Raw genomic sequence first — 144,179 nt, 5'->3', positions numbered from 1 at the left:
TGGTATGCTTTTTGGTGGATTTGTGCATTTGGGAATTTGTATTTGGACCATTCTATGCTATTTAAACTATTATATTGGTCTGATGGTCGATATTTTTATCGTGTGATGTAATTTTGTAATTATGAGTTGAGGGTTAGGGTTTGGCTGACCTTGTTATCAAGGTTGATGAATTGTATACATAAGTGATATTCATGTAGTTTGGGTGCCGATGTTATGTCTGAATTATTAGAGAGAGGTTTATGTGCAAACAAGTGATTTATCCTTGGGTTTTGAGTTTGAGGAGAGATTGGTGTTGCAGAGTAGACATTTGTGCTTAACCAAAACTGTAATCAGGCATTTTGAGATACTATTCTTTCAATTCATTTCTTTCGGGTTGTAGTTTGAATCTTGTTGTAAGTGAGTGGGACTTCCATGAGGTTTTTAGCCTTTCAAGCCATTATATTTGAGCAGTGAGCTCTAGGCAGTGTGCCTGAATGCATGTGCATTCTCCATTGTAATATTTTCACATACTACTGTAGAGTATCATCTTACTGTGGGTAGATTCCCACCTTGGTCTTTCCCTTAACCAAGTTTTCCATGTCAAAATCTTGGTGTTGTGTGTTGTGCTTTCAATTTTCCTATCTGTCTTATTGTTATAGTTTATTAGATATCTTTTTGGTGGTTAAGTTTGTTATTCTGGTGAAGACTGATTCACCCCTCCCTCTTAGTCTTCCTTCTTGATTGTTGCTAACACAAGAAATACCTAAGGCAAAACACTCTACGAGCTAGTCTCTAAACTGTGACGGAGAAGTCAATAACACAAAAGGTTATTATAGCATCATAAAATTGCAACCTTGTAATTTTCAACCACATTTAGGTCTTCACATTGGCCAAATTAATCCCTAAGTCTAATTGGAGACTAGAGACATGCTCACACTACCCGAAGCTTGCATTTCCTTGCACCCCGCACTCCCTATTACTGCTTCAGGACAGGGACGCGACGCCCCTGTCCCCCCTAGGATAGGGGTGTGGCCCTTGCCCTGTTTTGGGCCCTCTCCATTCAAACTTTGCATTGGGCTTTGCATTTTGGAAGAGGTAAAAGTTTCCCTATGTCAGCCTATAATGAAAAATCAGTCAATTAACCCTAATTAGCGAATATATAAGACACATTCTCTCTCCCATTTGCATAAGTCAAGAATTTCAAGAAGATACATACATGAAGAGGAAATTATGATCCTAAGTGAAATCAAGCATTCAAGTGTCCATTCAAGCATCCATTGCGAATCTCAAGTCTCCTTTCAAGGCTAGGTGTTGCATTCAAGTCAAGGATTCAACCATTGAAGTGGATATCTCTCCTGACATTCAATTATACATATCCTTCAAACAACTCTATCAACATTTCAATTACATCCTCCCTTGAGGTGAATTCCATTTTAGTCATTTACTTGCATTACTTGCAAGTACTTTTCATCATTTGGTTAATTCCAAAACCGGGGTTTGACCTGAAGGCAAACCCCCAATCCCAACAACATTTCCTCTCTTTTTTGTGTGTAGGTTGCAAGTGTGCAGCTGTATTTGCAGATTTGGACTCCATTCTCAAAGGTGAAAAAACCCTTTTCGGTGCCCGGATTTTTCAGAGGACCGTGGGCACTTTCAACATGGTCCCGACAACTTTTTCCCAAATTTTTAGGAAAGCTTCGCCTCGGCCTTTTACTACTAATTCCAAGTGTGCAGCTTCATCTTGCATTCCTATCTCAACTTATAATCATTTTTTTTGTCGCTTTTACACTTAATCTTAAATTGCATAATTCAACATATTGCATTACAAAAGAGGGGTTACTTTCACTTTCTAAATTCATTGTCAATTCATTTAGCATTCAATCTCTTGAGATTGGATCTACTGAATTCTCCTCCCTCTTTTAAAGGTAATGTGTGTGAGAGGTTGAAGAGAATCTTTTACAAAACTTTCACTCCTTTCCTTGAGGAGAGAAAAGCTTTCCTCTTGACTTATCCATCACCCTTTTTGACAAGATTACATTTTGGTGAACCCGACATCTTACACGCTTGACATTTAAAATCATTGCATATTTTTCATTTACGAGTTTAATTTAATAGAAAATTTACAAAAACTTAGTGGTTAATTCAATCAAAACCCTAGTTTTCAAAAAAATAGAATTGAACTTGTCTCTTGTAAAAATTGCTATCTATTGTTTTAGATTTTAAAAATTGCATTGATTGTCAAATTCAATTTCATCATTGTCTTGTTTAAATTCCAAATCAAATTTACAAAATTAAGAGGTTAATTGTCGAAACCCTAATTTTTAAAAATGAATTTGAACTTGTGCAAAAATTCAATTTACATTTAATTTTCAGATTTAGGAATATTTTCAGATTTGTCTTCTTGCCTAAAATTCAAATTTTCAATTTACCTCCCTTTTTCAAAATTCAAAATTTTAAAATTCAGTGGTTAGGTCCTAAAACCCTAATTTTCAAAATTAATTGGATTTTGTGCAAATTTCATTCAATTTCTAGTTTTTTAAACATTCTTCAAGGTGGCCCTATCTATTAGGTTTGACCTTTTTCAAATTTGCAATTCAACTTGTCTTTTTCAAAACCCTATTAGGGTCCTATTTTTACATTCAAACCTCAATTTCACTTATCTAAACTTTTTAAAATCAACCAATTTTGGGGGGTTAGCTCTAAAATCATCGTAACTCTCATCCCTAAAAATTTCCAAAAAAGTTGGGAGGACCGTGTGCACTTTCAACACGGTCCCTGACTTTTATCCCAAAATTTTGAGAGACTGTTATGATTGTATTTAGTTGCTTAAATCGAGAAAATTGGCCGATTTTCTTGAATTTTGCTCTCTCTAAAATAAAAAATACTTGATAATTTCAATATCACAACATTCAAGGAAAAAAGTGAAATTAAGTGGTTAATTCTAATATGCCCCAAGTTTAAAAATTCAAATTTTAACAAAATTAATCTTTAAATTAAGTGGTATTCAATTGGCCTTAATTTTAAATCTCAATTTCTTAAATTATTTTGGAAATTGTGTCATTTCTCCTTTCAACAAAGTTCAAATTATGTAATCATAGTTTCCTTGAATTTTGCATTATTCAATTTTGCAAACATTGTTCCTAAAATTTAAAATTCAGATTTTCCCTCTAGTGTATGAGTTTTATCACTATTAGTCCTACCTCTACTATCCTAATTTGGGTCACTTCTTTAATGAAGATAATTCTAATTATTCTCATCCTAATAACATCCCTATCTACCCAATTGATGATTCTAATCATGAAGAAGAAGCTTTGACTAGAGTTTCCATAGATCAACTTTCAAAATTGGATAATCAATTTGACAACTTTCAACAATGGATGTCCCAAGATTACCCTAATAGTGAAGCTCATCCATTAATTGAAGACCTAAAGTGCATGATTCAAAGTGATAAGAATGGAATTGATATATTGTGTGGCATCACTCATATTGTTGATTCTAATGTCATGCCTATAAAGAGTTGTGCTGAGAACTTAGGTTATTCACAACCTTCTACATTAAATCAATCATTCTATTCCTTTGACCACTCTGATGGCTAGTATTCCTACTTTCACTTCAAACATCATGGTTACATCAACTCAACATGTCATACCTACAACCATTAGTCATGGGGGGAATCCCTCTTCTTCAATAAGCCCTTCATCCTTAGCCATGCCTTCAATAAGTATTCCCCTTGTCTCTCACCAACTCAATGTGATGCAAGGGGGCAATTCATCCAATCATTCTATTCCTCCTTTTAGTGTCCCATTTCCTACTCAATCATCTCCTATGCCTACTTTCCATAGTGTTCCTCCACCTTATTCTCAAGCAATGCCTTCTTTCAACAACATCACACCACCTTCTCAATCAAACATGTCTAACATTGCTTATGATCAAAAATTGCTTGCTAAATTGTTTACTAGAACGTTGAGAGATAAGTCTTTACAATGGTATTTCTCTTTGCCTTCCTATTCTATTACTTCTTTTCAACAATTAGAAAATGCTTTTATTCAACAATTTCAAAACAACATAGGTCCTAAGATCACTTTGACTGATTTACTGCATTCTAAACAAGGTGTTAAAGTAAAAGTGATCGATTTCATTGGTAGATACAAGCATTTGTGTTCTCAAATTTCTTTTCAAGTGCCTAATAATGATATTCAAAGAATTTTCATTTCTAATTTGCAAAAAGATTTTAGAGAAAAACTTATCCTTTCTGAGTTTACTTCCTTTCCGCAGTTGTGTGCAACACTTCACAATTATCAACTGACTCTAAGTCAACAGGAGCAATCCACTCCTATGGCTCCGAGTGATAAGGGTGACAGTGCTCAACAACCGTTTTCAAAGTTCAAAACAAGCAAAGGATTAATAAAATTTAATGACAATAACAATGTGAATGCTACAACAGGTGTGCCTCCTATTTCTAAATTAGACAATTTACTCCTTTGAATGAATCTTTACATAGCATTATGTCTCAGTTGTTACAAAGAAATCTTATCAAACTTCAATAAAACCAGTTGACCCTTCTAAGTCATCCTCACCTTACTTTGATAATAATTATTTTTGTCAATTTCATCGTCAACTTGGTCATGACACTAAGAAGTGTTTTGCATTAAAAAGTAAGATTCAAGATTTGATTGATAATAATACTATATCTCTGGCAGGTGTGAATGATAAGGGAAACAAATCAGTAGCCCTTCCTAATCAAAATCTTAAGATTTTTACTGATCTTTTACCTTCTCATACCTCTAACGTGATTGAGGTTGAACATACCTCTTTCTCTCCTTCTAATATGACTACCATGGTTCAAAATTTGGTGAATATGGTAGAGAAATAAAGAAAACCTAAGGCTCTATGTATCACATTTGACCCTAGTGAGACCATTAGAGCACTTGATGGACCTCTATACATAGTTGCAAAGATTCAAGAAATGCCTTGTCGTGGTGTGCTTATCAATCCCTCTTGAATGGTTAATGTCATCACTAAGGATTATCTTTTCACTTTACATTTGCATAAACCAATCTATGATGACACTAATGTGGTTGTTAAGTTATTTGATGGATTCTCTTGTCCTACCATTGGTTCTATCACAATTCCTATTGAGGTTCACACTAAATCTATGGATGTCAACTTTGTTTTCATTCCTTCCTCTGAGTAATTCTGTGTGAAGTTGGGTTGTCCTTGGCTATCTTCCATTAAGGCTATTGCTTCTCCAATCCATAAATGTTTGAAATTTACCCATAATGGAGAAATCATAACTATTGACCATAGCTTATTTTGACTAGATGAAAGAAGCCCATGTGTTCCTATTGATTTCTTTTGGCCTAAACAGTTTCAATCTGTTCTACCAAGAAGTGATGCTCTCTTTCAATCTTATCAAAAGTGGAAGAAATATATGATCCTATCCTTAAGCCAACCTAGAACTCCAAAGCTTCATATTCCCATCCTTCTTGAAGATGAGGTTCTTCCCTTGACGGATAAAACTAACCTTCCTCCAAAGTAAGATTCCAAACATATTCCAATGGATGAAACTATGCCTTCTCCTAAGAAAGATAACAATATTCCTCCTAAGGTTATATGTGTACCTCCTCCTCATGATGGACCTAGTCTCCTTCCTATACCAAACATTCCTCCTTTATATGGTATAGTTCCACCTCCTTTTTCTTATAGAGAGAAGAGACCTGCCTCTCCTCTTGTTAAACCTAAACCTTCAACTATCAAAGATGAGAATATTCTTCCTTCAACAAATATTCCTCCTCCTTCTCAATCTTCTGCTAAGACTCAACAAAATCATTGTGCGAGAGACCATCGATAAAAGCGTCGTGCTCAAGCTTGTGAAGGTGTTCCTCAAAATATTCAATCTCCCAAAAATCCAATAGTTGACATGATTCCCTTTTCTTCTAAACAAGATGTTGAACCTACATCTCCAAATCATGTCACAAAAAACATGTGATGGTTTTACTCTCATTCGTGTTCGCACTCCTCTTTCTATAAATCTTGATAAACAAATAGGTGAAAATATTAAATTCATGATGACAATACAACTCCTAATGCTTCTGATAGTGACTATGAATATATTGATGTGGACAAACATTTATTTATAGAGTTTTCAAAATCCTTAATCCTAGCTCCTAGAAACGAAGAAAGTGACTAAGCACATGAGCATAGTCCTTGTTTGGATCTTGTGATAGCTCCATCTATTGTGCTCGATGTCGCTGCTATGTCATTTTTCCCGCCTTCCCAAAATAGTGATCAACAAGATCGGGAGGTGGATGGTGTGCTAGATTAGCTTCATTAGTATCATAGATCCTCTACCTCTCTCTCTTTTCTTGATCTTTTATGACCATTCCTCTATGTGTATCCCTATTCTTCTATGTTCCCTAGTAATGTCTACTTGAGGATGATACAAAGCATTGAGATCTCTTTTGGTCTCTTTCATGTTGACTCAGAAGAAACCTTCTATTCCCTTTCTTCCAAGGTAGTTTCCTTTCTTTGGAGAATGACAACTATTCTATGCATATATATATGATATACATGAGTTATCATACAACATACTGACCCTGAGGAAAGTGAAACTACCTTGTGATTTATGTTTGTGTTTATTATCCTTGGTTTATTCCTCAATTGGGGGTTAAATCTTTGCAATAATGTACTCTCTCTCTCTCTTTCTCTATCTTGGGTGTATCCTACCTTAAAGAAATTTCTCTTGATAAGGTGTGCATGGTCTCTTTAACATGGGGACATACACTCCACTCATTTTTCCTTCTTAATACTCAAAGTTACTTAGAAAACTTGGCTTTACTTTATAATTTTTGGTATCCTTGCTTTTCATAACTCATAGTGAGGGAAATCTTTCTACATGCTTTTGTGGTCCTTCCCTCTTGATCTTTTATTTTACTTTCTCAATCGATGTCCTAAGATCCTTAGTCCACTGGGGGCTTGGTGTATCTTTCCTCCTTGATGTGGTGAAAGTCTTTCAATCTTGTATCCTTGTACTTTACCGATAGTATTGGTGTATGTTTATACTCCTGCTAAAGTGGAGGCTAAATGTAGTATCATAAAATTGTGACCTTGCGATTTTCAACCACATTTGGGTCTTCACATTGGCAAAATGAATCCCTAATCTTGATTGGAGACCCAAGACATGCTCACACTACCCAAAGCTTGCATTTCCTCACACCCCGCACTCCTTTTTGTTGCTTCCTATCCTAAATTAGGGAAAGATAGGGGTGTGGCACCCCTGTCCTTTCCCTATTTTGGCCCCCTTCATTCAAACTATGTATTAGGCTTTGCATTTTGGAAGCGAGAAAAGTTTTCCTATGTCAGCCTATAACAAAAAATTAGTCAATTAACCCTAATTGGTGAATATATAAGACATATTCTCTTTCCCATTTTCATAAGTCAAGAAGTTCAAGAAGATACATACATGAAGAGGAAATTGTGATCCTAAGTGAAATCAAGCATTCAAGCATTCAAGTTTACATTCAAGCATCAATTGAGCATCTCAAGTCTCCTTTCAAGGATACGTATTGCATTCAAGTCAAGGATTCAACCATTAAAGTGAAGATCTCTCTTGACATTCAATTCTACATATCCTTCAAACAACTCTTTCAACGTTTCAATTACATCTCCCTTGAGGTGAATTCCATTTCAGTCATTTACTTTCATTACTTGCAAGTACTTTTCATCATTTGGTTAATTCCAAAATTGGGGTTTGACCTGAAGAAAAACCCCCAATCCCAACAACATTTCTTCTCTTTTATGTGTGTAGGATGTAGGTGCACAATTGTATTTGCAGATTTGGACTCCATTCTGAGAGGTGGAAAAACTCTTTTCGGCACACGGATTTTTTGGAGGACCATGTGCACTTTCAATAGGGTCCTGACAAGTTTTGCCCAAATTTGCAGTAATGTTTTGTCTTGGCCTTTTACTGCTAATTCTAGGTGTACAAATTCATCCCACATTTCTATCTCAACTTATAATCATTTTTTTTGTTGCTTTTACACTTAGTCTTAAATTGCCTAGTTCAACCTATTGCATTCTAAAAGAGGGGTTACTTTCACTTTCTAATTTCATTGTCAATTACCCTAACATTCAATATCTTGAGATTGGATCTAGTGAATTCTCCCCCCTCTTTTAAATGTAATGTGTGTGAGAGGTTGAAGAGAATATTTTGTGAAACTTTCACTCCTTTCCTTGAGGAGAGAAAAGCTTTCCTCTTAACTTCTCCATCACCCTTTTTCACCACATTACAATTATGTGCCCCTGCTATCCCGTGACCAAGGAGCATAGTAGAAGAGTTCCTTGAGGGATAACAAGAAGGAAAAAGTGTGAGGTTATCCCGCCATCCCGCAGCATGTTATACATGTGTAAGATAACCCTATGAGATAATATTTATGCAAGGAAAATGATGTTCCCCACCATCCTATGGCATGGAAAAGAGAAAGGTGATGATCACATGGGATAAGAATGTTAAGAAGGATAGAGGCACTACGCCATACTACATGGGTAAGAAGGCCTTCAACAAAGTGATGCATGATAATAAAATTGGTAGAAAGCGCGTTATCCCGCCAGCCCGCAGGAAGGAAGGTTTGGTTGTTTCGCGACGCGTATAACATGTGTGTTATGTGATCTACGAAACACATCGATGTAACCCGCAAATCTAACATGTTTTTTTCTTCCACACATGGATCATTTGTGAGCAGATGGGTATGCTAATGGGTCCCACCATCCACCATGAGCTTGAGGGATATGTAAGTGCCACGTGGACAACATATTTAACCAAAGGATACATATGTATCAAAGGAAATGATTCAACAAACAAAGAAAGAAATAAATGTTGAAACAAGGTGCAGTTGGACATATATTTTTAAATGAGGGTTACATGCATAGAAAAACAAACTCTAGTTATTGATATTGTGTGTAGAAGAGACACTGGCATGTAATGCAGATAGGGGTGCGACTAAAGAGGATTTTCAGAAAGATCTTCTAGAAGGATATCAAATCTGATACACAAATATATTGATAAAAATAGGAATTCAAATATAGAGAATTATTGGAAGACAATGAGACACATTAAGTGCTGACAGCTATGATCTAATCAATATGCAGCTATGATCGGCTAGAATGATTTTTGGAGAAAAAATATTTGTGGGAATGCAGGTTCTAGAAGGAAAGTCTACTTGGAACAACCTATTATGTTTTGGAGGGAAATTTTTTGAAGAATGAGATGACTACCAAGGAAACATATTAAGGTGCACTAGTTGTAGTCATAGATTGATGAGGTGTGGAGATGCAAAATGTGTAAGTGTAGAAGCTCTACAAAAACAAAGGCTCCAGAAAAATATTTTCCATAGGTGTCAATAACATGAAGTCGGGGTGGTTAATAACATTGTAGAAAATTTGTGTACAAAAAAATCTGAAAGTTAAGAGGAGATCAGAGGCAATGGGAAGAAAAAGGAGATAGCAGGAAAAATAGAGAAAAAAAAAAGAGAGGTGTGAAGTAGAGAATGTGTGATTGGCATGCATAAGTTAAGAAGCTCTGAAAAATAGAGGTAATAGATAGGATGAAAGTGTAGAGGGAAACAGGTGCACATATACGAAGCCGGTGTGGGTATAACACTACAAAGGAGTCTACACACAGTATAATTAGAATATGAAGAGGAGTTAAGTGGCAGAAGAGATAGTAGAATGTAGCTGTGAAGAGAAGAGAACAACAACTAGAGAGTGCAGAGCCGAGAAAGATAACACATTGGTTATTTACAATGTGAGAGGCAAAGAAAAGGAAGTGATTAGAGAAAAAAGTAGAGAGTTGATTGCAGAGATAAGAAGAAAGCAGAGAGCAGAGATTTACTACAGAAGAGTCAAGTCAATCTCAAGTGTTGAAAGTATTGTGAGTTACAAAACTTCATTTGTAACAAGGTGCCTATATGTTATTTGGTATTCCTTTACTTGTAAATCTCTGAGTGGGTGCTCAAAGCTGGGAGTTGGTGCCTATAAAATTTAGGTGTTGGTTCTCCTTGGGTTGGTTCACTAAAAATTGTAATCATTTAATTTGTGAGGATGGATTGGAGCTGTAGACTCCAGTAGAATTTCTCATCGAGGTTTTTCCACACCGTGGGTTTTCCTTGTATATCTCTTGTTATGGGTTTTCCTCTTGTGTGTGTGTGTTTATTAGTTTAATATCTCTGCTCATCGCTTATTGATTTATTTTATTAGAGTTTAAATCATTTTGATGAGTTAAATTTTTTGATTACCACTGATTCACCCCCCCTCTTAGTGGTCCATTGTATTCCTTCAACAAAGGGAAGGGAATAGCCTCTCCTATTGTTCAACCTAAAAGTTACCTTCCCCCATGCATCCATCCTTCAAAGAAGAAAGTAAATCTATACCTAATGAACCTAAACCTTCACAACCTTCAGTTAAAAATAAATGAAATCATTCTATGAGAAAACTTTGATGGAGACATTGTCCTAGAGCTCGTGAACTTGCTTCCCAAACCATTTCTTCTCCCAAGACACCAACTGTTGATATAATTCCATTTGTTCAACCTAAATCTCCAAGATGAAAAATGCTTAAGACAAATGATGGTTCAAGTTGTATTCCTATTAGAGCTCCTATTTTTGTTAATCTTGATGAAGAAATAGGTAAGAATGTTGTTAATGATGAAAATGTGATCCTAATATTTCTGATGATGAATATGAATATGTTGATGTTGAAAATGATTTATCTAAACAATTTTCAAAAGCATTAATCCTAGATCCAAGTAACAAACAAAGTGACTCATCATTAGAGCATGGTCCTTGTTTGGAACTTATGATAGCTCCATCTACTGTGCTCGATTTCGCTCCTCTTGCTTGTTGTCCTCCTTCCCGAAACAATGGAGAAAGATCAAGGGGTAGATGACATGCTCAATTAGCTTCAATAGCATCATATATTCTCTCTCTCTTCTCTTTCTTGTTTGTGACCTTCTTCTATTTGTCTCTCAATTATTCTATTTTTTTTCCCTAGTGTTGTCTACTTGACAATGATGCAAAGCATTGAGATCTCTTTTGGTCTCTCCCATGCTAACTCAAAAGACACACGTTCCCTTCTTCCATGGTGGTCTCCTTTCTTTGGGGGATGAGGAGAGTTCTATTCATGTATATACACATGATATACATTGGTTATCATAAAATGCAAACTGACTCCAAAGTTAAGCGAAAGCACCCCGTGTTTTGTGTTTTATGATCATTATCCTTTGATTTATCCTCTCTTGGGGGATTATTATTGTGATAATGTGCTTGTCCTTTTGGGTGTATCCTACAGATAAGGTAGGAAATCACTTTAATGTGGGAGCATACATTCCACTCAATAATTCTCTCTCTTGCATATCGTGATACTTAGTAAGAGAACCTTACTCGTTTGTAGTCATGGTTCTCTCTTTCTCTTTCTCATGATGTCCCTTTTATCTTGTTATCGAAGTTGTGAGATCCTAAAGTTCACTGGGGGCTTGGTGTATCTTACCTCCTTGATGAATTGGTGAAAGTTTTTCAATGTGAAGCCTTTGTACTTTACCAAGAGTATGATTGACTTCATACTCCCACTGAAATGGGGGCTAAATGTAGCATCCTAAAATTGCAACCCTTTACAATTTTGACCGTATTTGGGTCTTCACCTTAGTGTTTGAACCCCTTGGCCTATTTGAAGACCTAATTATGTTCACTCCCCTCATAAATGCCACAAACCTTGATTTTCCACTCATTATGAACCCTGGTCCTAACCCGAAATAGGGTAGGACTAGGAGGTTGTGCCCTAGTCCTCACTGGTACCATGGCACCACGTCATGGTCCTCCCTAAATTGGGCCCTCTTTAAACCCATTTTTGCTATTAAAAAATGAGCGGGATCCCCCTCTCCATGTTGGCTCCTGTCAAAAAATTAATCACATTTCTTGATGGGAAAGTATATAAAAAGGTCTTCCCCTCTAATTTTAACAAACACAAGTATCCATCAATTAGAAAGAGCGTACATGAGATCGAGCATTCAAGCATTCAAGAAATTGAGCATAAATTTTTCTTCAAGCCTTGGAGAAATAGTAAAATCAATATTCAAGTATTAAAGATGAAATTATTCATCCTACTTTGTTGAAGACTTCATAAACTCTATTTCCATGTGGAGGCAAGCAAAACTTCACAAGGAGGTATCATCATTCAATTTTTAGTCATAATTTGGCATCTCCCTCAAAAGGAGAATCTTTCATTACACACATTTCAATTACATTTATATCAATTTCATGGTTAATTCCAATATAGGGGTTTGACCTAAGGCAAGCCCCCATTCCCAACCTTTTTCCCCTACTTTTTGTGTGCAGGAAACAAGTACAGAGTTGTGATATTTAGAATAAACATTATTTGTAGAGACGAATCAACCCTTTTTGACGTGCGAAAAAGTAGGAGGACTAGGATGCCCACCACCATGGTCCCAATATTTTTGGATCTTTTTCAAGGATCAGATTTGAATCTTCTTTTATTGCTTACTTCCAGGTTCATGCAAAAATCCGGTGTCTATAGCTCATTATTTTCTCAGTTTTACTGTCATTTTCAGCACTTTACCTTCTTTCAACATTTCAACTCACAAAAGAGGACATCAATAATTAATTCAATCCATTTAGTATTTAGTCCTTATCTGATTTGTGATTGAATCTAGTGGATTCCCTTCCTATTTTGAATTTAATGGTGCCTAAGTGAAGAATTTAGTGGTTTTCTCCCTCTATGGTGGAAACCCTAAATTTTTCCACCTTACATATACATATACCATTCAAACTAATCTGGACAACTTGTTTGACATTAATGAAAACAATGATAATATTCACATGTCTAACACCCACTGCTAGCACCGTGGCTCTATGACTGAGACCTGCTCTGTGATCTTGAAGCCCGCTAGCTAGATACTCTCTAACCCTTGGGAAACACAACCTCATAATGATGACGCAATTAGGTTGTCTCATATCCATCATGAAATAATCTATCTACCATCTGATGTACATTTGTGCTAGCTACAAAAATATTTGATATGAATCATTACACAAATGATCTCTCCTAACGGCCTCATCCCTCTCAGTCCGCAACCTATCTCTCTTAGATATCAATCCATCCCACTCCTAAATCCAGACCTCCTATTCCTACATGAATTTGGCCCTATCCTCCATCTTGTTCCCCCACTCAATAGTCAAGGGATCTTGTAGACCTTGAATCTAGCCCCTAATGGCTCGAGGATTGAGAATCTAAGAAACATCATCATCGCTGGGAACATCCTCTAACTCAGGCATGCCCTCATCTCCACCTTGACCACTGGCCACATCACCCATATCCAACCCTCCACCTAATTATCCCTCTCCCCTTATCACCACCCAATCTCCTCCCTCGCTATGATCATCATCATCATCATCATCATCATCTCCACTCTTTGAACTAGATGAATTCAAAGAGGAATCATTCTCATCTCCCCCAACATCCACCTTCGTCTCTCCCTCATGCTCCTCCTCCACTACTACCGTGACAATGGAACGGACTCTACCGGATATCCTACCTCTATTTCCTCCTCTCTTAGCACCCCTCCCTCTCACCTCAGCCCTACCTCCATGATCATCTCCCCCTCCATTCTTACCCTACCGCTCTCTCCATCATTTTCTCATCTAACCAACAATCAACACCATCAAATAAGTCAAAGGAATGGGATGATGCACTTCCCACTATATATCATACTATGGAGTGGTACTTGTATTTTCAAACCCTGTACTCCACTCCCATTAGACTGGTCTCAAACTATCAAACTCGACATAAGCAACATGAGGACTAATGCATACTCCCCAATCTAAGGCCTCTCAAGTTGACCTTGCAAATTATGCAGTCACTTGTGGAACAACCTGTATCACCCCAAATTGCCTCAATACATGCTCTGGAAGGTGCACATCTATAATACACTGAGAACTAACTATCCTTTTGATCAAATATTATTGTTGTCAATAGTAGGGAAGATGTTGTGAATCATCCGCCCATCTAGGGAAATCTAAATACGATCTCTATATGAAATACTACAAGACATCAATAGAATGATGCCAATATAAGATATTACCCATCATACCTCTATTTCAAATAATACCTATGTACTTATAAGAATAAGGCTCCTCATCCTATAAATCAACGTGAACAACTGGCCAAAATATAGCAATATGCTCCCATGCCCAAACCTAAAGGAGCTTGATGCTACAACCGATGGAGTGATAACCCAAGTAAACTAATGAATGCATCTAATAATAAAACATCACTAAAACACATGGGCCCTAAGAATACACTCATCCCTCTCTGATCATACCAGTTAGTACCCTATCCCATCCCATTGGGAATCCATGACTCCATTGATCTACAACCAATAGCCCTACTATCAGACTACACATCACAATGGTCAGATTGTCATACTCTCAACTCAAATGATCCCAACTGATCTGACAGAGTGCTTCAATCCCAAGATCATGCTGCTCAAACTTATAAAACTCACAAAGAGATGCAATCCCTAACCTATGGTCATAAGTGACCCACTCCCCATGAATCCAAATGTGCAAAATATTCTATACACCCTCTAGAGTCATCAAAGCCTCACCTATCAGCAAGTGGAAGGAACATGTCTCTATGTGCCACCTCTCAACAAAGGTGGTGATCAAACCCTTGTTGTTCATAACCTTAGGGAGATACAAGATATGGTACAAGCCAACTTGGTGAAACAAAGCTCGGTCCTCATCAGTCAACTCATCACGCAAGGTAAGGCCCTTAGGCCTAGTATGATGAGCACCAAGAATTGGAAACATATCCTATAGTTACAAGTCAAATAGAGCATGAGTCAATACAAAATTATCATATGCCTTCTTATTAGATCAAATTTGAGACAAACATTACAAAATTTTGCCAAATTAGCAAATGCAAAATTATTATATATTATTCCAGTCAATTGTGAAATAGTTACCAATTTTGTAAAATACTATTCACTTTTGTGAAACATGTATATCAATTGTGAAATACTTAATGCAATTGTGGAATACTTGACATCACATGTGAGACAAATAGTGAATGCAAAAACCTAAAACCTAATGTGAAAAAATAAACACGCATGTGAAACATTTTATAGGCGAATGCAAAATTGTTAAATATTCCATGTTGAACAAAAATTCAAAATCAACAAAAATTAGGCAATATTCAAAAACTTGGTCAAGTATAATCACCATGTTGTGTGTGCCCTCTGGATGCTGGTACAACCTCACTTACTCAGATAGGTGTCGATGTGCTAAAATTCTGCCATCGTGCTCAAAATGCTCACAATATGCTCAAAATTCGCTCTAAAGGCTCTAAAATCCTATAATGCAAATGAGGCAAATGAACCCTACAATTTTCTACTTATAGCCAAACTTAGAGTTTTCCCACCAAAATGGTCATGGTCACATTCCACCTCACACAAGTTGTAGGTCATTCAAATGAGCTTGAAACTTCACAAAACTTCAAACTAGCACTCTTGGTCACATTATCATTAAATTGGTCTCAATTTCATAATCTTTTGACCAATTTCTTGAGGGGTTACAATTATACCCTACTATTGCCAGGGCACACTAGGGCAATAATTTTTCACCTTTTCTTTGAAACAACATTGTCTCAAAGAGGAGAAAAATGTAGACACTTAAAAATGTCCCATTACTAACAACACTAATTATTCATCTTAATTAATTAAATAATTCTTTAATTAGTTAATTAATCTAATTTTGTTCTTCTAAACTAATATTTCATCATTTCTAATTACTCAATTTCCCTCCAATCATTTAATCATTTAATGTTCCTTTCCTAAAATGAATTAAATAATTTTATTATTATGATTTTATAACATTAATTGAGTAATCTTTATTATTTAATTAAGTTGAATTTCTAGTCTCCCATAGTTAAATTTTTTTAAAATATTTAATTATCTAATTTATTCTTTTCTAACTAATTCAAATTTCAAAATTCAAATCTTCCAAATTCTAATTTCAATTAATTTCATTGAATGTTCATGTCATATCATATTTTTGAAAATCAGATGCAAATTCATGCCAAATTCCTACAACACATGTCAAAATCCTAACTGGCACTAATTCTGAGTTCAACTGTTAATCACCTTTTTTTGACTAGGAAATCAAATCAGACAACTAATCAATTAACTCACTTAACTTTCAAATCACCTTTTATAACTCCAATTCAATTTTTTCAAATAGATCAATTAAGCCAGTCAACTCCGAATCAGTTTAGTCATGCAGCTAGTTCTCATTGTTATCATCTTTAATTAGCTTTGTCTCATGAAATGGGAGTCATTGATCAAATCAGTCTTTGAATCAATCTCATTCGTTTGAATCCCCTCTTTGAAATCTATAAATTCAGCATCATTCTCCCTTTTCATCGATCACGATCTTTGAATTCTTGTTGTCTTAATGCAAGTTAGCAGCGCAACCTTGAGAGACAACATTCCATAGGAAAGAGAAGAGCAATGGAAGTGACACATTCAAAAAAAATAAGGAGTTTCATAATGCTTTGATTATTATTTTACTTGTTTCTTGAATGTACTTTTATTGATGCATGTTTGAATTTGTTAATTAGAATAGGCTTTCATGATTCCCCTGTTTATCTATTTGACTCAATTTTTTATGATTTCAGGCATACAACCCCAGTGTCTAGAGCGCATAGGTGGAATGGTGAGTACCCTTGACCAACTTGTCAATTTTTGCCTGATTGTAGTCAATTTCGATTTTTTGTCAAAAATGCCAAACATATTTTTTTCCCAATCGCCTATCATGTTTTTCGCATGCACATTTAAATTTTTATAATCATTGTTATGATTTCACATCTGCTAATGGTTTCACATTCAATGATAAGTATTTCACATTATCTATTACTTTTGTATGTGTGATATGGTTTTCGCAAATGCTCTTACTATTTCACAATTGCTATTATTATTTCACAAAATATGTAAGTATTTCGCAAAATAGCTATTAATTTTCCATTTAAATGGAATGAAATTTATCAGTTTCACATTTGTTCAATTGGAAATAATTTTAACATTTCACTCAAATTTGATCTAATAATTAGGCATGTGGTGTTTTTGTATTGATTCCTTCTCATTCTGGCTTATAATTACAGGAGATGTTTCCTATTCTTGGTGTGTGCTAGAATAGGCCTAAGGCCTTGCATTGTGTGACGATCTAAGCGATGCTGATAAAGATTTGTTTTGACAAGTTGGCATGTACCACATCTTATATCTACCTGAAGTTATGACCAATAGAAGCCTAATTACTGGCCTTGTAGAGAGATGGCACACAGAGACTTCTTCATTTCATCTACTGATAGGTGAGGCTTTGGTGACTCTAGAGGATGTGAGAAGGATTCTACATATTTTGTTCCTTTGAGAGTGAGTCACTTATTATCATAGGTCAAGTATTGCATCCCTTTGTGAGTTTTATGAGTGTGGGAGACGTGATCTTGGGATCAAGGCACTCTATCATATTAGATGGGACCATTTGATGAGAGAGTATGACAATCTTACCATCATGATTTGTAGTCTGATAGTTATCCTATTTTTTCTAGATTGATGGAATCATGGATTCCCAGTGGGTTGGGGTAGGTTTTTGGTCGGTATGATTAGGGAGGGTTGAGTGTATGCATGGGTCCCTTGTGTGCTAGTGATGTTGTATTATCATATGCACTCGGTTGTTTACTTGGGTTATCGCTCCATCAACTGTGGGATCATGCTCCTCCAGGTCTAGGCATGGGAGAAATTTTTTATTCTTTTTGACCAATGGTTCATGTTCAGTTGTAGGGTGAGGAGCCATATACATATAGATATACATGTGTCATTCATCATAGGGGGTGTTGGAGCTCAAAATTGTAGGTTTTGTTAAACTCTAAGAATAGGCTGAATTATATGATCAAGTTCAACAATCATTCTTGGCCAACTAACAGAATGAACCAAATATGGTTACTAATCCCTACACTTCAGGTTTTGCTAATACCTAGGTGGGTTTACCTTAAGTGAATTGTAGCAGATTTATCAGATTATATTGTATAGTTTTAGCATTTTAACTAAAATGAGAATGCACATATATGTAAAATGTTGAGTAAGATTGGTGCCTTCCTATTATTGGGTACAGAGTCAATTAATACATCAGATAATCATATACATCACCACACTAGATGATTTTTAAATCCACACTTTGCATGAATTTATCAATGATCTCTTTCTTGATATTCAAACACCACTATTTCTATGATTTACTCAGATATATCTTTCTTTGAAAGAATTATCCACAAAAACACACAAAGGAATTTTAATCCTCTGATTAACTTAATTCACCCTTGATGAACAAATTAACATAAATATCAGTAGAGAATTGAATATATGAAACTTGGGACAATTACGGTTGCTTTAACCATACATCAAGTGAATATGAACTTAAAGCATGAAATGATATAGCACACAACAACAAAAGGATTTAATATTACTGAAATAAAATCTGGTAAAGATTAACAAAAAATGTCTTGATTGCTACTCGAATACAATAGATATCTTATCTTTTTAAAAATAAAACACTTCCTTTTATAAGTAAGAGCCACCTAATTTGAAACTGTATGTCTCATGATGAAACAAAACATATTAATCAAATTGTTTGTTTAACAATAACATGTCTTTATCCTTCTAATAAAAACAAATTAACAACCCCCAAGTGCTCAATGTAATCCTATTCTTTGTAATTGTTGATATTGGTGATGAAATGCCTCATGATGTATTCCTTCTTATACCATTCATCCATGATGACATTCATATTGTTCAATACATGTACCTCGTCATTAATATCTTCAAAATCTTGAGGGAGCCATTTTGCCAACATATCTTTCCACTGGAGAAACGAAACTACTAAGTCATCATCACCATGTAGAATGGCCAGAAGTCTCTATGTGTCCTCTTTGTCAAGGCTCTCCATATCTTCCACAATATTCTCTTGAAATTCTTGATGTTTCACAAGCAACTTTATAATCCTTTTAGAATCATCCAAGGACAAAGGATCTTGAAGTTTTAATTCATCCATCATTTCTCTCATCCTATCTCCAAGCCTGATATGCTCCTTGAGAGATTTAAAAGTACCCGCATATGTTCTCTAGTAATTTTTAGAATTAAACATCATTTCTTTGAACTGGTGTGTGACAAGCTCAGCCATCATGTCATATACAACTTTATTAGTTTATTGCCCTCTAACCTTTAAGATCTTTTCAATTTTTTGTGCTCTCAACCTCCAATAGGTTGTATCCTATAGTGCTAGAACAACTTGTTGGTCATTTTCAAGTGAAGGCTCTCCTCCTTCGGTGATTGATTTTATATTTTCCTCCATCTGCAACCTTTCATATTATGATTTCTCATATCTAGATTTGTAAGAATCTCTTTCCCTAATTAATTTCTCTATTTGTGCCTTATTAAATTTTGCAACATTGATATTTAAGTTTGTAGTGATCAAGGGATATGTTTCTCCAACCCTCTGCATCATGATGTGGCCAAAAACCTTATATATACCTATGAGAGTATGCATCTTATCCTTTGGATATAGTGCCCATTGTAACAAGGTTTTCTTGTTAGGATCAAATCCTGAGCCAGAGTATATTCTATCTACATCCTTGGGTAACATTTTCTTTTTTTGTGTTTGGATTTTTCCCAAAGCTATCAAATACAATAAAAGATCTCATATACCATCTCGGGATGATATCAATACCACCATTTTGTAGAAATTATATTCCCCTTGCAGGGGTCATAATGTCCATCTAAATGCATCCACATCGTCCTAAAGTTTTTTCAACAAATCATTTTTATTTTATGAGGTGATTTCATCCACCCCTTGTCTCAACAACTTTCCTCTATACTTATACAAAAATGATCTAAATTCAAGAGTACGAATAAATTCATTGTTTGAAACAAACTCTTTACAAGCTAACTACCTTATATCATCCCTTTAATAAATTGAGGGTGGCTCTACTACAATTATTTTGACCTCATCAAGATTAGCTTCTATAATATAACCTCCATCTCCTTCAGACACTTCCTCAATAAAAATTTATAACATGGGTGTAAATTGTGGTGATAAGTGCATAAGAGGAGTTACAACTTGAATAATTTTTCCCATTAGTCTCTAGGACCCTCTTCTGAAGACATGCGATGGAAGTCCTTCAATTACTTCATCCACATGAGCAATCATTTCATTTATTCCTCGAACAAGGTCCTCAATATTAGAGAAAGCATCAAAAATTGCCAAATTATGATTCTATTAGATAGTTCAAATAACTAGAGGACAACTGAGAGGGGGGGAGTGAATCAGTTGTCACCAGATTACCAGAACTTTAAGCATTTAAAACTTTATTACGGAACACATAAGATCAATACCAGAATACATAAACCAATTATCGAAATAACAAATATACCAATTAAGCACAACCAACAATTAGAGAATAGATACCATCCACATAACACCAAGATTTGTACGTGGAAAACTCGGTAAAGGGAAAAACCATGGTGGGAAGCCTACCCATAGTCAAATAATACTTCTACGGTAAGTATGTGATTACAAATTGAGGGGCCTACACTTGCAGGAAGGCCAACAACCTAGAGCACACTGCTCATTACAAAAGGAGTCTCACTAACTACATAAAAAATTCATACTACAATCCGGAAGGAAGAATGAACTACGATAAGAGCATCTCCTATGCCTGAGTAAAGTTTTGATTAAGCTCAATATCAGAGGTCTTAAATCTCTTGCATAAACCCAACTTCATTACCTATGATCGACCAAATCCTCTGCATGAATGATTATTACATGATTCGCTTGCATACCATGATCTACAATGAGATCATATACATATATATACAAACCCTAGATTTTAAACAATTAGGTCAGCCACCCAGATAATAAAACTTATTGCATAATTATAAAACATATTGTCCTGAGGCCAAACAAATATCATCCAACCCATAAGTCATCCCGGAAACACATCAAGAAGTCCCAACAACATGTTACATTAATCCTATCCATAACCTAGATATCACTAGACCCAATTTAGGTCCACACATGCTAAAGAAATGATCCCAATCTATCAAGGTTCAAACATGATCACCATCAACATCCTGAATCCCTTCTAGAAGAAGCACCAACACCACTTATGCATAATATTAAAAAATCTTCAACAAAGCTCTATCGGTGAAACCCTCACCAAATCAATAAACCAGGCTTACCAGCATATAAGATAGCATCCGATCACCAAATCAATACCAACTGACTAAACATATATCTAAGTAGCATGAATAGAAGATCTAAGCCAAAACATACCAGAGTATATTGGATCAACATAATCTTACCAACTAGAAACCAGTCATCCTATCGGGACCAACTAGATACCGGTAAACAACCAAAGCATATAGTTTTGAAATCAATGACAAAACATCAATGCAACACATAATCAATTCCTCTAAATTTCCAACAATATCCCCCTTTGGCATTGATGGCAATGCTAGATGTGAAAAACATCCAAGTGCCAAGAAATGCCAAACAAATCTCCCACACAATAATATAGCACTGAAGTTCTGATCCATACTCTCCCTGTAGATGATATCACAGTTAAGTTCTACAAATTTCTCCCCCTAATGTCTATAAATCCTTAAGTTTTTCACATGAATATCTCTTCCCCTTTGACATCAATGCCAAAGATCTGACATAAATATCAAAGAAAAATCATAAACCACAAAATCACAAGACTAATTAATCCCCCTGAGTAGTAGCATCACCACATCAATCTGGAATGAATAATAGCTCTAATAATGCATACCAGACTGGTGCCAAATAGAATCAATCAGTTTTCTACCAGAGCGATAGAAACCTCTAATTTGTCTCTGAGGTACTCAATTGATTCTTTAGGCAAAGGTTTAGTGAAGATGTCTGCAATCTACTCTTTAGTGTTAACATAAACCTGTCTAACTTCATTTTCTTCCGCCTTTTCCTTAAAAAAGTTATACTTGATAGATATGTGCTTTATCTTAGAGTGGAATACTGGATTCTTTGATATGTCTATAGTAGCAAAGTTATCACAGTGAATAACTAACAGTTCATTGCAATGCACTTTTATGTCCTTTAACATTGCTTCATCCATAGAACTTGTGCATAGTTAGTAGCAACAACAACATACTCAGCTTTAGCAGTAGATAAGGAAGTACATGATTGTTTCTTGCTGATCAATGAAATAAGTTTCTTTCCAAAAAAGAAAGCTCCACCAGAAGTACTCTTCCAGTCATCAACATCACCTGCCCAATCTGCATCTATATATGCACATAAAGTAAAGTCATCATCTTTAGGATATCAATAATTGTATTCAGATATTCCTTGTAAGTATCTAAAAATCGTTTCACCACACTCTCATGATTTTCTCTAGGATCACTTTGATATCTTGATGCAATGCAAACTGCATTCATTATATTCGGTCTAGTCTGAGTCAAATGTAGTAGACCTCCAATCATAGACTTGTATGTTGTAGGATTTGCCGATGTTGATTCATATTTTTTTGTCAATTTCTCACTTGTAACCATAGGAGTACTAACTGGTTTAGAATTTTCCATACCAAATTTGTTCAACAACTCTCTAGCATACTTAGTTTGACAGATGAAAGCACCTTTATCAGTCTGAGTAGTCTGCAAACCTAAGAAAAAATTCATTTCCCCAATCATGGACATCTCAAATTCATTCTCCATATTGTTAAAAATTCCATGCACAACTTATCCTCACCTCCAAAAATGATGTCATCAACAAAAACCTCAATAATCAGTATATCATCATTAATGACTTTATAATATGGATTATTGTCAGCATTACCTTTAGTGAAACCGAGTTTTAAAAGATATTTGGCCAACCTTTCATGCCAAGCTCTAGGTGCTTGTTTCAATCCATATAAGAATTTCTTTAACCTACAAACCATGTTTTTATCATCTGAAAGTGAAAAGCCATCAGGTTGCTCAATATAAACTTCCTCATCAAGATCCCCATTCAGAAAAGCACACTTAACATCCATCTGATAAACCTTGTCATTTTTATGTGAAACATAGGCAAGAAATAATCTTACAGCTTCAATCCTAGCTACTGGTGCAAAGGTTTCACCATAATCAATTCCTTCCTTCTGAGAATATCCTTTACAAACCAATCTAGCTTTATTTCTCACATCTTGTCCAACTTCATTTAGTTTATTCCTGAAAACCCATTTAGGTCCAATAAAATTCTTATTCTTTAGGTCAGGGAACTAAAATCCATGTGTTATTCTTTTCTATATGATCTAATTCTTCTTCCATAGCTTTCATCCAACATTCATCTTTACATGCTTCACTTACTGATACCGGTTCAACTTGATAAATTAAACATACCTCATCAGTTGCCAATCTTCTTCTTGTCATCACTCCTTTGTTCTTATCCCTAATGATCTGATCTTCTAAATTATTCAGTCTTACATACCTAGGAGTCTTCTGATTCTATGTTCCTCTTCCTTGATCTTTAGTTATTGTAGAATTTTTTGATACAATTGGAGCAACTAGTTCAACATTATGTTCCAGTAAAGGTGTTACCAGTTCAGTTATGATCATTTCCATTGCCGGTTTTGCTCATAAATTCTTATTTGACTTCTATTATGCTAATCCACCTTGACATTAGTGCTCTCCATAATTCTCTACAATCTTTTGTGATAACATCTATATGCTTTTCTTTCATTAGAATAACCAAGAAATATTCCTTCATCACATCTAGGATCAAACTTGGACATAAAATCATCTCTCTTAATATATCATTTACTACCAAATATTCTGAAGTACTTAACTGTAGGTTTATTGCGAAAGCATAACTCATAATGTGTCTTATCGGTTTCTCCTTTGATATGAACTCTATTGAATGTATAAACTATTGTGCTCAATGCTTCTCTCTAGTAGATATGAGGTAGATTAGCTTCCATTATCATGGTTCTAGCAACATCTAAGATAGTTTTGATCTTTCTTTCCACAACTGCATTCTGCTGAGGTGTCAAGGGAGTAGAAAATTATCTCCTTATGCCATGCTTTTCACAAAAGTTATTAAACTCACCAGATGTGAATTCTCCACCATGATCTAACCTTAATCACTTAATCTTCAATCCTATCTCAATTTCAACCTTAGCTTTAAATATTTTAAACTTTTCAAAAGACTCAGATTTCTCCCTTAGAAAAGTAACCCACATAATTCTAGAATAATCATCAATGATTAGCATAAAATATCTATCACCTTGAAAACTTTTGATTCTAGCAAGACCACACAAACCAGTATGAATAAGATCAAGAACATCATTATATTTTTCTTGTATACTCTTAAAAGAGGTTCTAACCTATTTTCCCATTTGACATTTCTTACATACCGAATTATAGGGCTTCACAATCTTAGGTATATCTCTAACTACGTTACTTTAACTGATCTTTACCATGTAATCAAAATTCACATGACATGTCCTTTTTATGCCAAAGTCAACTCTTATCAATTTGTGCAATCAAACATGTCTTCTCACTAGAATTCAAATGAAATATATTACCTTTTGTCTGATTACCGATAGCAATCTCCAATCCAGATCTATTAATGATCTTGTAATTTCCATCCTTGAATTGTAATTGAAATCCCTTATCCACCAACTCTCCTACACTCAAAAGATTATGCCTTAAACCTTCAACATGATAAACATTATCAATATTGTGCTTACCATCTAATGATATTTTTCCTCTTCCTTTGATCATGCATGCTTTGTCATCTCCAAATCTAACCAGACTGCCATCAAATTATTGCAAAGATAGAAACTTCCTTTTATCTCCAATAATATGATGTGAACATCCATTTTCTACTACCCATTCATCCTTATCTTCAATTTTAGCAGCAAGGGCCTTTTCTTCAAGTACATTCTCTTCTAGTACCAAATCATCTTCCTTCATAGCCAGGAACACCCATTCCTTTCCAATGTCAAAACCACTAGCAGAGTCTTGTGTCAGTTCATCATCAGAATCAGTCACACCTTCCTCATCAACAAAGTAACATGATTTGTCATTGTTTCTCCTATACTTATGCTTGTTTTGATATTCAACGTGAGGCTTAAAAGATCTTCTAGCTCTTTCTTCAAATCTTGAATTCCTTTCAAGACATCTAGATACAAAATGACCTATCTTATTACATGCAAAACATTTAAAGATGATTTTCCTTCATACTTACTTCCCACCAGTCTTTTAGGTACTCTTCCAGTAAATAGGGCTTCAAGTTGCTCAAATTCTTCATCTTCCATCTTCATATCTTCCAATTCCTTTACATACAAAGTTTTCCAATCTTTCTTGTTGGTTGATGATGTAAATGCATGAAAAGCAGGTTCAGACTTCACAACTCCAGAAGGTCTAAATTCTTCAAACTCAAAAGTAGATAATTTACCAACCAAGGTATCCCTATTAACAAAAGTATTTGCCATTATTCTCAATTCATTAATTGTAGTAGCCTTCATCTTATAAGTCAGTGGTAAAGCTCTCAGAACTTTAGAAACTATTTCATCTTCACTCAGAGATCCACAACAACATTGAATTCTTGTGACAATTTTATTTACCCTTTCCATAAATGTAGCAATCATTCCATCTTCTTCCATCTTCAAATTTTCATATCTCGCCCGGTAACCATCAAGTTTAGCAATATTAACAATAGGGTCACCATCATTTAAAGTCTCCAACTTGTCACATATAGATTTTGATGTTGATTTGTCAGTCATCCCATTATTTGTTGATCAGAAAGTACACACAAGAGGGCTTCTCTAGCTCTACAATCATTCTCAATATCCTTATCCAAGTTTGTCAGAGGAGGATTGCAAGATGATGGATTAAAAGGGGTTAAACCATTCTTATTGATCTCCTATATTTCCTTACGAAGATATACCAGATGAGTCTCCATCTGAATCTTCCATACTCTATAATTTTTTCCATCAAGCCTAGGGATTTCTCTCTGGAAGATAGCTAGAGATGAACTAGATGAACTTGAACTATTAGACACCATAGGATCTTCCTCAAGCAGTTAAGCTTCTACAGAGAGGACCAAAGCTCTAATACCAATTGTTAGACAATTCAATTAATTGGAGGACAACTAAGAGGGGGGGTGAATCAGTTGTCACCAGAACACCAGAACTTTAAGCATTTAAAACTTTATTACCGGAACACATAAGATCAATACCAAAATACATAAACCAATTAACAAAATAATAGATATACCAATTAAGAACAACCAACAATTAGAGAATAGATACCATCCACATGACACTAATATTTGTACGTGGAAAACCCATTAAAGGGAAAAACACGGTGGGAATCCTACCCACAGTCAGATAATACTTCTATAGTAAGTATGTGATTACAAATTGAGGGGCATGCACTTATAGGAAGGACAAAAACCTAGAGCACACTGCTCATTACAAAAGGAGTCTCACTGACTACATAAAAATCCAAACTACAATCCAGAAGGAAGAATGAATTGCAATAATAGCATCTCCTATGCCTGAGTACAGTTCTGGTTAAGCTCAATACCTGAGGTCTTAAACCTCTTGCATAAACCCAACTCGATCACCTCTGATCGACCAAATCCTCTGCATGAATGATTATTACATTATTCACTTGCATACCATGATCTACAATGAGATCATACACATATATATACAAACCCTAGACTTTAAACAATTAGGTCAGCCACCCAGACAATAAAACTTATTACATAATTATAAAACATGTCGACCTGAGGCCAAACAAATATCATCCAACCCATAAGTCATCCTAGAAACACATCGATAAGTCCCAACAATACGTTACATTAAGCCGATCCATAACCTAGATAGCACTAGACCCAATTTAGGTCCACACACACTAAAGAAAGGATCCCAATCAGTCAAGACTCAAACACAATCACCATCAGTATCCTGAATCCCTTCTAGAAGCTGCACCAATACCACTTATGCATAATATCAAAAGATCTTCAACAAAGCTCTACTGGTGAAACCCTAACCGGATCAATAAACCAGGCTTACCAGCATATAAGATAGCATTTGATCACCAAATCAATACCAACTGACTGAACATATATCTGAGTAGCATGAATAGAAGATCTAAGACAATTCCATAAGCCAAAACATATCATAGCATAAAGGATCAACATGATCTTACCAACCAAAAACCAATCATCCTACCAAGACCAACCAGATATCAGTAAACAACCAAAATAGCTAATGTTGACATCAATGACAAAACATCAATGCAACACATAATCAATTCATCCAAATTTCCAACAGATTCTTCCTCCACTCTTCAACCCTTGTGAACTTGTCATATGCTTCTAACTTCTCCATGGCTTGTGTCTCATCCAAGTTTTTTATAATATCATCTTGTTCAAATGGAACATGCTCATATGAGCGCAATCTTTGTGATCTCTTTGCCTAACTAATGAATCCTTCAGGATCAAATTTCTTCGTAGGCTCACTGTGTGATAGACCATAATAAGCCAATTTAGATTCAATAAGGTCATAACTCTTTGTAGTAACCACTAAAAATTCTCTAAAACATAATGCTCCTAGCATAAGAGTGTTTTCTATGTGATTCAATATGTATAGAGCTAGAAGCAGCTAATTGCCTTACAATTTCTAAATAAGCAATTCTATTGGGAACTGTCCTAGGAAGGAGGAAAGGGACACCTTCAAATCCATAAACCTTTATCTTTGTATAATCTTTAAAACAATAGTAGTCTCCCCATTTATGGTTGACTATTTTCCTTTCATCATAATCCTTTGGTTTGAGGAATCTCTTAATCTCTAGGGTGAGTGTGTCCATATTTGCAAGGGTTTTCTCAAACCTTGTTTGTCATACTCTATGACCATAAGATTATTTGTCCATTTCCTGAGTGACATACAAAAACATATGTAAAAGTAAAGAATAGTGTTTGAAGTAAATCTCATTAGGATTGTTCTTTATCACTTCTAAACCATGATTGATTTGGTCCACTACATATGAAACATAATCAAAAGGGTGAGCGTCCTATGTCTATAATTCTCCAACCAATACTATAGGTGCAATATCCATAAGTGGGTTGGCCTCTATGCCCAAGACTTGGCAAATTGAGTAGTAGGTGTATTTAAAATACTCCTCAAATAAGTCTACATCAAATGGTGTATTTTCATCAGTAACAAATATTTTGTGTTTTTTTATCATCCTTGGGTCTGTGAACTAGTAGCCTCCACCTCTTATACACCTCTTCCAATCTACAGTACTCATTGGCCAAAGTAACCAGATCAATTGGCTTGTCATAAGAAAGATCTAGGTCAAAAACCATAGAAATATAATATTTAGTGATTGGTAATAATGGTTCCCCTACAACATCATCTATTTTTTTTTTTTGTGGATTATAATTTTTGGAAACTATCACTATTAAGTCCACATCTATGAAAATATTGAGGATTGCCAATTTTCCTAAATTGTAAACCCATGGGTTACATATTGGCTTTTCTCTATTCCTTCTCTTATAATGGTACAAGAACAATTCATACCCTCTCTGTGGAGTCCACACATCTCCTAAATTTTCAAAATTGTCTCCCAATCGCTCCATGTCAGGGTTTAATTGAACTATCATTTTAGATTTAGGGCTAGAGTCAGGGAATTGGTCCATTAAGTCCTGGTTTAAATGTCTCCCTTATTTCTTGTGTCTTTTATCTTTTATTTCTTATTGGGTCTCCTATTGTGTTACCTTTTCTTTTTGTTTCCTACCCCTAGGCTTTTTTGATGTTGCCTCCATTGTGTTGTTCATAAAAAAGGATAAAACCAAATATGCACAATTTTTTATTGATTTGGGTACTTACTTATATCTCTATTAATAACTCTGAATCTTTGGTAGTGTTTGATCTCCAATTCTTCTTGCTTTTTCTTTTAGTGGCCTTTGAATTTATTCACAGACATCAATTACACATAGAGATAGTTTTGAATATGTATTGGAAGATTTTACTCGTGCCATTTTAAAATTATCTCAGAACAATCATTAATTGGCTTAGTTTAAAAACTCGTGTTGACAAGACATTCACTTGGTGCGACATTACTTTGTTTATCATCCGGTATGTCAGAGAAACTTAATAACTTTCTTTACCGACTGTTCAGAGTCCATTATAGTTTCGATGAGACACCCTTTTCTTTTTTAGGTATCCATTATTACATCAAATACCAATATTTTGAAGAGATCCTCACATGTCTCCTTGATACTTGTTATTTCAATGTGACATTTCTCTTCAATGAAACCCCTCTTAGTCTTAGTAGATCCTTAGTGTCATATCAATATTCATATTTTAGAGAGAGATTATAAATGTCTCTTAGATAAATGGGTTTTTGACATGACTTTGCCTTTTGATAAAGCATCCTTTGTTGTTTTATCAACCTTTGGTGTTTGATCGATGTAGTTTCTTTTGATGTAGTAGTTGTGGAGCCTTGACAAAATACCATCAATGTCTTAAATAGCACACAAATTACTTCACTTTTCTTGGAGATGAAGGAGTGTATGTTTGACATAATGAGATGGGTGATTCGAATATGGTTTGACCATGATTTTTATTGCCATATTCTTCTTTGTGACCTTTAAGGTATTTCCATGGCTTTTACTTGCTTGATTCCAAGACGAGGATTAGGAGGTAGTGAACAGTAGTCAAAAAATTATGAAACCATATGGAAAATAGTGGGAAAATTATCAAACTTTGAGAATGAATGCAAAAATATTATCTCATTTTGTGAGGTGTTAACAGTGGCTCCATCTTGGGATGTATGCCCCTTATGGGCATAGAAAGAATCTAGTTTTCTCTGGGGTGTAGACCAAAGGTATTGCAGAATTTTAAAAATGGTATAGTACATGAGACTGAAACCTAAACTACTACAAATGGAAAATGATCAAGAGAAGAATCTGTTTAGGAATCGTCCATGTGCTGGCAACTCTATGTTTTCCCCATCCATTTTTTGTAAAAATTATGAATCCACTCCATTTTTTCCAATGATAACAAAAGGACCAATCCACAAAGACTCAAGCTTTCCATTCTTTCCTTGTCCTAATCTCTATCATTCCACATGAGAAATAACTTACCTTCCTGGAATTTCCTATTCTTGTCTCTTTTATGATACAGATATTTCACCTTTTGTTGTATCTTGGTATTCAGTTTTTGTGCTTCATTCCCCATCTCATATAAGTCTATAAGTTGTTCCAACCTTGCCTCCATTAGTTCAAGGATATCCAGAACTTCTTTAACTATAAAATCATGTATGGGAAAGAGGTTATTTATAGGCATCTTATTTTGGGTGTCATAAACCAGCATGAATGGGTATTTGCCAATAGATTTCTTAATTGTGATCCTATCTACCCAAAGTGCCAGCTTCAACTTTGAGTCCCAAACTCTTTTGTTCTGATCCAATATTTTCTTTATTATCTTCAAAATGTTTTTTTTACTGGATTCTTCCCACCCATTTGCTTGAGGATGATAGGGTGATGCATATGAAATTATTATACCATAATTGTCACAGAATGAAGTGAACTCATTAGAGAAAAAATATATCCCATTATCAATGATAATTTTGGTAGGCACTCCAAACCTGGTTATAATGTGATCCATCACAAAATTAATTTCTACTTTCCTAGTATCCTACTTGGTTGGGATTGCTTCAACCCATTTGGTAAAATAATTTGTGGCTACAAGGATCCACCTATGTCCTCCACTTGACTTTTCTGATATCTCCCCTATGAAATTTATACCCCACTAATTTAGTGGTGCCTCTGTTTGCACAAGCCTTAAAGGTAATGCTCCTTGATATTTAATTTTCTGTGAGAATTTTTTAGAAGCTTCACACTTCCTGACATAGCTATGAGTGTCAAATTAAAAATAGAAGGACAATATATCCCAATCTTAGTATCTTGTGAGCAGTAATATTAGCTAAAAAATGTCCACCATAAATGCCCAAATGCATTTCTTCCAAGACCTTTTTGGATTGCCATTCATCTAAACATAATAACAACACTCTATCTCTATTTTTCCAATATAGGTCTCCTTCAAGTATTACATACTTGGATGGCTGTAGTTTCAAAGTTCTTTTCTGATTTGCATTCAACCCTTCTGGATACTTCATGTGTTTTAAGTAATATATTATATCAGTATGCCAAGAAGTTTATTCAAAACTAAAAACAACAATATCCCACTCTACATTTTTTACTTGAGCTTCTTCCAAGTTTGATTCTACCATTAGTTTAGCCAAACCTTGTCACCTAACCAACTTGGTAATTTGAATTTCTATATTGAACTCCCAAATTTGGTTAATCCATTTGCACCTTCTCCCTATTACTTCTATTTGTCTAAAAAATGTCTTTCATTGTTGCATTAGGGGCATAAGCCACCACCTCTGCACTAACTAGGTATGGTCTAAATTTTTTAATGGAGTTAATGAAAGCATAAGCTTTCTTCTCATTAATAACATACTTCAACTCAACAACTTGGAGAGATTTACTAAAGAATGCTATTGGTTGTTCATGTCCTTCATCATTCTTTTGCAACATGACAATAGTAATAGTATGGAAGGAGACAAAAGATAAAATTTGAAATGCCTTACTAAAATATGGCAACTTTAAAAAAATGGCCTCTTTGATAGCTACAAATGCATCTAGGGCTTCTGCTTACTAGTCCAAGACTGCACCTTTCTTCAACATCTTTGATATAGTTTTTACAATCTCAACAAAATTGGAGATGAATCTTTTGACGAAGTTAATTTGCCCAAAAAATGATTGAATGGCCTTCACTGTCTTAGGGATGGGAATCTTATCGATGGTTGCCACTCTATTAGGATCTATTCTTACTCCCTCTTTCGATACTATATGTCCCAAAAGTTTCCCTTCCACAATTGCAAATTGATATTTTTTAGGATTAAGAGATATCCCATATTCTAGTGCTCATAGAAATATTTTTTCAAGGTGCATACAATGATCTTCTTCTTCTTTGAGTAAGTAGTGAGATCATCCTAATATATCAACATAATTGTATTATCAAATTTGAAAATTCTACATTCATAACTCTTTGGAATGTTACTCCTGTATTTGTCAATCCAAATGGATGCTAACATAAACATTAGTACCCCATGGGGTAGTGAAGGTGGTCTTATATTATTCTGATTCCTTGGCTTTGACTTGGTTGTAACCTGAAAAGCCATCCATAATAGATAGTAATTCACATCCTATGACCCTTTGTAACAAAGCATCCATGTTTGGAAATGGATAGTTATCCTTGAGTGATGAATGTTTAAATTTTGGAAGTCTACACATCTTATATCTCAATTCTTCTTTCTTATTGGTACCAAATTAATAGCCCAATTAGAGTGTCTGATTGGTCTAATTATTCCACCATCTCTTAGCTTCATAAGTTTCTCTTTCATTTTAGGTGTCAAGGTGGGATTTATGGATCTTTCCTTTTATCTAAAAGGTTTAGCATCAGGCTTCAATGGAATTTCATGATGGAACCAGACCCCTCTCTATAAGATTTTAAATATTCAAAGGACCATGCAAACACATGTATATACTTTCTCAATAGAGTTATTAACATCTCTATTACTTTAGGCTTCATCTTTTTTCCAATGTACACTTTCTTTAGAGAATGCTTTGTTCCTAGATTTATCTCTTCTAAATTTTCATTTTATGTTGATGTGGGTTTTATTGCTACATCATTTCCGTCAAAAACCCTCTCTAGGGCTACAAATCACTTTAAGACCTTTTTTTTTTAATTGCACCACTTCCTTTCCAAAAACCATATCTTTTCCATCAATGTTTTATGTTGGCATTTTTTATGATTATGTTGTGATTGTCATTGATAGACACATACTTGCATTGAGATCACTTTTATATGTATGAGTTATGCTCAATCGGCAATTGTCCCCAACTGGTATGATGCATTATAGTCCTTAGACTATTAGTGTTTTGCAGAAAGTGTTTACCGATCTGAAGCGGTATGTTGACCCCAAGCGGTTCAAGGATCTCAAGCGGTACGAAGGATCAAAGCAGCAGAACACATATTTCCCAGTCTTCATTTTTGTCAAACCGGCAACCAGTATTTTGTATGAACCGGTAATACTCTGTGATCAGTTACCAACCGGCATTTTGTGATGAGTTACCATCCACCGATTGTTTGACAGTGCCAACACTTCAATGGTGCTTTTTGTGTCGTGTTACAGAATATGTCTAGATGCATTGAACCTAGGAAATTGTAATGTAATCCTATTGGACCAACATGAAATCAGATTCCTTTATAAGGACATCATATCTAGGGTTTTAGGTAGTTGCTAGGGTTTAAGGTGGTTGATGAGTTAGAGAGAGTGTGAATGTGTTGAAGACTGAAGTAATGATGTAATGCATTAGGAACGAGCTATCAAGGATCTGACCAAGCAATCTGTGCTATTTGCTAGATCACTCACTTGTTGATTACTCACATCTTCGACAAGTTTGAAGCCCTTAACCGGGTAGGCCCAAAAGCCTTTTGTAAATCCTCTAACAAGGTGGTTCACATCTATGGATCTAAAATCCTCTAGCAAGGTAGTCTTTAATCGGACTTATCTCCTAACAGAGATTGAGATTCCTAACAGGATCTATTCTGGTAAAGAACATAGTATGACCTTAACCGGTCTGGTTCATATTCTGCAGATAGTTACTTGTGAGTTCCATCTCACCGTGGTTTTTCCCATTTGGGTTTCCATGTCAAAATATCTTGTGTTATGGTGTTTGTGCTTCTGTGGGTGAATGCATTATTTTCTATTTGGTTTGCATGTGTGCTAACTGGCTTATCTGCTAAACTATTTTACCGATTTACTGTTAGTCTAGTAAAGTGTTTAAGTACACAGATTTTTGGCATACTAATTCACCGCCCCTCTTAGTATTCATCAATTGGTATCAGAGCCAACCTTTCTATAATTCTAACAACTTGGAAAGAGATATGGGGAATACACTATGAGGGAACTTACTCATCAGCTCACTCAGTCTGAGTAAGCCTATGATGATCTTATGGTCAAATATAAGGCCTCTCAAGCAAAAAGGAGAGAACATGCTAAAAAACTAATGGAGCTATCTGAAAATAGTTCCTCTGATGAAGCGGACATGGAAGCCCTAATTCAAGAAGTAGAAAAGTTGAATGAATCTAATTCCAACCTGAGAAAAGAATTGGAAGGACTGACTATTCGAATGTGCCAAGAGCTTGAGAACTGGAGGAAAGATGAAGATCTGGTAAAAGACAAAGACCATGAAATCTCCAAGCTGAAGCACGAGATCAATGCCCTAACTGCTCAACTCCATGCGAGCAAAGTGGAAAATGAAGACATGCAAGGAGAACTGAACATGACCATCTCTGATAATGCAAACCTGATGGAAACAAATGCTGCTATTTCCAAAGAACTCTCTGAGTCAAAGGAAATACTTGCTAAGTTCAACAAGAGTACTATTAAGCTAGAGAAAAAGCTTGAATTTGCCAAAGCTGTCAAGAATACTGATGGACTTGGTTACTCCAGTCATGAGCAAGGTGAGACCTCTGGTGCAAATGCTGAAGCATCAAAGAGGCAACCGACATTCAAAGGTAAAGGTAAGAAAAATATCAAACCTGTTTGCTTTAACTATCTTAAAGAAGGACATACTGCTAATGTATGTAGAAGGCTTATAATAATTTTCCTTATTTTCTAAATGATAAGCCTAGATCCTATAGATTCAATGGTAATTGTTATGCATGCAACAAGTTTGGGCATAGAGCATCTGAATGTAGGTTTGTTATGAACAACACTGGAAGATATCCTCAGAGGACCCAAGGAGTTGGTCCGGAACCTTTTGTGAACCAGAATCACAAGTGGTTTAATGCCTTTAATCATCAGTCAGGAAGCGGTGGCTATCAAGAAGCAACTGGATGGAGAGAAAATTGTTTGATCTATCATGGTCATGGTCACACTTCTACAACATGTAGGAGGAAGAATGGTAACATGAATAATGGACCTTGGAGAGCACCTGGAATGGTCTGCTATCATTGCAACAAACCGGGTCACATTGCCAGATTCTGCAGAACAAGAAAGAACATATCAGATGACATACTGGTCACTCCAGAAGGAAATATTGATATTGACACTATTCAAGTGGATATGAATAAAACCTGGAAAAGGAAACCAGCGGTGTTGCAAGAAGAACCGGTTTCTGCACCTAGTGTGGAACACACGAAACTAGCAAACTAAGCATCAAAAAAGTTTAGGGGGAGCAAATGGTGAAATGTTTAGAACCCTCAGTTTATACCGATAAAAGACTTAACCGGTATGTGATACCTGTCATTTGGCAGAAGACCGGAAACGGTAACAGGCAAATTAGGGTTTTACACCCTAATGGTGGAGCATTTATTATGGTTGGTGAGGAGTATGTTTAAAAGGAATTTTCAAATCATTTCTCACTATTATTTTTTGAGCGAAGAAGTTTCTCAAGTGCAGAGCAAAAAAAAAGTGATTTGTGTTGCGATTCAAAGAAATTCTAAAACCCTGAAGAAGATTTAGAAGCAAATATCAAATGGTCAAGAGAAGAACTCAAAGTGGTGATTCAGCAACCGACGAAGTGTGAGGTGAAGTGGAATTAGCAAGCCCTAAATTCTTGATTTCCGAAAGGTATTTCTCGAGTTTTCTATTTTATCATGGCTTCCGCATCTCATGATAGTTTGAGTGCAACTGTTGATTCTATGGACTTCATACAACAAAAGATGAAATATAATGCCTTGTCTCAAGTATCGGTTGGTGTGATAGTGGAAGAAGGCATTTCTGATTATATAGATTATAGAATTGAAGACCTAGGGTCTCTCGCAATCCATTCTTAGCTAGGTCTATTCTGTGGGAAGGATAAAAAGATCAAACCTGAGTATAGCATCTTAGAGAAGAAGAAGCTTCACGATGTGGTTTACTTCCTAGAGGATTTCACAGATGACCACATTCAAATCATTCTAAGTAGAGTTCATGGTGACAAGATGTATCTTGAGAGAACAGGTGATATCACACCGCAAGCTATTCAAGTCATCATCGGTTTCTGCAATACAAGGGAAGTGCCAACCCTAAGGAAGGTCAGCAATACTGAAATGTCCAAGCTCACCGGTTCAGTGAGTGACTCACATGGCATGACCGTCAACTCAATCAAGGATGATCTAGTCAAGTATGCCTACATGGTGATAGGCTACTGGACATTCTCTGCCAACGGAATTAATTATGTCTCTGCTGCAGCAGTAAATGCCACTTACCGGATGATCAAAGAAGATGCATCATTTGATCTGTGCACCTATATGCAAAGACAACTTAAGTTGAGTCTTAAGTCAATCAAACAGGACAATGCACTGAGATTCAAGTTTGGACAACTACTGGTAGGGTTATTCTTCTACTTCCAAGGTTATTTCCCAGGAGTTGGAGATATTCAGTGGTCTACCGACCAATCGGTTACCAAGCAGACCAAAGAGAGCCTGCAAGCAGTTGGAACCGGTTACCCTGATGTTCTGAACAAGTACTTTGATGAGTTCAAAAGCAAGATGAGCCTAAGGATGAGGATATCCAGTGACATTGTCAAGAAATATGAAGAGGACATCTGCTTTATCATCAAAGTGGATGAATGCATAATGGAGGTTGTTGAGCCTAGATAGGAAGAAGTAGAGCCTATGGTCTATGAGGTGATGTATGATATGTTGGACGGGTATGCTTCTACCCTAATCGCCTCACCCCTTGATCCTAAGGCAAAGAGAACTGTCACCTATTTGGAAAGGGTTGCACCGGTTGTAGAACCCCTTGAAAAGAAAGGAAAGGTAGTACCTTCGGCATCGGCACCGGTTACTGTAGCCAGTCCCAAAGTGACCAAGTGGTCACTTGCAAAGAAGAAACTGGAAGCGGCACCTGCCAAAGTCTTTGAGAGGAAGAGGAAGACAAGGAATAATTCACCGGACTCAGAAGAAACTGTGTCTGAAGAAAAACCCAAGAAGACAAGACAAACAAAGAAAAAGACAAAGAATGAACCGGCATCATCTGCACCGATAAATATTGACATTTCTTCCTACAAACCTTTGACACATTGTCAAAGAACTATCAAAAACATTAGGAGAAATTTATTGAATGATTTATTAGATCATTTTGATGATTTCAATAATGAAGAAAAGGAAGAAGTTGAGCAAGAAACTATTAAGTATTTGTGTGCTAATGACCGGTCGCCTTCAAAAATTAGATTTGAGACACTGGATTGTTTGTTTGTCTTTAAACAATAAATGGTGCATTGCCATAGAGAAGGAACAGGAAATAAGGGAGAAATTTTTTGCCCAACACTTTCCTGACCTGTCCAATTCTGATCTTTTTGAAGTCATCAATCAAAATAAAGGACTCTTCTTCACTAGAAGGAGAAGACTCTGGTTATTAGAAGGGAGAATTGATGATGTCAAAAAGGACACTCATCTACATATGACAACTATTGTACATACGCACAAACTACTTCAAGCCAACAAGAAGGCTGAGCAAGAATTGGCAATAACAAAACCGGATGAAGTGTTTAATAATGAAGGAAACCCGGTTACTGAACCTAGAGACACTATTGATGTTGGTGCTCTGGATGTAGAGGATGTTGCTCAGGGTACAGAAGCAACAGAATGGGAGAAGCAGGCAGAATAGGTAGAAAAGCAAAAGGAAGCAGAGGAAAAAAAGGAGGAAGCAAAGAAGTAAGCGGAGAAGAAGAAAGCAGATGAGGATAAAGAAGAGGAGAAGAGAAAGGAAGCGGAGAAGGAGAAAAAGAAGGATGAAGAGGAGAAGAGGAAAAAGGAAGAGGTAAAGAAGAAGAAGGATGAAGAGGACAAGAGGAAAAAAGAAGAGGAGAAGAAGAAGAGGGATGAAGAGGAGAAGAGGAAAAAGGAAGAGGAGAAAAAGAAGAAGGATGAAGAGGAGAAGAGGAAAAAGGAAGAGGAGAAGAAGAAGAAGGATGAAGAGGAGAAGAGAAAGAATGAAGAGGAGAAGAAGAAGAATGAAGAAGAAAAGAAGCAAAAAGATGAAGAAAAGAAAAAAGAAGAAGAGAAGCAAAGGAAAGAAGAGAAAAGGAAAACAGAAGAAGAGGAAAAGAAAAACACAAAAGAGGAAAAGTTAAGAGCTACAGAGAAAGAAGAAGCGGCAAAAAGCACTTAGATGGAGACTCCAAAGCCAACCGATAGTCAAGACAAATCGGCTGACCTCACCGGTCCTATTGACGTCCAATCTGCAAATGAAATGGAGTTGCTACAGAGCATTAAGGTTTCTCAAAAACACCTTGAAGTGATCAGGAGGAAGAAGGAGCAAGATGTGATCCAAGCTGTGGTGGACACTCTTACTGGTTTGTTACCCGGCACAAACCTCCCCAATACTGATTCATCACTGGCACAATTAAAGCTCCTGTGCACCATAGTGGATGATCAAGTGCAAAGCCTAGAAGAGGTAGCAAAGGAAAATTCCAAGAAAGAGCATCAAAAATATCTCAACATTCCCCTGGTGAAGAAGCTAAATGAGCTCTGGTCCGATCTGCAAAAAGCTCAAAAAGACATAAGGAATGCTCTGGATGAGGGGAATCTACTACTGAGTAAGATTTGCCAACCCCATCTCTTCTATGATGATGTGCTTGTGCAGAAGCAAAAGCAAAAGCTACAAACTGACTTGCAGTTATACATGAGCACCTTCAAGCCACCATATGAATTTTTACAACTTATGGGAAAACCATTCACCGGTTTCATATCCAATCTACCAAAATAGAGTTGGAAATCAGCAACCAAACTCGAGATTTGCAGGAACTACAACTGGTTCTGCTCCCACACCTGCAAATACTTCAGAAATGTTATCTCAATCTAGATGCCTTAACAGTGTCTCAAGAGATGAGCACAATAGATGCCATGGAAGAACAGGTCTCCCAGATGCAGACAAAGAAAGAAGTGGCTTCCTCCCTACTTGAGTCTTGGTCCTTGTCTATGAAAAAAAAATTGCAGGACTTTAAATCAGTTTTTGATAAGTTTTATTCTTTATTGTCATAAACTCTTATTCTTTTAAAACTAATGAAATAGGGGTTGGTCTGCAATATTATATTTTTTTGTCATTGTTGGCAAAGGGGGAGAAGTATATATTTTGAATGTTCTGATGTATACTTTCATGTTAAGAAGTAGTATACATTATATTTTCTGCAAAAGGGATAGTGTATATGCTTAGGGAGAGTAATTTTGATTATGGCATATTTTTGTTGTAAAACACTTAGATTTCAAAATTTTCCTAAGTGTTTCCATCAATGCCAAAGGGGGAGATTGTTGGCATTTTTTATGATTATGTTGTGATTGTCATTAATGGACACACACTTGCATTGAGATCACTTTTATATGTATGAGTTATGCTCAACCAACAATTGTTCCCAACTGGTATGATGCATTATAGTCCTTAGACTATTGGTGTTTTGCAGAAAGTGTTTACCGATCTGAAGTGGTATGTTGACCCCAAGCGGTTCGAGGATCTCAAGCGGTACGAAGGATCAAAGCGGCAAAACACATATTTCCTAGTCTTCATTTTTGTCAAACAGGCAACCGGTATTTTGTATGAACCGGTAATACTCTGTGATCAGTTACCAACCATCATTTTGTGATGAGTTACCATCCACTGATTGTTTGACGGCTGACACTTCAATGGTGCTTTTTGTGTCATGTTACAGAATATGTCTAGATGCATTGAACCTAGGAAATTGTAATGTAATCCTATTGGACCGACATGAAATCAGATTCCTTTATAAGGACATCATGTCTAGGGTTTTAGGTAGTTGCTAGGGTTTAAGGTGGTTGATGAGTTAGAGAGATTGTAAATGTGTTGAAGACTAAAGTAATGCTAGAATGCATTAGGAATGATCTATCAAGGATCTAACCAAGCAATCTGTGCTATTTGCTAGATCACTCACTTATTGATTACTCACATCTTTGACAAGTTTGAAGCCCTTAACCGGGTAGGCCCAAAAGCCTTTTGTAAATCCTCTAACAAGGTGGTTCACATCTGTGGATCTAAAATCCTCTAGCAAGGTAGTCTTTAATTGGACTTATCTCCTAACAGAGATTGAGATTCCTAATAGGATCTGTTATGGTAAAGAACATTGTATGACCTTAACCGGTTTGGTTCCTATTCTGTAGATAGTTACTTGTGAGTTCCATCTCACCATGGTTTTTCCCATTTGGGTTTCCACATCAAAATCTCTTGTGTTATGGTGTTTGTGCTTCTGTGGGTGAATGCATTATTTGCTATTTGGTTTGCATGTGTGCTAATCGGCTTGTCTGGTAAACTGTTTTACCGGTTTACTGTTAGTCTAGTAAAGTGTTTAAGTACATAGATTTTTGGCATACTAATTCACCCCCCCCCCCTCTTAGTATTCATCATTTTCAATGAAGGTATTAAAACATTTCTTGACCTTCATATTTGTCAATGCATTGCAAGAATTTTAATAAGGCATCATCATCTTCGAACACCTGAAAGATATAGATATTATCCAGAACAAATGGCCTAACTTTAATTTCAATTTCTAAGATGTTAGCCATGGTGATATCATTTTGTATCAATGCTACATTAGTAAGAAAGTTCATGTTCATTGTTTTTGGATCTATCGACCCAACAAATAGAGAAGGCATCAAACATCTCAATAGAGTCCTAAATTAAATTCTTGTATTGCTTGAGCCTTTTGTTTTTTGACAATCATATGGATCTTACTTGTGAAATAACTAACTTTGAATCTCCAAAGACACTAAGAAGCTTGATTCTATGTTTTATGACTAGGTTTAAACCAATCAGAAGAGCTTCATATTCAACAAGATTATTAGTGTACTCAAAGGATAATAAAAAGGAATACCTAAATGTTTTACCTTCATGAGAAATAAATATCATCCCTTCCCCATTTCCTTCCCTACTACATGCTCCATCAAAAAACATCTACCAAACACTATCTGGGTATTTCTAGGTGTGAACTATAATTGAATCATTATTTTGTAATTTTGGTTGTGCAATTTGTATAGTGAAATCCCCCACCTATGCGTCACAGAATTTTAACATCAACTCTAGATTGACATGTTCAATGATGTAAGGAAATCTAGGTTCTCTCTCAATTCTTACTTCCTTTCCATTCACTAGCACCATAGTATATGATAGGTCTAACTGAATACTTCCTCCTAATAGTTATGTCCATTGCCTTGATAGTAGCATCTCATAATTTGGGGGTACATCTATGACAGTAATATCTATTTTATAAGTGGCTTTAGGGAATGATGCTATTTTTATTTCCACATCTTTCATAACTCCTACAATAGGAACTGACTTGTTATCCATAACATAACACCTGACATAGTGATTATCAACCTCTAGTTTGAGCTCCTTCATGAATCCTAAAGGCATCACATTAATAGCTACTCCAGAATCAACCATACAATTTTTTTATCATTTTATTGTTTATTAAATATGTCAAGTAGAACAAATCAATTTGAGATGGGTCATTAGGTATGGTAGTTCCTAAATATATCTCAGGAGCCTGCTTATATTTTTCTTATGATTCTATTACTTTGTACCCTTTTGCTTGCTTGAATCTGTTCAAGTTGCAAGGAACTCCTAAAATTAATGTTATAGTACTATTTTTATATTCTAGGATCCTCATCATCTCAAGAAAGGGCATTGACACCTTCATTTTTTACAAGGAATTTGCAATATCAAATGAGGTTGTAAGTGGTGTTGATGATTTGGGAACCTCCATTTGTGAAATGTCTTTCTTTTGGGGCTCTTGGTTCTTAAGTATGTTATGATTTGGCTTGACCACTACTATCTTTTATGGCCCTTTATTTTTTAATTCCTTCTTATCGAGGTTTGTTGGACTTCTTTTCTTTATGAAAACACTAGCTGGGTAAAAGCACAAAACTGTGTCATGTTTGAGGCCAACTTATCAGCACAAGTGAATTTAAGTAATTCTAACTAAAAATTATTTTTTGTCAAACATATGGTATATAGAGATTCATTGTAGTTATCTTATATATGAGCCACAACTTTTCCAATTGGAATTGTCTACTAAATTTATATTTTATACAACTTTGGGTTTAATTACCAATTTTGTATTTTATTTTGAAAAATTCGATATTTCAACAACTCCTACTCTTATAAATAATATTTTTTTGAAATGTAAAAATGCCTTTTTATAGATCTATAAGTGAATTTTTCAAAATATATATCTTTGAATATTCTAATTATTTTTTTTTCTTTATATTTTTTTTTTATCGAAATTAGGTCATCAATACTAAAATTTAAGGTTGATTATCTTGTAAAGGAAAAATACTAAAATTTATTGAAATTAAAAAAAAAAAAAAAAGCACTACAGAAAAGAGTCTATGTCAAGATGATATAATTCTTTTCTAATTTGGATAAATAATTAGGAAAAAAAGTGACGTCAAATGAAAAGAGTTATACTTCAATAAACACAGCTTTTAAAATTTATTGAAAAATATATATACATAAAAAATAGTTAAAAATATATTTTTGCACTAAATTTTCAAGTTATCAATGTACATAAAAAAATTGAAGAAAAAAAGGTAAAATTTACTATATAAAGTGTGACGCTCGTGTAACTTCAATTTTAACATTTTATCAACAACTAAATTATAGTGTTTACTTTATAAGAAAGTATATTCAAATAATTTTTTAATTTTTTTTTAAAATTACAAACATAAAATACACAAAAAAAAATACATTTTATTAGTTTACATCATTTCAAAATTCAAAACATATATTTCACTTTCTATTGATTCAATTTAAAATTTTGAATCAGCATTGGCCATTTCCTTTATAAAAGTGTGACACAACTTTGTGATTTTACCCAGCTGGTTTTCCTTGGTCTTGATTGACTGTTCTATTCCTTAGAGTGTAATTGCTTTTGGCTTGTTCCACAATGGAAATAGTGAGAGCCTTAATTTATTCTTCAGATGGTCTTCTTAATGCTACAACATCATTTCTTCTCCAAGCTCCCTTGTTGAAATCATTCTCATAATCTGAAAATATCTCTTGTTGATGAACTTGTTTGTTCTATTTTTGGTAACATCATACTCTTCCACAACAGATAGCATATTAACTATTTGGTTGTCATCATATTCCTCTTGTTCATCATATCATGTTTTGTCATCTTGTAAGTTGTGTACCACAATACATTGCAATGGAGAATGCGGCAAATTGCAAGCCACACACCAAGGGGTACCTTCTACTAGATGGTTGTTTTGTTTCTTTATAGGATCAGGGGTTTCTTTGCTATTATTATTTTCATCAATAGGCCTACTATCTTTCCAAATAGTTTTGTATGGCATGTCATGCAGTCTTTGTCTATCATTCCTTTGAAGCTAAAGTCTATCATTTTTTGTTACTTTATGTGTGAGATCTTTCAAAGCACTAATGAATTAGTCCATTTTGTCTTCCTCTTTGGGCTATTTATTTTGTACTCTGGGATTGTAGAGTTTTGCATCATCTCTCCTAATTATTTTGTTAGAGTCTTAACTATTGTTTTCAATAATAATTGTGGCTTTGTAAGCTTCTGTTAGATTAGGGGATTCCTTTTACTTAGCTCATATCATGTTTTGGAATCAAATGCATTAATATAAAATATTAGGCTCATTGAATCATTAGGCTTCAAATTAGGGGGTAACCCATTGAGTAGTTTTGCAAACTTCATGTTAAAACTAGATACTATTTCATTATATCCCTTTTGGATATTTTTAATTTCATGTAGGGTGAATTTAGGGTCTATGTGATTCCTATATTGTTCAATAAGAATTCTTTTGAACTCCTCCCAGTTGTGAATCGATGAATCTGGTAAACCCTTATACCAGTCCCTAGCATCCTCAATGAGGAATTGCATGAATAATTTCATAAAGACATCTTATTCTTGCACATCAAAACCATCCAAAGTATTTTTAAAGCCTCTTATATGATCTTCCCCTGATATAGCACCATTTCCTAAGAACTTAGGTATTGTCTTTCTAAGTTTATCACTGATAGAATTTGGGTATCCCAAAATCCCTATGAAGTCCATTTTCCTATATTTGTCTATATTCATAGGACCTATTGGGAACATATTCTATCTTTGATTGGGTTGATATTGATATTGATTCCCATGTTGGTACAGGTGTTGTGATCCGGCTTGGTAGTTTTGATATTGATTTCTATTATATTGATGATTATGGTAACTTCCACCATAGTTATATTGTTGTATGTATTGTCTAGTCCCAAAAGAGTTATCTCCACTATTATGGTAGCCTGTTCCACCTTGACTCATGGCTATGCTAGCCCCAAATGGTATGGAAGTTGCATTTGAATGGATAGGATTACTAACATGAGTAGATGGCAGTGGCATGGTGTGTTGAGTGTGTTGTGAGGTATTTCCAGCTAAAGTAGTCATTAAGGAATGTGATTGGTTACTAACCATCAGCATGATTTGTTGTAATTGGGTAGATACATGGGGAACATATTGTGTAAATTGTGTAGCTAAGTTGGCTACTTCTTGGGCTATCATATCTCTCCTTTGTATTAGAATCATTTTTCTCTTATCTTTCTCCAACATAATAATTTTAGTTTGCAAGTCTTGTTCCAAGGATCCTTTTGTCTAACTACCTGATGAAGATGACCTATAGTTATCACCTCCAGGTGATGAGAATCCTAGAGGCGTTCCTAATAACCTTTGTAAATTATTATCACCTCCTTGATGTTGGTGTACCAAAGCTCTCTATGCATGGTCTAGTACCATTGCATCATATTGATTTTGAATATTTCTTTTAGCTTCTATAGGGAAGTTTATATTTCCAAGTGGATTTACATATTGACTGTAATATCTTCCATTTTTATCTTTTTGGGGTTCCATTTCAACTCAATTTATTTCCTTGTCAGTTTGATCTTGGTCTTTTCTTTTGTTATTTTTTCTCAATCCCAACTCTATGTGATCAATTAGATGACCTTTATACAATGAACTTCTCCTGAACATACAAGGCTTGATTGAACCCCTAAATCTTGGCTTGCTATTGATATTCCTTTTGGTGTATATCAGCTCCTAAATATATTTAAAGTTGTAACAAACAAAGTTAGATTCGCCATCCTTTTAGGGAATTAATTTAGGGGAAATAATGATATTCTTCCCAGCAAAGTCGCCAATTTATTGGAGCTCAAACTTGCAGGTTTTGTTAAACTCTAAGAATAGGTTGAATTTTATGATCAAGTTCAATAATCAGTCTTGTCCAACTAACATAATGAACCAAATATGTTTAATAATCCCTACACTTCAAGATCCTATAGAAGTTTGTCCTTCCCTTGCAGGGGTGATAATATCCATCTCTACATCCACATCCTCCTGAAGTTTCTTCAACAAATCATTTTCATTTTCTAAGATGATTTCATCCACCCCTTGTCTCAACAACTTTCCTCTATAATTATACAAAAATGATCTAAATTTAGGAGTACGAATAAATTCATTGTGTACAACACTCTTTACAAGCTAACTACCTTATATCATCCCTTTCATCAATTGGGGGTGGCTCCACTACAATTATTTTATCCTAATCAAGGTTAGCTTCTGGAATATAACCTCCATCTCATTCAGACACTTCCTTAGTATCAGTTTTTAACATGGGGGTAAGTTGTGGTGACAAATACATAAGAGGAGTTACAACTTGAATTATTTTTCCCATTGGCTTATGGGACTCTCTTCTGAAGACATATGATGAAACGCCTTCAATTACTTCATCCACATGAGCAATCATTTCATTCATTCTTGCAATAGGGTCCTCAATATTCAAGAAAGCATCAAAACTTACCAAATTATTATTCTTTCTCCACTCTTCAGCCCTTGTGATCTTGTCATGTGCTTCTAACTTCTCCATGGCTTACGTCTCATCCAAGTTTCTTATAACATCATCTTGTTCAAATAGCACATTCTCATATGAGCACAATCTTTGTGATCTCCTTGCCTGGCTAATGAATCCTTCAAGATCAAAGTGTCATTACCCTCTTTTTGGACCTTGATATGACTTGCTATTATTATTATTATTATTATTATTATCATCCTTACTACTACTATTATTGATATTATTATTAATTTTATGAGCAATGTTAGTTTTTGATGAAAATTGAATAAGAATGGAATTAGTTTAAAAAGAAGAATTAAATAGTGGTGACACACTCGTGAGGTCACAATTTACTTGGAAATTATTTATTTCCTCAGTATTCTAATTGAGCACATGGTGTAGGATAAATAAGAAGATTCTAGAAAAGAAATTTTCAAATTCAAAATATTAAGGAATAAATATTATATTTACAAAATATATGACATGGGAGTTACAAAATTATTCTATGACAATGATGCAAGACATGGAGGGATAATTGGTCGAATTTCTATTAAAACCCTAGTTACCCTAGCTAACTAGGTAACCCTGAGAAAATTTGCAGTATCTTTCTCCTCTAACAATTCAGAACTTCAAATCATCGGAAAACAGAAGATATTAGACTACTCTATACTCGCATGTGCTCACCCAAATAGCTTGAATCCATATAACAAATATAAGCACAAAAAACATAGTAATTTACATAAACTGGACTTCCAAAACGATGCCAATGCTTTCAAAATTTTGAAAATATGTTGCAAAATCAGATTTCAGAAATCTTATTTTTTTAGAATTCAGATAGAAGAATCTATTTCCAACCGTTGGCTTATACAATTTAAACCAAAATTTGTACTTTTCCGCAGTCACAACAGACCTTTGGGCTGCATGACTTTTTAACTCCCAAATCTTGAAAAATCATATTTAGACACTAACATTGGAATAACAATCCTGAACTGATAAATCAATGCTAGACACCAACGTTGGAATGACAATACTGAACCAAGGTCTTGATCACCCATTGAAATAACTAATAAAGGCGGATAAACCATTCTATGCAATTCTGATAGAGTAAAGTTACCCTGATGTCCCTATTTTGGTATAGCTATATCGAACAAGGAATTTGGATGTCTATCAGCATAGCCATCAAAAGTTGGCTAAATAGTATTTTTTGATCCCAATAGAGTAAACTATGTCGATGACAACATTGACAACTTTTTACAACAATGACACTTTTATCGGGTTAACTATCCTAGTGACGATAATGACAACCTTAGAACAACTTTACAAACTCGCATATTATGACTCCAAATTTTACATACCCACTAAAAAAATGAAATAACATTACAAATGGTCTCAATAGACCTTACTGAATCAAAATGATATGATCTAATGCCCCTAGCACATTCATGAGACTCGTGAATGAGGTCCTAAGAGAATTCATAAACAAGTTTGTAGTGGTATATTTAGATGATATATTGGTGTTGAGTAGGACAAAGGAAGACCATTTGAGACACTTGGACATGGTGTTAGGGAGGTTGGATGAAGATAAATTGATGATCGATCTCAAGAAGTGTGAATGGATAAAGGAAGAGTTGGTATATTTGGGGTTTGTGATTGCACAAGGGGCCTTGAAAATGGATCCACAAGAGGTAGAGGCCATACTCAGCTAGCCAATACCTAGATCAATTGGGGAAGTCAGAAGTTTACATGGGTTAGCAAGCTTCTACCACAAGTTCATCAATAATTTCAATCATATTATGGCACCCATGATAGACACCATCAAGGGAGAGAAGAGGAGAATATTACAATGGACGAAAGAGGTTGATCGGAGTTTTGAGTACCTCAAGACAAGGGTAGCACATCAACATATCCTTACTTTACCTGATTTTGATAAAGTATTTATAATAAAGTGTGATGCTAGTGGCTATGCCATAGGGGCAGTGTTGTGTCAAGAAGGAGCCAAAAAGAAGTATTCATCCTATGATTTAGAGCTATATGCTATGGTGCAAGTACTTAAAAAATGGAGACAATACCTACTGCCCAAGGAGTTTGTGGCATATATAGATAACAGTGAATATGCAAATTATGTATTACAAGGTGGTCTTTTGTTTAAGGGGTCTTAGTTGTGTGTCCCAAAGTATTCTATCAGGGAAACTCTGATAAGAGAGAAGCATAGTGACAATCTAGGATGACATTTTGGATGTGATAAGACATTAGATCGGGTCAAAAGGTTTTACTACTAGCCTAAGATGTGCCTAGATGTGAAGCAGTTTGTGGAAGGCTATGGTATATGTCAGAGAGAAAAGGGCTCTAGTTTTAATGCAAGGTTGTACCAACCTCTGCCCATACCTAATAGAACATGGGAAGCCATCAATATGGATTTTGTTTTGGGTCTACCAAGGACCACAAGGGGATATGATGAATAATGATGAATAGTAACTACTCAACAGATACTGAGAGGGGGGGGCTGAATTAGTATAGACAAAAACTTCCTTAAACCACTTTGACTACAAAGACTGCACTAACTAGTAAATAGGATCACTGATCTAAATCAGGGCACTACCGGTAAAACACAATGAGATTTTGAAACACATAAACCGATAACACTTAGATCTTCACAAAACTTAATAACTCATTTCCACTTCACCCATATGCATAGACAAGTAATACATCATCAAAAATTTAATGACCACTGGATCAGCATGCATTACCACTTAACAGAAAACACTAAGACATCACATGAAAAAGCATCACACATAACACACTGATTTTTCACTTGGAAACCATTGTATGACTACCAGTTGGTAGTCTCAACTTCACGGTTTCCGGTTGAAGTGCTTCAAGCCTATATGGCTCAACTGATGATCTTTGTGTGATGAGTAAGCAGTATAAGAAAGAACAGATCGTGTTGCCATGTCAACCTTGTGCACGTGAAGGATCTTGCATGAAGAAGACTATCCCTATCTACCTCAGGAATGTGCGAAGTTTGTAAATGGTGAAAATGCGTGATGGATTATCAGCTGCCATGAAATCGGTGGATAATGAACGATGGAGAATGTCTTGAGATTTATTCAAGATCTGCTGCATTTAATACAGTATGATCAACAATCAGGATTGAGTTGTTTGAATTCCTTAACCTAACAGGTCTAGGGTTTAGGGTTTATGCTACCGACCTGTCTATTTTCCTATAAGGTCGATGTTGTGATTCTTTCAGAGGTTGTTGGAAAAAGCTGTGTGTGAGTATCCAAGAGAAGGAATACAAGATCCTTGCCAGACCAGAGGAGAGAAGTGATACCAGTAGAGTGTAAGTGCAGAAGGTGAAGAGGAGCTTAAGCGGATCTGCATTGGCATTGAGTGTTGTTACCAGATCATTGTAATACCTATTGATCTTTAGCCACCTCAACAGTTAGAAAATCCCCTAATAGGGTAGCCTTAACTAGCTTGCTGTAAATCCCTTAACAGGGTAACTCAAAGTTATTGAGATCTGGAAAGCTAGTGAGCTCTGGAAATCCTTTAGCTGTTGAGTTCTTGAAACCCTCTAACAAGGTACCCTTAACAGGGTTTAACCCTTAACCGGGTATTGTAGCCATCCCTTAACCGGGTGATCTCTAATAGGATTGGTTCCTAGCAAAACCTTTTGTAATGTCTTTAAGCGGACAAGGCTTCTAATAGAGCGGACTTCCAAAGAGTTCAACAACAAGCTTGTGGGTATTCATCCCCACCATGGTTTTTCCCAGTTGGGTTTCCACATGAAAAATATGTGTGTCATGTGTGATGCTTTTATCTTGTGATGCTTTGTTATTGCCTGTTAAGTATATGATGGTCCTATGTTTTATGACTGTCAATAAAACATGTTGAACTAGCTATTGTGAAGATATGATGATAGATTACCTGTTCATACATAAGGGTGAAATGGTAGTGTAGTTCTGAGTTGAGTGGAAATCTCAGTGAGTAACCAGTTTATGATTGTTTTAGTTTTTATGAGTCTTACCGGTTGCACTCTATTTCAAACCAGTGTCACTGTTTACCAGTCATTTGGAGTGATTGTTGTTGAACCGGTTTAGGTCAGGATTTTGTCTGTACTGATTCACCCCCCCTCTAAGTACTGGTTTGGTACTATTAGTTCATCATTGAGTTATCAATTGGTATCAGAGCGTCCTCTAGGTCCTCTGTGTTGTAAGCTTAACCGCTTGAGGTAAAGATCCCAGTCAAATGATGAAGAGGGAAGGTCCAAAGTTTAACAGGGAAAATTTTGGTATATGGAAAGATAGGATGAAGATATTCATCAAAAGCATGGGTGCTCAACAATGGAGTTATGTCGAGATGTCTATGTTGTCCCTACTGGTACTCTCACCGATGACCAAAAGAGAGAGATACAAGAAAATGGGCAAGTCATGGAAGCCCTTATTAGTAGTCTATCTGACATTGAGTTTATTGATGTTTATTACAAGGTAAATCCCAAAGAGGTATGGGATGCTCTTGAAAATATCTATGGTGGTGATAAACATGTTAAACAGGCCAAGGAAGAAAGCCTGAGAGGGAGGTTTGAAGATATGTGGATGGTTGAAGGTGAGACCATTTAGCAGTATGGAATAAGAATCAAAACAGTTGTTGGAGAAATCAAGAGTGCAGGTGGTAAAATAAAAGATTCCACTATGGTAAGTAAAGTCCTGAGATCCCTATTGTCCGTCTATGCAATAAGGGTTGCTGTTATTCAGGAGTTGAGATCAATAGACAAGACTCAGGTATCCTTGGACTCCATCATAGCCAAGTTGATAGCCTATGAGCCAAATAGTTTTGATGGTAGTGTTCAAAAGACTGAATCAGCTTTTAAAGGCTCTGTTATACCATCCAGAAAAGGAAAAGAAGCTAGCACAACTGGTGAACCTAGACAGAGCAGAGAAATGGATGATGAGGAGATTTTGATGGCATTTGAAGCTCTCCTTACCAGGAAGCTTCCTAAACGAACCGGTAAATACAAAGGTAAGCTACCTTTGAAATGCTTTTCTTGTAACCGAATAGGACATATTATAAACTATCCTATTGGTGATAACAAGGACAAACCAGAAAGGTTCAGGAAATTCAAAGGAGGAAACCAGAGAAATTGTTTTGTGGTAGTTGATGAAGGTGTCACAGATGAAGAATCAGAGGATGAAGAAAATGAAGATATTGTGTTTGTTTCTTTCAAAGAAGATGTGTTAGATAAGAAGGCTCTTGTCTCCCGGTTTGATAATTCCAATGAGTGGATCATTGATAGTGGTTGTTCTCACCATATGATTGGTGACCGGAGCAAGTTTATATCCTTGGAGGAGTATGATGGTGGTGTGGTTCGCTTTGGCAATGATGCACCATGCATGGTCAAAGGTAGAGGGTCCATCTCTTTGAATGGAAAGAGCACTGCTGACAATGTGTACTGGGTTGATGGTCTCAGACACAACCTTTAAAGTGTTGCCCAGTTGAATGACAGTGGCCTCACTCTGGAATTCAAGAATGGAGTTTGTAGAATCAAAGGAAAAGATGGTGAATTGGTGGCCACCAACATGCAGACCAAAGGTAACCTATTTCATCTGAATGAAAAGATAAGTACATATCTTATGGCTAAGTTTGATGATAGCTGGATATGGCATAGGAGACTCTACCATGTAAACTTTGATAACATTGTGAAGGCTAGTAAGATCAAGGCAGTTAGAGGGTTGCCGGTGCTAAGAAAACTGGATAATACCTTGTGCAGAGAGTGTCAATTGGGGAAAATGTCTTCCTCAACCTTTAAAGGTAAATCTTTCACTGCTGACAACTTGCTTGATCTTGTGCATACTGATTTGTGTGGTCCTATGAAAACTAGAAGTGTGCAGGGTGATAGGTACTTTATGGTTCCCACTGATGACTGCTCAAGAATGATGTGGGTCACATTCTTGAAGGACAAGTCTGAAGCCTTTGTAAAGTTCCAAATCTTTCAGAGCATTAGTGGAGAAGGAAAGCGGTAAAAGGATCAAGTGCCTGAGAAACGATCAAGGAGGGGAATTCACTTCCGGTGAATTCAACAAGTACTGTGAAGAACATGGCATCAAGAGGCAATTGCCTGCCCCCCGAACTCCACAACAGAATGGCCTAGTAGAGAGGAATAACCAGATTGTGGTTGAAGCAGCTAGAACCATGTTGATTCAAGGAAAGGTAGCTCACACCTTTTGGAGAGAAGCGGTGAGCACTGCAGTCTACATAATGAACTGGGTACTCATCAAGAAAGGTAAGGATAAAACTCCTTATGAGTATTGGACCAGTAAGACACCTGTGGTTAGCTACTTTAGAGTGTTTGGTAGCAAATGTTACATCAAGAGGAGTGAACACCAGAGCAAATTTGATGCGAAATGTGATGAGGGAATATTCCTAGGATATTCCACCAAGAGAAAAGCTCTTAAGTATTTTAACAATAGGATTCAGAGAATTATGGAAAGCATCAATGTAAGAGTTGATGAAACCTCTGAGAAAACTGAGGAAATTGGTAGTGAGCAAGTGGTAAGTGAACTAGTTGAAACCTTCTGGGAACCAATTGTCAGTCAACCGAGTACCAGTAACAGTGTTCCTACACCGGCAGATGTAGATGCTGATACTAATGGAGATGAGGATGAAGAAGAAAAGCAAGAGGAATCTATCAAGACCATTCCTTGGTATGTCAAGCTTAATCATGATCCTAAGCAGATCATAGGAGATAAGGATGCAGGAATCCTTACAAGAAGAAAAGTCAGAGAAAACTCATGTATGATCTTTGAGTTCAAGCCTAAAACATTCAAAGAGGCACATAAGGATGAATACTGGATCAAGCCAATGGAAGAGGAACTTGATTAGATAGAGAAAAATGGTACATGGTCCTTGGTACCCAGACCGGAGCACAAAAATGTTATTGGTACCAAATGGGTCTTCAGAAATAAGCTGAATGAGGATGGCACGGTGATTAGAAACAAATCCAGATTGGTGTGCAAAGGATATGCCCAAAAAGAAGGAGAAGACTATGGAGAAACCTTTGCTCCTATAGCCAGATTGGAAGGAGTTTGTATGCTTCTTGCATATGCAGCTTTTAAAGGCTTCAAATTATATCAAATGGATGTAAAATCTACATTCCTAAATGGTGTACTTGAAGAAGAGGTGTATATTGAGCAACCAGATGGGTTTTCCCTATCTGAAGACAGTGACATGGTATGTAGGCTACATAAAGCCTTATATGGGCCAAAGCAGGCACCTAGAGCATGGTATGAGCGCCTCCATTCCCATCTTGTGAAGATTGGATTTGAGAGAAAAAGTGAAGATAGCAATATCTACTTGAAGTCTGAAGGAGATCAGATCCTCATCTGTGAGGTATTTGTTGATGACACTATTTTTGGTGGTGATGACAAGATGAGTCATGAGTTTGCTGATGAGATGAAGGAAGAGTTTGAGATGTCACTCATAGGGGAGATTAAGTTCTTCATTGGACTGCAGATTCAGCAGATGAAAGATGGAATCTTTATCACTCAATCCAAATATGTCAAAGAGGTTTTGAAGACCTTTGGCATGGAAGATAGAAAACCGGTTGGTACACCGATGGTGACTGGTTGCAAATTGTCAAAAGAGGATGACTCTGCATTGGTTGATGAGAATGAATACTGATCAATGATTGGTAAGTTGCATTATGTAGTGCATAGAAGACCGGATATTGCACATGCAATTGGCATTACTGCAAGGTTCTAGAAAAGTCCAAGAGAATCCCACTTGGTTGCAGTCAAGCGGATTGTTAGGTATCTAAAGGGAACTGTTGATTATGGATTGTGGTATCCATATAGCAAGGACTTCAGCTTGAAAGTGTTCATAGATGTTGATTGGGCTGGTAATGTAGATGACTGGAAGAGCACAACCGGTGTTGCATTCTTCCTTGGTGAAGTAGAGTATGTTGCAGCTTTCATGAACTGCACTCAGACAATCTGGATGAAGCATGTATTAGATGGCTTCAAAATCCCTATATCTAAACCGGTAAGTATATTATGTGATAACACAAGTGCTATCAATATTTCAAAGAATCCGATTTTACATTCTAGAACCAGGCACTTTGAGCTTAAGTATCATTTCTTGAGAGAAAAGGTTTAGAACAAAGAGATTGCACTGGAGCATGTGTCCAGTAAGGAGCAGTTAGCAGACATATTCACCAAGCCTCTCCCAAAGACTACATTTACACACTTAAGAGGTGAATTAGGGGTACTGCCCCTTCAGGAGTTGAACTAAAGGTATATGCTCCACATCAGTCATGTATTGCATAGTCAAATCTTTCTTCAGAATAAATGTGTTGAAGGATGCTACTCCTTAGGGGGGGCAGCATAATGGAATAGGGAAGCTTGTGCCTCCACTTTGGCATTTTTGTCAAAGGGGGAGAAGATGTAAAGCGGAGAAGATATCTATAGAAATTGGGGGAGAAGATGTGAAGCGAAGAGATATCTTTGTATATTGCCATCAATGCCAAAGGGGGATATTATTGGCATTATGTGAACCGGTATGTGGACATAATGATATTTTATGTTGTCATTGATGTCAATATGTTGAAGAGGTATTAACCAAAATATGTGAGAACCGATATAACACTGGGAACTGGCATTTGTGCCAAAGTGAAGTGGTGTGCTTGTTCAAGGTAAACCAGCATATGGTTATGGGAACCAGCACATGGAAGCGTTGTATGACTACAGGTTGGTAGTATCAACTTCAGGGTTTCTGGTTGAAGTGCTTCAAGCCTGTATGGATCAACCGATGATCTTTGTGTGATGAGTAAGAAGTATAACAAAGAACAGATCATGTTGCCACGTCAGCCTTGTGTGCATGAAGGATCTTGCATGAAGAAGACTATCCCTATCTACCTCAGGAATGTGCAAAGTTTGTAAACGGTGAAAATGCATGATGGATTATCAGCCGCCATGAAATTGGTGGATAATGAACGATGGAGAATGTCTTGAGATTTATTCAAGATATGTTGCATTTAATACAGTATGATCAACGATCAGGATTGAGTTGTTTGAATTCCTTAACCTAACAGGTCTAGGGTTTAGGGTTTATGCTATTGACCTATCTGTTGTCCTATAAGGTTGATGTTGTGATTCTTTCAGAGGTTGTTGGCAAAAGCTGTGTGTGAATATCCAAGAGAAGGGATACGAGATCCTTGCCAGACCAGAGGAGAGAAGTGATACTAGCAGAGTGTAAGTGCAGAAGGTGAAGAGGAGCTTAAGTGGATCTGCATTGGCATTGAGTGTTGTTACCATATCATTGTAATACCTGTTGATCTTTAACCACCTCAATAGTTGGAAAATCCCCTAACAGGGTAGCCTTAACTGGCTTGTTGTAAATCCCTTAACAGGGTAACTCAAAGTTATTGAGATCTAGAAAGCTAGTGAGCTCTGTAAATCCTTTAGCTATTGAGTTCTTGAAATCCTTTAACAAGGTACCCTTAACAGGGTTTAACCCTTAATCGAGTATTGTAGCCATCCCTTAACCGGGTGATCTCTAACAGGATTGGTTCCTAGCAGAACCTTTTGTAATGTCTTTAATCGGACAAGGCATCTAACAGAGCAAACTTCCAAAGAGTTCAACAACAAGCTTGTGGGTATTCATCCCCACCGTGGTTTTTCCCAGTTGGGTTTCCACGTGAAAAATATGTGTGTCATGTGTGATGCTTTTTATCTTGTGATGCTTTTTTATTGCCTGTTAAGTATATGATGGTCCTGTGTTTTATGACTGTCAATAAAACATGTTGAACTAGCTATTGTGAAGATATGATGATAGATTACCTATTCATACATAAGGGTGAAATGGTAGTGTAGTTCTGAGTTGAGTGGAAAGCTCAGTGAGTAACCGGTTTATGATTGTTTTAGTTGTTCTGAGTCTTACCAGTTGCACTCTGTTTCAAACCGGTGTCACTGTTTGCCAGTCATTTGGAGTGATTGTTGTTGAACCGGTTTAGGTCAGGATTTTGTCTGTACTAATTCACCCCCCCTCTCAGTACTGGTTTGGTACTATTAGTTCATCATTGAGTTATCATGACTCATCTTGTCATCTCCACCAAAAATTATGTCATCAACAAATACTTCACAGATCAGAATTTGATCTCCTTTTGACTTCAGATAGATATTTCTATCTTCACTTGTTCTTTCAAAACTAATATTCACAAGATGGGAGTGTAAACATTCATACCATGCTCTAGGTTCTTGCTTCAGTCCATACAAGGCTTTATGTAGCCTACATACCTTATCACTGTCTTCTAATAGGGCAAACCCATTTGGTTGCTCTATATACACTTCCTCTTCAAGTATTCCATTCAGGAATGTAGATTTCACATCCATCTGATAAACTTTAAATCCCTTGAAGGCTGCATATGCAAGAAGCATTCAAACTCCTTCCAATCTAGCTACTAGAGAAAAAGTTTCTCCATAGTCTTCTCCTTCTTCTTGAGCATATCCCTTACATACTAGTCTGGCTTTGTTTCTTACCACTATGCCATCTTCATTCAGCATGTTTCTAAAAACCTATTTGGTGCCAATAACATTTTTGTGCTCTATTCTGGGTACCAAAGACCATGTACCATTATTTTCAATCTGGTTAAGTTCCTCTTCCTTAGCCTTAATCCAATCTTCATCTTTATGTGCCTCTTTAAATGTTTTAGGCTCAAATTTAGAAATCATGGAAGAATTTTCTCTGACCTTTCTTCTTGTAATAATTCTTGCATCCTTATCTCCTATGATTTTCTTTGGATCATGATGTAGCTTTACATACCTAGGAATGATCTTAACAAATTCCTCTTTCTTTTCCTCTTCATCCTCATCTTCATCAGCAACTACTAGTGTAGGAGCACTGTCACTGGTACTTGGTTGTTTTGCAACCGGTTCCCAAAAGATTACAACCAGTTCATCTACCACTTGCTCACTGTCAGTTTCCTTAGGTTTCTCAGAGGTTTCATCAACTCTAACATTGATACTTTCAAGAATTCTCTGAGTCCTATTATTAAAACACTTAAGAGCTTTGCTCTTGGTGGAATACCCTAGGAATATTCCCTCATCACATTTTGCATCAAACTTGCTATGGTGTTCACTCCTCTTGATATAACATTTGCTACCAAACACTCAAAAGTAGCTTACTACAAGAGTTTTATCCTTACCTTTCCTGATGAGTACCCGGTTCATAGTGTAGACTGCAGTGCTCACCGCTTCTCTCCAAAAAGTGTGAGCAACCTTCCCTTGAATCAGCATTGTTCTAGCTGCTTCAACTACAGTCTGGTTGTTCCTTTCTGCTAGGCCATTCTACTATGGAGTCTGGGGGGAAGACAGTTGCCTCTTGATGCCATTCTCTTCATAGTACTTATTGAATTCTCCAGAGGTGAACTCACCTCCTTGATCGGTTCTAAGGCATTTGATCCTTTTACCGCTTTCCTTTTTAGCTAGTGCTCTGAAGGCTTTGAACTTTCCAAAATCTTCAGACTTGTCTTTCAAGAATGTGACCCACATCATTGTTAAGTAATCATCAGTAACAATCATAAGGTGCCTATCTCCCTGAACACTCCTAGTTTTCATAGGACCACACAAATCAGTATACGCAAGATCAAGTAAATTATCTGCTGTGAAAGATTTACCTTTGAAGCTTGAGGAAGACATTTTCCCCAGTTGACATTCTCTGCACAAAGGATTCTTCGGTTTGTTTAGCATAGGCAATCCTCTAACTACCTTGATCTTACTGGCCTTCACAATGTTATCAAAATTAACATGGCAGAGTCTCTTATGCCATATCCAACTGTCATCAAACCTAGCCATTAGACATTGACTGATATTTGTATTTAACTGAAATAGTTTACCTTTGGTCTGCATACCAGTGGCCATCAGTTCACCATTCTTTCCTTTGATTTTGCATACTCCATCTTTGTATTCCAAAGTGAGCCCTTTATCATTCAGCTGAGCAACACTCAAAAGGTTATGCCTGAGACCTTCTACCCAATACACATTGTCAGCACTGCTTTTTCCATTTAGAGTAATGGACCCTTTGCCTTTTACCATACAAGGTGCATCATTACCAAATCATACTACACCTCCATCATACTCTTCCAAAGATAGAAACTTTCTTTGGTCACCAATCATGTGGTGAGAACAACCATTGTCAATAATCCACTCATTGGAACTATCAAAGCGGGAGACAAGAGCCTTCTTGCCTAACACATCTTCCTTAATAGCTACAAATACTATGTCTTTGCTTTCTTCATCTTCTGATTCATCCTCAGTGACACCTTCATCAACTACAACAAGACTGTTTCTCCTATTTCCTCCTTTAAAATTTTTGAACCTCTCTGGTTTGTCCTTATTATCACTATTAGGATAGTTGACAACAATGTGTCCTATCCTATTACAAGAAAAGCATTTCAAAGGTAGCTTACCTCTTTATTTTCCAACTCCCTTAGGTAGTCTCTTGGCCAAAAGAGCTTCAAATTCCATCAGGATCTCCTCATCATCCATATCTCTGCTTTGTCTTGGTTCACAACTAGTACTGGCTTCTTTACCCTTTCTAGATAGGGCAGCAGATACTTTAAAGGATGAATCAGTCTTCTGAACGCTGCCAACATAATTGTTTATCTCATATGCGGTCAACTTAGCAATGATAGAATCAAGGGACACCTTTGTCTTGTCAATAGATCTCAACTCCTAAATAGCAGCAATTCTTATTGCATAGACCAGTAATAAGGTTCTCAAAACTTTGCTAACAATGGTGGAATCATCCATTTTACCTCCTGCACTCTTGATGTCTCCAACAATAGTTTTAATCTTTATCCCATATTGTTGAATGGTCTCTCCTTCAACCATGCGCATGTCTTCAAACTTTCCTCTAAGGATTTCTTCCTTAGCTTGCTTCACATTCTCATCACCCCCATAGATAGACTCCAGAGCATTCCATACATCTTTGGGATTGTCTTTTTCTTGAACATCTATAAACTCAACATCAGATAGACTACTGATAAGAGCTTCCATGACTTGCCCATTCTCCTAAATTTCTCTTCTTTGATCATCGATGAGAGTACCAGTAGGGACAACATAAGTATTCTCCACATAGCTCCAGTGTTGAGCACCCATGCTTTTAATGTATATCTTCATTTTGTCCTTCCATATCTTAAATTTATCTCTATTGAACTTAGGACCTTCCCTTTTCATCATTAGATTAGGATCTTTTCCTCGAGAGCTTAAGCTTTTAGCACAGAGGACCTGGAAGATGGTCTGATACCAATTGATGAATAATGATGAATAGTAACTACTAAATAGATATTGAGAGTGGGGGTAAATCAGTATAGACAAAAACTTCCTTAAATCACTTTGACTACAAAGACTGCACTAACTGGTAAACAGGATCACTGATCTAAATTAGGGCACTACCAGTAAAACACAGTGAGACTGTGAAACACATAAACTGGTAACACTTAGATCTTCACAAAACCTAATAACTCATTTCCACTTCACCCATATGCATAGACAAGTAATACATCATCATAAATATAATGACCACTGGATCAGCATGCTTTACCACTTAACAGTAAACACTAAGACATCACATGAAAAAACATCACACATAACACACTAATTTTTCACATGGAAACCCAACTCGGAAAAACCATGGTGGGGATGAATACCCACAAGTTGTTCTTTGAACTCTTCTAAAGTCCACTCTGTTAGGAGCCTAGTCCGGTTAAGGACTTTACAATAGGTTCTTCTAGGAATCGATCCTGCTAGGGATCACTCGATTAAGGGATGGCTAAATACCCAATTAAAGGTTAGAACCTAGTTAAAGGTTACCTCGCAAGAGGATTCGAAGAACTCAATTATTTTGAGTCACCCTATTAAAGGATTTAGAGAAAACCTGTTAAAGTTACCCGATTAAGGGATTTTCCAACTGTTGAAATGATTAGAAATCAACAGGTAAAACACTGATCTGTTAACAGCACTACATGCCAGGGCAGATCCACTTTAGTTCCTTCACATCTACAATCACACTCTGCAGATCATAACTCACTACACCGGTCTGGCAAGAGTCAAGTATCTCTTCACTTGGATACACACACAACCATTTGCCAACAACTTCACAATGCAAATCATCATCGACCTTATAGACAACAATTAGGTTGGTAGCCAAAACCTAAAACCCTAAGTATCTAGGTTATCAATACAATCGATCCAATCCTAATTGCTTAATCACATTGCATAGAGTAAAACAATCTTGAACAAATCTCAAGACATTCTCCATCGTTCGTTCTTTGCCGCTTCTGGGAGTTGATAACTCATCATGCACTCTCCACCATTTACTAAGACTTTGCACATTCTTGAGGTAGATAGGATCAATCTTCTTTATGCAATATCCTCAAGGAAATCCTTCACGTGCACAAGGCTAGCATGGCAACATGATTCAATCTTCATTTCAATGCTAACCCATCATAGGATGTTGTCGGTCGAATCACACAGACTTGAAATGCATCAGTCGGAAACCCTAAAGCTGAGACTACCAACTGGTAGTCATATCAAATGAAACCCCAATACCGGTTCATATTCCAACATACCGGTTCACCCTTTTGCATATACCGATTCACATCATCATACTGGTTCTCTTGCCAGTTTGCTTTCTTCAATATACTGCTTCATACTTCAGCATATTGACATCAATGACAACATACAATATCATCATGTCAACCAACTCTACACATATGCCAATAGTGTATGTAGTTGTAGATAGGTTTAGCAAGATGGCTCACTTGATTTCATGCAAAACAACCAATGATGCCTCCCACATTGCAAGATTATTATTTAAGGAGATTGTAAGGATCCATGGATTTCCATTATCCATTGTGTTTGACAGAGATTCAAAGTTTATTGGACATTTTTGGAGGACATTGTGGAGAAAACTAGGAACCAATCTAATTTTTAGTTCTGCCTATCATCCCCAAACAGATGGGCAGACTAAGGTTGTCAATAGGTTATTAGGAAACCTACTGAGATGTCTAAATAAGGAGCACAATCATTCATGGGATCTAATCCTACCACAGGTAGAGTACGCATACAATGATTCAATCAATTCGAGCATAAGGAAGAGTCCATTTGAAGTTGTCTATGGAGTGCATCCTAGAGGTATCTATGAATTAAGAGATTTGAGTGGAATAGATAGGAAGAGTGCCCAAGGTGAAGACTTTGTAGTATCCATGCATGAAATCCATAAGCAAGCCGGGGATACACTTGAGAAGAATGTGGACAAGTATAAGTGGAAGGCAAACTTGAAGAGGAAAGATGTACAATTCAAGGTGGGTGATCTAGTATTGGCACATTTGAGGAAGTAGAGATTTCCAAAGGGAAAGTACACAAATCTAATGATGAAGAAGATAGGTCCATGTAAAGTGGTTCACAATTATAGTAACAATTCTTATGAGATTGAACTCCCACCGGGGGTTGCTATCTCACCTATATTCAATGTAGCAGATTTGTATCCCTATAAGGAATTTGATTTTGCAGGTCAAGGAGAAGAAGGAGCAGAAGATGCTAATATGGAATGGGTCAAGGACCTTCCACCTACTCGTCCTATGCAACTTGAAGCCATTTTGGACTCAAGATAAGTGAAGAGGACAAGGAGGAAAGTTTATAAGGAGCACCTAGTCAAGTTGCTAGGACTACCAAATGAAGATGTCACCTGGATGTTAGAGGAGGATATAGAACAACATGGGGTCTCAGTTGCAAATCTCATTTCATTAGGAGCATGAAATATTTCATCTCTGGGTGTATGGTGTAGGAACACCTAAAGTCTAGTTACCATGTCAATTAGGTGTTTGTGTCTTAGGAGTTAGGGGTCATGTTATTGTGATTCAATAAGGTCTATTGAGACCATTTGTAATGTTATTTCATGTTTTTAGGAGGGTATGTCAAATTTGGATTCATTTGAAAGTTTGTAAAGTTGTTTTAAGGTTGTCATTGTTGAGATTTTAAACAAGGAAAAGTGAGGACCAAAGGTGAAGAGATCATATCTACACCAAAAAGGAGAAAGAGTAAGGAAGGAATACACATAGTTCTTGTGGAGATTGTAAACAAGGGCAAACCAAAGTTTGGGATGAAATCCAAGGTAAAAGGGAAGACCATAGAAGGAATCAAGGAGGACAATTTTAATATGGAGACCTCTTACTTTATTCACTTCAAGAGGACTTGGAGATTTCATTTGGCCGAGAGCATGGTGTGGGAGCACCTGATGGACTTTATGCCTCCATGAGGTAATTTTGTAAATTTGGCTTTAGCATTGTGTTTTGATAATGAACAAGGTATTTTAGACCATTTTATACTTATTTTTATTGAATTTGAGTCTTAGGAGGTCATTTGTGGGTTATATGGAAAATATTGTAAAAAGTTGTCATGTTGTCAAATATTGTCATGCAATTTTAAATTTTTGGTTGTACGTGGAAGGTGAAGGGTCAAGTCATTTAAAAGTCAATTGTAATTGATAATTATTGGTTCGTAAAGGCATAAATATTTCCTCCAAAAATAATTCCATGATTTTTTGAATGTTTTTTAAGGTTGGAGAAGGATAGAATAAAGAAGGAATTTATTTTTGTAGCATCCTTACATTATTTTTTTTAAGTTTTCAGAATTTGTAGTCTGAAACGTTCTATTTTATGGCCTTTTAATGGTCTCATATTGAGTATTATAATATATGGATGGAAATATATTTGTTTCTAGTTTCCAAAAAAAATTGTCTCATTAAACTTTATTGAGTTTTGTGTAAGGTACGGTAATTTTGGTGAAGGCTGTCTAGTTTGACAGTTTTTGGTGAAGATAACAGTCTACAAAATTTGTGGTATGGAAATTGTTGGTACAATTAAATCCCTCAAACCAATTTGAAAAGTTTAAAATATGATTTGATTTTATTATAAAGGTTTTTTGGTTCAATTTCATTAAGTCTTTCAAAAGTTAAAAGCATTTTGGTGCAAGTTGATTCGAACCCTACCTAGGTGATAGGGAGGATCTCACAAAAGAGTTGCACCTTGATTAGTAGGTTGGTAAAAGATGTTATAGTGGTCTTCCATACTTTTTAACACCCTTCTCTTGTCTAGAATCAAGTTATATAACTAAACTCCTTTGGAATGCTCCCTAACAACTTGTTTGCTCCTATTACTCAAAAATCATGGTTGGGATTCACTAGAGTAAATCCAACCATCAAGTTGTCAAAATATCCCACATTCACTTGCAAGGGTCTAAGATGATGTTTAGAAGGTGTTTCAATTCCCTTCATGTGGTTCTATGAATGGTTTCTCTCCATTTCCCCATTGCTTTCTCTTGTTCCTATTTTCTAGGCCTAGTAGCCCTAAGAGCCCCTTTTAGCCCTACCTTCCTGGTTTTTGCCCAATTACTCAAAAATATTCCAAAGGACCCCCTAAGATATTTTTTTATTCGAACACCCTTTTGGACACTCTTTGAGAATCAGGATGTAAGGTTGTCTGGTACGACCGTACCGGCATGGACCATAAAATGGCTCCTTTTTTAGGGTTTAAGGGTTAATAGTCTTCTCCAATAAGGTTTGTTTATTCCCCGACTCTGTCACACCTCCATACTTATATTGAGGCTCTTTTAGGCTTCCTTCTTTCATTAAAAATACTTGGTACACCAATATCTGATCATCCCTGGAAGAAATAATGTAAATAACAGTCATAATCCCTAGCCGGGCTATGACAGAGCTCGCCTAAGATATGACAACAAATGGCTTCAAAGAAACTTCTGGGATATTAAAAAGAATATGTACACTATACATAGGCTCCATGAATTTAATCCCAAGGTCCATTGAGCAAGCACAATGGTATTTCAAGTTGGAGCCATAGCTAGGGTCTTAATCCCTTGCTCAGACCGAGACCAGTGCAATTGAAGAAAATTTGTAAACAAGCACTAAACCGGCACTAATAAAAAGAGTAAAATAACTTCCTAATCTCCACAAAAAATATGTAATAAACCACCATGAAAGAACAATACCAATATCAATCCATTTGGTATGGACTGCTATAAGCAAATTACAAGTTTTGTGCAAAAATCTAGAAATTGCTTTCAAATATCATTCACAATTTGTTCTTTTTTTATCTTCCAACCTGTTTACAATGATTTCAAAATAATTATATATTCCTCCTTGGTAATTTCCAACAACCCATCGGTTCCTCAACTACTGATTTGATCATTTTTGAAAAGTTGCTCCAAAAGTTGCAAAACATTGTTAAGCAACAATGACAACTTTTGCTCCATTTTGCATTTTTGCAACTTATACATTTTTACTCACTCTAAACCCCCTAATATGGTTCCCTAACATCCAACTAACATGTCCAAAATCCTTATGAGGCCGTACAAATATTTTTACACTATTTTGCAAAATGATGCCATTTTTGGCTTATAAGGGCACATTGGCCAAAAATGAGAAAACAAGAAAACCTTGGTGACAAACACACTTCAAATAATTGTAAAACACACTTATGGACCTATCAATAGTCCATTATTCATTCATTTATCCCAAACATGATCAATCACTCCAAAATTTTGAAAATGCATCAATAAAACTAGGTGCTCCTGCACCATAATCCCCCAATGAGAAAAAAGTCAAGTGACTCCTTTAGGAAACAAAGAGAGGGAAATTATAAGATTAGGAAAGTCTACTTTAGGTACCCAAGTGACCTCATATTCTGGAAGATGTTTCCACTTAAACAAGTGCTCCATATAGGCGGCATACCTAGTCTTCTTGAGGAGTCTAGAATCTAAAAACTTTCTCGGCTTGAAACCTAGGTGTAGGTGGTAAAGGCAGGTCTGAAAGTGATTGAGAGACCTCTGAGACTCAAATGCATTCTGCTGGAAGTGTGCCTTTTTACTGCACCAAGTTTGCAACATTAAAAATATGAGATAAAGCCATGTCCCCGGGTAGATCAAGCTTGTAGGCATTTTGCCCATACTTAGCCAAGACCTTACAAGGTCCAATCCTCCTCATTTGAATCTTGATAAGGATTTCTTTTTGAAGCCTTTCTTTTCTCAAATGCACCATTACTAAGTCACCAACAACAAATTGAACATCCCTCCTCTTTTCATCCACTTTGTCCTTGATTCTTTGAGAGTTTTCTAGGAAAGCCTGCCTAACCTGCTCATGAATCTCTTTCATGGACTGAGCCATTTCAAAAAAATGTCCACTCTTTTGTTCCATATTCCCAATATCTCTAAGCTCCAACACACTTCTTGGATGAATCCCATACACTACTTCAAAAGGACTCTTACCGATGGATCTATTCATACTATCATTGTAAGCAAATTCAGCTTGATGGATGATCTGATCCCAAACTTGTCCATACTCATTTGTCAAACATCTGAGAAGGTTTCCAAGTGTCCTATTGACCACCTCTGTTTGGCCATCTATTTGGGGATAGTAGGCTGAGCTAAAGGAGAAGTTAGTACCCAATCTTTGCCATAAAGTTTTCCAAAAATGACCAGTGAATTTTGTATCTCTATCTGACACTATATTGATTGGTAAACCATGAATCCTAATGACCTCCTTGAAAAAAAAATGAGCAATATGACTAGCATCATGAGTCACCTTACATGGAATGAAATGGGCCATCTTACTAAATCTATCTACCACAACATAGATGCTATCAAATTCAGATTTGGTCTTGGATAAACCAATAATAAAATCCATACTTACAGAATCCCATGGCCGGTTTGGAATAGGTAATCGCTGATAGAGTCCAGTATTAGAAAAGGTTCCCTTTGCCCTCTGACAAACCACACATTGCTCCACATATTTTCTGATATCCCTTTGTATCTTTGGCCAATAGTAGAATCTTTGAACAAGTTCCAAAGTCTTATTCAACCCAAAATGACCACTTAAGCAACCATTGTTCTTCTCTTGGATCAAGTTTTCTCTCATGGACCCTCTTGGCACACAAATTTATCCTCCTTTAAACAAAAGACCATCTTGTAAGGTAAAATCTGCATATTCACCATGAAAATGATTCCTCAACTCTTGACAAACCTTGTAGATGGCAGAAAAATCCTCATCATCTTGATATAGCCCTTTGAAACTAGCAACTCCAATGCTCTTGAGCTGCACTTCTTCAACCGTTAGCAATATTCTACTTAATGCATCAGCAACCTTATTACATTGACCTTTCTTATGTTTAATGGTAAAAGTATAGGACTTCAAATATTCTACCCATTTGATATGCCTATGATTCAAATTTTCTTGGGAGTTGAGAAAACTAAGAGCTTGGTTATCAGTATAAACCACAAATTCTTTAGCTAATAAGTAATTCCTCCACTTCCTAAGTGATTAAACAAGTGCATATAACTCCAAATCATAGGAAGAATTCCTTTTCTTTTCTTCATTGAGATTTTCATTGAAAAATGCAATAGGTCTATTGTCTTGACTTAGAACTGCTCCAACTGCTATGTTGCTTGCATCACATTCTATGGTGAAGAGCTTGTCAAAGCTTGGAAGAACAAGGACAGGTTGAGTATCCACCTTTTTCTTCAAGAGATCAAATCCTTTTTGTGCCTCTTTTGTCCATCTAAATTTATTCTTTACACCTCCTTTGATTGTATCAAGCATAGGTGCACATATCTCACTGAACCCTCTGATGAACTCCCTGTAAAATTGTGCCAACCCATGAAAACTCCTCACTTCACTTGTTGTTTTAGGTATAGTCCAACTGATTATGGCTTCCAACTTTGAGGTATCCATCTTCAAATCACCACTTGAGATTACAAACCCAAGATATACCAACTCCTCTTTCATGAGCTCACATTTCTCCAAATTGATAGTTAGTTGCTCATTGCATAATTTCTTCAATACAATCTCAATATGTTTAAGATGATATGCTTTGAACTTACTAAAAATAAAGATGTCAGCTAAATAAACAACAACAAATTTACCAATTTAATCTTTGATTACTTCATTCATGAGTCTCATGAATGTACTAGGGGCATTTGTGAGTCCAAATGGCATAACAAGCCATTCATAAAGTCTTTTTGTGGTTTTGAATGTTGTATTACATTCATCTCCCTCCTTGATTCTGATTTGGTGGTAGCCACTCTTGAGGTCTATTTTGGTAAAATACTTATCACCCCCTAAACAATCCATCAAATATTCAATTCTTGGAATAGGAAACCTATACCTGATTGTAATCTGGTTGATAGCTCTTGAATCAGTGCAAAGTCTCCAAGTACCTCCCTTCTTTGGTGCCAAAATGGTAGGAACTACACATGGGTTGATTCTTTTTCTTATCAGACCATTGTCCAAGAGTTCTTGGATTTGTTTAGCTACTTCTTTATTGTGCTCTAGTGTCATTTTGTAGGCTGCTTTATTAGGAAATGAGGTTCCGAGTATGAAGTCAATTTGATGACTTATGGCACGTTGAGGACGCAAAGTGGTAGGTGTTCCATCACTTATGATCTCCTTGAACTGATTGAGTATCTATTGCACTTCAACTGGGATACAAACCTTCGTGTCCTTCTTTTCCTCTTTTGGTTTCACAACAAGTGCAAACCCCACTCCTTCTCCTTCTTTGAGAGTGTTTATGAACTCCTTCTCACCAACTAGTAGCACATTGGAACCTTTAGATCTGCTCTCTTCTTCATCTCCTAAGGACTGAATTTTATAGGTAACTCCATCTTTTTGAAAGGTATACGAATTCTTTTCTCCATGGTGTATTGCTTTTCTATCAAATTTCCAAGGCCTACCTAGGAGTAGGTGGCATGCATCCATTGGCAAGATGTCACATAAAATCTTTTCTTTGTAGCCTCCTATAGTGAACTCCACCCAATTTTTCTCATTCACCAAAACATGCTGCCCTAAGGATCACTATGTGGAATTCTTTGCAATTTGAGTTTGCTTACTGCTTCTTCTGACACTATGTTGTCAGTGGAACCTGAATCCACCACCACTCTACACACTTTACCCATGATCTTGCACTTTATCCTAAACAAGGATCTTCTTTGACTAGGTTCCTCCTTAACCAGTTGTTTGATCAAAAAACTCTTCTTATCATGAGATTCTCTCCAACCTCAAAATCTAAACTTACTTCTGATTTCTTCATATTTGCTACATCTTCTTGAATATAACTTACTCTCCTTTCACCTCCTTGGGATGAAGAATACTTCTCAGGATATCTATAGGCTAGGTATCCAAGTTGATGGCAATTGTAGTACTTCATTGTGGTGAAATAGGACCCTCTTCCTGATCCACTAGACCTTCCTCTACTACAGTTGCTAGATCCCCTTCTTCTATAGCTGGTCTTGCTATTGGAATCCCTACTTTGCTCTACCAACTTGGATTCCCCTTGGGATCTCTAGTTTACACTTCTTCCACCATAGCTACCTCTATGACATCTACCATCTCTTCCCCTACCTCTGCCTCTATTGCTTTGCTCTTGTTTCTTTTTACTCTTCTCTTTCACCTTGAGTTCCAATTGATAGCACTTGGACAGTATTAGGACACAACAAACTTAGCTCTTCTTGGATATTCCACCGCAAACCATTCAAGTACCTAGCAACCTTGATGCTTTCATCTTCCACCACCTTGGATCTCAAACACAACTTCTGAAATTCTTCAGTGTAGCTGCTTACATCTAGTTCTCTTTGTCTCAAATTTTGTCTCCTCTTGTGTAATTGAATTTCATAGTCTTCAGGGATATAGGCTTCTCTCACCTTGGGTAGCATTCCTTTCCAAGTGGCAATTGGGTTCTTACCCTCCTTTTTCCTCTCCTCTTGGATAAACTTCCACCAAGTCAAGGCTTCTCCTCTCAATCTATATTTAGCTACCTTCACCTTTTATGCTTCACTAATTCCATCACATTCAAAGTGATTCTCCAACCCTTCAATCCATTCCATGACAACTTCTGGTTCCATTTTTCCATAAAAAGTGGCACTCCTTCTAGGGACTTACCTCCTAAGGATTTGATGGCTCTAAGGAAAGGTTGTTCATGCAGAATAAGATCTGGTTCAGGTGTGCCATCCTCTTCTACCACTTCTTTACCCTTTTCTTCATTGATTTTGATAGTTACCTTCTCAGTATTGTCTTCTACTTCACCTAGCTTGTTCTCCAATTATTGCAATCTTACCCTAAGGAGTCTATTCTCTTCCTCTTGGTCTTCTAAATTTTTGGCTAACTCTGCATTGGTGACCATCCTGAGGCCATTTTCACCTACTGACTCAGTATCTGATATCAACTGGATTCTTCCCAAATCTGAACTCGCTCAGATACTACTTTGATAGGGAGGATCTCACAAAAGAGTTGCACCTTGATTAGTAGGTTGGTAAAAGATGTTATAGTGGGCTTCCATACTTGTTCACACCTTTCTCTTGTCTAGAATCAAGTCAAACAACTAAAATCCTTTGGAATGCTCCCTAACAACTTGTTTTCTCCTATTACTCAAAAATCATGGTTGGGATTCACTAGAGTAAATCCAACCATCAAGTTGTCAAAATATCCCACATTCACTTCCAGGGGTCTAAGATGATGTTGAGAAGGTGTATCAATTCCCTTCATGTGGTTTTGTTAATGGTTTCTCTCCATTTCCCCATCACTTTCTCGTGTTCCTATTTTCTAGGCCTAGTAGCCCTAAGAGCCCCTTTTATCCCTACCTTCTTGGTTTTTGCCCAATTACTCAAAAATATTCCAAAGGACCCCCTAATAGATTTTTTGATTCGAACACCCTTTTGGAAACTCTTTGAGATTCTAGAGGTAAGGTTGTCTAGTACGACCATACTGGTATGGACCCCAAAATGGCTCCTTTTTTAGGGTTTAAGGGTTAATAGTCTTATCTAATAAGGTTTTTTGATTCCCCCACTCTTTCACACCTCCATTCTTCTACTGAGACTCTATTAGGATTCCTTCTTTTATTCCAAATACTTGGCACATCAATATCTAATAATCCCTGCAAGAAATAATTCAAATAACAGCCATAATCCCTAGCCGGGCTATGACAGAGCTCACCTAGGATATGACAGCAAATGGCTTCAAAGAAATTTCCAGGACATTAACAAGAATATGTACACTATACAAAGGCTCCATGACTTGAATCCCAAGGGCCAATGAGCAAACACAACGGGATTTCAAGTTGGAGCCATAGCTAGGGTCTTAATCCCTTTCTCAGACTAAGAGTAGTGCAGTTGAAGAAAATTTGTAAACAAGCACTAAACCGACACTTAGAAAAATAGTAAAATCACAAACCACCATGAAAGAATAGTACCAATATCAATCCATCTGGTACGGAATACTATAAGAAAATCACAAGTTTTGTGCAAAAATTTGGAAATTGCTTTCAAATATCATTCACAATTTGTTCTTTTTTTTCTTCCAACCCATTTACAATGATTTCAAAAACATTATATAATCCTCCTTGGTCATAACCAACCACCCATTGTTTCCTCAACTACCGATTTGATCATTTTTGAAAAGTTGCTCCAAAAGATGCAAAAAGCTATCAAGCAACAATGACAACTTTTGCTCCATTTTGCATTTTTGCAACTTAAACATTTTTACTCACTCTAAACCTCCTAAGATGGCTCCCTAACATCCAAATAACATGTCCAAAATCCTTATGAGGCCTTACAAATATTTTTACACTATTTCACAAAATGATGCCATTTTTGGCTTACAAGGGCACATTGGCCAAAACTGAGAAAACAAGCAAACCTTGGTGAAAAACACACTTCAAATAACTTCAAAACACACTTGTGGACCTATCAACAGTCCCTTATTCATTCATTGATCCCAAACATGATCAATCACTCCAAAAGTTTGAAAATGCATCAATAAAACTAGGTGCTCCTACACCACTAGGGTTAGCAGTTCTGGGAAAAGTATCATAACTTATGTTTTAACTGTTGGATTTGGCTATAAATTGGAGGAAATGTTTGTATTTAGGATTTCTTAAATATCACTGAAGATATTGGATTAATTATGTCTCTAGAAAAATTTATTAAGGATTGTTCTCAAGTGGCAGATTTTGTCCTAGTACGTTGATATGGTTAAAGGGTAACAAAAATCAATCTATTGTGTTTATGTGAATCCTCCCTCTTGCCTTAGAAAGAATAATTATATTCATGAATTTTTATGATAAAGGATTTACAAAATTCATTCTTGATAAAATGGAGAAAAATTCAAATTCAAATTTTGAATGTATGGTCAAGTGTAACCCCCACTATGACAATAATCATTTTGCATGAAATCAATTCAGAAATTACTTATTTTCTCAATATGTTATTTAGCACATGTTGTAGGAGGAAATGAGAAGGTTCTAGAAGAGAACCTCAAATTCAATTTTTTGCAGGTAACCCCCACTATGACAATAATCATTTTTGCATGGAATTATTTTGGGAAAAGAATATGGAAATCAATTAATTCTTTTGGTAGTGGGAAATGGTTCTCTTTTTCTATATATTGACTACTAGATTTTCGAAAAAAGGGGAGTTTATTGTTTTTGTGATAAAATAGTCTTTGAATTCTTATGAAGTTGGTTTTCGATATCATGTTATTTGTAGGAGAAAATTTGTAGTGATATTGTAGGATTTTAGAGGTTTTGGAGAAGATTTCTTTTACCAGGTTAGAGGAAGAGGAATGGAGAAGGTTAGCTGGAGAAATGGGAGATGATTAGACAACAAGGAAAAGAGTAGATTCATGAAGAAATCAAAGGAGTTAGAATATCTTCAACAATGAGGAAAGATTTGCTAGATAAGTAAATCTGCTCCAATGCAAAAAAAAACCGAATCATAATATTGACTTAACTTTATCTTGAAGAAATATTGGTATAATTTCCTTTGCATTTAATTATTTTGTACAATATAAATTTTATTTATTAGTATTCATAAGAAGTAGTTATATAGTTATTTTGAAAATTAAGTTTTTTAATTTGAGGGTTTCTAATTTTTAAATAACATATTGCATTAAATAAATAATTTGATTTTGATATTTTATATATAGTCATAAATTCTTTTTAAAAAAATTAAATAAATTTTATATTATGAGTATAATTTAATGTTATAAATATTATATTATAAAATATTATGTTTCAATCTTTAAAGATATAAAAGAAAGAATTAAAAAAAAAAAAAAAAAATCAGAGTTGATTCTTGAAGCTTGTTAGCAGTATGAAGTGTGGAAATCATATATCTACCAAAATAATATTTTTAATTTGAGAGATTTAATAATTAGATTTATTGATAGATATAAATTTAATTTATTTATTTAATGGTTTTAAAATGGTGATTTGTAAAATTAAAATAATAATATTATATTAAAATTAGAAATATCACATAAGATTATTAAATATTAAGTAATAAAATCAAACAATGTTTTTTTTAATTTTTCACTTGTAATAAGATTAGATTTTATTTTTTTGGGGCTTTTTTAGACTATTGAATAGACTTGGTTAGGATGTTTTGATCCTACATGAGGATATTAAGATAATAAATAAATTATCAAATTTAGGAAAAAAAATATATATTATAATAATTTAAAAGCCTACCTCATAAAATAATGTTAGGTTTTCATTTTTTTAAGGCATAGTAAATTTTATTATTCAATTTAATTTATTTACAGAAAAACATATTATTTAAAATTGAACATGCAAAATAATTAGCACTAATTAAATTGACCTTTTTACAAACACATGAAAAAGGGGGAAATAATATATGTGGTTCTAGTAAAGAAACTTTGTTAATGAATTTGAAATGTGAATTTGTAATGAATTTGAAATGTGGTTATAAGAGAAAAGCTATCTGATAAAAATCAATTTGAAATGGGGCTTTACTCATTTCTACAACTCTAAAATTTTGCTTTTAAAAGACATAATAAAGCAATATAATTAGAAATAGGGCTTCGAAAAAGTAAGAACTGTTTAGAATCTTTATAATTTGGTTTTTAAACATTTTCCTTAAATATGTCCAGTGGCTTGATTTTTGCATGAAAGTAATTACATTATCTTTGAACACATAAAATAGTTTACTTGCAAGCAATTGAAGATATTTTTAGTAACCACCTTTCACAGTTACAACCTTCATTTCTAAGTAAATTAAATATAAATACTTAAATTTAGAATTGATATAAGTAACCCATTTTATTCATTTAGAATTAGCTCAGTATGAATAAATAAGTATCAAATATTTTGTCACATTTAAGGTATTAGTTTTAGTTAAATTTTATATGCAACAACAATTATAATTGTATTAGTTTGATCAAATATTTAGATGATATTATCAATGATTTATTGACAATAACTTCTTTGAAGATAGAAAAAGAAAACTCAAACAAAAGAGATATACAATAAGGTTTATTAGTAAACTTAAGGAATTTTCCTAATTTTTTGTTTAGATTAATGGAACTTAATTATTCTAGAATATTGGGTCCATATATTATTAATCAAAGTGAGTCTTACAAAGAAACCTACCCCAATGATCCCTTAGAGAGATAAATAATATCCATGAATAAGTTTTCTTTTAAAATAAAAGTTCCATGAATACATTTTAGGAGCAAATCGTTAATTATTTTCTAATAATTTAAATTTGATAAGGTTATCTTTTATGGGAAATAAAGTTAGATTACTTTGTCTTATCAATTATATCTGGTAGAGGTATTTAGTATTTAGTTCCAAGAGTATGAAGGATTTAAGGAAAGGAATCTAGAATCGAGATGAGTTTTATATGCAACTTGTAGTCCTTAGTAATTTAAAATGTTTATCATGAGTTTAATTAGTTTTTAGATGCATAGAGTTTTATCTTTCAAAAAATAAGGTCTTTTACTATTAGTTAAAAAAAAAAGGAACATAAAAAAAAAGAGGTACCTTTCAAGTATTTAGTTAATTATTTCATAGTTTTCTACTAAGAAAATAGTACTCTACAAGTAATTAGTTTCATATTCAAACTTTATTCTAAATAATACTTGGCAAGTAGACAAATCATTTTCAAATAATTAATTGCATACTTTCATTATTTTGAAGTATTTGAATTTGTTGCAAAGTAGTTAAAATTATGCTAGATCATTTTCATTATTACATTATGGTGCAGGAGCACCTAGGTCCTAGTTTTATTGTCTTTACAAATTTTGTCTTGTACTGACCCGAGCCAAGTCAGTAGTAAATAAGGACTCCAAGAGGGTCCAAGAGTGAGTATTTTGTCAATGTAGGGCTAGGTGGAGTTCATTTTACCTAGGTTTGCATTTTCGTGTAAATAGTGTGTTTGAGAAGGTTTTTGGCCTTTTGGTTCGTCAAAAGTGTCAAATATTGTCAAAAGCCTTAGAGAGGATCAAATAGGTCTTAGGAATGTTTTAAATGTCACATGTGATGACTAGACATAGGTCTCTTAGGTTGGAGAGATCAAAAGTGGAAAAAGCACAAAGTTGTAAAAAGTTGTCATGACAACTTTTGTCCTGAATTTGGTTAGCATTAAAACTAGGGCTTTCCCAATGCCATGGAAGGACTCTAGATGTTGGAAGGCTATATAAACCCTCTCTTTCATGTTTATCAAGGTTGGTGTACTTGGATTTTGGAAGCAATAATTGAAACACAAGATTTTGGACTGCACTTTTCCTTATTTTTGTCAAATTTTGCATTTCTTGAAGGTTTAATGGATTGAATCCATGAACCCAATGATGGATTGAAGTTTGGTAGTGTGTTGAATGGTATTAATTTCAATTTCAATATTTTTACATAACATTTATTACTGTTTTAGTGTTTTGCTTCACAAGTAGCCAATTTTGGCTTATAATTAGCAGTTTTTGCTAAAATGGGTGCCCCATAAAATCCCACTGTGTGTTCATCACGGTCTATTGGGAAATGGTAGGCAACCCATTGTATAGTGTACATATGGAAGGAGGAAGTCTGAAAGTGTCATTTGATATTTTTAGCATCTTGCCCTAGGCGAGTCCAGGACCAACTCGGCTAGAGAAGGCAAGATGAAAAGATAGCACAAATTGCAGGGGTGAATGTAAATGAAAGTCCCAAGCTTTTGGGAAGTTGCAATATGATTATACAGATTTTATTGTGCAGGAGGAAGCCTCAAGAGTTCCATTTCAAGGTCAAAAAACAAGTTTTACTTGCTACTACTAGTCAAGTGCCTAGAAGCCCTTGAAATTCTCATTTTGGGGTTTGTGTATGCAAAGAAAGGTTGGAAGCTTAAAAACACTGAAATCCCTTGGAGTTGAGTGAATCATTGAAGAAAATCCACTCTTTTTTGGGGGTCCTTTGGATCATTTTAGCACAAGACCTCAAAACCGGTTCTAGGAGGCCTAATTGGGGCTCTTTCCCTTGTAGCCCTTTTCTAGACCAATTTTTTAAATTGATGAGAAACCTTTAGATTGAAAACCACAAATGGACCTTAAAACCATCTAAAAAAATGAGAGAAGAACCCTCTACACCTCTGCAACATTTCAAGACCTTTGGAGGGCAGTTTGATGAATTTGAGCCAAGAAGCCATCATGGAGCATATGGGGAACATAGTGAATTGGTAGGGTTCCTAACAAGGACACTTGAAACAAACACCTTGGAGTGAGTAAGAGCCAATCCCTAGAAGAGATTGAGAAGGAGTTGTAAGCCTATAAAATAAATAGGCCTAGTGAGTTGGTGGAATTGTGCAACATCAACTTAGTGAAGTGTTGAGCAGGCTAGGTGAACCCTATCAAATTAGTATCAGAGCCTACAAGATTTGAGCTAGTAAGGTTGATGTCCTTGTTGTCAGGAGAGTCATTTGGAGACAACATGGTGACCAATGATGAATTGGCAAGGAAAGTGGAAGATCGAGAGGAAGAGAACAAGCTCCTGAAGGAAAATTTGGAAAGATTGGAGAGTAAGCTTGGTGATATTGAGGCCAAGGCAGAAGAAGTGTATGTAAAAGTGGAAGGAGTAGAAGGGAAGGGCAAGGAGGTGGCTGAGGTTGATAAGTTACCCACACCTTATCCTATTTTGGAGCAAGAAACCTTCATTAGAGCATCAAAGGCCCTGAGTGGGAAGTCACTAGAAGGAATACCATTGTTCACTGGAAAGATGGAAGTGGAAGTGGTCCTAGAATGGATAGAAGGCATGGAGAACCATTTTGAATGTGAAGGTATAACTGAGGCACAAAAGGTCAAGGTGGCCAAATCTAGGATGAGAGTTGTTGCTCTCACATGGTGGAAGTTTGTGCAAGATGAGAGGAAGAAAATAGGCAAGGAACCTATCTCCTCTTGGAAGGGAATGTTGGTTAAAATCAAAGAAGCCTATCTCCCTAAAGACTATGAAGTACAAATCCATAGGAAGAGACAAAACCTAAGACAAAAAGACATTGATGTTAGCAGCTATATGGAGGAATTCCAAAAACTTAGTCTTAGATCTCAAGTGGTTGAGGAAGAAAGTCTCAATGTTGCTAGGTATCTTAATGGGCTACAGTGGAACATCCAAGAAGAAATTAGTTTGATGAGTCCAAAAATAGTCCATCAAACCTTTCAACTTCCCCTTAAGGTGGAGGAGAAACTAAAAAGAAGACATGATTTAGGCAACAATAGGGGCAGTGGTAGAGGAAAGGATAACAGAGGCCATAGGGGAGGCTTTGGAGGAAGGAGTCTCAAACAAAGAACACAAGGAGAGTCTAAACTCACAGAGTAACAAGAGAGTGGCACTAGTAGAGGGGGATACAATAGAGGAAGGGGATCAAGCAGTGGTTCTAGAGGAAGATCCAGTGGCCAAGGTAGAGGTTCCTCATACTTTGCAACAATGAAGTGTTACCATTGTAACCAACTTGGTCATCTAGCTTATAGGTGTTCAGAGAAGTCACAAGGTGGTGAGAGAAGAGAGAGTTATCTTCAAGAAGAGTCTTCAAGCAGCAAGACATCAGAAGTTGCCTTAGATTCAGAGGTAGGTGACAACTTGATGATAAGAAGAACCTTGATCAAGGAACCGGTCAGTGAAGAACCAAGCCAAAGAAGGTCCTTATTTAGGATCAAATGCAAAATAATGGACAAGGTATGCAAAGTAATCATTGATTCAGGATCCACAGACAACATAGTGTCAGAACAGGCAGTGAGTAAGCTCAAATTGCAAAGGATTCCTCACAATGATCCTTATAGAGTCACTTGGTTGAACAAAGGCCAACATGTTCTGGTTAATGAGCAAGCATGGGTGGATTTTACCATTGGAAGGTATAAGGATAAGGTACTATGTGATGTCCTACCCATGGATGCATGTCATCTTCTATTAGGAAGACCATGGAAATTTGATAGACAAGCTATCCATGATGGAGCTAAGAATACATACTCATTCAAGAAAGATGGAGTCCCATTCAAGATTCAGTCTATCCTTGAGGTAGGTGAAAAAAAGGCAGCAGGTCCTAATGTCCTTTTGGTGAGTGAAAAGCAGTTCTTGAAGACACTTGAGGAAGGTGAAGGTGTGGGGTTTGCACTAGTGATGAAGCCTAAAGAGGAAGGCAAGAAAGAGCAGCAAGTTCTACCAAAAGAAGTGCAAGATTTGTTGGAGAAGTTCAAAGGCATTGTAAGTGATGGGCAGCCAGTCGCATTACCTCCCAAAAGAGCCATAAGCCACCAAATGGATTTCATTCTTGGATCATCCTTACCTAACAAAGTAGCCTACAAAATGACTCCCCAACAAAATATTGAGATCGCCAAACAAATCCAAGAGCTTTTAGATCAAGGCCTAATTAGGAAAAGCATTAGCCCTTGTGTTGTCCCTACTGTGTTAGCACCAAAGAAAGGTGGTACTTGGAGGTTGTGTATTGATTCTAGAGTCATAAATAGGATCACCATCAAATATAGGTTCCCTATTCCTAGAATAGATGACCTAAGGGATTGTTTAGGGGAAGCCAAGTTATTTACCAAGTTAGATCTCAAAAGTGGATACCACCAAATCAGAATCAAGGAGGGTAATGAATGGAAGACAACATTCAAAACAACAGAAGGTCTTTATGAATGGCTTGTAATGCCATTTGGCTTGTCCAATGCTCCAAGAACCTTCATGAGGCTCATGAATGAAGTGATGAAGGACTTTATAGGTAAATTTGTGGTGATTTACTTAGATGATATTCTCATTTTCAGTAAAGATAGAGCAACACATCTTAGCCATTTGGAAAGTGTATTAAAAAGGTTATATGATGAAAAGCTAACCATGAATTTGGAGAAATGTGAGTTTGTTAAGAATGAATTGGTTTACCTTGGTTTTATATTATCTCAGGGAAACCTCAAGATGGATCCTAGCAAGGTTGAAGCCATAGTGAATTGGCCCACTCCTAGATCAGCAACAGAGGTGAGAAGATTCCATGGATTAGCTCAGTATTATAGGAAGTTTATTAGGCAATTCAGTGCTATATGTGCCCCAATGCTAGATACCATTAGAGGTGGTATGAAGGCCAAGTTTCAATGGGATGAAGTAGCAAACAAAGGTTTTGAAACCTTGAAGGAGAAAATAGCTACTCAACCGGTGCTAGTGTTGCCTAGTTTTGAGAAACTTTTCATTATGGAGTGTGATGCAAGCAATGTTGCAGTAGGTGTTGTTCTAAGTCAAGAAGGAAGAGTAGTAGCCTTCCATAGTGAGAAGCTAAGTGATGCCAAGAGGAAATACTCCTCTTATGACCTTGACTTGTATGCTTTGGTGCAAGTATTGAGAAAATGGAGACACTATCTCTTACCCAAGGAATTTATGGTATACACGGATAACCAAGCATTGAGTTTTTTGAATTCCCAAGACAAACTTAGTCACAAACACATGAAATGGGTGGAGTATATGCAGGCCTGTACATTCACCATTAAGCACAAGAAAGGGCAGCAAAACCGGGTAGTTGATGCACTAAGTAGGAGGCTCTTGACAGTCCAAGAAATCCAATTGAGAAGCATAGGTGTGGACAGTTTTAAAGACTTGTATGCAAAGGATGAAGACTTCTCAAGTGCCTACCAAGTGTGCAAGGAGTATCAAAATCATTTCCATAGTGAGTACTCAGATTTTACTTTGCAAAATGGGCTATTGTTCAAAGGTGGACAACTTTATGTGCCTAAAGGCTCAATGACGGAAAACCTTATACAAGAGAAACACAATGGCAACCTTAGTGGTCATTTTGGAGTCAATAAGACTCAAGAGTTGGTTCGGAGATTTTATTATTGGCCAAGGATGAATCAAGATGTGAAAAGGTATGTGGAGACTTGCATAGTTTGCCAAAAAGCCAAGGGTACTTCAACAAATGTCGGTTTGTATCAACCTCTTCCCATACCAAGAAGACCTTGGGAATGCATTAGCATGGACTTTGTGGTAGGTTTGCCAAAGACAAAGCAAGGATATGACAATATTTATGTCATTGTGGACAGATTTAGAAAAATGGCTCACTTTGTGCCTTGTAAGACCACTCATGATGCATGCCACATAGCTCAATTGTTTTTCAAGGAAATAGTAAGGATACATGATTTACCATTGAGCATAGTTTCAGATAGGGACTCCAAATTTATGAGTCATTTTTGGAAAACATTATGGCAAAAGTTTGGCACAAACCTCTCTTTTGGATCAGCCTACCATCCTCAAACAGATGGGCAGACCGAGGTGGTGAATAGAAGTTTGGGAAACTTATTGAGGTGCCTTACCAAGGAGTATGGGCATACATGGGATCAAATACTTGCACAATCTGAGTATGCATATAATAACACCATAAATAGGACTACCAGTAAAAGTCCTTTTGAAGTAGTCTATGGTGTGCACCCAAGAGGCATTTTTGAGTTGAGGGTTTTAGGAAGTACAGCAATCAGAAGTGGATATGCAGAGGAATTTTCTTAGTCCATGAAGGAGGTCCATTAATCAGTTAGACAAGCTTTTGAGGAGAACATAAGAAAAATCAAACAAAAAGTCGATGAAAGAGGAGAAATCTACAATTTCAAGTGGGGGATCTTGTTATGGTGCACTTGAACAAAGAAAGGCTACAACAAGGAGTTTCAAACAAGTTACAAATGAGGAGGATAGGTCCATGTGCCATTCTAGCTAAGTATGGTGAAAATGCATACAAGGTGGATCTACCTAGTGACATTGGCTTGTCACCGGTTTTTAACATAGCAAACTTCGTTGCATACAAGGGGCCAGTCCAAGGTGCAGAATGCAATCACTCAGAGGTTTTAGATGATTTGGATAACTTTCAGTTACCAGCCAAGCCTCATCCTAAGGCCGAGAAGGTGTTAAGTTCCAGAATTGCCAAGACGACTAGGCATAAAACCTATTGGGAACACCTCATTCAATGGCAGGGTATGGATGGTGCTGAGGCTACATGGGTGATAAAGTCAGATTTTCAGAAGCTTGGAAGTGATCCAACACTGATTCCTCAAGGGGTGACATGATCTCTTTTTGTTAGGGAGAATGGTGCAGGAGCACCTAGGTCCTAGTTTTCTTGTCTTTACAAATTTTGGCTTGTACTGGCCCTAGCCAAGTTATTAGTAAATAAGGACTCCAGGAGGGTCCAAGAGTGAGTATTTTTTCAATGTAGGTCTAGGTGGAGTTCATTTTACCTAGGTTTGCATTTTTCATGTAAATGGTGTGTTTGAGAAGGTTTTTGGCCTTTTGGTTGGTCAAAAGTGTCAAATGTTGTCAAAATCCTTAGAGATGGTCAAATAGGTCTTAAGAATGTTTTAAATGTTACATGTGATGAATGGACATAGGTCTCTTAGGTTGGAAAGATCAAAAGTGGAAAAAGCACAAAGGTGCAAAAAGTTGTCATGACAACTTTTGTTGTCGTGACAACTTTTGTCCTGGATTTGGTTAGCATTAAAACTAGGGCTTTTCCAATGCCATGTAAGGACTCCACATGTTGGAAGGCTATATAAACCCTCTCTTTCATGTTTATCAAGGTTGGTGTACTTGGATTTTGGAAGCAATAATTGAAAGACAAGATTTTGGACTGCACTTTTCCTTATTTTTGTCAAATTTTGCATTTCTTGAAGGTTTAATGGATTGAATCCATGAATCCAATGATGGATTGAAGTTTGGTAGTGTGTTTCAGGGTATTAATTTCAATTTCAAGCTTTTTACATAACATTTATTACTGTTTTTGTGTTTTGCTTCACAAGTAGCCAATTTTGGCTTGTAATTAGTTTTGCTAAAATGGGTGCCCATAAAATCCCACCGTGTGTTCATCAAGACCTGTTGGGAAATGGTAGGAAACCAATTTTATAGTGTACATATGGAAGGAGGAGGTCTGAAAGTGTCATTTGATATTTTTAGCATCTTGCCCTAGGCGAGTCCAGGACCAACTCGGCTAGAGAAGGCAAGATGAAAAGATAGCACAAATTGCAGGGGTGAATGTAAATGAAAGTCCCAAGCTTTTGGGAAGTTGTAATAGGATTATACAGATTTTCTTGTGTAGGAGGAAGCCTCAAGAGTTCCATTTGAAGGTCCAAAAATAAGTTTTACTTGTTGCTGCCAATCAAGTGCCTAGAAGCCCTTGAAATTCTCATTTTGGGGTTTGTGTATGCAAAGAAGGGTTGGAAGCTTAAAACCACTGAAATCCCTTGGATTTAAGTGAATAATTGAAGAAAATCCACACTTTTTTGGGGGTCCTTTGGATCATTTTAGCACAAGACCTCAAAACCGGTTCTAGGAGGCCTAATTGGGGCTCTTTCCCTTATAGCCCTTTTCTACACCAATTTTTTAAATCGATAAGAAACCTTTGGATTGGAAACCACAAATGGACCTTAAAACCATCTAAAAACATGAGAGAAGAACCCTCTACACTTCTGCAACATTTCAAGACCTTTGGAGGGCAGTTTGATGAATTTGAGCAAAGAAGCCATCATGGAGCATATGGGGAACATAGTGAATTGGTAGGGTTCCTAGCAAGGAAACTTGAAACAAACACCTTGGAGTGAGTAAGAGCCAAGACCTAGAAGAGATTGAGAAGGACTTGTAGGTCTAGAAAACAACTAGGTTTGGTGAGTTGGTGGAATTGAGCAACATCAACTTAGTGAAGTGTTGAGCAGGCTAGGTGAGCCCTATCACATTGTTTTTCTTCCAAGAAATTAGTATCTTATAAGCAATTAGAATAATTTTGCCATTTATTATTGTTTTCCATCATTTTGTCCTTAAAAAATAATTTGTATTTTTTAATTATTTATTCAAGTTTTTTTTTAAAATAAATATTGTCTTTCAAGTAATTTATTATGATAGTTTTATTGCTTGAGAAAAATATTATTATCCTCAAGTAGATGGCGTATTATGATATTTTTACTATGTAATTTGAATTAATATTAAAGTTTTCAATTATCAAACAAATAGTACTTTTAATGTAAATTTGATTTATTACAATTATCTTTATTTTCAAATTGACATTACTTTTCAAGTGATTGAATTATTATTATAGTTTTCATTTTAAGAAAGTTCAATACTTTACTTTTAATCATCATAGATTCATTTTAAAGCCAATAGTACCCACAAGAAAATTGATTTACTTTAAGTTTAAAAGTATTCGAGTGAATAGATTCTTTTCATGTAATAGAGTAAGTTTCATGTTTCTTAGATAGATAACTAAACAAGAGGAGATAAAACCAAAAACTAGCAGTGTTTGGTATCTATGGTGCCTCTGGGTCACACTCATGGGTAATGTCATTGTGTTGAACTACTGCACTTAATGCCTAAAAAAGTTGCAACAATGACATATGTGGCATCGTCCCTATAAATCGCTGGGGAGAAATAAGGGTCATATGGAAGTTAAAATCCAAGGGGTAGGTAATCCCCCTTGGATCGATAATCTAAAAAGATAATTTTTTAAAATGAATTTACATTTGCTTAGTTAAACCTTACAAAAACCCCATTAGGGTTTGGTGGTGTGTGATAAATTGGAATTTATTTATCTTGATGATTTTTGGAGGATGATAATGGATTAAGGGTGGTGTATTTAATAGGAAATAGGACTTAGTTATTTTACGCCACAAGCAAAAGGCCACCTTAACCCTTTTTGTTATATAGATACCATCGTGGGTAGCAATCGTGGACAAACTATCTGGGACATTGACCCTAGAAAGGGTTATGTACCCACCATATAGTTTACATTAAACCATAGTTATAAATCATAACTACATACTTTATGCCTTGATCCTGTGCTGAAACAGGTATGTGGGCAGTGTTATCACTGATTAGAATTGGGTTTTTCTTTTCCCATGATTGGCTATGGTATGTTGAAATTTTTGAATAGGGTGTAATTCCAAATGCTTCAGCTTTGTTCTAGCCTTTAAGGGTTTAAGGGTTTTTTATTTTAGATCCTATCGTATTTGTTTTAAACCCTCTGGTTTCTAATCTTCTGTTACTTTATTCACTTAAGTAATGGGTCGTGGGGTCGTAGGATGTGTTCCCCCTTGTTGTTTGCCTAGGCGGTTATGTTGATTAATCAAAAATTGTATGCCTTGTATGTTTTTCTTCTAAAGTTGACGGGCCCAGTAACTAGTGCGCATCTCGCGGATGGATCCACGGCTCGCGTTATTTCGCTAGGCGAAGTTGCGCATAGTTTATACCCCGCGAAATAGCGAAAACCACATGGCATGCCACATTGATGATCCAGCTGGTTGTTGACAGCGAGTAAAATGGTGGCACATGGCACAAGTCACAACAGTCAGCGGGTCAAGGTTAAAAGCTAAAAGGCGAGCCCCAGAGGTGAGTCATGTCGCAGGTAGATATGACCTGGCGGGTACAGCTGTTAATAACACCTAGAGCCCCGTGGTTTTCTTTTGGCAAATGACAGAACGACAAATCAGCTCCAAAGGTGACTGGATGCTAGGTGTTTACAATGAGTTAGCGGGCCCACCCCTCCTGAGAGCCTTTTCAGAGGATTAAATGCCGATCAATTTATGAGATGATCCAACGGTCCGCGCTATTTCGCAAGGGTAAGGTGCTCACTCTTTATGCCCACGAAATAGCGAGAGTGAATGAGAACCGTCCACGTGTCATGATGATGACCTGGAGGATGCAGCTGTTGAGACGAAGGTGGGGCCCTGTGGTTTTCTTTTGGCAAATGACAGAGTGACAGATCAGCGCCGAAAGTGACAGGGCGCCAGGTGTTCACGATGAGTCAGCGGGCCCACCCCTCTTGAGAGCCTTTTCAGAAGATTAAATGCTGATCAATTTAAGAGATGATCCAACGGTCCGCACTATTTCGCAAGGGTAAGGTGCTCACTCTTTATGCCCGAGAAATAGCGAGAGTGAACGAGAACCGTCCATGTGTCATGATGATGACCTAGAGGATACAGCTGTTGAGATGAAAGTGGGGCCTCGTGGTTTTCTTTTGGCAAATGACAGAGCGACGGATCAGCGCCGAAAGTGACAGGGCGCCAGGTGTTCACGATGCGTCAGCGGGCCCACCCCTCCTAAGAGCCTTTTCAGAGGATTAAATGCCAATCAGCTTGAGAGATGATCCAACGGTCCGTGCTATTTCGCGAAGGTAAGGTGCTCACTCTTTATGCCTGCGAAATAGCGAGAGTGAATGAGAACTATCCACATGTCATGATGACACGTGGTCTAAGAAGAAAGTGTGGGCCTGCCAAGGTGGAACCGTCGGTATAAAAGAAAGACACGCGGCTAGTATCAAGTGGAATGCGAAGGGGATTTCAAGGCCAATGATTAGCCGCCACGTGGTATTATGTAGCCAATAGAAAAGCGGGACCCAGAGAAAAGCCAAAGCCGTCAGTTAATCTAACGCTCGATCAAGTTTCTTTTGATCAAACGGTTGGCGTTATTTTGCAGGACTAAGCTGCCCAATAGTTATGCCTCGCGAAGTTGCGAAAGAACAAAATGAAGCACTTGCAGGAATATTGTGACCCGTTGGAGCGAAAAATATGAATTCTTGTATAGGCAATTGTTTTTTGATGGGATCCCAGGATATCCAAATCATGTTCCCACTAAGCTAAGAGACAGACTCCATAAATTTGCTGGGAACAATGCAATTAGTGCTGAGGAACATCTAAAATCTTTTGGGGATTTAATAAATGATTATGAGATAGCAGATGAAGATGTTATTATGAAACTGTTTGTTCAAACCTTGGTTGATGATGCAAGAGATTGGTATAGAGGTCTTCCAGTAAATAGCATAGGTTCATAGGAAGATTTTAAAAATTGCTTCCAAGAACAGTATGGTGACAAGACTAATGTGAGTTTCATGTTGAATGAGTTCAACAATATTAGAAAATCTGAAAATGAAATAGTCACTGATTTCAATGCCAGATTCCAGAAAGCTATGCACAGATTGTATCAAGTGATGAGGCTAGATGATAACATGTGTCTTAATACATATTACAATGCATTTGATTCCAAAATGGCCTATATCTTGAGAGATAAAAATCCTCATAACCTGAGGGATGCTTTTAGAATTGCCATAAATGTAGAAAGTAACAGAAAAGCATCTGGAAAATTAGGAAGAAGGACAGATGGCAGATTGTGGCAAGAAACCAAACAGCAACCTAATAAAGTTGCTAAGGAGGATGATAAAATAGAGAAATTGGTCACTGCTATGAAAGATTTGACTACTAAGGTAAACAAAAATGATAAACCTCATTATAACTGGCAAGATAGACCCCCTAGATTACATGATATGCCCTATAATACCAATTGGAAGGATGGTAAACCCCAAATGGAGAAGCCCAAAATTACCGAAAGTCAAGACACACCGGATCCCTTGAAAGGGAAAACTGTTCACAATATAGAAAATTCTCCCTGGTGTATTGCTTGTGATGGACCACATTCCCCTCATCAGTGTGCAGTGGCTCAAGCTCTAGAAGAATCTATGAGACCAGAAGTAGAGCCTAACATTAATATGTTTGAAACCATCATAGAAAGTGATGAGGAATCTGTGCAAAGTGAATACAGTGATGTGCTGGACAATGAAAAGTTAGTGCAAGGACAGTTAGCCTTAGGTTGGCATCCTACAATGAATGTGGTAACAATTGAAGATGAAGAAGTTCATCTTAGGAGGCCTAGTGAAGAAGAAGTTAGAAATCTCACTAAGGCTGCAATTGCCAAAGCAAAACACAACTATAATCTGAGAAACACCAAGAGAGATACTGATCAGGGTGAGCCAGGGTCTATGTTTGTAAAAGAAGTCACAAAAAAGGGGGCATCAAGTAGTGCTACTACTATTCCCAAGGTCAGTCAAGAAAAAGAGGAACCAGTTAAAGATTTACCTAAAGGCATAGATGACAAAAATGTTGGTGATGTACAAAGAGCAGAGACCGTGAAAAGGACAAATCAATCCAAAATAGAAAAAGTTAAGGTTAATACTGAAAAATGCAATAATTCTACATTTGATATGGCCCAAGCTTTAACTCAAATGAAAGTCACTGTTCCATTAATAGAATTGCTAAAGATTAAAGAACATAAGGATGCAGCTTTGTCTTTATTCTCTAGTATATCTGATAGTGACACAGTATTACCCACTGGTTTAGCTAAAGTTGGAAAGGATCAAGAGTTCCAAACCTCAGAGGTTTATGTTGGAACCACTATCACTCAAGAGCCTTCTCAGGTGGATCCCTTCTATGTTACTTTGTTAGTCAATAACCGGTTGATTAAAAATTGCATGATAGATTCAAGAGCAGCTGCTAATGTAATGCCCTATGGTGTTATGAAAGAATTAGGGTTATCAGTAACCACTGTGTATGGGAAATGTTATGCCATGGATAACAGAGAAGTACCTGTGATAGGTACAATGAAAGATGTAGAAGTAAAAATAGCAGCATTTCCTGAAGCCACTTACAAAATGGATGTTATTGTTACTGATACTAAACCCCACTATGGTATGTTACTTTCCAGGCAGTGGGCAGCAGCAGTAGGGGGAAATGTTCAACTAGACTTGTCTTATGCTACTATTCCTATTAGTGGTAATCAGGTCAAACTATACAGAGAGCCATGAGCTTCTAAGGTAATTGAAAATGTGGACCCTAGTATGCTTAATTGTATGATTGATGTAGATTTAGATAACTTCAGACTTCAACCAATTTCACCTCAATTGAAGAATATTGACCCAATTGTAGTCGAGCTACAAGCACAGCAGTATGGGTTATGGTAGATGTATTTTGATGGAGCTTGCTCCAAAGAAGGATCTGGAGCAGGGGTTCTTTTTGTGTCCCCATCAGGTATAACTTTTAAATACTCATTCTTATTGGCATTCTAGTGCACAAATAATACTGCAGAGTATGAAGCCCTGTTACTAGGACTTGAGGTTGCAAAAAGGCATGGAATTCAACTGTTGAAAGTAATGGGGGATTCAAAACTGGTTGTCTCTCGGGTGAGATCCAAATATGCATCCATGAATGATAGATTGAAGCAGTATAAGCATGCTGTTTGGGATGTTATTGAGCATTTTGATGCATTTTCTATTAATTGGATAGAGCGAGCAAAAAATATTATTGCAGATTTCCTAGCTAATGTTGCTTTGAAAAGTGATGATACAACGCTAACCGGTATTTCCACTGTGGAAATAAAATCTAGGCCTGCTATCCCTGATAATGTGTACAATTGGCAAGTTTTTGCTGATGATGAAGACATTCTTAGGTTTATCCAATGTGTTGATGATTATGATGGACAAAAGATTGATTGTAATGCATTGGTGGAAGTGGTAGATAATAGAGAGACAGTGTTTGGAAATGATGTTGTCCAGTTGGAAACCAATGAGATACCTAAAGGGTTGGTGGAGCTGGAGAGCATGTTTAGTTATAATGATAGTCATTTACACCAGCAATCTACCACCAAGTTAGAAGAGTTAGAGGAGGTAAACCTAGGGACAGAATCATTCCCTAAGTTGGTATATATTGGAAAGAAATTACCCCCTCATGTTAGGACTAACCTTATCAATTTATTGAAAAGGTATAAGCATGTCTTTGCTTGGTCTTATGAAGACCTAAAGGCGTATAGACAAGATCTATTTCAGCATGAAGTTCCTTTACTTCCAGATGCTAAGCCTTTCAGACAAAAACAGAGACCTATCAACCCCTTATTAGAAACTAAAATGCAACAAGAGTTGACCAAATTGAGAGAAGGGGGGATTATCAAACCAATAAGGCATTCTTCATGGGTCTCTAATCTGGTCCCAGTAAGGAAGAAGAATGGAGATATCAGATTGTGTGTAGATTTTAGGAATCTGAATGTTGCTTCCCTAAAAGATAATTACTCATCCCCAAATATGGAAGCAATGCTACAAAGAGTGACAGGATGTGATCTTTTATCCATGATGGATGGTTTCTCAGGATATAATTAAGTGCTAGTAAAGGAGTCTGAACAGTTTAAAATAGCTTTCACTACTCCATGGGGAACCTATGTATATGTGAGAATGCCATTTGGATTAAAAAATGCAGGAGCTACATTTGAGAGAGCTATGGATGTAGCTTTTAAATAATTCATAAACATCATCATGGTGGTTTATCAAGATGATTTAACTTGTTTCTCTAAGAAAACTGATGATCATTGTGGACATCTAGAGAAGGTGTTCGATAAAGCCCTGGAATTTGGTGTATCACTGAATCCCAAGAAATGTCATTTTGGGGTCACTGAAGGAAAGTTATTGGGACACATAGTTTCCAAGGAAGGGGTAAGAATAGACCCTAAGAGAATTGAAGCAATCAATAGGGTGTCTAAACCTAAAAATGTGAAAGGTATCCAATCCTTTTTAGGTAAAGTAAATTTTGTCAGGAGATTCATTGCAAACTTCGCAGAGATAGTGAAGCCTATTGTCAAATTGCTTAAGAAGGACACAAAGTTTCATTGGGATCAAGAAGCTTCAAAATCTTTTGATGAGATTAAGAAGGCAATCCAAGAGGCACCAGTGTTGAAATCCCCTGATTATAGTAAGCCTTTTTCTCTGTTTTCTTTTGCTTCATATCATACGGTAGCTGCAGTATTACTACAAAAAGACAATGAAGGATATGAACATTCCATAGCCTTCTATAGTAAATCTTTGCAGGCAGTAGAACTAAAATATGAAACCATGGAGAAACAAGCTTATGCCCTAGTTAAAGTTGTTAAGGCTTTTAGGCCATATCTGGTGAATGCAAACATCATTGCCTATGTCCCACATGCTACAGTTAAAGATATTTTGTCTCAGTCTGAGGTTACTGGGAAGAGATGCAGATGGATCAATAGAATTCAGGAGTTCAACTTGGAGATAAAGATCACCAAATTGGTGAGAGGGTTAGGTTTGGCTAAACTCATGACTGAGTCAAACCTCATGAATGTAGAAGTACACAATGTTGAGGTTAAAGATGCCTTGGTCACTAGTATTGAGAGGCAACCCTGGTACACAGAGATAATCCAAGTTTTAAGAGGTGATATACTCCCAGAAGAAATGACATACAATCAGAGAAGAACTCTGAAACTCAAGTCCCAAAAGTATGTGCTCATTCAAGGTGATCTTTTCTAGAGAAAAAGAGATGGAGAGTTACTAATGTGTTTGGATGAATTTCAAGCTAAACAGGTATTGATTGAAATGCATGATGGAGTATGTGGAGGTCATTATTCTGCTAAGACTACTGCTGGCAAGATAATACGGGCTGGGTACTATTGGCCCACCTTATTTAAAGATACCCATGCATATGTTCAGAGATGTGATCCATGTCAAAGATTCTCATCCAAGCTCAAATATGAAGGAGCCTTACCCCTAAATCCAGTTTCTGTAGAAGCTTCTTTTGTTCAGTGGGGTATTGATTTTATTGGAGAAATTGTTGAGAAGTCAGCGAGAGGTCATGGATGGATCATAGTGGCCACTGATTATTTCACCAAATGGATAGAATCCATCCCTACAAGAAGAGCTACCAGTAAAATTGTCATTGATTTCCTGATGGATAGTATTGTGACTAGATTTGGAACACCTGCAAAATTGCTAATGGATAATGCTATGTGTTTTAGATTAGAAGAATTTGTAGGCTTTTGCAATAGTCACGGTATACTCATGTCATATTCATCACCTTATCACCCTCAGGGGAATGGACAAGCAGAATCTAGTAATAAAAGCCTGTTGAATATCATCAAGAAAATCCTAGAGGAAAATAAAAGATCTTGGGATCAAAAGTTGAAGTTAGCTCTGTGGGCAGATAGAATAACAGTTAAAAAATCCATTGGGATGTCACCTTTTGAGTTGGTTTATGGTACCCAAGCTAGACTGGATGCCAGGTGTTTAGGATGATAGGGCGCCAGGTGTTCACGATGCGTCAGTGGGCCCACCCCTCCTAAGAGCCTTTTCAGAGGATTAAACGCCAATCAGCTTGAGAGATGATCCAACGGTCTGTGCTATTTCGCGAAGGTAAGGTGCTCACTCTTTATGCCCGTGAAATAGCGAGAGTGAACGAGAACTGTCTACGTGTCATGATGACACGTGGTCTAAGAAGAAAGTGTGGGCCCACCAAGGTGGAACCGTCGATATAAAAGAAAGACACGCGGCCAGTATCAAGTGGAATGCGAAGGGGATTTCAAGGCCAATGATTAGCCGCCACGTGGTATTATGTAGCCAATAGAAAAGCGGGACCCAGAGAAAAGCCAAAGTCGTCAATTAATCTAACGCTCAATCAAGTTTCTTTTGATCGAACGGTTAGCGTTATTTCGTAGGACTAAGCTGCCCAATAGTTATGCCTCGCGAAGTTGCGAAAGAACAAAATGAAGCACTTGCAGGAATATTGTGACCCATTGGAGCGAAAAATATGAATTCTTGTATGAATTCAATTTCGAAGGGACGGCCGAAGCATGCGGAATCAATGTTATAGTTAAGGCCCTGAGTACAAATATTTGATTTCCTAACAACCGGGTAAAGATATCTTTTAAAGGATTTTGCAGAAGAGCAGATGCAGAGTTATTTTCCTGATATACAGAGCAAGTCAGTTCAGTTGCAGAGCAAATTCCTTCAAGTAAAGAACAAGTTCTCTTGTATTTTTGTGTAGCAATTCTTATGCAGTGTTCTAAAATAGATAATTAATTCTTCGCAGAGTTGTTTAAGAGTGGCATTTATTTCTTGCATTTACAAAATGGCTCCTAAAAGGGAATTCTCCGGCAAGGTTAACTATTTAGAAAGAAGTGTATGTGATGATTTTTTGAACAGTTGACATTGTCAACCAATCAGGCATCAAAGGCTAAAGAGTTAGTGCCTAGGGCTCCCCGTCTAAAAATAGGAGAAGGATTATATGACAAGGGCAATTGGTTGAGAGACCCACAGGTTGGACTGTCTGGGTTGGGGTTATTTAAAGTAGGATTCGGAATGAGAAATTCTCCTGCCCCGCAAAACAGTATCTGGGAACTAGATGTTGGAAAATTAGTAGTCCTAGGGGTATTCATGGATACAAACCTGCTAACCCAAATGGCGTTAAATTATGATCCAGTCACAAGATGCATCCGGGATGCAAATGGGAAAACCCTTGTTGAAATTAATGCTGAAGAGTTTAGGACGGCATTTGGGCTTAATGAGTTCACAAACTTCCTAGAACCTATAAATTTCACATCATTAGCCCAAATTTATGGTGCATAGAGGAGTCATCTCAGGAATGGGCCTGTCAAGGAACTTTTTGTGAAAATAGGAGGGTTAACAGTTGTAAGACCCAACACACAAGAGCCCTTCTCATTAAGTATGTTTACTCTGAGGGCTAAAGGAATGTATTGGGAACTTTGTCAAGTTCTAGGAGAAGATGCTGAAGCAAATATGCCAAATCATTACTTGCTAATGATTGCCTAGATTTTGAATCCTTCTCTTGCTATCACATTTGATTATGCCTCTTTCATTGCCAATGCTATCCATGGAGGGTTGATAGGAATAAAGAATGGAAAGGTGGACAGACCTTCGGATGGTATTCACTCCTAATGCACCTTTTTCTCTTCAAAGGTGGTGATTATTTTGCCAGTGGACTAGACCTGGTTAAGGAGAAGGAAGGAGAAAAAATGCCAGTACAATTATGGAGTACTGTGTTGTCATGGGACAGAGAAGATGCTAGTTTTTTGAAGTTTGATAAATATTTTGCATCCAAAATAAGGAATCTCCTCTACTTTGATAACCCAAGAGTCCCCAAGGTTCTTCTGGAATTCATAAGGCCAAAAGAATTCGCAGAGAATATAAAAATTGTTCATAACGGGGGTGACATTTATTTATATCCAGTCTCCACAGTTTTCAGAGTTTTTGGTTTCAGGGGCACTCCATTTTTGTTACCTTACCAGGTCCCTCTCAAAGTGGGAATAGCGGAGATCCTTAGGCAAATTGGTGGCCTACAAGAAGCAGAGTTGATAGGCAGAGGTAAAGGGACTATTTTCCCTGCAGCTACCATAGCCCACCAATTTGTAATAACAAAGGGAGGCTGGAACTGCTTTGAGGATTTCCTCAAACCTTATCATTTGTCCACTGCAGTGTCCAGGTGTGCTGATCCAGAGGACTTCTTCAACGGTGTGTTTAGGAAGAAGGTAGCATGCAGAGGTAGGCCTCATCAATTCCAGTTTCCTGAAGACCTCATCAAAAATGAGTTTGATTTAGATGACCAGGAGCTAAGAAAAGAAAAGTGGGTGGCTTATAAGAAAGCCTTGGATTTTGTGCATCAGTTTGATGCTAGCTATGACCCATTGTCTAGCTTCTTCCCACTAGAAGAGAAAATAAAGTTTTTGATTGTTTGCTTTGAGGATGTGATGCAAGCACTAAAGGAGAAGAGGGAAGCTGTGATTAAGAGAAACCCTGAAAAAGCCAGAATGATCCTAAGTAGATCAGCTTCCAGCAAAGCAATTCCTCCTGGTGATTACACATTGCATAAGAAATCAGGTTACAGTGTGCTGGTGCCTACAACATGGGAGCCCTCTACATCCAAAGGAAAGAGGAAGATACAAGATGTCATTGACATCCAAGATAGCCCAAAGAAGCAAAGGGTGGGGAAGGAAGTGCAATCAGATACACCTTTGTATTCCCCATCCCAATCCCCTATCCATATAGGATATGAACAAGCAGCAGCTGAACACCTCTTGCAGTTGGGTAGTTTAGGGGAAATTGCATACACCTATGATGAAGTGGAGGAGGGGATGTCAGAAGAACCCATTGATGCTGAAATGGATATCACCTCCACTGAACTTAAAGGCCAGGAGTGGGATCCTGAGATAAAAAAGGCAAGTAGTGCCTTTCTAGCTGATGACAATTTTGTCACATCGGAAGCATTTATGCAATTCATTTGGAAATAGCATATAGATAGATATAATGCTAGATGTGAGACAAGAAAGGCTGAGCAGCCCAATAAAGATCCAGCCTCAGTGGAAGAAGAAATAAAACAAGAGATGATGGAAGAATTCAAAACCATCACCCCTGAGCAGGGAAGAGATATGGTAGCACAAGCTGGAGTGCTTATCTTACCAGAGTGGGATATTGCAGATGCCCTGGTATTAGATGCAGTAAGAAAAGAGACTAAACCCATGGAGGGGGTTACTTTCAATAAGGATAATGCTGCATTAGTCATGTGGTCTCTCAAGAGGAATGAGAGCAAGAAAGGCAAAGACACCCCAGGGTCAAGTTACCTTGGCGGAATGATGGTAAAGAGAGTGCAGAGTACAGGGGTAGTAGAGGCTGCTAGCACTGTGTTAGAAACTGCAAAATTCAGTGTTGCAGTGGCAGAGAAGGAAGCCAAAGAAAAATAGGCCCTCCAAATTAAGTTGGAAACAGTTTTAAAAGCCTATAACAGTGCCAAGGAGGAGGTAAGAGGTAAAGATAGCATCATTGCTAAATTGCAGAGCCAGTTGATGGGACAATACCAACAAGGTGAGTCTTCAACATTGATGATTTCCTCTTCTCCTACAAGACCTCCACCTACTAGCCCTGTCATTGAACTTCCACCATCTCCAGCACCCTCCAGCTCTCAAATGATTGAGATCACTCCCCAAGAACTAGAAAACCTGAAACAGGCTCAGGCCTTGTATGCAGGGAAATATGAGGAGAAAGTAAGGGCCACAATCTCCAGTTTTGCAGATACAATAAATGCCTGATTGCTCTACAATAATGTGGGAAAAATTATGGAAATATGGAATGAGCTGAGGAGAGATAAGGCCATTTTGACACCCATTTTTGACAGATGGAGGCCTAGGGAGCAAGATCTAGAGTTCATGTGTGTATCCTGTGATGAAGCAAGAGCCAATCCCATTATTAAATCCACTTCTGACGTCGCTAAAGTCTTAATGCAATTGGTAGCAGAGGTGGATAATGTGGATAGGAAGGTTAATTTGTGCAAGAAGGAGTACACTGATCAAGTTTTTGAGTTGCTCCCAGGAATTTTTGCTAATCAGGATCAGTTAAAAGACAAGCAGATATGGCTTAAGGAGATAGAAGCCAAATTGTTAGCAAGAGTTAAAGGAATCATTGATCTTGATGATACTTCTTTCTTTGTTGTGACAATACAAGAGATAGAAAAAATTAAGTCACATTATGGTTTTCTTAATTTAGAAGTCAACAAACTGAGGAATTCTTGGAAAAGGTTGACTAAAATTAAAAATGATGTGATTAATTTTTCATGGCCGGCAGAAGAGATATATAGTGAGTGGGCAACTAAATATGCCACCCAGGATCCGGAACAGTTGGAGAGCGCCCCTGAAAAGACAGAAGAGGTTGCAACCGAACAACATGTTGAAGTAACTGCAGAGGCTGAAAAGAGCTTGTAACTGCTTTTGTGAAAAGCTTGTAACCTCTTTATTTTGAAAGAAATGATTGTAACAAACTCTCCTTGAGAAGTCCGAAGCTTTGTGCATCCATGTTGTTATAAATGGATACCAGGACTAGAGGAAAAGGGATCGCAAAAAAATTGTAAGAAAACGCTGCAGAAATTTATCTGAGCTTTTCTAAGTTTAATGGAGAATCAAAATTTCTTGTAATACTTTTTGAACTAAATATCAATATACAGACCATCGGTTTTGAGTAAAGCTCTGTGTTGTCTTCAAGTTTTTTCACAAATTTGTTTACTATTTTCATTCTGAATAATCCAGGGTTGTTCTGTTTGAATGGAATTGCAAAGCAATTTTAGTATAAGTGTTCGTTAGCTTTTCTTTTTAGGAGGGAAATTAAAGAGGCGGGGATCACTCATACCAGTAAACTCTCTGGAATGAACTTTGAATTCTGATGACCATAGCTTGGTTTATGACACTTGAGTTCTTGTAGGTGTCAGGCATATACAAGGATTGATAGAAACCAAGTCGACAGGAAGCATAAAAAATGTTTTGTTTGAGGAGTCTTATTTGAGTTTAGATGACTCTGTGACCTTGGATAAGGCACTAGTATTAAATTGAAGTTGTTTATTGCATACTTTTGTTGATCAAAAATGTTGAACATAAGTACAATTTCCATTCTTTGTTTTCAGTTGATTTCAAGGTGAATAGACCCACTGGTTTTCTGGACTGGTTTGTTGTGGGTTTATTTTTGAAAGTGTGGATTTAATTCACAAAGGTATACCCACCTGGGCTCTGAGTAAGCCTGAAGTGTAGAAGGTCTAATCAAACCTTGTCATATGTTGTCTTGAGAATTTCCTTATCTTTGATATCTCTTCTGCACCAAGCTTTAAAACATATTATTTTGAGGATGTTAAAGGGAATCAAATTTTGAAGACAACAGGCAGTCTAGGGATGGAGTTGTCTGTTGTACTCAGGCATGCAGGGATGGGGATTAGGATTTGGTTATGGGCGAGTTGATGGATTTTCAAAGTCAAAGGGTACAGATAATGCTAATTGAAAGATTAAAATTATTTCAATGCATTCTCAGAAGGAATCCCATATGGATTTGCTTGACTTCCCGAGGTGGAACTCAAGCTTGTTTAATTATTTTCTTATACTCCTAAATATGGCAACCTTGGTGCACTCCTAGTAGGGGAGTGTAGTCTTTAGAGAGTGGCTCATGAACCAGATGGTCCTGATAAGTCTAAAGTTTTTGTCCAGAGCATATCCTATTCTTATGAATAGACTCCTACCCCATTTGGGTAGATGCCTATCCCAGATTGGATAGGTGAAACCTCCTGTCCCGTATGAACAGATGCCTAAGTCGTATGGTTAGATGCCTAACCCATATGGATAGATGCCTAAGTTGTATGGTTAGATTCATAACTAGTATGGTTAGATGCCCATCCCAGTTTAATGGATGCTTATCCCATTTAAATAGATGTACCTAAGTATGTGATTGAATCAAACACAATTAAGAAGAAGTAAGAATAAGAAATCAATATTTATATATCCAAAAAAAAAATCAGTTGAGATTTTTGGGTTAAGTTAAGTGGGTTATTATATGTGGTATCAGAGTGAAGGTTAAAGTCTAGGCCTTGAGCTCATTTCAACTTATGCAATCTAGAAGAGCATCTTAGGAGTAGTTGGAAGTATAGGGATAAATTGTTATATCTTAAATTAAGAATTGAATAATAAATTCAAAATTTCAAGTAAACCTAGATGGCAAGGGAAGTGGTAGAGGAAAGATTACCACCACAAGGAGTCAAGAGAAGTTAGCAATTATGGAAATCAACAAGAACAAGGAGTGTTCAAATCAATATCAAGATTTGAAGCTATAATCAACACATTAACTAAGCAAAGTAATAAGATCAAGAATGATATTGAAAATAGAAGCAAGACTAAAATGAGAACTTTGGCAATGATGGAGGAACTAAGATGGATAGTAGGAGGGAAGATAATATATATATGAGTTATCTAAGGGTTTGAGGAAAATCAACCCGCATAGGTTTGATGGGAAGCAAATTGGTGAAGGAGATGAAGATTGGAAAATACCTTGAACTAGTGTATATGGAGAAACAACTAAGGCATTTTGGATTCCTATGAACTTAAGGGGAAGCAGCTAGTTGGAGGACTAATAATAAGGAACACATGAGTATATTAAGGATATAATCACATGAGATCAATTTATTCACCATTTCATAAAAGGTGGCTATCATAATTATTCTTCGATGAGAAGGTGATATAATTCCATAATCCTCGACAAGGGGCTTTGATAGTTAAACAATATTGAAATAAGTTCGCCAAATTGTTAAAGTATGTACCTATGTGTCAAAATATGAGAAGGATCAAATCAAGAAGTTCATTCTTTTTGGGGCTAAAAACCAACTTAAAGGCAGAATTTATATATCTTCAAAACTAGTTGTCATCTTGTGATGAAACTTTACTGGTATGCTCATCTAGCCAACCTGAAGATTTGGGGAGAATTTTGCACCATTTCATGCTCAAATAAAAACTTACTATAAATAGTAACCACATGTAAATGAAAGGTTGAGACACCATTTTTTCCAACATGCTCAGATCCAGGTGCGTGCCTCAATTTGATGATTGTAGCTCTTTGTTTCCACACTTTTACCTTCATTTTTCAGCACTTTTCCCTAATTTTAGCATTTCAACTCACAAAAGAGGGCAAAGCAACATTAATTCCCTTGAATCCAATTATGATTTCAATCCTCATCATTATTGATTTGTGACTAAATCTATTGGATTCACCCCTCTTTTGAATGTAATGGTAAAATTAGTGGTTTTTACCCTTCTATGGTGAAAACACTAATTTTCTACCCTTTATAGATAGTCGTGCATGTATCTTTGTTATTCTAATTTGGCATTTGTTGATGTGCTCTAGAAATGTGTTTTTGTCTATGCTCTTTCCTGGTCTGGTTGACCCCAAATACTCTATCTTTTGGTCCAATGATTGCAGTGTTTGGATAACGTGTTGCAAAGTGATTGATTAGTATGGTTGTATGTTGATGTTGTTTATAACCGATGGTAGTAAGGTCTCTCTGGGCATTGTAGCAATGTATCCGTTGAGCCCTTGTGGTGGATTATTTCTCTCTTCCTTTAAGAAGTGAGCCCTCCTTTTTCTGGCGGTTTTAGTTGGGCAGTGAGCCCCCCTACATGAGCATTCTGGTAGTGATCCATCTTTGTAAAAATTGCCTTAATTAGTGTCACCCTAACAGGTGTTTTTTCATATTAAGAACTAACATTCTTCATGGTTTTTTCCTCCTTGGGTTTTCCACATCATATTTGATGTTTCATGTGTGTGTTCTTTCATGTTCATATTTTCTTATGGTTAAATTAATTTATATCGGATTTGTTTTTGTGGGAAAAGTAAAAGATTTCTTATTATACAACTGATTCACCCCCCTCTCATTTGTCCAAAATATTTAATAATAAGTTAAGGGTGAACAGGTGAAATTCTATTGGTTTGGTTAAAGTCAAAGGAAGAGATGGTGAAGATGCATAATTCTTCATATATGTCAATCATATAATCATGGTCATCATTTGTACTCTCCAAGTTGTTAGTTTTGATTGTGGAGGTAGCTCAAGCATGGGGATATCTCTGAATCTATGTCTACTAGTGGTAGCATCATCTTGGTTAACCTCCTTAAGTGAAGATACATCAAAATTGGGATGTAATTTGATACCACTTTTAGCTAGCATAAGAAAGTAACATTGCGGGTCCTAGTGCAATATGGTATCAAACATTGTTTTTGGCATTTAGAATTAGCATGAAATTGTGAATTTGTCTTGGGGTTGATGAATCATCCTTTGGACCACTACTATACCATTCATTTCTAATAGACCTACTGTTATAGAACTCTTCCTCATCAAAAGAAAAGGTATCCATGTTTTGAGAATCTTGAGCTTCTGGGCTTCTCTTCTAACTCTCTGGGCTCTAGTTTCAACTATACGAAGGGAAGGTTTCATACAACAAATGAAGTGACAAGATGACAAGGAGGATGGTGAAAACTATAATAAGGCAATATGATGACAAAAAGGTCAAAAGTTGTCTTGCCAAGTCCTAAGATGAGACTTAAATGATGACAAGGTTGGGACTATGATAGATAGCCACAAATCGATAACTTGGGTAAGGTATGGCTTCCTAGGACATGATAAATTCCAAAGGTAAGCTGACTTAACTCAAGGGATTTATCAAGTTTGATGCAAGATGGTGTGGACAAGGAAACGTTTTGAACTTTTGTAAGATTAGATTTTTGGATGGAGGTCTAAATGGGCTGAAAATGGAAAGGTAACAATGGTGAACTAATGGTTGACCTACTAGGAATCCTAGGGAATTCGTTGGGAAGCTTGTGAACCTTTTTAACTGGATAAACATGAGAAACTACCAGGCACACAGTTACATAGGCTAGGCATGCAACATATATGTTTTAGATACACAAAAGATTACTCAGATACATAAGAATATGGCTTAGACATGTAGTTTTAGAAACTACAAACATAGTTTTAGGTGTCAAGCATGTGACAAAAATTCTCAAATATGCATCATAAACTGTTAAGCATGTGATTCTAGTTAAAAAAAATTCTCGATGTTTGTTCCATGTATTAAATATGACCAAATATGAATGTTTTATGATTATTGTGGCAAGAAAACACTGCAAACAAGAAGACACAATGGTTTTTGATGTGATTAATAATAAGGGTATAGCCTAGGCTCAACAAAGCCCAAATTTCTACTAGTGTTATCACAAAAGAAGAGATGAAAAACACTTCCTATACCTAAGTTCAAGGCCGATGACAACAAAACTCAAGCCCACACCTGGAATCTCTTGTGACTCAAATGTGAAATACCTTAAGGAGTTCTTTACAATCTTATCTTTTCAAGAGAATGATGGGTAGGGGCCTCCAGGCCTACAAGGATGACCTAATCACCCTCTCCTTGAAAAGATACATATAGCTTGTAAAGCCAAGGATTTATATCTCAACTCAAGGGAGCCTTATGGTGAGTAACTTCAAGGTGCAATGCTACACCTTTACACTATGCAAGATGCCAATAATCTCAATCAAAGGCTTGGGACTCTAAAATAATGTTTCTAGTCAATATTCAAGAGACTTGTATGTAGGGACATCAATAGCAAGCCAATTAAGAATTTAGTCAACCCTATGTGGTTCTAAGTCCACCCCCAAATTGATGTTATTGACCTACACCCCTAAGTTAGGGTTATAAACACAAAGTGTGAAAGTACACAAGACATGACAAACAAGAGATCTTTCTAGAACACCAAATTCAAATGTGAGTTAATCTAAGAAAGAACAAACACTCAACTAGCTACCCCTGCAAAGCACAAATTAATGATTTAAAAAATAAACCCTCAAGATCCTATAAGAAATTGTAGCATCGTAAATTATCACCGAATCAATTTACACCTCATGTTTGTGCTTCCAATTTAGCCTGTTTTACCCTCATCCCCTCTCTAGGTCTAATTTGACTCCATTCTCCAGCTTTGAGGCCCTGAACACCCATTGGTGGGTCCCATGGTGAGGTACCCTTCCCCCTTGTGCCTCGTTTTGGTCCTATTTGCAAAGGGACCAGAGCATGTAACACCTTGGTCTAGACCATGACACCCCAAAATGCCATGGTCCTTCTCAATGGGGCACAAATTTGAATTAGTACAAGTTTTGTATCTCCTCGGTGTGAATTGATCCCCATGGCCTAATCGGTAAGTTACCTAGGTAACCCTATATAAAGACATTGTATCAATTAATTTAAGATCTAAGTATCCATTTATAAGAAATCTAAGATTCGTGCATCTATGAATAATTCATCATTAAGCATTTTTAAAGATCTTCAAGGTTACATATTCATCCTTCAAGCACTCTGGAGAAAAATAACATCAATCTTATGTAAACATGTGTGTGTGATTAAGTTTTTTCATGGTCATGTATTTTTCATGCCATTACATTCAACATTGATGATTACATTCAAATAGAATTACATCATCATCAACAATTACAGATCTAAGGTATGTCTAATCAACATTTATTTCAGTATTTGCATTATTTCATTTAAGGTTAATTCCTAAATTGGGGTTTGACTTAGGCAAACCCCTATCCCCAAAAATATTTCCCTTTCTTTTTGTGTGTAGGAAATAGGTGTGAATCTATACTTGGGAGGATCGATAGAGTTCATAGAGACGAACAAGTTCAAATTTCAACGATAAAAAATTCGAAGGACCATGGTGAATTGATAATACATAGTCCCAAAAAATCAAGTTGAACTTCTGAGAACAAATTCTAGACATCTTGTTCTACCCAAATCCAGGTCGGTGGCTTCGTGGGATATCTATAGCTTACAGTTTCTATCAAACACTTTAATTATCACCTATTTTGTCCTAATTGTGAATAATCAAATCAATTCAATCGTGGAAGGAGAAAGCCTTTACCAAAGGAGCCTACAATCTTTAAATCTTAGTCTTTTAAGGCTAGATCTATTAGATTCCCTCTCTTTCCAAATGTAATGGTTAATTAGGTAATTTAGTGGTTTTATTATCTTAATTTAACCCTAATCCTAATTTTACCACTATTACAAAAATTATTATCAATATTCCAAGAGAGGGGCCTTCTACAACTAATTGACAAGCTACACCACTTTGTTAGTACCGACAAGGGTTAGCTAGATGAAATCCAAATCTAAAAATGAAAGTGTTGGGAAAATGGTATCTCAACCTTGCATTTACATGAGGTTACTATTTATAGTAAGTTTTCATTTGAGCACAAAATGGTGCGAAATTCTCCCCAAAGCTTCTGGTTGGCTAGATAAGCATTCCAATAAAGTACGTCGCAAGATCACAACTAGTTTTGAAGATATTAAATTTTTCATTTTGGATGGGTCCAATGAAAGGTTTAAATTTGATTTTGAGGAATTTAGAGGGCCCACAATTCCATTAAAAGTGGGTGTAAATGATATAGAAGTTTACGATGCAATGGAGTGCTTCGTGAGCTTTCTGGTGGTTCAAGCGGTTCGTCAATAGGACACATGGTTCTCAAGTTATGGCCTCTAGAAGTTTGTACTCTTGAAATAGGAAATATAAAATACATCAGACACATAAATGAGCTATAAAAAGGGAGGGACATGTCATAGGGCATCTAGAAGGGAAATAATGTCGGTTACACCTTATTGGGTGGTTTTAGCCCATGGTTTTGTAATACCGTTTGACAATTTTTATATTGCATCTCCTATATCAGAGGTGCGTGAGATAGAGGTTGTGTGTAAGAGTCTTATGGATATTGATTTACCTCTGAATCTCTGATTAGTGGTACTCTTGCAAAGAGATTTCTCTACAAGTATATTGTAATCTATTTTTGATTGCTGAATAATATATTGGGCAGCTTTTGGAGTGTGGGGTTTTTCTCTCGAAAGGGTTTTCCCCACATAAATCGTTGTGTTGTGGTATGAATGTTATTTATGAGTATTTCTATTTTTTGTAACTGTTGTGATGATCTATAAAAAAATTTGCATTACCCTCCTCTCAAGGTTAGTGTAGGAAGTTGTTCCACTACTTAACTTCCTTACTAGTGGTATCAAAGCTTGATCACCTTTGGTTTCAATTGTGGGTTGTTGGGTTTTTTGAACTAATCCAGATTTGAGTGGGAGGTTTTGAAGAAGACACTTTTTTTATCTTGTTGCAGGAATTTTAAGATGGTAAGTTTGTCAGGGAAAATAGAGGTGGAGAAATTTAATGGAATAAATATTGAGATGTGGAAGAAGAAGATGGAAGATCTACTAATAGATCAAGATCTATGGGATGTTGTTGATGCAAATGTCCAAAGGCCCTCAGATCCTACTGCGGTGGCTTAGTATGATCTTATGGATCGAAAAGCCAAGGGTCTAATCAGACTGTACCTGGAAGACTATGTTGTGATCAATGTCCACAAAGAAAATGCTACAAAGAAGCTATGGACTAAGCTTGGTGAAATGTATCAAGTGAATTCTTTATTAAATCAAATTTTATTGAGGAAGAAATTGTATTCCTTTGAAGATGGAAGAGGGTGGACGAGTTGTAGACCACCTAGAAGCATTCGTTGGTGGCTCAATTAGTATCTATCGGTGTTAATAAGAATGAAGAGGAGAAATTCCAGATCTTGCTTTGTTCTTTGCCTGATTCATGGGATTCTCTTGTTATGGCTATCGGTAGTACTTCATTTGTTTTTAAGTCTAAAGATGTGGTGGGTGCCCTACTTATTGAAGAGATGCAAAGAAAGGTATCCCACAGTTCGAAGGAAGCCCTAACTCTTCATGGAAGACCTAAGGAGAAAGGAAATAATAATGAGAAGCGTGATAAGTCCAATCGAGAGGGAGATTGAAATCTCCCAGAAAGTCCTAAGTCATTTGCTGGAATTGTGGTAAACTAGGTCACATCCATAAGGACAGCAAAAAAGAAAAGAAGAAGGAAAAAAAGATTGATTCTGATTATGAATCCAAGAAGGAAGATGGTGATGCATTTATTGCAGATTTGGTGACTCATGCAGGTAATGATGCCTAGTTAATTGACTCACGTGCATATTTTCATATGACTGCCAATAGAAATTGGTTTTTCAGAATATGAAGAATTTAATGGAGGTAAGGTGTCCTTGGGTGATGATTCACATTTAGACATTATTGGTTGAGGTAAAGTTAGAATCAAGTTTTTTGATGGTATAGTAAAAAGGATTAATGGTGTGCTTCATATCCTTGATTCAAAATGAAATTTGTTATCTGAGAGAAAACTGATAGATGCAAGTGTGTAGGTAGTCTTTTCTGAAGTAGGATGTAAGATGATTAAGGGTGCTATGGTAATTGAAAGAGGTGTTTGATTCGACACTTTGTATAAGCTAGACACATACACTATTGAGTGTAATAGCACTTCTGTAAAAAGTAAATATGTGGAAGATTTGAGGGTTTCATCTTCAGTAGATGGAAATGGTTTTTGGGTACCTATGGGTGCTCTTTTTTCTGAAGAAAAGTTACCTGCAAAGAAGACTATGTTATAGCACTAGAGGCTTGGCCACATTGGAGAAAAGGGTCTAAGGACCTTGAAAAATAAAAACCTTGTTGAAGGTTTGAATGATTATAATCTTGACTTTGATTTCTATGAGCATTAAATTTATGGAAAACAAAACTGCATTTAGTTTTATTTGAGTTCTCATAAAACTTGTGGTGTTTTGGATCTTATTCATTATGATGTGTTTGGTCTTGTAGATGTTCCTTCATTTGGAAAATCAACATATTATGTTTCATTTATTGATAATTTTAGTACAAAGACATGGGTGTATTTTGTAAAGAGAATCTAAAATTTTTCAGTCGATTTAAAGAATTTAAATCAATGGTTGAGTTGCAGACTAGAAAGAAAATTAAAAGTTTGAGGACTGATAATGGCAGTGAATTTTTCTCTAATGATTTTGATATATTCTGTAAGACTGTAGCATTAACAGACAGAAGAAAACTCTATATTCTCCATAGCAGAATAGTGTTGCAGAAAGAATGGACAGGACATTGATGGAGAAGGTTAGGAGTATGTTGAGTGGTGCTAGTCTAGAACAATTTTTTTGGGTTGAAGATGTTGTCATTGCTTGCTGCCTGATTAATAGGTCTCTTACATCAACTCTTTGTTGATAAAATTCCTACAGAAGCATGGTTGGGTCACAAGCCTTCATTGAGACATCTTAGAGTTTTTGGTTGTGAGGCATATGCACATGTGCCAAAGGAGAAGAAGACAAAGTTGGAGAACAAGGTTGTGAAATGTAACTTCATCGGGTATAGTTATGGTGTGAAAGGATACAAGCTTTGGGACCCTATTGCACAAAAGGTAATTCATAGTAAAAGTGTTATTTTTAGAGAAATTAAGTCTCCTTATGTTATATTGCAGTCAAAACAGACTAAAAAGGAAGATGTGATTCAATTTCCTTCTACACCTAAAAGAGTTGAATCGAGACCCCTAGATAGGCAAGAAGTTGAGGAGAGCTCGTCTAGATCTGAATCTTCAGAAGAGGAGGAATAACCTCCAACTCATCTTGTTCGAAGGTCTACAAGACATATACAACTACCTAAAAGGTATTCACCTAATGATTGGAGATATATTTTTTCTTTGAATACTAATGTGGATGAGCCAAAATATGTAGAAGAGGCGCTAGGTATGAATGATGCAGAATCCTGGAAGATTTGTATGGAAGAAGAAATGACACCTTTGACAAAAAATGATACATGGGATCTTGTACCATTTCCTGAAGGATGAAAGCCTGTTGGTTGCAAATGGTTGTTCAAGAAAAAGATTGGTTCAGATAGAAGCATTGAGAAGTATAAAGAAAGGTTGGTTGCAAAAGGCTACTCTTAGGTTGAGGGTGTTGATTATGGTGAGATATTTTCTCTCATTGCCAAAATTACATCCATTATATTTTTTCTTTCTATTGATGTTGCTTATGATTTAGAGGTTGAGAAAATGGATGTGAAAATTGCTTTCCTTCATGGTGATTTGGAGGAGGATATTTAATTATATGACACAGCCAGAGCACTGTGTGGTGAGAGGTAAAAGCAATTTGGTTTGTAAATTAAAGAAATCATTGTATGGCCTCAAACTTAATCCTAGGATGTGGTACCATAAATTTGATACATATGTGTTGAGTTTGGGATTTGAGCATTCTAAATCAGATCATTGTGTTTATTAGAAATCTAATGGTGATCATTTTCTGTACATTTCATTGTATGTTGATGATATGTTATTCATTGGTAAAGGGAAAGGTATGATTTCAGAACTTAAGTCTTAGCTCACTGCTAAATTTGAAATGAAAGATCTTGGTGCAATGAAACATATTATTGGGATGGAAATTAAAAGAGATAGAGTGAACAGAAAGCTATGGCTAGGCCATAGTAAGTATGTGAATGCAGTGTTATAGAGGTTTAATATGCAAGATTGTAGACCATTGTGTGTTCCTTCTACTGTTGTAATAAAATTATATGTTGTAGATTGTCCTACATCCTCATTGAAGATGGAAGAAATGAGAAGAGTACCTTACCAAAGTGTAGTTGGAAGTTTGATGTATGCTATGGTCTTTACTAGACCAGAAATTTCCCAAGCAGTGGGAGTTATGTCTAGATATATGTCTAATCCTGGTAGAGTTCATTGGGATGCTGTCAAAAGAGTCTTCAGATTTTTGAAGGGTACCTCATAGTATTCCTTGTGTTATCATGGTAATTCAGTTGGAGATACAATTTCCCTTGATATTAATGGTTATGTGGATTTAGACTAGGCAGGTGATATTGATAGCAGAAGATCCACCAGTGCTTATGTGTTTACTTTATTTGGTGGTGCAATTAATTGGATGAGTAAGCAATAGGTTGTGGTTTCTTTGTCCACTACTAAAGAAGAGTATATGGAAGCTACCCATGCTTGTAAAGAGGCCATTTGTATTAAGAGACTGTGTTCAGACATTGGAATAAAACAAGGATCCATGACAGTTTATTGTGACAGTCAGAGTGCGATCTGCCTAGCTATGAACCTGACATTTCATGCTCGGACCAAGCACATTGATGTTCAGTATCATTTTGTCAAAGATGGCAGGGTGAAGATGGTTTAAGGTAGAAACTTTGATGAATGTTATAGATTCTTTAACTAAGACTTTGAGCACAAAGAAGTTCAAATGGTGCTCGGAGTCTATGGGTCTCATGGCCCCTAGCAATTGATTTATTGTGTTGATATTCCCTTTGCTCTTGCAAGATGTTTGACAAGTGGGAGATTTGTTGGGAAAATGGTGCCTCAACCTTGCATTTACATGAGGTTTCTATTTATAGTAAGTTTCCATTTGAGCACAAATGGTGTGAAATTCTCCCCAAATCTTCTGGTTGGATAGATAAACATTTTGGTAAAGTTACGTCGCAAGATCACAACTAATTTTGAAGATATTAAATTTTTTATTTTGGAGGGGTCCAATGAAAGGTTTAAATTTGATTTTGAGGACTTTAGAGGCCCCAAAATTCCCTAAAAAGTGGGCATAAATGGCATAGTGGTTTATGAGGCAATAGATTACTTTTCAAGCTTTCCAACGCTTTAAACAATTCGTCAATAGGATACACAGTTTTCAAGTTATGGCCTTCTGAAGTTTGTACTCCTGAAATAGGAAATATAAAATACATCGAACACATAAATGAGTTGTAAAAAGGGAGGGACACATCATATGACATCTAGAAGGGAGATAAGGTTGGCTACACCTTATTGGGTGGTTTTAGCCCATGGTTTTGTAATACCGTTTGATGATTTTTGTATTGTATCTCCTATATAAGAGGTGCGTGAGATAGAGGTTGTGTGTAAGAGTCTTATGGCTATTGAGCTACCTCTGAATCTCTGATTAGTGGTACTCCTACAAAGATATTTCTTAGAAAGTATATTATAATCTATTTTTGATTGTTGAATAATATATTGGGTGACTTTTGGAGTGTGGGGTTTTTCCCCCAAAAGGGTTTTCCTCGCGTAAATCACTGTGTTGTGGTATGAATGTTATTTATGAGTATTTCTATTTTCTGTAACTGTTGTGATGATCTTTAAAATATTTTATAGTACCCTCCTCTCAAGGTTAGTGTAGGAAGTTGTTCAACTACTTAACTTCCTTACAAAAAGATGAAATGTAAAACCTAAATGACAAAAACTGGAGATGTTGTTATACCTCCTAGAGACAGATAAAAATGATTGTTAACCTAAAAAAATAAAAAAATGAGAAACATGACACTATCTATATCAGATGCATTAATAAAAGCCACATATGCAATAGAAAAAGTCACAGATGTGCCAAAACAAAGCTATCAAAAATTATAATTAACCAAATACGCAAGTTACACTACCATAGAAAAAGCCACAAAAATGGCAAAGCAAAATTATAAAAAATCCTAATTAACAGAGTCACGGTAAGATGAGCCATATACAAGGAAAGAAAGACTATATGCGCTTAAAATGTCTATATATGTGGTAAGATAAAATTATTGCAAAATCTAGCCTGTAGAATCTGAAAATGCCTAAAACTCAATCAACAATGTTAGAAATAAGGGACAAGAGTCTCACCAGGCATGCCAAAATGTTTATGTCAAATTTTGAATCCTACTTGTAAACCCTAAATATCCAGCCATTAACTTACATCTACAAACTAATTCAACACAACATCAATAGAGAACTACCATACATGCAAATAATAAATAAATAACTGTAATGGTAGGGAAATAGGATTCACAAGTTTATGCATTGAAATAAGGAATCTATTTCAATGCCCTACCATACATTGGAAGGAAGATGATACACTAGTCTCAAGAAGGCTCAAACACTAGATGGATGAAATTATCATTTGTTGTGGTGTACTTGAACATGACAATGTAATTATATATGAGGATCAAATGAACTAAGACCAAATAGGCTCAAATTGATAACTTTCAGTATATACAAAAATATGGTAAACTTGCAAACCAATTTCAGAAGAGTTGATGAAAAAACAAACTATAATTGACCTACGGTCTAAATTTGAGGCATGATTGGAAGGACTGGGGTGCCCTGGGCAACCTACTCCAAGGACTAGGGTGTTGTGGGTGCCCCACTCTTGGCACTTTATGCTATGATGAATTGTAAACATTAGATCTCCACCTAATTAGTTTGTACCTATTTTTGTAGCTATGCCACCTATTCTTGCACAATAGAAAAGAGAGAAAATGTTGGGTAGGAAAGGGTTTGTCTAAGTCAACCCTTGGTTTTAGAACCAACCTTGAAATTGAATTGAGCTTGAATTGAAATCATGTTATTAGGTAACAAAGTGTAGAATCAAAAATGGAATGATTATACCTTCATAAACCTTCTTTGATGTTGAAATTCTCATGAAGATATGATGTTGTCTTGAATGTAGTCAAACTTAGGAAGAGAAGATGGAGGCTCACAAATGTATAGATCTGCCAATTACTCCTAGTCTTCAATATAGTGATGCTTTATGTCTTGCTCTTGAGGACTTGAGATGTAAATTTGGTATAATATCATCACCTTATTTTCATTCTCTCTACCCAAAATGAGGAATGACACCCTTCTTATATACCTCTCTCAAGCATTTCGGGGTACAAAACTCAGAGCAAGCCGACATTGAAAAAGATTTCCTACTAGCATGACCATACTAGCCTAGTGAACTTAAAATTAGCAAGTTGTGTTATTCTAGTCAAATCACTTCTAGGATAATGAAGAAAAGTTTTGTATCCAAGTAAATTCACCAAATAAATGATGCAAGGGATAACCAAGGAAAGCATTGTATCCAAGGAAATCCACCAAAGGAAGATTACAAAGCAAAAGACATAGTTTGCTAAGTAACCTAAAAAAAATGATTACAAACATTTGATCTATGGCATGTGCATAGAGTGTAATGAAGAGCAGAGTGTATGCCCCCACATTAAAGTGATCGCATACGCCATACTAGGAGAAATTTATTTAAGGTAGCATACATGCATCCAAAAGACAAGCACATCTCCACTATGATATGCCCCCAAATAAGAACAAGAGCAAGGGAAATATAGCACATGACAAGGAAGAACACATAAGGGATCTACTAACATTGAGGTTAGTATGTGCATATGATAATTAATGTATACTAAGTATAATTGCATTGAATTTACCTCAGGATCTCATTAAATTATTAGAACTATGAGGACAATGGAATAAGACAACATAAGATAAAAAATAAGTGTCATTATGGTTCAACATGGAAGAAACCAAAAAGAGATCTCAAAGCCTTGCATCGTTCTCAAGTAGACAACACGAAGGCACATTTATGAATAATTGAACATGTAAGACATAACATTGATACAACATATAGAAGAATTGAGATACAAATAGAGGAATGTCACAATGGATTTGACCTCTATTGAATATTTGGTCAATTGAGAGGGGGGGGTAAATCTATTGTGCTATCATTGTTTCGAGCTCGGGTGATTTTTTTCCATAGTTGGCTAAGGTCTGCAAAGTTGTGCTTAGGCATTTCATGTTGCTTCTGAGTTTTTCGGTCAAAATAGGGTTTAGGGTTTTTGAAATTTAACCTTTCCTATGTTCTGAAAGCCCTCGCATTCTATTTTTTGTGTTACCTTTTTCCACTTAACGGGAAGGGTGGGTCTATCGTGAAGCCCCCCCCCCCTTTACAACTTTCCTTAGGCGGGTCTCTGTTAATTTTTAATTATTTGTGCCCTTTTCCTAAGTTTCGAGTTCTTTGTCGAGCCCCATAAAAATCATGCAAGTTCAAAGTTGATCCGATGGTGCGCGTGGATTTGCAGCCTAAATTAGCCTGAGGTTTACCTTTCGCAAAGTAGCGAAAAGGTGGCAGGCCTGGGTAATATGGTCACAAAGGAGCTAACAGACGATCACCTTTTGGAGGATCTAATAGTTCACATTGATTCATGAGGAAAAGTTGTTGGGGTTTTATGCTTCATGAAATGGAAAAAAGCTAGCGGGCCCCAGAAGGTAAGCGGACCCTGTGGTTAAAGACCGATCAACTCAGGGTTGATCAGGTGGTTTGCGTGAATTCGCGAAGGAAAGATGTGTGAGACTTACCTTTCACAAAGCAGTGAAAGAGGTAGTGGGCCCGGTGAAAAGATGACATGGAAATTAAAGAAGGTGCATCTCCCAGTTGATCTAACAGTTCACGTTGGTTCGCGAAGAAAATCTACCAAAGGTTTAAAGTCCGCAAAGAAGCGAAAGAGATGGTGGACCTGGGTGGCTGGGTTTTTGAATGAAGCTAAAAGTTGAGCATCTGGCTCAAGATCTAATGGCCTGCGTTGGTTCGCAGCCAAAAGCAACGCGGTGTTTACCTTTAGCGAAGTAGCAAAATGAAGTGGCAGTTGCACGACAGATGATATGGCGGAACAGTTGGATGTCCAATTAGGGCAAATGATGATCTGTCAATATGACATGTGGCTCCAAGTAGATCATGCCTCCAAGTAGATCATGGATGGCCCACTTTTATTGAACTATGATGGTGATGAAATCCATGGCCAAAATAAAACACGTGGTCATTAAAATGTGGATTCTGATTGAGTTTTTGGACGAATGGGCGGCTGACACGTCAAAGTTATCTGCCGGAAATAAAAGGGCACATGGACTCCAAGCAAAGGGCCCACTTTCAAGGTTAAAGGGTGTTAAAGGCCACGCATCTCAAAGGTGATCCAATGATGAGCATTGTTTCACAGCCCGAAGATGCAAGGTGATGAACCTTTGCGAAACAATGAAAACCATTAGCGGTAATAACTTCCATACAGTTAGTGAAAAGATAAGCGGTCACCTTGTAGATTAAAGGTCGAGCAGATGGTGGAAGATCTAACAACAGGCATTGTTTTGTGTGGAAGATATGCATAGGGTTTAAACAGCGAAAGGAAGGTAGGGCCCGGTTTTAAGTAGCTTGACCCAGGTAAGGTAAAAGACATGCGGGTTTCTCAGGATCCAAAGGACATCATTGCTTTGCAATGAAAAGGTGCGAGGATTTTAAGCGTCACAAAGCAGCGAAAGGCGAAACACTTAGAGAATGTTATGATCCATTGGAGCCATTTTTCAAATTTGGCTGTGAATTCAGTTCTGAGTTGATTGTCGAAGCATGCAGTTTTAAATGCTTCAATTCATTGCTCTATTGTCGTATTAAACTTCACATCAATTGGACGTTGGCATCATTTCGAAGAGTTCTGCAGAGGAGTCAACGCACAGAGTGAATTTCTTCAAATAACCAATGAGTTTCTGCATGCTGCTTAACTGTTACTACTTGAATTGGGATCATTGCAAGTTCATTTTCTTAGAGGTTAGTCAAAATTTTAATTAGTATAACTATGATTTCGGGATGGCACCAAGAAGGGATTTCACAGGGAAGGTGTATTATCAAGATAGAAACATATGTGATGATTTCTTGGAACAATTGACCATGTCCACAAATGTTGCAGCCAAAATTAAAGAATTGGTACCTAAAGCCCCTGTCTAAGAATTGGAGACGGTTTGTATGACAAAGGCAACTAGTTGAGGGATCCACATAGGGATATCAGGTCTAGGAATTTTTAAGGTGGGTTTTAGTCAAAGATGTGCCTTCGCTCCAATGAACAGTGTATGGGAGTTAGACATGGGAAAGCTCATAGTCCCTGGGGTTTTCATGGATGTAGACTTGTTAACCCAGATTGCACACAATTATGACCCTGTGGCTAAGTGTATCAGGAATTTGAATGGAAGAGACTTAATTGAAATCAATGATGATGAATTTAGGAAGGTGTTTAAGCTCAGTGAGGTGTCAAATTACTTAGAGCCTATCAATTTTGAAACATTGGCCCAAGTCTACAATGTGCAGTGAGGTATCAAATTACTTAGAGCCTATCAATTTTGAAACATTGGCCCAAGTCTACAATGTGCAGAGAGATCACCTTAGGAGTGGTCCTTTGAAGGAGTTTTTTGTCAAAATAGGAGGGCTAACTATTGTAGGCCCTATTACCATGGAACCCTTCTCTCTGAATTTGTTTACCCTGAGGGCTAAAGGGATGTATTGGTCACTCTGTCATATTTTTGGGGAAGATGTTGAAACCACTATGCCAACCCATTATATGCTAATAATAGCATAGATTTTGAACCCCTCTCTGGCAGTAACATTTGATTATGCACCTTATCTCACTGATGCAATCCATGCAGGACTGATAGGGATAAAAAGTGGTAAGGTAGACAGACCATTTGGATGGTACTCCCTTCTCATGCATATGTTTTTATTTAAAGGTGTTGATTACTTTGCTAGTGAAATGGATCAAGTTAAGGAAAAAGATGGTGAAGAGATGCCTATACAATTGTGGAGCACCATTTTGTCCTGGGATAGAGAGGATGGCAGCTACCTAAAGTTTGACAGATGTTTTGCATCTAAGATTAGGATTCTCTTATGCTTAGAGAACCCTAGGATCCCCAAAGCTCTTTTAGAATTCCTTAGGCCTAAGGAATTTGCTGAAGGTATCAAGATTGTGCACAATTGGGGTGACATATACTTATACCTTGTCTCTACAGTTTTAAGAGTTTATGGTTTTAGAGGCACTCCATATTTACTGCCCTATCAAGTCCCATTGAAGATAGGAATTGCAGAGGTCCTAAGGCAAATTGGGGGTGTGCAAGAGGCAGAGCTAACAAATAGAGGAAAAGGGATCATTTTCCCAACTATCACTCTGGATCATAAATTTCTAATCACCAAGGGTTGATGGAAATACTTTGATGACTTCTTTCAACAATATAGGTTGTCTATTGCAGTATCCAGGTTTGTTGACCCTGAGGATTTTTTCAATGGCATGTTCAGGAAGAGAGTAGTATGTAAAGGTAGGCCACACCAATTCCATTTCACTGAGGATCTGATTAGAAATGAATTTAATTTGGATGAGCAGGAATTGAGGAAAGAAAAGTGGGTGGCATACAAAAAGGCTCTTGATTTTATTCATCAATTTGATAGTAGTTATGACCCTCTTTCTAGCTTTAATCCCTTTGAGGAAAAGATTAAATTCTTAATTCTTTATTTTGAAGACCTAATGCAAACTTTGAAGGAAAAGAGGGAAGTTATAATTAGAGATAATCCTGACAGGGCTAGGTTGGTGCTAAGTAAGCCTGCCTTTGCTAAGGTCATCCCTCCAGGTAATTATGTAATGCATAAGAAGCCAAAATATAGTGTGTTGATGCCAGTAACAGGTGAGCCCTCTACTTCAAGAGGGAAGAGAACAATAGAAGATGTCATTGACATCCAAGACTCCCCTAAGAGGCAAAGGGTGGGGAAAGAAATGCAAACAGGTGAGCCTTTGTATTCTCCATCCCAATCCCCTATCCATATAGGAGATGAACAGACAGTGGCCGAAAAATTGTTGCAATTAGGGATTCTCGGGGAGATTGCCTACACATATGAGGAAATACAAGAAGGGATGCCAAAAGAGCCATTGAGTGCTAAGATGAACTTAACTATAGATGAGTTCAAAGGTAAAGAGCTAGACCCTGTTGTCAAGCAAGCCAGTGAGGATTTCCTGGTTGATAGCAATTTTGACACAATAGGGGCCTTCATGCAATTTGTTTGGAAGCAAAACATAGAGCAATTCAAGGCAAGGTGTGAAAAGAGGAAGAGTGAGAAGCCTCACAAAGATGCAACTTCAGTAGAGGAGGAGGTGAAACAAGAAATGATGGCAGAATTTAAAGTCATCACTCCTAAAGCAGGAAGGGAAATGGTGTCAAAGGCTGGTGTTCTAATCCTCCCTGAATGGGATATAGCAGATGCTTTGGTACTTGAAGCAGTTAGAAAAGAAACCAAGCCTATGGAAGGAGTGACATTCAACAAGGATAATGCTTCTTTGGTCATGTGGTCCTTAAAGAGGGATGAGAGTAGAAGAAGGAAGGACACCTCAAAATCCAGTTTTCTAGGAGGTATGATAGTGAAGAGAGTCCAGGATACAAGGGTGGTGGAAGTTGCCAGCACATTTCTAGAAACTGCAAAGTTCAGTGTGGCAGTGGCTAAGAAAGAAGCAAAGGAGAGAGTTGATCTCCAAGTGAAACTAGAAACAATTCTAAAGGCTTATAATGAAGCCAAAAAGAAGGTAGCCAACAGGGATAGTATTATTGCTAGATTACAGAGTCAATTGGCAGGACAACACCAAGGAGGTGAATCCTCTACTCTGATGATTGCATATTCTCCAGCAAGACCTCCACCTACCAGTCCTATTTTTTAATTTCCCCCTTCTCCCATGACCTTTGGTTTTCAGCCAGCTGAGACTATTCAACATGAATTGGAAAAGTTAAAATAGGCTCAAGCCCTGTTTGCAAATAAATATGAAGAAAAGGTAAAGGCCACAATTTTGAGTTTTGCTGATACTGTAGAAGCCCCCATTGTGCACACTAACATGAAGAGAATTTTGGATATTTTGAGTGAGTTGAATGAAGACAAGGCTACTTTGGAGCCAATTTTAGAGAAGTGGATGCCTAGGGAAGTGGGTTTAGAACTTATGTGTGCATCTTATGATGAGGCAAGATTTGATGCCACTATTAAATCCACAAGTGAGCTAGCAAAAAGCATGACCAGGCTATCAGAAGGAAGAGCTAGTGTAGAGAGAAAAGCCAATTTGTATAGGAAGGAATATACTGAACATAAATTTGAATTGTTTCCTGGGGGTTTTGTTAATCTAAATCAGTTAGAGGACAAGCAAGTATGGCTTGATGAGTTAGGAGCTAACTTGTCTCTAAGGGTGAATAAAATCATCAATGCAGATGACACGTCTTTGTTTGTCAAGACAGTTGAGAAAATAGAAAAGATAAAATCACATTACGGTTTCTTGGAATCAAAGGTTAAGAAAATGAGAAATTATTGGAAAAGGTTAGTTAAGTTGAAAGAAAAGATTGTTAGCTTCTCATGGCCTATTGATGACGTGTTCCAAGAGTAGACCAAAAGGTATGTGGTGCAAGAAGAGGAAGTCCAAGAACAATTAGAAGATGTTGCAGTGGAACAACAAACTGAAAAGGCCACTGGGATTGAAAGTGACGTGTAGCTTCTTGTTGAAAGAAATTGTGGTTGTAACAAACTATTTTTAGGAATGTCTGAAGCTTGTATGCATCCATATTGTTATAAATGGATACCAGGACTTAAGAAAAAAGGGATCGCAAGAATTTGTAAAGAAACTCTGTTGAAATATATCTAGGTTTTTTCTAGTTCTCTCAGAGATCACTGTGAATTATGTAACATTTGCAAAATAAATATGAATATATAGATCGAAGTTTCAGGCCTAAATCTTCTTTGTCTTCTGGTGTGCATTCATTAGTTTGCTGGTTTCATTTGGATAATTTAGGGTTGTTCAAATGAGCATGGATTGTAAGGCAATCTTATAGATATATTTCAGGCTTTTCTCTTCAGGAGAGGGATTAAATGTGCATGAAATATTGTTGTCAGTAGATTAATTGTTTGCTGCTTTGAATCTCATGAACTATTTTAGTTAAATAGGACTGGACCTATGTATATATTAGGCATCTATGGGGTTCATGAGAGTCGAGATGACGAAATGTATGAGAATGTTTAGTTTTGAAAACTTTTGCTTGATTTAGGTGACTATGTGGCCTGGATAAGGCACTGATACTTGTTATGGAATTCTTTCTATTTTTCTTAAGGATCAATACTGAAAATGAACACAAGTTTTTATTTTAATGTTTCAGTTCCATTGAGGTGATGAAATCCATGGGTTTTTAGCATTGGTTTACTGTGGATCTCAATCTTAAAGTGTGAAAATATTCACAGAAGGTTTACCCACCTGAACTTTGGATAAGTTCAAAGTGTAGAAGGTTTTTGTTGAAACCTTGTTATATGTTATTCTGCAGCTCTATTTTCTTGATGTCCTCTTCACATGCAAACAAAGTTATTCAATTTCTTACAGGAATGATAGAAGGGAATCAAAATTTGAGACTAACAGATTGACAATAAAATTTTCTTTAAATTTTCATTCACAGATCCATAACAACTAACAGAATTAATCAAAACAAATAAAGAATGAGAGTATGTGCACATAACATATCAGACACAAAGAACACCACAAATTATGTTGAGAACCCAAGAAGGAAAAAACCACGGAGAATGTGAATTCTCAATATAGAAACACTGGTTAAGGTGACATCGATTAAGGTGACACTGGTTAAGGTGATTTTTACAAATGATAGCTCACTACCAAGATGCTCACTGCAGGCAGGATCGCTGCCCAAAAGGGCTCACTGTCAAAGGGATCATTGCCCCAAAAGACTCATTGTTTAAGGGCTCATTGTCAAAGAAAAAAAGATAAAGAGAATCCACCACTGTAAAACACAGTCTACAATATCGGAACTTCTTCCGGTAACTATCCACAACACAACTTCATGCATCAACTGGATTTTTTAAATCTCGCATGTCTTCAATAAAAAAAGCCACACTTCAACTCATCCAAATCATACTCCTATCTATTGTCTTCGGAAAACATAATCATCCATGTCGACCAAGACAAAGATCTAAAATAGGTCACCACTAAACATTCTGGTGGTGGGAAGGTATGAGAAGTGGACCAAACCACAACGTTCCTCATTGAACACATCAACACGCTACTTACATCACCAAAGATGAACCCAAAATATTATCCACATGCTATACAACTGTCATTACACAACTTCAACATCCAAACCAAAAACCTCGACTTCTAAACCAATCCGGACCCAACAATAGCACTAAATAATATTAGCAACACATCTTCCAAAAAGCCAAGACCTCTGGGAAACCTCCAAATGCTCAATACCATATCATACATACACTATCAGTCAACATACCACATCTAGACCACATGTATTGACATCAATGATAACATATAGCATAATGCTAACAATCTCCCCCTTTGTCATTGAGGACAACATCCATCAATAACATCCATCAAGACATCAAAACAATAAGAAAACACTATAATCTTTCTCTGCCTTTGACAACAATGACAAAGGAAGGCAAAAACCTCCCCTTATGAAACTCACTCTTGCTCCCCCTAAGAGGAAGCACCCAAGCATAAGTCCAAAAAAGAATATGCAAGCTACCCACTGGACCAATGCACATTAGTTCAAACTAGAAAGGGATAATACCCTAAACTTGTGCCAAAGATACTCAAAAGTACCCTTGCACAACACTTTAGTGAATATATATGTAATATGTTCTTTTCTAGGTACATACTCAAGTCTGACTTTATTGTCCAACACTTTTTTCCCGTAAGAAATGGTACTTGATATATATATGTTTTGTTTTGGAATGTTGTACTAGATTATTTGTAATATTTATTTCACTAGTATTGTCATGCATGATTGAGATAGGGTCATCAAATTTTACACCAATGTCCTTCAAAGTCTGCTTTATCCATAAGATTTGTGTGCAACGTGAAGATGTTGCAATGTATTTTTCTTCTGCTGTAGATAGGAACACATAGTCATGCTTCTTACTTGACCAAACAACCAACCAAGAGCCAAGAAATAATGCTCCTCCATTGGTACTTTTGTTGTCAACACTTCTTGCCCAGTCTGCATCTATATAAGATGTCAAGGTAGAATTTGAGCTCTTGGGGTACACAAACCAAATTCTTCTATGCTTTTCAGATATCTGAAAATCCTCTTAACTACCACAACATGTGATTCTTTTGGTTCTTTCTAAAATGTGGCTATGAAACATACTATATACATGATATCTGATCGAGTAGCAGTCAAATATAACAATCCTCTTATCATTGACCAGTACTATCTTGCATCCACCTTAGGAGATTTATCATATTTGATTAACTTACATCTAGTGGTCATAGGTGTACACACTGGTTTGGAGTTATCCAACCCAAAATTCTTTAACAACTCTTTAATGAGAAATAAAAATTCATCTATCATTCTGATTGACTTACAATTCGAGGAATAAATTTAACTCACCAATCATGGACATCTCAAATTCTTTCTACATCTCACTAACAAAACTTTTGCACATATTTTAATTTCCTCCAAATATTATATCATCAACATATACTACCATAATTAGGATTTTACCTGAATAAATATTGAAGTATAGATTGTTGTCAGTCGAACCCTTCTGAAATCCTTGATCAATTAGATACTTATCTAATCTTCCATACCAATCTCTTGGAGCTTGTTTCAATCCATACAAAGCCTTCTTTATTCTACAAATAATGTTTGGATGATCTTTCAATCTAATACCTTATGGTTGTTCAATGTAAACTTCTTCCTTCAATTCCCATTTAAGAATGTTGATTTTACATCCATCTGATAGACCTTGAAGTCCTTGAATGTTGCAAATGCCAAGAACATTCGGATTGCCTCTATCCGGGAAATTGGGGCATAAGTTTCTTCAAAGTCAGTGCCTTCAATCTAAGTATATCCTTTGAAAACCAGCCTTGCCTTGTTTCTTACAACCTGTCCATCTTCATCTAGCTTGTTCCAGAATACCCATTTTGTTACAATCACATTCTTGTCTTCTAGTCTGTTGACGAATTCCCATGTCTAATTTTTCTCAATTTGATCTAGCTCTTCTTTCATTGTCTTCATCCAATTCTCATAATTACAAGATTATTCTACTGTGTTAGGATTAGTTTCATATAGTAAACATAACAAAACTTGTTCTTGAGCCGCTTTGATTCTTGTGATGATACCTTTTCTCTTATCTCCAATAATATGATCCTCTAAATGATTCCTCTAAACATACCTTGGGGTTTTGGATGTAGATGTCAGAGAACCTTGACCATTCTTTTCTTCACTCATGTTTTCTTCTTCCTTTTTCCTTTCTTAGAAGTCATCAAATTCATATTCTGCTGCTATATCTGAGTCTTTTGAAATACTTTTATCAACTCTCACATTTGTACTTTCAACAATCTTATTCATTCTCTTGTTGTAACACCAGTATGCCTTACTCTTAGTTGTATAACCCAAGAATATTCCTTCATCTTCTCTATTGTCAAACTTTCCAAGATTATCATCATCTCTCCAGATATAGCACTTTCTCCCAAATACTTTTAGATATTTTACTATAGAAGTTCTACCATACCAAAGCTCATAAGATGTCTTCCCATATTTTTGTCAGTATAAAATTCTATTAAGATTGTATGTCACTGTATGAACTACTTCTCTCCAGTAGACTTTTCATAATTATGCTCCTTTTATGATTGTCCTAGTTGCCTCTTGTATAGTTTGGTTCATTTTTTCTACTACACCATTCTGTTGTGATGTTTGGGGGGCAGATAATTGTCTCCTAATGCCATGTTTCTCACAAAAATTATTGAACTCGTCATAAATAATTTCTCGACCTCTATCAAATCTTAAACACTTGATTTTCCTATCAACCTCATTCTTAAATTTTGCCTTGAATATCTTGAACTTCTCTAATGCCTCAGACTTCTCACTTAAAAATGTAACCCAAGTCATTATGGAATAATCATCAATCAGTAACATGAAATACCTCTCACCTGGCAAGATCCTCATTCTGGGAAGACCACATAGATCTATGTGAACCAAATCCAATAATCCAATGGATGAGTATTATATTCCTCTAAATGTGCTCTTTGTCTATATTCCCACTTGACATTCCTTGTAGATGTTGTTCTCTGGTTTAGTCAATCTCAGTAAATCTCTCACTGCACTCCTTGAACTAATCTATACTAGGTTGTCAAAGTTGATATGACACATCCTCCAATGCCATATCCAGATGCCATCAAGTTGTGATATTAAGAAATGTCTTGTAGCTCATTCCAACTAATATATAGTTCCATTTGTCCTTCTTCCAACTACAATAACCGTTATAGACTCCTTTCGGATCTCATATCCATTATCCTAAAAAACAAAATTATATCTATTTTCGCACAACTGTCCAACACTCAAAAGATTATGATGCAAACCCTTCACATAGTAAACATTGTTAGTGTTATGTTTTCCATCAAAAGTAATTGAACCAATTCCAACAAATTTTGTTGTTTGATCATCTTTGAACCTAACAGAACCTCCATCATACTTTTCAATCTTTATGAACTTTCTCTTATCACCAGTCATATGATTTGAAAATTTGATATCAATCAACTATTCATTCTTATCTCTTCTAGCATGAAATGTATTAGCAACGGTCTTAGAAATATCAAACTTAGGAACATCCTTTTCTACCAGAAATAAACAATCACCTTCTTGATAGTTTGATTCATCATCTGAAATGTCAACATCATCCTTAACATAATCGGCTTTCTTATTGAATTTTCCCTTGTTTTCCCTAGACTTTTGTCTTGTTCCTTTTTTCAAACATCTAGTAGCTATATGACCAATCTTTTCGCATCTAAAACATTTAAAGGGTAACATACATTTGTATTTGTCAATGCCTTTCTTGAGTTCCCTCACAAAGTTTTCTTCCATCTCATCTAGGCTCTCATCATCATCCGGACCATCTTCGGATACTTTTAATGTTGTCTCTGATTTGTCTTTGTCCATTCCAAACTTTCTCACTTTAAATGCAGTCATGGTACCAAATAGCTGCTCTCTAGTGAATTTCTTTGGATCATAGGTTTCTTCAATAGCTGAGATCTTATCACTGTAAATCGGCAATAAAGTCATCAATATTTTGTCATTCACATCTTCATCATTCAAAATTCCTCTGAGTTCTATAATTTCATTCATAGCGCTATCAACCTTTTCAAAATACCTTACAATGTCTTCTCCTTCTTTCATTTTGTAGGTTTTAATATCTTTGCTTAGTTGTTAGCCTTTTTGTCAACTTAACTCTCTCATTTCCTTCATAGATATCTTTTGGCTTCTGTCAGACCTCATAAGTAGTATTCAAAGAGATAACTTTTGTCAATTCATTTTTTGACAATGCACTAAAGATAACATACCTTGCCTTTTCATTCTCTTCATAAACTTGAATCTCATCCAGAGTAGTAAGACCATTCGTTGGTTGAACATATTTAGTCTCCATAGCCTTCCAAGTGTTGTAACCTAGAGAATCCAAATAACCCCTCATCTTCACTTTCCAAAAACTATAATCGTATCTTTAAAAGATAGGAATAGATAACTTGTGTGTCATCAAATTAGGATCTACCTCAAGTGGTTAAGCTCTATATTAATGAACCAAAGCTCTGATACCAATTGTTGAATATCCAGGCAACTAAGAGGTAGGGTGAATTAGTTGACAATAAAATTTTCTATAAACTTTCATTCACAGATCCCAAACAACTAAAAAAATTAATCAAAATAGATAAAGAATGAAAGTATATGCACATAACGGATCAAACACAGAGAACACTAGAAATTACGTCGAAACCCCAAGAAGGGAAAACCATGAAGAATTCTAATTTTCAATATAGAAACATTGATTAAGGTGACACCGGTTAAGGTATTTTTTACAAATGATGGATCACTGCCAAGATGCTCACTGGAGGTGAGCTTACTGCCCAGAAACGCTCACTGCTGAAGAAAGAAAGATAAAGAGAATCCACCACTGAAAAACATAGTTTGCACTATCAGAACTGATTCTAGTAACTATCTGCAACACAACTTCACACATCAACTAGATTCTTTCAATCTTGCATGTGTTCAACACAAAAATCCATACCTCAACTCATCCAGATCATACTCCTATATATTGTCTCTGAAAAAACATAATCCTCAATGTCAACCAAGACAAAGATCTAAAATAGGTCACCACTAAACATTCTAGTGGTAGGAAGGAATGAGAAGTGGACCATCTAATACCCTAAAAATGGTCATCTAAACCATGGGCCCCTAATCTCGACAATATCACCAAGGTCCTAACCAAAGGCAATTAAATAAACCTTGGGCACATTATTAATTCTTTAATCATTAAATATCACATGGCAGATCAATTACTCAATATTGATTAAATATTTATTTAATTAATTGAATCATTTCCAAGAATATCATTTTGATCAATTATCTTATTTTAATTCATTAAATATCTTTGCATATTTAATTAATTAATAAATTTGTCATTTAATCATGCAAAAGGAATTAATTTACTACAAAAGAAGAATTAATCACAAAGCAAGAGTTGAATTGAAAATAAACAAAAAGAATTGAATTGAGAGAGAAATCAAACTCGAGATATTATTTCTTTTTCTAAATTTAGAACTTGAAATCATAAAAGCAATTAATTGAATTATTCTCTAAAATTGGAACTAAAAGCTTTTCAGAAAAAGAAGTTCAGTTGCATTGAAAAGACTCTTTTCTTGAATAAATAAAAGAATTATCTATTTTTATCACAAATGCATGGAATTAATTTATTATTATTTCCAATGCAACTTGGACTTCTAATTTGAATGCATTTCAACTAAACTATAATTGGAATCTATCTCAAGGTTAACTAAACTTGATTTCTCAATTATTTCAATTAATCCTAAATTGAGCTTTTCTCTTGTAATTCTCTATAAATTTAGTCTTCAGCTCTCATTTCAAGTCACCCCAGAGATTTTTGAGAAAACACTTGGAGATTATTATCATGCTAATTTCGCTCTAGAGGCATTGAAAAATCATTGTGCTTTTTAGATTATTTGCATCCATATTTAGTTTTACTCATTCATATTACTTGAATCCATATTTGCTTGAATCCATATTGCTTGAATTTTTCATCCATTTTGCATCAATATAGTTAATATCATATAGATTAAATCCTTCATCTTGGTGTAGTCTAGTCATTGGTATTGCTTATAAAAATCTGAGAGCAATCTTATACTCGCATCTTTTAGAAGGCAATTAGTCGCTTTGTTATGGTTTATTATTGATTGATTATTATTTACTAACCATACATGTAATGACTTAATTGAAGTGTTGTGCTTGTAGCTACAGACCCTTTTTCACACACATATCTCTGGCGCCCACTATGGGGTAGAAGACTACATTTTTCGGCCTCCAAGACTGACTGCTTTGTTTTTTGTTATTTTCCAAATTTCAGATTTTTCGGATTTTCGTCCATACATTTCATACAACAATATTTACAGGCTGAAATGAAAAACTGCAGGTATTGTACGAGCAAGAATCTTGTATTGTACGAGAGCGAATCCTATATAAATTTTTCACAGCCTAATCAGTTTTTGCAGAATGCTTGCCAAAGAATACGCTTGTTGCACAAAGACAATATGACTAATGATTCGTTGTCTTTGCAGGTTGTCTAAGGAAAAATTGACCAAACATCGTGTATTCTTTAAATTCATTTTTTAGGAACCTAAATTGCTATCTGGTTAAAGAAGAAATCTATATTTCGTGTTTTTAGAAGATTCTGAGAGGTAGGAGAGTATGCTCTTATCTTTTTCTAGACAATCAGAAATCCAAACCTTGAGGCTTTTTCTTTGTTTGAGATTTGTACATCTTTAGCAGGCCTACCCTCCCGAGGGGTTGAAAAACTCTTAAAGCCGTTACAGCTGGTGTGAGGGGAATGACCTAAGTGGGAACGACTAAACGCCAAGTACTCCAACCCGCTATAAAATAAACGTGATTTGATGAAAATTAAGTCAACGGCAGTGCTCAGGAATAGCTCTCCTTCATACCTTCGGGTATATTAAACCTTGGTTTTCAAGGCTGGGAGACCTCTTAATTGAGTTTATACCTCGACGCGCTAAATTGATCCCTGAATAGTTCCAATTAAAATTAGAAGCTACCTACTTCATCTCCAAAAGGGGGATAATCTTTGTGCAAGAGAGATAGTAACTCTCCTAAGATACTTGTCATTTCGTGCCCCCATTAGCGTTTGGAGTCGGATAATACGGCATTGAGAATCCATTTTGTGAGACTCAGCGGTCGTATTCTGATTAGCTATTAGGTGTGTACCTAAGTCTACAAGCAAAGGTTTTCTTTCCTCACCAAATTCCTTAGGGTTTGCATGTTGTGATTGGAGTTACTATACATACTACTTGTTTTCTGTGTTTTCATCCCCGAAACAAAAGCTGAAATACCAAAAATTGGAGAAGACAAGAAACAACTCAGTGATTAGAAACTTTGTTCATGTCAGAAACTAGTCCATCCTAAGTTGAAACTTTGTCCGTGTCAGAAACTAGTCCATCCTAAGTTGAAACTTTGTTCGTGTCAGAACTTGTCCATCTTAAGTCAAAACTCTGTCCATGTCAGAACTTGTCCATCTTAAGTTGAAACTTTGTCCGTGTCAAAACTTGTCCATCTTAAGTCGAAACTCTGTTCGTGTTAGAACTTGTCCATCCTTAAGTCAAAATTTTGTTCAAAACTAGTCTATCCTGGTCCAAAATCAATCCATCTCAGAATTGGTCATACTCAGTTGCCATACTCAGCAATCGAAAAAACTAAGAATTTTAAGTCTCTGCCCTGTGAACAGTGATACGAGTATACTTATTTATCGTCCTAGATCACATCTTGTCTCGTATGAGTTTTGTCATTTGTCATCCTGTGTCAGATCCTGTGGCGTACGAGTCATTTCATCTGTCGTCTGGCTCTGTGTCCTATGTCGTACGAAATAGAACTGCCCTAAGTCTTTTGTCATCCTGCACATACCCATCTATCGTACGGTACAAGGCAGCAACTCATACAAAACATAACTGTTGTCGTCCTATAGCTGCTAAATTATCGTCTGGCTCAAAAAAATCTATCGTACGAGTCTCTGGTTTTGTCATAACAGAATAGTCAAACTTGCCTAAAAACACTCTACAACGAACATAATCCTGGTTATCATCATCCTAAGCATAAACAGATCAAGACAATGTACCTCTTCCATTTGTGTTGCACGATTTGGTCGATCATCTTTCAGCTAGTTCAATCAACTACCTATCAAATTTAAGTCACTTAGATAATATCTTACACAGGATAGATTGTTCCTGAAACTAGACCGAATCTTACACTACTCTTAGAATCAACTTATATAGACGTCTTATACAGGATAGATCTTTCCTAAAACTAGACTGAATCTTAGTTGTTTCTCTCAAACAATACTGTAACAGAACAACTAGCTCTAAAATTGATCTTGACCTCTGCATCACAAACAACTTTTGGTCACACTAATCCATAAAAATGCCTACACAAACCAAGAGTTCTCATAAGAAAGAAGCCAAAGGCAAAGAAAAACCCTTCAAATATCAAGATACTCCATTCTACATGAAGGATCCACTCACTAACATATCATTGTCATCAGGCGGACCAATTTTTGATGAGCCTAAATCTCCCACTATGTATGAGACAGAACACAATGACGGAAACAAGGACAATAATAACATTCCCGAAAATGACAATGATTCCTCATCAAGTGAGGCTGACGAAGACACAGAACCTCCAGAAAAAGATATCCTTGACTATCAAAAGGACAAAGACTTTAGAAAAATGATGAAAGCTATCCTGACCTGAGAGAAGGTAGACTATTTCTTAGAACTAGCAAAGCAAGGTGCTAAACTTCCTACTGGATATGATGTTAAGACACTCATTACTAAAAAGGAAGAATCACCTATACTCATGGTACACAAACAATTACAAGCCTTACGGATGGAGGTCACGGAATTGAAGAATAAGGATAAGTCCCCAAAACAATATTCTCTAGAAAAAATATGTCCCTTTCCATTTGACAAGAATCTATACATGCCTCCATTTCCCTCACGAGTGGAGATCCCAAAATTTGATAAATATGATGGTACCTCGAATCCTCAAGATCATGTCAAAGAGTTTTGTCCTTCCTGTATGGAGTTCATGCATGATCAAACATACCTCATGCGCCTTTTCCCAAGGAGTTTAGGGGGTCAAGCAATGGAATGGTTCTCAAGTCTACCCAAAAGAATAAAAATGTTTGAAGAACTGATCCAACTATTTTTACAACAGTACTCATACAACATTCGACATCTTGTGACTATGATCGAGCTTTGCAATACTAAACAAAAAATAGGGGAGCCTCTTCTTACTTTCCTCCAACGCTGGAGAAAGATGTTTTCTAGCTATTCTCAACCTATCCCAGACTCTGATAAAATGGATATATTTGTCAATAACTTGGTCCCCAAACTAAATTATAGTGTACAAATGCAAATACATCCATCATTTAACAAAATGATAGATAATGTCATTCGAATGGGAGATGTGCTCATAAAAAAGGGAGATATCTCACCTTGCAAAGAAACACAACCAGGATCTAGCTCTAAAGAGAAGAACAAGTATTGGAAATTTGGCAAAGACAACAACAAGAATTTTGTTAACGATGGAGTAGTAGATAGTGTTAAAGCTAACACAAAGCCCACAATATTCAACTTGGCTAGTGGTACATAGGCACTTAAAGTTGCTGAGGCTGTAGCAGAAAATCCACCAAAGAAAACAAAAGAATGGTTCAAAGAAAAGCCTTGGCTTTCCAAACCTAAGCGTGATTTTACTCCTCTTGAAGAATCATATGAATCCGCTTTCAAAAATCTATTGGAAAACAACTTGATAACACTACCAGATATCTCCAGACCATATGATCCAAATGTCAAATCAAGATGGTGGAGAGAAAATGAATATTGTGACTTCCATCAGAATAAAGGTCATAACATAAATAATTTCATGAAGCTAAAACATGAGATTCAATATCTCATAGACGCTGGTAAAGTTGTTGTTGGGAATCACCCGACCAATGTTGATCATAAAGCATTTAAGGACCCTTTACCTGTTTACGAACAAGGTGATTCTTCAAAGACCAAAGGAGGTGCCAAGGTAAATTATACTTATACCAGTTAGGATAACGTTATCAACATGATTGAGCCTTCCCACTCGGAATATTGCAATGTGATTATAGTCCAAGATAAACCAAATGAATCACAATATGCAAGAGCTCTGACCTATTCTTAGAAGAAAGTCACTCTCCAAGGAGCTAGCTCTTCCAACCCAGCTCAAGAAACATCGAACCCACCATCCCAATTAAATAAACAAAAAGAATCAACCTTGGACAAATTTAAAAGGTTAACTTCACCATCATCTTCTGGATATAGTGTTGTTGAACAGTTGAAGAGGACAAATGCTCAAATCTCAATTTTTGAATTGCTAAAACTCTCATCTGCTCACAAAGAAATTCTAGACAAAGCATTTCTCACCACTAATGTTCCAAAAGATTTAGACATTGATCGATTTCAGTCTATGGTGGGTCATCTAACTTCACCTCACTATCTGACCTTCTCTAAAAAAGATGACAACTCGCTAAATCATCCACATAACCAGCCATTGCATATTGAAGCCATGATTCATAAACATAGAGTCAAATGTGTTTTGATAGATGGAGGCACGGGATTGAATATGTGTACTTACAGTCTACTTACACAACTAGGATTTTTTGAAAATGTCATTGATCCCGGCAAGAAAATAACAATAAAAGCCTATGATGAAGAAGAAAGGACTTCTAAAGACCTGGTGTCATTACCTATCAGAGTGGGACCTGTAGAAAGAGATGTCCTTTTTCAGATACTGGATATTCCTTTGTCATACAATATTTTATTGGGCAGGTCATGGATTCATGAAATGAAAGCAGTTCCATCAACATACGATCAATGCTTAAAGTTTCCTTATAACGGAGCTTAAGCCAGTATTCCTATTGATACAAATGTCATCTGTAATGCATTGACAAAAAGTGCAGATACTTTTGTGCCTCATAATAGAGAAGCCTCTACAAATGAAGATCCAAAAACATTCATGAAAGACTTAGAAAAGAGATTTAAGATTACAAATACTGGCATGGATGGCTACAAGATAGAACCAGTACTTTCATTAGTTTCTCTCCCTCCATCACCAAAATAGTTGGGCAAGCCATCAAACACTATGAGAACACAAACTTCAGCTTCGAATACCATGTATGATGGTCTCTTTGTACAATCCTCTACCTCCATGGTGAATGAAATAGAAGAGGATGCTATTCTTAACTGGCTCTTTAAGGAAGATAATCAAAATGAGGAGGTACGATATTGTGAGATTTCTTCAAACCAATATGGTCCTGGCTACAAAATGATTCAACGCATGGGATATTCAGGTACTGGTCGTCTAGGCAAACAAAAGGAAGGTATTACTGAACCAATTCAGCTGCGAACAAAATCTACAAATGATAAGGCTGGACTGGGATACAATCCGAAAAAGACATCAGAGCAAAAAAATGTTTGTAAGTCTAAGTGGTAGAAAAGGATATCGCCTTCAACATTACGGGAAGTAGACACTCAACAAACAAAAGTAGAGTGTAGAAAAGAGAAAGAGGAATCAACAGTCAAGAAAGAAGAAATAGTCAGTGCTCAAGCTTCAATGGTGTCAGCTACAATAATACAAGAAGTTGAGGTCCGAGAAGATATAAGAGATGAAGTAGTAAGAATCAGAGAATTATTTGCACCACTAAAAGTTCCAGTCACATATACTGGCAGGCAACAAGTAGATGATTCAAAGACTGACTCAAATGAGTATGAATGGGTTCCTGACCACCTCTCAGACACATCCACTATAGAAACTCTAGAAGAGTCTAGCGGTGTCATAGATGATACTCAAGAGTTGATGCACATAAAACTAGAGAAATAAATACATGAAATTAGACAAAAGAGACAATCAAATTATGAACAAGGACTGAAAAATGGAAGAATGCCAGAAAGCTTCTCATCTATGTACCCCTATACTAAAACAAAACAAATTAGGTATAGCACTACACAAGAAGAGTTGGAAGCTACAAAACAAGAACCATTTATCAGTCCAGAAGAAGTTGAATGGAGTAGACGATAGCAAATCATAGAAACATCAAGATCATGTCAACGGGTGTGTCAGATACAAATGACAAATGAACCACAACATGAAGGAACATGCAGTATTAAATATGTTGGTGTTGATACCATACATACACTTACTAAATCACTTGAAAAAGACTCGGAAACTTCATCCAATGACTTTGATGACTCTGATGACAGTCTTGTTTAGGACAATATCTACTCAGCCTCAAATTCAGAATACAAATAATGAAAATCTGTCTATTGACCTTATCACTGTTCAACCATGATATGGTGTCCAGTCTGACGTAGTGAACGATGTTACAAGTATTTCTATTGGATTAGATCAACTAAATATTAACGTGAACTTTAATAATCATGATCTGACTCTTCCTGGTCTCGATAAACTTATGCAAGGTATTCTTCTGGAACTCGACTTTTCGATCCGCCGCTGTGATAACAATACCATGAATGCTCTTGAACCTATCCAAAATTTATCCTTAGTACATCCCGAATTGATTGATTGTACTTTACAAAAATAGCCCATGAATATACCTATTTTTGCCAATGACTATACGTTAGCCTATTATCTCGATGCAGTCGAACCTATGGACTCTTCCACTAGTGAACAGAGTGAAAATATGACTGAAGCAAATATCAAGTATCTTAGTCGCAAAAATAAGAAAAATAAAAATAAAAGATCTAATGGTGAAAACCACATTGTGGCGGTGTCAGAATCTAAAAAAGAGAAAATAAAGGAGGTACCTAAAGGTGAAAACCTCTTTGAGGCGCCTGAAGGTGAGATACTTGATATACTGCCAAGTCATTTCCAAGAGAGGTCTTCCATATTGATCAAGCCAACTCAGCTAGTGAACATTGGGAGTCAAGAGACACCACACATCATTCATTTAGCTCAATCACTAGCAGCAAAAGAATTGAAGGATTTCACTCAGCTATTCTCAGAAAAGAAAATAAACTTTGCATGGACGTACTCTGATATGCCAGGCTTGGATCCTGATCTTATCATGCACCATCTTTCAATCACACCAGGAGTAAAACCAGTTAAGCAAAAACTCCATAAGATGCACCTGCATGTAGCACTATTAGTCAAGGCTGAACTAGAAAAACTACTCAAAGCTGGATTCATCAGAGCTATAGATTATGCCGAATGGATTTCAAACATAGTACTTATGTCGAAGGAAGACAAATCCATCAGAGTTTGCACAGACTTCAGAGATCTCAACAAAGCTTGTCTGAAGGATGACTTTCCATTGCCAAATATTGATATGATAGTCGACATGACTGCTGGGTATGAGATGTACTCACTAATGGACAGATTCTCCAGATATAATTGTTAGTGTAGGTTTTTTATTTTTCTTATGTTAGGGGGTATTTATTTTTTCCTACACATATATTATTTAAGCTTGCTTAGGTTAATAGGAGTGGTTTATATGAGGACACGTGGTGAAATACTTCAGCTACATGTGTAACTCTCCACCTCACATGGGTAGTTGAGTTACACACCCTCTTTTGGCTTGTTGTGCCACCTCTCATAACCACTATTTTGTCATTTCCTAAGTGGGTTATGGGGTAGTTGGGTTTCACACCCTCTTTTGGCCTTATGTGCCAACTTTCTCAACTCTTTTTTTTGTCTTCATGTAAGGAGGTTATGCCACATGTTTTGGCATTTACCAAGAAGGTAAAACCTCCCACTTTTTGTGGGGAATAGGAGTTAATGCACCCCTTGGATGTATATGCTTATATTTTTCTATGTAATAAGCACTATACTCTCACCTTCACTAGTTAAGTTATTGATGATAGCTTGGTGAGAGTCTTCTCCAAATTCTCCTCTTTGTCTCTATTTCTCTCTCATATTGAAATTATCTTCATTCAGCTATTTTGATCTTCGATCATCTATTGTGTGAGGATTTGCATGTGATCTACGACCGACATCAGATCTTGGCTTGATTCTCGCTTCTCACAGAATCTCACATGGTATCAGAGCTTATTGTCTAGTATAGCTCATTGCTTCTTTTTTTTTTATTTGAGGGATTTGAGACTTTTATATAGCTAATATTTTCCTTAAAAACTAAGTATGCTCTTCTCCTGCATTCTCATGTGATCTAGAGAATCAAAACAGTTTAAAGGAAAATAGCTTCTAGTTAAATCTAGTTTACATGTATGTGTTCTTGTAAGATCTGGGTGATTGCAGCTTTGTGGTAATATTGGAAGCTTAATAAGAATTTTCAGAGTGTCCATAAGGCTTGACAAAGTCAAAAGTGACTTTTACTTCACCAAAATCAGAGTTTGGAGGACACGGTAAAAAATCAGAGTAATTTTTTTTTACTGGAGTTGTTTTCATTTCAGCTTTAGTGTTCCAACTTCTGTTCACTTTCACAAAAAATGATTTCTGGGTTCTCTTCCCAACATCGAAAAACTTCTAGGTTTCAGATGGTATTTCTAGAAAATTAATAAATTTTGTAGAAATCGAGCTTGAATAGGGCCTAAGACATTTTTCTATCAGGGAAATTCAGCAACCTTTCTTAAAAGCTACACAACTTTTGCCTCGGGTGTCAAATTTTTGCAAACAAATACTTGACAAAAAGCTGGAAATGAGAATTCTCCATTATTGCAGGTCTAATTGAAATATTTTGCCTTTTTCTATCAAATATTAAAGGTTGTATCAGCTGCTTTGTTTTTTCTTCAACTGGTCATGTTTTTCTCCTCACAACTCTGTTTTTCAAAAAACTAATAGTTGTTGGAAAGGTATTGAGATAAATTAAGCAGTTATAAGGCTAATTTGTTTCAGATCTTATCTCAAATTATTTGTATTTGAAATCTCTATTGGTTTCTTAAAAGAATTGTAATCTGATAAAAAGCCTTGTAAATGCACTAATTATAAAGTGCCAACCTTGTAATATTTGGGGGGGGGTGATTTCTGAGACTAGTGAAAAGGGGGGGTGTCTCTTGTGCCTTCTTTCTTGCACTTTTCCTGATTCTTTGCAATCTTCTTTTCTACTATCATGGATGCATCTATAGTTCCACTTTTAACACCATATAATTATTTTGAATGGAAATCTAAGATGATAATATATCTAAAAAGACATGGATATCATCGTGTTACTATGGGACTTGAAATTGAACCTCAAGATGTTGCAGAAAAGATTAAATGGTTTAATAAATGTGATAAAGCTTTTAGTACTCTGTGTATGTCAGTCTCTCCAGACCTTCTTTTTCACATTGAATCTGCCACTACACCAAATGCAGTGTGGACCACTTTGGAAAACCTCTTTGGTAAGCAGGATGAGCTAAGAGGTCATCAGTTAGAGAATGAACTCATAGGGTTGAATCCAACCAATTTTGATACTATACAAGACTTCTTCACTAAACTTAAGTCTGTAAGATTGCAGTTGGAACGGTGTGGAACTAAGAAAGATGATAAGCAACTGATCTTGAGTATTCTTTCTAAGCTTGGTCCTAACTATTCAGTGTTTGTTTCTACATTCTATGCTACAAAATGTGCCCTAGGTACCACATTCAAAATGCCTTCTTTGGATGAATTTGTTGCAGAACTCACTAGGGAGAAAGATAAATTGGTTCAAATGGGTACAATAAAACCCTCTAAGTCACATGCCTTAGTTGTAAATCAAGGCACAAAAGAACAAAAAGGGTCTAGTAAGCAAGATAAGAAACAAAAGAACCAAGGAGAGAAGAAAAAAGATCAGAAATCTGCTACTTCAAAAGCAGATAATCAGACCTCTTCATCAAGAGGTGAACAACCTAAGAAGGAGAAGGTCAAGTGTTCTTATTGTAAGAGGCCTGGTCATGATGAACATAAGTGTTTAAAGAAACAAATTGATCACCTTTCAAATCTTCTTGAAAAGAATAATATCAAGGTGCCTGATTCACTCAAACAGAGTTCATCAGAAGGATCTTCTAAGGATACAGATAAGAGTAAAGGGAAAGGAAAGGGTAAGGCCCTAGTTGTTGTTGCTTCACAACCCAATTCCTGGATAATTGACTCAGGTGCTTCGCACCACATGGCTTCTTCAAAAGATGATTTCACCTCTTTAGAGCCATGTTCTATGCCTTCCATACTAATGGGTGATGACACTCCTATTGAAGTGCATGGGAGAGGGTCTGTTGATGTGGGCGAAGGAACATTTAAGGATGTCCTTTGTGTTCCATCTTTATCAACTAATCTCCTATCTGTTTATCAGATCACTCACACTGGTTCTATCAAGCGAGTTGAGTTCACACCAGATACAGTGGTAATCAGTGAAATGCATAATGGGTCTACTATTGTTGTGGGAAAAGCAGATCATCAATCCAGATTATATCAGTTTTCTCACTTTGTTCTTGACTCTCCTTCAACAATTTTACTCACTCATGCAGATGAGATTAGTTGTTTGTGGCATCAACAATTTGGCCACTTGAACTATCGTTACTTGCAACAACTCAGTAAACAGGACATGGTTTCAGGGTTGCCTTCTATTTGATTTTCTGATGGAGTTTGCCAGGGATGTATTCTTGGTAAGCATCCTAAGGAGAAGTATGATAAAGGCAAAGCATAGAGAGCTCCACAGCTATTGGAGTTGGTACATAGTGACTTGGCAGGACCATTTCCACAACCATCTTTCAGTAGGGCTAGATATGTCTTAACATTTATCGATGACTTTTCCAGATTTACATGGGTTTACTTTCTCAAACAAAAGTCTGAGGTATTTGAGAATTTTTTAGATTTCAAAGCTTTTGCAGAGAAACAATCTGGGAAGTTCATCAAGATTCTGCGTACAGATAATGGGGGTGAATATGTTAATAATCAGTTTGAACAATTTTGTGCGTCAGAAGGTATCAACATGTAGCACATAGTTCCATATAGCCCTCAGCAGAATGGTGTCACAAAATGGAAGAATAGGTCCTTTAAGGAGATGGAAAATTGTATGATTCACTCCAAGTCTTTGGCACCTCAGTATTGGGTAGAGGCCATCAATTGTGCATGTTACATCCAGAACTGAGTTCCTCATAAAGTTGTGAAGGGGGTAACTCCTTTTCAAGCTTGGACCAGTCGGAAACCTACAGTTAAGCATTTCAGAGTGTTTGGTTCTCTTGCATGGGCCCACATTCCAGTAGAGAAACGCAAGTCTATGGATCTGCAGAGCAAGCCTTGCATATTTGTTGGGTATCCAGATGATTTCAAAGGGTATAGACTTCTCCATCCCTCTACACATGAGTTGTTCATTGAGAGGAGTGTTCGTTTTGAGGAGAGTTCTTCTATTTCTTCTCATACCACTTCTCCATCCACTATCACATTGGAGACATTGCATGATGATGACAGTTCTTCTGAGGATCTTAATCCTCCTAATCCTGTTGAGGAGTCTTCTTCCTCCGCTTCAGATGGTGACAGTGATGGTGAGGATTCACATTCTTCTCATAGTCATCCTTCAGAGGTTGATGATTCTCCCCCAGACTCTCCAGCTTCAGTGCCTCTTTGGGCTCGACAAACTTTTGAGTTAGCAGGAGATTGGCTTGGTGATCCATCAGATTCTAGAAGAACTAGGTCACAATTTCAGCAAGCTCCACATCTCTTCATTGCTTCAGCTTTTGATCCACAGTCTTTTCAAGAAGCTACAAGTGTTCCCGAATGGGATGCTGTAATGCAAGAAGAGTTTAATTCCTTGGAAAGGAATCACACATGGGATTTAGTTCCTCTTCCTAAGGGAAGGAAACTTGTTCGATGCAAGTGGATCTATCGAACAAAATTTGCAGCAGATGGGTCGGTTGATAAGTATAAGGCTCGCTTGGTAGCAAAAGGCTTTTCCCAAGTTCCAAGGGTTGATTACTCTGAGACTTTTGCTCTAGTTGCTAAGATGAATTTCATCCGGCTTGTCCTTGCTATTATTGCAACCCATCATTGGGAAGTTCATCAGATGGATGTCAAGAGTGCATTTCTTCATGGTGACCTTCAGGAGGAAATCTACATGGAGTAGCCACAAGGGTTTGTTCAAGATCCTTCACTTGTGTGTCGACTTTGAAAGTCTCTCTATGGCCTCAAACAAGCTCCTCGAGCTTGGTATGCCAAGATGGACTCCTTCCTTCTGACAGTTGGTTTTACTCAATGTCATTATGATCCGAACATCTACATTCTACACCAAGATGATACTCTCACATTTCTAGTTCTCTATGTTGATGACTTGTTGATCACAGGGAGTCACTCATCCACCATCAAGGTAGTGAAAATTGCTCTACATGATAGATTTCTGATGTCAGACTTGGGTCTTCTACATTACTTCTTGGGAATTGAGATTACTCAATCTTCTTCAAGCATCTTCCTTGGACAACCCAAGTATGCACTCGATATGCTCTCTAGATTTGGCATGGTTGATTGTAAGCCTACACCTACTCCTTTTTTATCTGGGGTCAAACTTGAGGCTAAGTTCTCTTCACCCTTGGTTGATAGCACTTTATATCAACAAATTGTTGGGAGCCTCATCTACTTGACTCATACGAGACCTAACATTTCATATGCGGTGGGCTTGGTCTCTAGATTCATGTAGGAGCCACATAAGTTGCATTGGAAAGTAGCTAAGTGGATTCTCCACTACATTCAGGGCACTCACAATTGTGGAATTCAGTATGCAGCAGGCATGGATATTGACTTGGTGGGATATACAGATTTAGATTGGGTGGGTGATTCTCAAGATCACAAATCCACTTCAGGGTATTGCTTCTCACCTGGTTCTGGTCCAGTATGTTGGTCGAGTAAGAAGCAATCTACAATTTCTCTTTCATCAACAGAGGCTGAGTATTGAGGGGCAGTTAATGCCACCACTGAGGCTATTTGGCTTCAGAATATTCTCACTGAGTTTGGTATTTCGGTTAGGAAGCCTACTATCATCTTTTGTGATAATCAAAGTGCTATACAGATCTCAAGAAATCCAGTTCATCACCAAAGGACGAAACACATTGAGATACATATGCACTATATTCGGGAGCTCATTCAGAAAGGCATCATTGATCTTAAGTATTGTTCTACAACGGAGCAAACTGCGGACATCTTCACCAAACCCTTCACCGAAAGAAAGTTCCTTCATTTGCGATCTTTGCTTGGGATACGATAGGTGTCTACTTCAGGAAGGACTTCTTAGTCCTCCTTTCTTCCTCTCCTTATTTAGGGGGGGGCTATTCCTCTTATGGGGGGCTTCTTCTTTTGGGGGGGCTATCTATGTACATGGGTACCTAACATGGTTGCATTTGTCGGGACCCATATTTTCACCCACCTAAGCTACACTTAAGGGGGGGTGTTAGTGTCAGTTTTTTATTTTCCTTATGTTAGGGGGTATTTATTTTTTCCTACACATATTATTTAAGCTTTCTTAGGTTAATTATATGAGGACACATGGTGAAATACTTCAGCTACATGTGTAACTCTCCACCTCACATGGGTAGTTGAGTTACACACCCTCTTTTGGCTTGTTGTGCCACCTCTCATAACCACTATTTTGTCATTTCCTAAGTGGGTTATGGGGTAGTTGGGTTTCACACCCTCTTTTGGCCTTATGTGCCAAATTTCTCAACTCCTTTTTTTGTCTTCATGTAAGGAGGTTATACCACATGTTTTGGCATTTACCAAGAAGGTAAAACCTCCCACTTTTTATGGGGAATAGGAGTTAATGCACCCCTTGGATGTATATGCTTATATTTTTTTGTATAATAAGCATTATACTCTCACCTTCACTAGTCAAGTTATTGAAGTGATAGCTTGGTGAGAGTCTTCTCCAAATTCTCCTCTTTGTCTTTATTTCTCTCTCATATTGAAATTATCTTCATTCAGCTATTTTGATCTTTGATCATCTGTTGTGTGAGGAGTTGCATGTGATCTACGACCGACATCAGATCTTGGCTCAATTCTCGCTTCTCGCAGAATCTCACAATAATCAAATCAAAATAGCTCCCGGAGATCAAGAAAATACAGCTTTCACCTGTGCATGGGGAACCTTTTGCTAGAACGTCATGCTATTTGGGCTAAAGAACGCAAGAGAAACCTATCAAAGAGAAGTTACTACCATTTTTCATGATATGATGCATAAGAATATGGAAGATTATGTTGATGACACATTAGTGAAGACTATGAAGAGATCAATGCATATTCAAGAGTTAGGTCCTATACTAGACAGAATGGAAAAGTTCAAACTCTGATTAAATCCAAAGAAGTGTGCATTCAGAGTGACATCTGGTAAACTACTTGGCTACATCATTTTAAAGAAGGGAATCGAGGTTGATCCTGAGAAAGTCCAAGCCATAATGGAAATTCTGCCTTCGAAGAATATCAATCAAATGAGAAGTCTACAGGGACATCTCCAATCTATCAGACGTTTCATTTCTCAGCTAGCAGACAAATCTCAACCTTTCATAAAGGTATTGAGAAAAGGAGTAATATACAACTAGGATCAGCAGTGTGAAGAACATCTTCAGCAAATCAAAGAGTACCTATCGAATCCACCGATTCAGGGTAAACCACTAATCTTATATATATCAGCAACTGATTCATCACTGGGGGCACTTCTATTGCAACAGGATGACAATAAAAAGGAGAGAGCTATTTATTACATCAATAGGACATTGGTCTCTTATGAAATGAACTACACTATAATAGAAAAATCATACTTGGCGTTAGTCTTTGCATCACAAAAACTGAGACAGTACATGCTAGCACATTCAGTCAAGCTGGTGGCCAAAATTGATCCACTCAAATATCTTCTCAATAAAGCAACACTTACAGGAAGATTGGCGAAATGGGTCATGATCCTTACAGAGTTTGACATTGAATATGTGGAATGCAAAGCCATAAAAGGATATCTAATTGTTGATCAACTTATTGAAGCTCCACTTGAGGACACTCAACCGCTACATATAGAGTTTCCAGATGAATCAATAATGCACCTTACTCAACAACACTGGAAGATGTTCTTTGATGGGTCCTTTACCCAAAATGGTTCAGGTGTTGGAATATTGTTTATTACTCCTCAGAAGTATTCATTCCCAAAGTCTTATAATATTGTATTCCCTTGCACAAACAACATTGTGGAATATGAAGCTTTGGTAAATGGAATGAAGCTAGTCGTTGAATGGAAGGTTGTTGAATTGAATATCTATGGAGATTCTCAGCTGGTAGTTAACCAAATCAATGATACATATCAGACTCAAGATGAGAAACGGATGCCTTACAAGAGGATGGTGGATGATTTCAAGAAGTACTTTGATTTTGTATCATTCCAGCAGATTCATAGATCTGCAAATAGAGCAACCAATGCTATGGCCACCTTGGCATCTATACCTAAGTTACAAGAGTCCAATTTTCACTTTGAATTCCTGGTGGAAGAGGTACATTACCTAGCCTATGATTCCCCTAACACCCAAATAGTTTGTTCTATTATTGGACATGACTCATCCAAATACAGCCACATCTACTCCTATCTACGTGACCAAATTATCCTCAAAAACTTCACTCGTAATGAGAAAAGAAACCTAACTCGAAACACTTCACGATATGTTATTATAACTAACGATTTATTTAGATGAGGTTTGGATGCTACATTTCTTAGATGTCTAGAAACTGAAGAATCTAAACGTGCATCGGAAGTCCATGAACGTATTTGTGGATCTCATTCGAATGGTCTTACTTTAGCTCGAAAACTACTACGGGCTGGCTACTACTGGCCAAACATGGAAAAAGATGTCATCAAATTTGCTAAGACTTGTCAGAAATGTCAACTACATGGGAACCTCATACATGCCCCGGCAAGGGATCTCATACCATTCATTACACACTGGCCTTTTCAGCAATGGGCCTTTGATCTCATTGGTCAGATATATCCTGAATCATCCAACTTCCATAAATTCATCATAACAGCCATGGAGTATTTCACCAAGTGGGTAGAGGCGGTTTCACTCATCAAAGCAACCGGTAAACAAGTCGCCTTGTTCATTTGAAACTATATCATTTGTAGGTATGGGATACCTTCGTCCATTGTGACTAATAATGGAGGGCAATTTAAGAATAAATATTTGGACGAGCTTTGTGAGAAATTCAAAATAAAACAACACTAGTCATCGGTATATTACCCTCAAGGTAATGCACAAGCTGAGGCATCTAACAAAAACCTATTGACTATCTTGCACAAAACAGTGAACAAATCTGGGAAGGATTGGCATCTACAACTCAATCCTACACTATGGGCTTACAAAACAAGTATCAGAACACCTACTGGGGATACACCTTTCTCTTTGGTGTATGGGTTTGAAGTAGTATTACCTATTGAAGTAGAAATATCATCTCTAAGAGTTTCTTTGCAAGGTCTTGTTACTGATGAAGATCATAGAATATCTAGATTGCAAAAACTCGAATTGATGGATGAGCGTCGGCAAGTGGCGTTTGATCATCTCAGAGTATATCAGAAGAGAATGTCCACAGGATATAACAAGAAAGTTAGGCAGAGAGAATTTCAGGTTGGTGACCTAGTTCTGAGAGAAAATCCAAAAAATCAATAGTTTCAAGACAATAAAGCGAAGTTTGAACCCAACTGGTTGGCTCCCTACATCGTTACTGCAGTATTCGGCTCTGGTGCCTATCAACTCTCAAACTCGGAAGGAGAACAACTCTTTGAACCGATTAACACCCTAAACCATAACAAAGCATAAACCATAATCAAGTCAACAACAGTGCTCGGGAATAGCTCTCCTTCATACCTTCGAGTTTATTAAACCTTGGTTTTCAAGGCTCAGAGACCTCTTAATTGAGTTTATACCTCGACGCGCCGAACAGGTCCCTGACTAGTTCCAATTAAAATTAGAAGCTACACGGTTCATCTCCAAAAGGGGGATAATCTTTGTGCAAGAGAGATAGTAACTCTCCCAAGATACTTTTCATTTCATGCCCCCATTAGCGTTTGGAGTTAGATAATACGGCGTTGAGAATCCATTACGTGAGACTCAGCGGTCGTATTTTGATTAGCTATTGGGTGTGTACCTGAGTCTATAAGCAAAGGTTTTCTTTCCTCACCAAATTCATTAGGGTTTGCATGTTGTGATTGGAGTTACTATACATACTACTTGTTTTATGTGTTTTCATCCCTGAAACAAAAGCTGAAATACATAATAATCAATCAATAATAAGCCATAATAAAGCGACTAATTGCCTTCTAAAAGATGCGAGTGTAAGATTGCTCTCAGATTTTTATAAGCAATACGAGTGACTAGACTACACCAAGACAAAGGATTTAATCTATATGATATTAACTATATGGATGAAAAATGGATGAATAATTCAAGCAAATAATCAATTCAAGCAATATGGATTCAAGCAAATATGGAATCAAGCAATATGGGTGAGTAAAACTAAATATGGATGCAAATAATCTAAAAAGCACAATGATATTCAATGACTCCAGAGCAAAATTATCATAATAATAATCTCCAAGCATGTTCTCAAAAATCTCTGGGGTGAATTGAAATGAGAGCTGAAGACTGAATTTATAGAGAATTACAAGAGAAAAGCTCAATTTAGGATTAATTGAAATAATTGAGAAATCAGGTTTAGTTTACCTTGAGATAGATTCCAATTATAGTTTAATTGAAATGCATTCAATTAGAAGTCCAAGTTGCATTGGAAATAATAATAAATTAATTCCATGCATTTGTGATAAAAATAGATAATTCTTTTATTTATTCAAGAAAAGAGTCTTTTCAATGCAACTGGACTTCTTTTTCTGAAAAACTTTTAGTTCCAATTTTAGAGAATAATTCAATTAATTGCTTTTATGATTTCAAGTTCTAAATTTAGAAAAAAAACTAATATCTCGAGTTTGATTTCTCTCTCAATTCAATTCTTTTTGTTTATTTTCAATTCAACTCTTGCTTTGTGATTAATTCTTCTTTTGTAATAAATTAATTCCTTTTGCATGATTAAATGGCAAATTTATTAATTAATTAAATATGCAAAGATATTTAATAAATTAAAATAGGATAATTGATCAAAATGATATTCTTGGAAATGATTCAATTAATTAAATAAATATTTAATTAATATTGAGTAATTGATTTACCATGTGATATTTAATTATTAAAGAATTAATAATGTGCACAAGGTTTATTTAATTGCCTTTGGTTATGATCTTGGTGATGTTGTCGAGATTAGGGACCCATGGTTTAGATGACAATTTTTAGGGTATTACATTTGCCCCTCTTTGAATTAATGTGCGAGCAGCGCGTTGGTTCAAAGAATAGTTGATGTCTAGGAGATGTCAGTTCTGAACTTGATTGATCACGAACTAGATGAAGAGCAAGGTGTTTAGCTTGATTCAAAGCAACAAAGTTGAATGAAGTATGATTAAAGCGATACCATACCCGAACTTGGTTGAACTGAGGAATGATAGAAAACAAAAGATACCGAACTTGAACTTGATTTATCAAGAAGCGGATCTTACTGATCTAGAACTTGATTGATCTAGACACAGTGAGTGATGATAAAAATCGATCTTGAACTTGATTGATCAAGACACGATGAAGATAAACTATCCAGCTTGATCCAAAATCATGAATACTGAACACCTGCTTAGATTTAGCGTATGATCAAAGATACTCTTTAAACTTTTGATTGAGTTTAAACGAATAATCAGCCTGATGTAAAGCGATAAAACTGATTAACGTTAAAAGATTGATTCAGAAAAAGACAAATATCGGCTTGATTTGAAGTGATGAAACTGATATGCCCCTAGTAATTTATTCGATTCAGATGATCGAGAGATCTCAACTTGATGTGAAGCGATGAAGCTGAGATGCCCCTTAACAAATAAGATATTGATTTTCTTTAGTTGAAAAGATTTTTGCTCGACTTTTGATGAAGATTTGAAAAAATTTATCGACTTTGAGGATGTGAGGTCATAAGGTCACAAGTATGCCCCCTCGGGAACGAAATCGAAAGATAACGAGGGTACATTATAGGCAATTGTTGGCGATAATAAGTTATTTGAGCATAAATTGATCCTGAGGAATATTTAAAAAATTCGGCGTTGATTGATGAGATTAAGCGCATAGTTGATCATAAAATTGATGTATAGAATTGAAATTGATATTCAGATTCAATGTTTGAAATTGAGCACAATTTGAAGAAAGAATGGGCATTTGATGAAAAGAGCGCTAAGTGGTCCAAATTGTGAAATTGACTAGCAAAATGATCTTGAATTTAGATTTCGATCCCGAAAATGGAATCAGAATGGGCGAATTAGCTAAGGGTACAATTTTCATGTCCATCGGAGCAAGTTGAAAAATTAGGTTTTTGGCTATATATGGGACAAAAGTGTCATTTTCAAATCATTTTAATCCTCTAAGTTTGAAAATTAAATAAGCCTTTTGCAAAATAAAATGGTGGTCCCTACTCGTATGCATCGATTCGAGCACCAAAGACGTCATAATCGACCCCAAAACTATGAGCCAGTGGTAAGTGATCGATCTTAAGCCTCTTTATGTTTTTTTTTTGCTCATTTTTCAAGTTTTTGGCATGTTTGGGGTCAGGTTTCACATTTTATCATGCGAGGCAGGATTCTGCCTTGTACGAGTAACTGTTAAAATTTCTTTTGTCGTTTAAGGCCATTAGAATTGTCGTTCGGGCCCTACCCTTGTTTCGTACGACATGTCTGTAAAAAGACCATTTTGTCGTGCGAAGTATAATAAATTTTTGTTTGAGGATGTTTTATTGTACAAAGGTCAATCCTGACTCGTACGAGATGTTGCCCTTCTGTGTTTTGTCGTGCGGGAAATAGTGAGCATTTTTTAAGGTCTAAACATGAAATTTTGATTTTGCATTTGACTTAGTTGGATTGTCATGATGTTTTACTTCTCCTGTAGACTTATTTGGAATGATTTCTGATGCTTCGATGTTGGGTTTTTTGTAGGCTCGATTATCTCATACATGCCCCGGCAAGGGATCTCATACCATTCATTACACACTGGCCTTTTCAGCAATGGGCCTTTGATCTCACTGATCAGATATATCCTGCATCATCCAACGGACATAAATTCATCATAACAGCCACAAAGTATTTCACCAAGTGGGTAGAGGCGGTTTCGCTCATCAAAGAAACCGGTAAACAAGTCGCCTTGTTCATTTGAAACTATATCATTTGTAGGTATGGGATACCTTCGTCCATTGTGACTAATAATGGAGGGCAATTTAAGAATAAATATTTGGACGAGCTTTGTGAGAAATTCAAAATAAAACAACACTAGTCATCGGTATATTACCCTCAAGGTAATGCACAAGCTGAGGCATCTAACAAAAACCTATTGACTATCTTGCACAAAATAGTGAACAAATCTGGGAAGGATTGGCATCTGCAACTCAATCCTACACTATGGGCTTACAAAACAAGTATCAGAACACCTACTGGGGATACACCTTTCTCTTTGGTGTATGGGTCTGAAGTAGTATTACCTATTGAAGTAGAAATATCATCTCTAAGAGTTTCTTTGCAAGGTCTTGTTACTGATGAAGATCATAGAATATCTAGATTGCAAAAACTCGAATTGATGGATGAGCGTCAGCAAGTGGCATTTGATCATCTCAGAGTATATCAGAAGAGAATGTCCACAGGATATAACAAGAAAGTTAGACAGAGAGAATTTCAGGTTGGTGATCTAGTTCTGAGAGAAAATCCAAAACATCAATAGTTTTGAGACAATAAAGTGAAGTTTGAACCCAACTGGCTGGGTCCCTACATCGTTACTACAGTATTCGGCTCTAGTGCCTATCAACTCTCAAACTCGGAAGGAGAACAACTCTGTGAACCAATTAACACCCTAAACCATAAAAAAGCATAAATCATAATCAAGTCAATGGAAGTAGTTGGGAATAGCTCTCCTTCATACCTTCAGGTATATTAAACCTTGATTTTCAAGGCTGGGAGACCTCTTAATTGAGTTTATACCTTGACATGCCGAACGGGTCCCTGACTAGTTCCAATTAAAATTAGAAGCTACCCAGTTCATCTCTAAAAGGGGGATAATCTTTGTGCAAGAGAGATAGTAACTCTCCCAAGATACTTGTCATTTCGTGCTGCCATTAGCATTTGG

Source organism: Cryptomeria japonica, chromosome 8 (assembly GCF_030272615.1).
Source record: "Cryptomeria japonica chromosome 8, Sugi_1.0, whole genome shotgun sequence".
In the NCBI taxonomy this organism is placed as follows: domain Eukaryota; kingdom Viridiplantae; phylum Streptophyta; class Pinopsida; order Cupressales; family Cupressaceae; genus Cryptomeria; species Cryptomeria japonica.
Note: the sequence above shows the minus strand (reverse complement) of the source record.